This window comes from Astyanax mexicanus, chromosome 24 (assembly GCF_023375975.1).
Source record: "Astyanax mexicanus isolate ESR-SI-001 chromosome 24, AstMex3_surface, whole genome shotgun sequence".
NCBI lineage: Eukaryota > Metazoa > Chordata > Actinopteri > Characiformes > Acestrorhamphidae > Astyanax > Astyanax mexicanus.
Genome location: NC_064431.1, coordinates 16,702,770 through 16,846,948, shown reverse-complemented (window position 1 = coordinate 16,846,948; position 144,179 = coordinate 16,702,770). Strand labels below are relative to the sequence as shown.

General features: G+C 38.5%; 6 protein-coding genes across 10 annotated transcripts; 4 read left to right on the top strand and 2 right to left on the bottom strand.

Moving 5' to 3' along the window:
• Nucleotides 1-32,804: 32,804 nt before the first annotated feature.
• On the bottom strand, nt 32,805-37,851 carry LOC103024118 (zinc finger protein 501). Its single transcript, XM_007248438.4, has 2 exons — nt 37,595-37,851; nt 32,805-36,738 (listed from the first exon to the last, which is right to left on the bottom strand). The coding sequence occupies exon 2, from the start codon at nt 36,648-36,650 to the stop codon at nt 35,412-35,414; it is 1,239 nt and encodes a 412-aa protein (XP_007248500.4). The 5' UTR covers nt 36,651-36,738; nt 37,595-37,851; the 3' UTR covers nt 32,805-35,411.
• Nucleotides 37,852-38,937: 1,086 nt separating this feature from the next.
• On the top strand, nt 38,938-46,159 carry eef1akmt3 (EEF1A lysine methyltransferase 3). The gene is made up of 3 exons (XM_007248395.4): nt 38,938-39,165; nt 43,874-43,985; nt 44,893-46,159. The coding sequence occupies exons 1-3, from the start codon at nt 39,010-39,012 to the stop codon at nt 45,288-45,290; spliced, it is 666 nt and encodes a 221-aa protein (XP_007248457.3). The 5' UTR covers nt 38,938-39,009; the 3' UTR covers nt 45,291-46,159.
• A 3,418-nt stretch (nt 46,160-49,577) lies between these two features.
• Nucleotides 49,578-57,654, top strand: si:ch211-159e12.5 (uncharacterized). Its single transcript, XM_022682854.2, has 3 exons — nt 49,578-49,822; nt 50,272-50,369; nt 51,938-57,654. The coding sequence occupies exons 2-3, from the start codon at nt 50,284-50,286 to the stop codon at nt 56,790-56,792; spliced, it is 4,941 nt and encodes a 1,646-aa protein (XP_022538575.2). The 5' UTR covers nt 49,578-49,822; nt 50,272-50,283; the 3' UTR covers nt 56,793-57,654.
• Nucleotides 57,655-59,054: 1,400 nt separating this feature from the next.
• Nucleotides 59,055-84,744, top strand: slc11a2 (solute carrier family 11 member 2). Of its 4 annotated transcripts, none has more exons than XM_007248392.4 (17): nt 59,055-59,217; nt 62,497-62,570; nt 65,433-65,572; nt 66,247-66,366; nt 67,391-67,510; nt 67,610-67,716; nt 68,719-68,789; nt 68,881-68,948; nt 69,244-69,399; nt 70,953-71,111; nt 71,499-71,585; nt 75,894-76,013; nt 76,107-76,256; nt 77,222-77,295; nt 77,445-77,598; nt 79,309-79,362; nt 82,641-84,744. In XM_007248392.4, exons 2-17 carry the CDS (start codon nt 62,537-62,539, stop codon nt 82,716-82,718), a joined length of 1,692 nt encoding a protein of 563 aa, XP_007248454.3. In that variant the 5' UTR covers nt 59,055-59,217; nt 62,497-62,536; the 3' UTR covers nt 82,719-84,744. The 4 variants fall into 4 exon arrangements, with proteins under 4 accessions (XP_007248454.3, XP_022538345.2, XP_022538344.2 ...); XM_022682623.2 differs by lacking the exon at nt 59,055-59,217 and adding an exon at nt 59,523-59,619; XM_022682624.2 differs by lacking the exon at nt 82,641-84,744 and having other exon boundaries at nt 59,056-59,217; nt 79,309-81,337.
• Nucleotides 84,745-88,293: 3,549 nt separating this feature from the next.
• Nucleotides 88,294-93,030, bottom strand: LOC103036758 (HIG1 domain family member 1A, mitochondrial). Of its 2 annotated transcripts, none has more exons than XM_049471553.1 (4): nt 92,953-93,030; nt 91,652-91,753; nt 90,654-90,788; nt 88,294-89,158 (listed from the first exon to the last, which is right to left on the bottom strand). In XM_049471553.1, the coding sequence occupies exons 2-4, from the start codon at nt 91,737-91,739 to the stop codon at nt 89,100-89,102; spliced, it is 282 nt and encodes a 93-aa protein (XP_049327510.1). In that variant the 5' UTR covers nt 91,740-91,753; nt 92,953-93,030; the 3' UTR covers nt 88,294-89,099. The 2 variants fall into 2 exon arrangements, with proteins under 2 accessions (XP_049327510.1, XP_049327511.1); XM_049471554.1 differs by lacking the exon at nt 92,953-93,030 and adding an exon at nt 92,721-92,858.
• A 4,175-nt stretch (nt 93,031-97,205) lies between these two features.
• On the top strand, nt 97,206-111,627 carry ctdsp2 (CTD (carboxy-terminal domain, RNA polymerase II, polypeptide A) small phosphatase 2). The gene is made up of 7 exons (XM_022682620.2): nt 97,206-97,759; nt 100,240-100,394; nt 101,213-101,314; nt 102,071-102,127; nt 103,433-103,525; nt 104,420-104,605; nt 106,599-111,627. Exons 1-7 carry the CDS (start codon nt 97,699-97,701, stop codon nt 106,722-106,724), a joined length of 780 nt encoding a protein of 259 aa, XP_022538341.2. The 5' UTR covers nt 97,206-97,698; the 3' UTR covers nt 106,725-111,627.
• Nucleotides 111,628-144,179: the final 32,552 nt, after the last annotated feature.

Genomic DNA, 144,179 nt, shown 5'->3' with positions numbered 1-144,179 from the left:
GAAGAAAGTTTAAAGACGCAACTGATGTATCCTTCCCATTTCTCGGTTACAGTTTTCTTTGGACATACAACACACTAATTTTGTGACTCAGTTGCATAACAGCAGCACCTCTCCAGTGATATCACCACAAAGCCTCGTCAGACTTTTCCATATTTGTTACTAACAAAATATTGACACCTACCAAGGACCCGCCCCCTTTTGTAACTGCAGGTTAAGGAGCTGACCTGTGCAAGTGACCTGAAACGTCCAACCAAAAATGCTGACAATTTTAGAACAAGTTTTGGAATATTTCTCTTAGTCCACTCATCATTAAGTTAAAGCTTATACACTGTAAACAACAGCAGAACCTACACCTAGCCCTAACTTGAGTTTACATTAAGATAATATTATATCTGAGATGTTGTAGATTGCTCTATGTTCCACCAGGATCTTTTAGTAAACTGGTTTTACATGTTTAGGTCACATACTGAATATCACGGTTTTGACATCAGTTAAGCTCTCGTACATCAGCACCGTTTATTCCCGCAGTAAACATCTTGGATCTGTTTTTGTTAACCCACGCAAGCAGACCTAAGATCATCACTCAAACACTGCTGTTATTTATATTAGTCTGTAAGAAAACAGAGAGAGCACTAAGCATTTATGTTAGCATTAGCATTATCATCAGCTCTGTTTCTATTAGCTTATGCAAGCAGAACTAAGATCATCACTCAAACACTGCTAGAGTCCTGACCATTAGCATTAGCATTAGCATCAGCTCGGTGTTGCTCATTTTATTGCGATGCACCCCCTCCTACAAGAGCATCAACATCACCACCATTACTTCGGTTTTCCACTGGAGCCACCAAAACATGAGTCATCACACCTCATATGTGGACATCTTTTTCAAGTGTTTGTCCTCTTTACTGCAGTAACAGCCTCTACCTTACTGAAAAGCCTTTATCCTAGATGTTGTATCATTGCTGTGCGAAGGCTTTGATTGCATTCAGTATATATATTGCTGTATATTCATACAATATACAGGCAAACACATAATTTTTTGTGTGGTATTAGTTTAAATAGTGACCGATTTATGCAGAAATCCAAGTAATCCCAAAGGGTACACATGGTTTATTTTCTTGCAACTGTACACTTTTAAACCATGGTAATATAGCTAGTGGTTCTCATAATTTCTAACAAGGAAAAATATGTAATATTTAAAAATCTTAGTTTGAAGGGTCATTTAGCTCTAACACTCCCCTCTACAGTTTGAGCCTAACAAAAATCAGGACACCTATGTGAACACGCAAACCCTTTAGTGGTAGAGCCAAGGGGTGAAATGGGATTGGGCTTAAGTTGGGCATTTAATAATGTTGACTTAAGGACAAAATGTTGGTTTGTTTCGTCTTTGCTTGGGTGGAAATGTGAGTTGGCTCAGTGATTCAGTTAAAGTGTCAACTCTTTGGTGAACGGCTCGTTACGCCTGCCCGGCTCTGGATACGTGACCTGAGGCAGGTACTCCACTCAGGAGCTGCCAGAGTGTTTTTTTTTTTTGTTTAGTTTTATTTGTCTCGGTAGACATGCAGAGAGTGTGTGTGTGTGTGGGGGGGGGGGGTATTAATACAGAGGTCACGTCCACACAACCACCCGCACATACCATGCCTTCTTACACTTAAACTGCCCCTGATACCTTTCACTCTCACTGGCCCTCAGTCAGACAGGCCGGACGCTCGGCCTTGAACTTCGAAGGACGTTCTGAGCTGGGTGAAGGTGGGTTCAGTGGGATAGTCTATTAGTGTATTTGTCCTAGTTATTTATTTAATAGGGGGAGTTTTAAATTTCACTCTAGACACGACCTCCAGATGCACTGTAAACTCCACCCACATGTATCTGTGTTCAAATACTTTACTGACCTTTCCTTTCTCCTGTCTGATATCCTTAGTCCTGCTGATCTGTATTCATTTGTGTTAGTAAATCTACTGGTAGAGCTGACTGGTACCAGATCAGCAGATTCTAAAAATTTGTTTGTGTTTTGTTACATTTAATTTGGTTAGTTTTGTTTGATTACACACTGCAGTTTACTGACTGAGTGCACTTAAGGACTTCACTATATTCCGCCATAATAACCTATGTCAGTTAATTCTCCCTATACTATACGATTATTGGTTTGTAGAATGCTGTCAGTTTGGTGAATTGTCTTTCCAGCTGTTGTGCTGAATTCTCCCTCCCTTCGTACAGTGGTATGAAAAATGTTTGGCACCCCTGATAATTTTCAAGATTTTCCTTTATAAATCATTGTTTTTTCGGATGAGCAATTTCAGTTAAATATATCATATAGCAGATGAACACAGTGACATCTTAGGAGTGAAATTCAGTTTTAGAAAGGATTTACAGAAAGTGTGCAATAATTCTAATGTGTAAACACAAAATTTGTTTGGTAAAATCATTGACTCTTGACCTACATACACAGGTTTGTAGGTCCAATTATTAGAAAGAGTTAAGGTTGCCAATTGCAAATTTTCTTATCTTTGAATCTTCTCTGAAGAGTGGAAACATGGGAACCTCAAAACAACTTTTTTAAATGACCTGAAAAAAAGATTGTTCACGGTTTAGAGGAAGGATACAACAAGCTTTCTCAGAGATTTTAACTGTTAGTTTCCACTGTGAGGAACATAGTGAGGAAATGGAAGACCACAGGCACAGTTCTAGTTAAGGCCTGAAGTGGCAGACCAAGAAAATCTCAGATAAGCAGAGGAGAGGGATGGTGAGAACAGCCATAGTTAATCCACAGTCCACAGTGCATCACTTTGCAAGGAGAGGCTGTATGGGAGAGTAATGCAGAAGAAGACTTTTCTGAGCACACGCCACAAACACAGTCACTTGAGGTATGCTAAAGCACATTTAGACAAGGCAGCTTTATTTTGGAATAAGGTGCTGTGGACTGATGAATCTAAAATTGAGTTATTTGGAGGGCGATATGCATGGTGGAAAAGGTGTTCTCTGGAACGATTGAGCACCGTTGGTGATGGTCCAACACACTGACCTCACCAATATTTATCTTGTTGCTCAATGCAATCAAAACCTCACAGAAATGCTTTTACTCTAGGGGAAAGTTCTCTACAGGCAGTAAAGACACGTAGTCCAACAAAAGCAGGATAAACTCTTTTTAATCCCATTGATTTCAGAAGAAACAGAAGAGCAGAAGAGCAGGTGTCCCAATACCTTTGCACATCAAGTCTAGTGTTTATTTTGTTTTCACCCATATAACAAAGCTGGAGTTATCAGATTTTTGATAGAGCATGAATGCTGCATTCTCAAGCAGCATTACTTGAACCCCAGCTAAGGAGAACCAGCCTAGTTAACCAACAATAGCTCCGTTTTTTTATAGAACATTCCTTTGGACACAGAGTGTTCTGTCAGTGTAGTTCTAAAATGTTACGTCACTCAAACACTTTTATTTACTTTATGTCAAAACTTTCTTACATCTCTCTGACATTCCACGTAACTGTTTTATCTGCTGATCTTCTAGGGTTAGGGCAAAACGGTCTGTTACTGCATCCCACTCTGCATGACTTAATCTTAAACAAACCCCCATTCTGGATGAGTTCATCTCAAGTAAACTCCCCCTCTGAACAAGTTCATCTCAGACAAACCCTCACTCTGAATGGGTTAATCCAAAAAAAACACTCTGAATGTGCTCATCTAAGACAATCCCCCAATCTAATCTAATCTAATCTCAAACAAACTCTCACTCTGAGCGAGTTCATCTCAAACACATACTCTGAATTAGTTTATCTCAGACAAACCCTTGCACAGAATGAGTTCATCTCAAACAAACTCCCACTCTGAATGAGATCATCTGAAACAAACTCCGATTCTGAATAAGTTCATCTCAAACAAACTCCCACTCTGATCAAGTTCATCTCAAACAAACCCCCACTCTGAATGAGGTCATCTCAGACAAACCTCCACTTTGAATGAGTTTATCTAAACAAACCCCTATTCTGAACATGTTCATCTCAAACAAACTCCCACTCTAAACAAGTTCATATCAAACAAACCCCCACTCTGAATAAGTTCATCTCAACAAAACCCAATCTGAATAAGTTTATCTCAAACAAACCCCCACTCTTATATATACAAACTCTCACTCTGATTGAGTTTATCTCAAATAAACATCCACTCTAAACAAGTTCATCTCAAACAAACCCCCACTCTGAATAAGTTTATCTCAAACAAACCCCCACTCTAAACGAGTTCATCTCAAACAAACCCCCACTCTGAATAAGTTCATCTCAACAAAACCCCAATCTGAGTAAGTTCATCTCAAACAAACTCTCACTCTGATTGAGTTTATCTCAAACAAACGTCCACTCTAAACGAGTTCATCTCAAACAAACTCCCACTCTGAATAAGTTTATCTCAAACAAACCCCCACTCTGAATGAGATCATCTTAAACTCCCATTCTAAATGAGCTCATCTCAAACAAACATACTCTGAATGAGTTAATCTCAGACAAACCACACTCAACAAACTAATCTCAAACAAACTCCCACTCTGGACAAGTTTACAAAAAAAAAACTCTAATCGAGCTGATCTCAAACAAACCCCAACTCTGAATGCATTATATCAAAAATTGAACACTAACTACCATTACTTTTGGTTGTCTTTAGTTATTTATGACAGATTTTACTAGGAAATTACCTTCTTTTCCACATCCTGTAAATTTCCAAGAATTTCCCCCCGGGGATCAATAAAGTATCTATCTATCTATCTATCTATCTATCTATCTATCTATCTATCTATCTATCTATCTATCTATCTATCTATCTATCTATCTATCTATCTATCTATCTATCTATCTATCTATCTATCTATCTATCTTTTATAGCGTTATAGTACTGCTATAGCGTTTCCAGTGCAGCTGTTATAAACTCTTGTTTAGTTTCTGACGAACAGCCATAAAATGACTAATTATTATGTTACATGCTTTCTGGAAGCAGGACGTGCTTATTTTCCAGCACAGTAACATATATTAACAAACACATCCTACATCATACAGTATAAAACTATTATAAATTAATCTCACAACTGATCTAAAATTTATTCAAATAATAAAAATGTTGTGAGAGTGAGGGAGAGCAGTTTCCTGGTTGAAACAGTCGTTCTTCTCTCAGATCTGGATTGCTGTCAGGTCAGACCCGTACCCTGCTGCAGGCCAAGAGGGACTGATTGGATCAGTGGAGGCCTCTGTATACACTGCAACTGTCACGTAGTCTCCTCATCCTGCAGACCAAACCAGCAGCTGTCTCTGGGGGTGGAGTGAGCGGACGCTCTATTGTGAAGAACACAACAAAGAGAGATGAACCAAATTGTGTACTAATCACAAATACACTCACTGATGATGTTGAAATGTAACGAAGCTTTATATGCATGAGTGGAATATATATAGAGCTCTGGAAAAAAAATAAGAGACGACTTAAAAATGATGAGTTTCTTTATTTTACTTAATTTAAAACCTCTGGAATATAATCAAGAGGAAGATGGATGATCACAAACCATAAAAACAAGCTGAGCTGCTTGAATTTTTGCACCAGGAATGGCATAAGGTTTATCCAAAAGCAGTGTGTAAGACTGGTGGAGGAGAACATGCCAAGATGCATGAAAACTGTTATTAAAGACCAGGGTTATTCCACCAAATATTGATTTCTGAACTCTTAAAACTTTGGGAATATGAACTTGTTTTCTTTGCATTATTTGAGGTCTGAAAGCTCTGCATCATTTTGCTCTAAATGACAATATTTGTATTTGGAATTTGGGAGAAATGCTGTCCATAGTTTATAGAATGAAAAAAAAATCAGAGAAACAGATTCAGAAACTGAAGTGGTCCTTTAATTTTTTCCAGAGCTGTATGTAAGTGAAGACAATATTAAGCCAGGCGGACACTGTGCGATTTTAGCCCGATTTTAAGCCCGATCTGGTCGGATGCGACTGAATTTCATGATCGGGCCGAATTTTAGCTTGATCGTGCGTCGTTTGTCGTGCAGTGTGAGAGGGGAAGCGATGTCCGATTAATTGCCCATACGAGCTGCGAATGAGCAGTCGGACGCGACCAGGGATTTCTGACATGCCAGAAATTTTGGTCGCTTGTCTCACAGTGGGAGCTGTTTTGCGGGCCGATTTCTTAACGTCACGACCTGTTTTCCCAAAAATCTGCACAGTAACTATAAATTATTATTAGTCATATTTATTTCTGTCAGTTATAAGGATTTATATTTATGTTCGGTACACAGACTTATAGCTTAATATAGCAGACACAGGCATTCTGCTGTTTAAGAATTTCAACAGATGCTTATTCTCAGTCAATAGCTGGAGTTAAAAGATAAATTAAAAGAGAAAATAACTTTGACAAACATAAATTTATTTTATTTCACTTTGCTGTTATATCTGAAAAATAAAGCACATTGTCAGCCTCTGGTGCTGCCCGTCAATTATATAAAACTTAAAACATGCACAGAAATATAAAGCTATATTTTATAATTCGTTTCTTTTCGCCAGGGCAAATTTATTAAAATCTCGTCCAGTGCTCCAGAATATTAGCCACGCAAAGCCAGCTTAGCGCAGCGCGCGGCATTGCCCGCATAATAACCTCTGTCTTCTAAAATAAACGTTTTAATAAATAAGGTCGGAGAACTGTAGTAAAATTACTAAAGCTAATAAATGTACTGATAATTAATCAAGATAAATCAGACAAAATGCGCTGCGCCTCTCTCTCGCTCTCTTTCGCAGCGCGGAGCTGAATTCAGCGCGAGGCTACAGATAATATAAAACTCAGTTCAGTTGAATAAAAATAAGTAAGGGCCTGTAAGTACAAGCAAAGGACCTGTAAGTAAATATAGTAAAATATAAAGTATAGTTTGAGGTTTTGGTGAGCTGTTTTCATGATTTGAAACTGAAACTAACTGAAACTTTGATTATTCTGCAGAAAGCCTGGGTTATTTTAAACGAATTTTTAATGAGTTTATATTTTATATTTTTTATTTATTCATTTAAATCATTTTTCTTCTTTTATTAATCAAATCATTAAATATATATCTTCATAAGATATAATATTTTTCCCTTTTATGTCAATTTTTATGATCTTTTTTTAAGGTCCTATTTTTCCTTTTTTACGTATATATTTTATTCGTCTATAATAAATGTCAGTTTTTATTCCTATTTTTTATATATATTATTAATCCCTTTTAAACTGTTAATGCTCAGCGGCACTGTAAATGAGGGTCCCTATCCAGTGTGAATAACCGATTGCTTGTTTAATATTCAGTGTTGCAAAACCAGTTTTTACATAAACAATAAACAGAATAAAAAATAAAATTATTTTATTTTATTTAAGCTGCTGGTGTTTCTTTCGCAGCCTGACGCGCAGTCATTTTTCTATGCGCTCTCCTTCTGTAAAATGGACAACCCGTAGAGTCCACGTCGCCTCAGCCACCTGCGAGTCCATGTACGTCTCTTCCGTGGACTTTCAGCGCACAACAGGGCACAAATAAGCACAAATAAGCACTTTCTTTTGCAAGGCGACATGTTGTGTTGAAGCGAGAGTTTGTACGCAAAGAAAGCTCCGCCTACGGGCTGCGTTTAGACGTGCAGTGTAAGCTCCCCCGTCGCAGCAGGTCAGTCGGACCGTACAGTGTGTGCAGATGAATCGCAGGCGTTGTTCATACACGACAAACGATTCAAACGTGCTGTTTGAGCTCTCCAGAACGCATCCGATTAAAAAAATCGCACAGTGTCCGCCTGGCTTTAGAGTGAAAGAATAAAAGATTATTGGAGAAAACTGTTAAGATAATAGCAGGCTCTAGTATCTTGCTGGGTGCCTCTAGCCTGAATACAAGATGAGATGCCGTTGGGTGTAGGGGCATACTGGTTCTGTATGGAATCTTACAGCACATTTACCTAAAGATGTTGCAGCTTTAAGCCTATAAATCATTTTAGATCTACACTCGTAGATTAATCCTATCAGTGCTTTATTTGTGATACAGTAAATCTATTAAATGTGCAAACCAAGGAAGTATTACAATCTGAGCTTCCAGGAATTCCTGGTAAACCCTTGCTGTGTGTGGCGTGCATTATCCTGCTGAAAAATGGCAGTTGGAACTTTTCCAATAAAGGTGACACATGTGGCCGCAGGAAGTCCTGACCATATTTTATTTTTTCATTTCTGCAGTCTGACCTACATTTACTTTAATCTTAAGAAGAGAGAGAAGAGGTCGTACTCGACCAGTTTCACTGCGAAATGGGGAAGCTAAACTGGGAAGTCCCTTTGTTTCTAAATACTGTACGTTACTACAGTGCTGTTTTTAGCATTTCTGTTGGAGATGTTAACTATGGTATGAGTGGTTGTGAATATATGAGAGGTGTGGATATACATTAAATGGGTATGTATGAATTGGTACTTCATGGTCATCAGTTTGGTATTGATGGAGTTACACTTATACTATTTAAAGGACCAATATGTAACTAATCTTCAGTAGTAAATGATAAAATTATCAGGATGTATCATCAGATATTAAGAAAACAATAAAAAAAACAGTAAAAAAAAGCACTGGCAGCTCTTTTCAGCAGGGCTTCAGCAGAACGTTCCTATTTTAAGTTTTTGTTCCGTCCCGGAGTTTTGTGTTGGTTCTGTCCTCTGACTCCTCCTGCTGCTTGTTCCCTAACACTAACTCCACCCTGCGAGGTTGCCAGCACCCACACTACACTACAGCGATCTGCGCTGCAGCAAAGGAGCTAGCTAGCAGCTGAGCTGGTTCAGTTAAACCTCAGCCGCTACACAGCCTAAAAAGCATCAGCATGTCTCCGAAAATTTTAGTGACCAAAGAAGGAATCTAACAAGAGTGAATATTGGCGAGAGTTCGAACTTAGAGCTCAAATAGACTACAAGACCGACCTAGAGCTGATACTTTTCTCCTGAACAGGTAAGCTAACTGGCTAGCTAATTCAGTCAGGTAATGTATCCTCGGGACCGCGGTGCAGCCTCGCCGACCGCGGCGCTCCCTCGTGTAAAATACAGTCAACATAACGCTTAAAATGGGTGATAGAAGAGTTTAGAATTGCTGTATTTCTCCTCTCTCCTCTCCCTCGTACTCTTATATTCTCTGCCTCTCCTACTAGTCTAAACTTTGTGTAGATTGTGTAGATTCAGCCTGCTGAATTTGGCAACCCGAGTAACCTTTGTGGCTGGGGAGGGGTGGGCGGGGCAGACTACTCTCTGTGGTGTTTTGAAATTGGACTGCTGTAGCCATTTCACACGCTCGCTCTCATTTCCTACAGAATGTACCTTTAAGGAACCAAGGATTCCTTAAACAGGGGTGTCCAAACTACGGCCCGTGGGCCATTTGCGACCCGTTTCCTTTTTTGGAGTGGCCCGCAAGGAATTTTAGAAATAGAATGAAAGTTGGCCCGCTGTTACGTACTTGGGCTCCTCCGCTGTTAAGCAGGTTTTTATAATGTGAGATTCAAAGTTTGAACGCTAGTTGTCAGAAACGGGCCAAAGAGTCGGAGAGCGTGCACATTTCTAGAGCAGAAAAACGTGGCAAAAAAGTCTAAAAGCGGAGAGGGTGCGCATTTCTAGCTCAGAAAATCGGGTCAAAGAGTCTAAAAGCGGAGAGAATGCGCATTTCTAGCGCAGAAAATCGGGCCAAAGAGTCTTAAAGCGGAGAGGGTGCGCATTTCTAGTAATAAAAAAAGTTTGGACATCCCTGCCTTAAAGGAACCTTTAAGGAATCATAACATTCAGCAGTCAACACATATGGCATCACATCAATGTTCAAAGTCGCAGGCGCAAATATACCAGGTGAAAAAAAATTAACCAGCGTGTTTTAATATTTTGCGTGTGTAAATTGACTTCACACGAGTGCAAATGTGACACTCACAAGCAAAAAAAGGGAATTGTGTGTGCTCTAAACAAAATATTGCTCCCGAGCTTCTTTTTCCTCTTAATTTCACAGTTATCCTCGCGTGAGGCTTTTATGCTCAAGTGTTCAAAGGGGTGGTTTTGGCTGATATCTCCAGGGTTTGTGACAGACCTCCTACTATCAACTCTTCTGCTGTCCTTCTTTGCTCGCTCTTTGCTCGACTCTGGTGATATCAGCCAATAGCATTCGCTGAGGGAGGTGACCCTGACTCCACCCTCCACCAACTGTCAAAACCACCCCTTTTTACACTCGCACGCAAAAGCCTTACTTGAGCAAAATGAGCCGCTAAGGCAGTTTGCATAGCATGTGAGGACAACTGACAATTTGAGAGGGAAAAAAACAAGAAAAAAATTTGCACTTGCAAGAAGTTAATTTACACATGCAAAACGTTAAAACATGCTGGTTTTTTTTTTCAGCTGGTATTTTTGCCCCCCCGACCTTTGACATTGATGTGACGCCATAAACACACACACTCTAGTGAGAAGCAGCAGCCAGTCACGCACAGCCACCTGCAGGCCTGCATCAGGCACTAAGACATTTCTAATGCTAATCTGGGCATACACTCAAACACACATTTACACAAACACACACCAGGGCAGTTCAGAATAACCGATTTAGCTGATCTTCATAAATTTAGACTGTGGAAGAAAACATACGCAAATACTGAGAGAACTGAAAGCTCTGCGTAGGTTCTAGCGGGAAACTCGAAATCACGCCACTTTTTTCAGCCAATCACCAACTCCCACCTGTCCTTAAAATACCTCCCTCATACCTGTTCTCCCCTGCTTGCAGACGCTGACATACGTTTTCGGGCGCCGGTCGTTGCCGCGTGGCTTCATGGTGTTTCTGCCATTTGTCATTACCTTGCTCTCAGTTTGCCGTTTTCGCCCGTCTGCGTGGCTGCTCGTTCGTAGTTGGCTCGATTTCCTGCTCGTAGGATCCATGTTGGTTTGTATTGCTCTCTGTTCTGTCGCTGGCGTTTTGTTTGGATCCTCGCTGTGTTTGCTGTTGGCGGTCTGGGTTCCTGTTTTGCTGGATCACGTGACCGTGTCGCGCTTTCCTTCGAGGCTTGCTGCTCCGATGCTTTGTCTCGGCTCGCAGCCGTGTGCTGAATCGTGCTGGTTGTTTCGGCTCAGTGTCGATTCTGTGGCGTTCTGGTCTAGTGCTGAGGCTTTTCTCGGCGGTGTTCGGATAGTTGCTTGGTGTTTCTGCGTTTTCCACGGCTCTGTCCGGTGCCTGTGGCTGAGTTTGTACGCTTCGCACGAGAAGTCTGGGCTGGATGGCTGTTTTTAAACCCGCTCCTGCTGGCACCCGATAGTTTTAGCCCCGCGCCCGCCCTCCGTTTTTTACGTTTCTGCCGCTCCGCACGCCTGCTTGTGTTGCTTACGTTTAGTGCTCGAAATTAACTTGGGTTTTTTATTGAACCAGCAATGTGGCGCTGATAGCCTGCTCCCTTCCTACTGTCCACACACACACGCCCACGCCTCAGCGGAGCTGACCCTCCAGGCACTGCTTGCAAAATGTTTCGTTCATGCAGCACCAAAACCTAATTTGATCGATGATAAATAAACTTAGTGTAGTGATGGGTCTAATGACCCTGAAACCTCGACACATGCGCCGAGCTGTCAAGGCGAAACCCCGTGTCGGTGCGCGTATCAAGTTAAGGAAAACCACGTGACCGATACAGTTCCTGTATCGTTTGGTAGCGATGGGTCTGACGACACTGGAACCTCAGCGCATGCACCGAGCAAACAAGGCGAACCCCTGTGTCGGGCCGCGTATCATTTTAAGGAAAACCACGTGACCGATGCATTTCCTCGCGCAGTTGCTTGCAATGACTTTCTTAGTCCAGCAGATGTCGCCATTAAGTGATACAGCAACACAGTTTCAACACAGTGTCGATACAGTTTGGGAAATGTGCCATACACCCAATGAGGTTTCATCTGCCCATCACTAACTTAGTGTACTTGGTTAATCCTCGTTCGTTGTGATCTCATTCTCGCGACGCTCCTATGGTTCGTTTATCGGTCTTGGGCTTTACTGTTGCTGAATGTTATTGATGTGTCGTTCGCGATCGATCCGGCTCAGGAGCCGACTCTTCGAAGTCACCTATTGGAACCGGCTCTATTATGGGTGCCGTTTTCTCCATTTTATATACCTTCGTATTTTACACATTAATTTAGAAGCACTGTATTTGATATTTGTATTGTGGCACTTTTTTTGTTATGGAGCTGCTTTAATACTTTTTCGTATTGGGGGATTGTATTGACTGTTTCATTTGTTTTAAGTTATTTTGTCGAAGTGGCGCTATTTTGTAAATTTCATAATTGGTTGTAATACGTTTTTTATTATAAAGCATTGTTATGCAGCTGTTTTGCTCGTCGCAAGTGCCTATTGCGCTGCTTCTTATCTCGGACCATGGGCGTGGTAGTGGGGGGAAAAGTGGACCTGACTACCCAGGGCCCAAGTAGGGAGAGGGGCCCAAAAAAATCCTGATTTATTCATTTTTAAGTGGTATTTTTATTATTGAATTGAGCCCTCTAATTAACTATTTATTAATTAATCTATCAAAAATTATTGATAACATCTACTGAGAGAATTAACTTTAGTTACAGTCCTCTCAACATATGGGACATTCTGGGAGCCCCCTCCTGGAGGCGCAAGATGGTTTGGTCCGCCCGACAGCGACACGGCTACAGGTGTACCGTCAGTGAGCCCAGATTAAATCAAAAATAATTGTGATCATGATTTTTGCCATATATTTTTGCCAGAGATTGTAGCTTAAAACTTTATTAATGCTTTTTATTTTAGATAAATACCGCTTTTTTGCTCACGTTCTTCATGTACTTGATAGGGGCCCACTGACATTGCGAGTGTACAGGGCCCAGAATTTGCTGCTACGCCCCTGTCTCGGACCGTACCCGTTCAATTGTTTTTCCGTACTCGCTTCCGCGCTGCTTATTGTCTCGGGCCGTGCCCGCTCTAATGCTTTAATGACTCGCTGTCCGCGTTGTTTACCTCGGGCCGTGCCCGCTCTAATGCTTTGCTGTACTCGCAGCCCGCGTTGTTTCTTATCTCGGGCCGTGCCCGCTCTGCTGGTTACTGTACGCGCAGTCCGCATCGTTTATAATCTCGGGCCGTGCCCGCTCTGTAATGCTTTAATGGTTCGCAGTCTGCGCGGTTTCTTATCTCGGGCCGTGCCCGCTTTAATGGTTTGCTATACTCGCAGTCCGCATCGTTTATAATCTCGGGCCGTGCCCGCTCTAACGCTTTGCCGTACTCGCAGTCCGCGTTGTTTATCTCGGGCCGTGCCCGCTCTAATGCTTTACTGGCTCGCAGTCCGCGTGGTTTATTATCTCGGGCCGTGCCAGCTCTAATGCTTTACCGTACTCGCAGTCCGCGTTGTTTGTTATCTCGGGCCGTGCCCGCTCTAATGCTTTACTGGCTCGCAGTCCGCGTGGTTTATTATCTCGGGCCGTGCCAGCTCTAATGCTTTACCGTACTCGCAGTCCGCGTTGTTTATTGTCTCGGGCCGTGCCCGCTCTAATGCTTTACTGTACTCGCTGTCCGCGTTGTTTATTGTCTCAGGCCGTGCCCGCTCCGCTGCTTGATTGGACTCGTGTCCGATGCTGCTTGTATAAGAAACACTCGGATGTACAGTACTGCACAGGTTCTCGATTACGTGATTCGTGGACTGCACTGACTCCGTACCTGGTCTAATTCTGGTGATTTGCTGCCTTTTATTGGGTTAATTTTGTGTTGCCTGTGCTATGTTTTGTTTTATGATTGGCATGTACCTTTCTTGCAGAATTTCTACTTTTACGATGCCGTGTTTTAACATATTAATCAACGCCGTGGGCAGCGGTTGCTATTGCCTTAGAACTTTTTTTGTGGCCGAAGTTTTGCGCGTTTACCGATCACGGATTGCTTTGACGTACTGCTGTGCAAATTTCGTGCCTCAATGTTAAGTATCCGATCCGGTTTGTCGTTGCTTTATGTCTTATGGTTTGTGCTGATGTTACTTTCCCTGGTCCTTTGGTTTTGGGGGTGTTCTCCAAGGACAGCATTTGGTGCTTCCTGACATTTGTTTTGACATTAATTTCGCTTCCCCTGTTATATTTGCTTTGTTCGCATCATGAATTACAAGGTGTCAAATAACAATCATCAGTAAAATGTTATAGCAGTCAATGATAATGGAAAGTCTTTTAATTCTCGGGCCGTGCCCGCCCTAATACCCACTGGACTCGTAGTCCGCGCTGCTGCGATCACGGGCCGTGCCCGCTCTATTAACCCTGGACTCGTAGTCCGCGCTGCTGCGATCGCGGGCCGTGCCCGCTCTAAATACCCACTGGACTCGTAGTCTGCGCTGCTGCGATCGCGGGCCGTGCCCGCTCTATTAACCTGGACTCGTAGTCCGCGCTGCTGCGATCGCGGGCCGTGCCCGCTCTATTAACCCTGGACTCGTAGTCTGCGCTGCTGCGATCGCGGGCCGTGCCCGCTCTAATAACCACTGGACTCGTAGTCTGCGCTGCTGCGATCGCGGGCCGTGCCCGCTCTATTAACCCTGGACTCGTAGTCTGCGCTGCTGCGATCGCGGGCCGTGCCCGCTCTAATAACCACTGGACTCGTAGTCTGCGCTGCTGCGATCGCGGGCCGTGCCCGCTCTAATAACCACTGGACTCGTAGTCTGCGCTGCTGCGATCGCGGGCCGTGCCCGCTCTAATAACCACTGGACTCGTAGTCCGCGCTGCTGCGATCGCGGGCCGTGCCCGCTCTAATAACCACTGGACTCGTAGTCCGCGCTGCTGCGATCGCGGGCCGTGCCCGCTCTAATAACCACTGGACTCGTAGTCTGCGCTGCTGCGATCGCGGGCCGTGCCCGCTCTAATAACCACTGGACTCGTAGTCCGCGCTGCTGCGATCGCGGGCCGTGCCCGCTCTAATAACCACTGGACTCGTAGTCCGCGCTGCTGCAGTCGCGAGCCGTGCTCGCTCTTATACCCTCACCCATCTTGTTCGGGATACCTGATGTCTGAGTAAGTAATTTATGTACATATATATCTATTTATTTATATATATATATTTAATCTATTTAATTGCAAACAACTGGAGGCGGTTGTAAGATTTTTATACAGACGTCAAATGAATATACTGTTATAACGTACTGCCACGACCGCTCGCGCTCGCTCAAATATCCTACTCCTTATGCTAGATATCAACACGGGCCGTGCCCGTTCCTATGCTCATTAGACTCCTAGTCTGAGTTTTTTCTGCACAGCGGGCCGTGCCCGCCCTTATAGCCTTTGGACTCGTAGTCCGCGTTTTGCTGCGACGGCGTCCAAAAGTTGTGCCCCTCAAAGGCTTAATGTATTGTTAGTACGCAGTGTTTTCTCATGCTAATCACGCCAACGTTACGCTTATCATACGCTTCTAAAATAGCCTCAAGCAGTATACAAGTACTTTTGTATACAACGAACCTAATAAATGTATGCTATCAAAACATGAGCGCAACTACTGTAAAGCACACGTACTCAGCAAATAACACTTTAATCTTGAACACCTTATTCAAGCTTGTTTATAACTGTTTTCCTTCCAGAATACGTGAACCAGGTAAAGGATCCTCCTGTGGGTAATTATATCTTTTTATATTTTTGGGGATAGGCTCCGCCCCCGCCGTACAAGTACGGCAGGATCTGCGAGGTTCCAGACGCGGCGGACCTGGGCTTCGACGGGGCTTTCGCCAAAGACTCTATATACACTATATTCACTATTACTAATTGTCATACGTGTTTATTGGGATTAAATCTTTCTTGCTGCACTTTGTTTCTAGAGTTTTCCTGCTATAACATGCATTACAGCAGAGTACAGTATATTATGGTGTAATGCAGTGCAATACAGTATATTATACCACAGTTAGTTCCGTGATTGGCTGAGAGGTGTTTTATGAATGACATTTTCAGCCGGTAATGCACTGTAATCAAAGCTCTCTATGTATTACTCCGCCACATACAGGAGACCTAGCAACAATGCAGTGCTAACAATCCAAACAGAGCAGCAATGGAACTATGTTTATCTTAATTTATATACACTGTAAAAAGTGAAGCATGGAGCTGTTCATTCAAGCTAATAAATATGATTGAACACATAGTACAATTATTGACTTTATTGTGAAACTCAACCTTTTTGAATTTTGATGTGTCAATTTTGATTCAGACTAAATTAATTACAATTCTGAAGGAAATAAACCAAATGTTTTGGTTCCACTGAAATCATACTCGAAGAAAAGAGGTAAGGATGTAATATTTTTAATTTGAATCAAACATGAATTGCGCATGCGCACTGTGGAGCACGGGAGAAGTTGTAGAGAAGTGCTTCAGAGCACTGATGGAGAGAGGGAGAAAGTGCCTGAACGCGCTCGCGAGAGAGAGACTGAGAGAGGGAGAAAGTGCCTGAACGCGCTCGCGAGAGAGAGAATGAGAGAGGGAGAAAGTGCCTGAACGCGCTCGCGAGAGAGAGAATGAGAGAGGGAGAAAGTGCCTGAACGCGCTCGCGAGATAGCAACGCATGCTTATGGTATTGTGGCGTCGGGACTGGAGGGGGGGCAGAAGGAATTATGGGAGCTCACCCTGTTGGGGGAAGTGGGTGTTTTTCTGCGTGTTTATGTTACTGTTTATCCCAGAGTTTCATGTCATGTTTTATTATCACTGTTCTAGTATTATTCATGTAGTTATCAGTTATGTGGTTGTTTTGTGCCTCACCCTTTGTGTGTTTTCTGTGTGTGGGAGTGGGGTTAGCTGCGTTGGAGCTGTAGTTAGTTTCACTTTCAAAAGTGGAATCCCATGTAAATCCAGCTCTTAGTGTCCTCCTCAGAGCAAAATAAAAAGAGCAAGAGAGCACTGAAACGAATCTCGCTGGTAATCCGTCCTCTTCCACGCCACAGTAACTTCTGGAACTTCTGAATATGCTGCCATGTTTTTTTTTTTTAAGGTCGGTTCAATTTAAATGTATTAGTTTGGTTCCGAAACTGAAATGTAAAGAATTTAACTTGGATCAAGGTGAATAATTAATATTGGGTCGAGTGAAGTAATATGGTTTATGTCAAAATAAAATAATCAGGTTGTAACAATTGACTTTATTTAGATTGAGTGAAGTCAAATAGTTTAGATGCAACAAATGGACATCAATTTTTTTAATTTGAGCAGGGCTACACTTTTTACAGTGTAGGGACTTGAACCCAAGACCCCAGGATGGGGGCTTTTTTGTGTATGGGTACAGAAGTCAAAAACCAGATTGGGTTCATTCTGGTCTGCAACCTTTTCTCTCTTCTACCATACTGATTCTGACCCAGGCCAAGTAATTATCCAGTGAGCTGTACAAGAACCAGACAGAATCCAGCCTGATAAAAGGGATTTATAATCAGTGATGTATTAAAGCTTTGTTTACTTTTTCACTAACTATCTTAAAGGAAGTAATTATTGCAGAAATGCTACTTCTGTTTCTGGAGGCCATATTTCACTTCAGATTCTTTCCCTGTTGTTGCAAAACCGTGCAGTAGGTTTTGGGTATGGGTGGCTATGGGAGTGGATATAGATGTGCATGGACTAAAGGGTATGGATGTGTATGAGAATTGTTTTTTTTTTTGTGCAAGGTTATGGGTGAGTATGTGTATAGGTTTTTGCATGCATCTTTCTATCTTTCTACTTGTTTGTGTGCTTTGGATCATCGTCCTGCTGCAAAACCCAAGTACATCTAAGCTGATGTCCAGACATTCTCTTTCAGGATTGTGTGGTAAACAGCAGAATTCCATCAATTCCATAAATTGCAGCATGTTGTCCAGGCCTAAAAGCAGCAAATCAGCCTCAGATGTTTGACTACTATGATGACTACTTAAGCTTCGAGCAGTAACAAAAAACATCTCAGTTCAGAGATAAAACGGTTCTTAATGCTACGCTTCTAGCAGTAACCGTTTCAATAGTTTTTTACCCTAATAACTGAAATCATCATTTAAAAAAGTGATTTTTATATTTACTGAGATGATCTTAGTCTAATTTTAAAGTGTGTTTGATAATCTAAATATGTATCTATGACAAAAAGACAAAAACAAAAGAAAAGAGGGCCAATACTTTTTCAGGCCCCTGTATAAGGATATTTTTTTGCTAATGGGTTTGGGTGTATATGTGTGTTTTAATCAGAGCTTAATAAATCTTTGTTTACATTCTGACTTAATATCATGCAGGAACTAAATTTTGCAGTAACTCTTCTTCCTGATACTGGAGGTGATTTTTCACTCCAGTGTTTTTCCCTGAAGTCATAAGAAAGATTTTTAAGTAGGAAACATGCTAATGCTTTAATCGGATACTCAGCTGAAGGAGTTGTAAACAATGGGCTGGATGGAGGACTGGAATGCTGCCAGGGGTACAGTAGAGTACAAGAAGAGTGTTTGTTTGGTTTGGAATGAGGGATGTGATAATCTCACGCGATCCTGGCCTTACTGGGAACTCAACACTGTTTAGTGGAATGTGGAGCGTGTTTGGGTCGGGCTGATACAAGGAGCTGCGGGAAATCCTGAAGTTCTGAGGCCTGGAAACACCCAGATACTGTCACCACAATCCAGACCATAATAAACACAATATATCTGGTTATGGTACTAATCTAATAGAATCATATAGAATTATACATACTGTCAGTGCTTGAGAGTATTTAATTAAATGTAATCAGTAAAAGTAATTGAAGGTGTTTGTAGTCTGTAAAGTTTATATTTGGAATGACATTTTATTTTTAGCCCAGAGATCAGAACAATACAGACACACAAACCCACCCCCCCATTCACCACCACCCTGCTTTCTCATAAGTAAAGAAAATATCAGCCTTTTATTCTATACTATACTATACTATACTACACTGTACTTTACTGTACTATGCTATTCTATGCCACTCTACACTATGATCTACTGTTCTGCACTATACTATGCTATATTGTGCTGTACTGTATTATACTACATTACAATATACTGTACTGTAGTTACTATACTATACTATAATATACACTGTAGGGTGCATTTCTGTATTATACTTTACTCCAATGTACTGTAATATACTGTAGTACACTATGCTATAATACACTGTACTCTTATGTACTGTATTATTCTTAACTCTACTACACTACATTACTGTGAATTATACCATAATATACTGTTCTCTGCTGTAATATACTATACTATACTGTACTGCACTATGAGAGCTTCTGTCTACAAAGCTTCTGTTTTCTTTAGGTTTAGAAGTGTTTTTTTTTAGAATATCCTTTTTCCATATTAATTCAATCAATGCCTAAACCCCTCTCCCCAAATAACATCACCTAACCTCAATGTACCTGAACGCTGAATGTCCTGAAAGGCATTTCAGAAGGCAACTGGACCAGACTGTCAACAACTAAGAGCAACTTCCCTTTAATTTATGATTTCCTTAACTTAACTTTAATTTATGATTTCCTGTCTATATGTGAATGAACTTGAAATATAAATCTGAACATCCAGCCTCCTGACTCCTGAACCTGACAGACTGAACTGTACTTTTCTGTGTGTGTCAATAAACTCAATTTTGCATTTTTGACAATTATGCTATAATATACTGTATTATATCTAATCTGTACTTAAATGAATTAAAGTAATATGAAAAAGTTTGGGCCCTCCTGAGAATTGTTATGATTTTCAGTTTTAACAAATAAACACAGTAATATTTGAGCAGTGAACTGAAGTTTACAGGATTTACAGAAAGTGTGCAATACTTAATACAAAATTAATTTTATTACATTTTTAATACATTTGGGCACTTTTCAACAAAAAAATGACATATATTATTAGTAGATCCTCCTTTTGCAGAAATAACAGCCTCTAAACTATTCCTTTAGCTTCCAATGAGAGTCTGACTTCTGGTTGAAGGTATTTTGGAATATTCTTCTTCACAAAACACCTCCAGTTCAGTCAGGTTTGATGGTTTTCGAGCATGAGCAGCCCACTTTCAGGTCATTTGAGAGTTTTGTTTTGAGGCATGTTGCCAATCTTCAGAAAAGATACAAAAAGCAGAAAAACTTGCAATTGACCACCTAAAATCTTTCTTATAATTGGATTTACCTGTGTATGTGGGTTAACGGTTGATGAGCTAACCAAACTAATTTTGTGTAACAGTAATTAGTGCTAAATGTATTAAAATCAATAAAATGACAATAGTGCCCAAATTTATACTCCTGCCTAATTTTAATTAGGAAAAACATCAAAACTTTTTTTATACCAGTGTATTTCTATATTGGGTGACTTTAGAGTAGAGCATTACTTTTACATTCAATACCTTCCATGTATTTGAAGATCAATACTATAGTACTTTTACTTAAGTTGAGGCCTAAAGAAAGGACTTCTGCTTTTATTGCAGTAACATTTTACCCTCAGTATAAATACTTTAATTAAAAAAACATGATCTGAGCACTTTGTTCAGTACTGGATGTTGTGAGATTTGGCTGTATAATTCATGTAGGAATCCTGTGGTATACAAGGTAAACCTCAGGTCTTATATAATCGGGTTTAATTAAACCATTTTCCCAATCATAGGCCTCCTGAAAGAAGCTTCTAGAAAGCTATATTCAGACTGTGCACCACAAACTATGCATACAATTATGTTATATAACTGATATGTCAGCATGGTGTTGGGTAAGCAGGTCTGGACGGGGATTATTGTGAGGTATGGTGTTTAGAAAGCTGAGCTCATTGCCCCACTGAGATAAGATAAAGGCCTTAGTTCAAGACCATCACCATGAACCCGCCCACTCCCGGACCCTGGTTTAATATTAACTCCGCCAAAGCATCAACCAGCTAGGTCACTGTGGAGATAAAGGTCAGCAACAAAGAGGGTTGTGACATACTAATTTGCATTATTTTTACCTTACTTATAGTTATTAACTTTTAATTTGAAGTTGGAATTAGATTGAATTATTTTATAAGAAGGAACAATGTAAGAAAAAGGAACAAAGGAAACGCCCTGTTTTAAGCTGAGTTGGAGTTTGAGTCCTTTAAAATCACATATTATTAAAATACGTAGGCAATATGCGTAAGTAATATGAAGGGTGGTGTGCGCTGAAAAGTAGTCCCAACTGCCCACTTGCACATTGTGAGTTTGAAAATTAAAAACAAACCCAGTCTGATGAACCTACAGCAAAAGGAAGTGTAAAACTTTGTTTACTTTTTTACTAAGAATCATAAAGGAAGTTAAAATTATAGTAATTATACTTCCTGTTACTTCTTTCACTCCAGCTTCTTTCCCTGCAGTCATAAGACAGGGTTCTTTCACCCTAAAATTAGGAAACTTGCTGTTTACTTATGGTGTATTCAGGCTAATGGTATAATCAGGCTAACAGTATTCCCTGGGAAACAGCATAACCAGGCTAACAGTTTAACCAGTTCAGAAATATAATCAGGCTTGAGATATAATCAGGCTAATACAATCCAGCTAACCGTATAACCAGGCTAACCGTAAAACCAAGATACCTGTTTAACCCAGGAAACAGTATAACCAGGCTAACAGTTTAATCAAGGTAACAGTATAAACCAGGCTAGACATATAATCAGGCTAATGGTACAACCCGGTTAACCATATAACCAGGCTAGCAGTTTAAACCAGGTAACCAAATAACCAGGCTAACAGTACAACCAAGCTAACAGTTTAACCAGGCTAGAAATATAATCAGGCTAATGGTACAATGCTGCTAACTGTATAACGAGGCTAACTGTAAAAACAAGCCAACAGTTTACCCTGGAAACAGTATAACAAGGCTAGAGATATAATCAGGCTAATGGTACAAATTGGCTAGCCGTATTATTAAGCTAATAGTTTACCCAAGCTAACAGTTTAAACAGACTAGAAATATAACTAATCAAGCTAATAATACAACCGGAGTAACCGTATAACCAGGCTAACGGTACAACACGGCTATAGTATAACCAGGCTAACAGTATAAACAGGCTAATGGGTACAACACAGCTAACAGTAAAACCAGGCTAACAGTATAAGCAGGCTAACGGTACAACACGGCTAACAGTCTAAACAGGCTAGAGATATAATTAGGCTAATGGTTCAACCCGGCTAACTGTATAACCAGGCTAACAGTATAACCAAGCTAACAGTTTAACCCAGGTAACAATAACCATACAGCATAACCAGACTAACAGCATATCCATGCTAATGATATAATAATTCCGGCTGAGTTTGTGATAAAACGCCCCATGTTAAGTTTGATTTTTACTTTAAAATGGTGGAGGGATATATATGAAAAATGCAGGCTGTTGCGTGACAAAACATAGTCATAAAAAACCTGAATCAGATTTACAATTTTTATAGTTTTACATTCATCAACCTTAATTTTAACTGCAATACAATTTTTTTTTATCATTTTAATAAGTTTGCCCTGTTTGGAAAGGCAATTTCCTAATCCCTGTTCATTTAAACTCTTCCTATCCCTGAAATAGTCCTGACACTAGGAGGGTAAGGATGAGTGCATGCCTCCTACGATACTTATGAAGTCAGACTGTGCCTCTTTTCGAACTGTCACCAATCAATGCACCATCCATAGGTAGCATCATAATGCACTCAGAGAAACAATTAGGGCATTTTTTGTATTTTAAACCCCTCATTGTTACTCTGGCTTTTCTGGCAGCCGTAATGTGAAGCAGCTGCGGTATTTCTAATCCAGTCTAATCATTTAAATGGATTATGCGTAAGCTGCTGGACATCAGGCAGCAGCCACACACCTCCAGCCGTCCAATCATAAAACACACCTTATCACTGTGACTCGGAATCAGGAAATTACCTTTGGTGTACAAACAATTCCCATCTGCCATCCCATAAAAGGTCAGGTTATCATTTGCTGAATAATGGCAGTGTGCCAATACAAAAAGTTACTGTACCCAACGCTTAAAATCCAGTTACACCAGCTGGTTATCCAGAAAATATTCCCTATGCTGGTCAAGAGCTAGTTAATGACTTAGCCTCCCAGCATAGGGTGTGTTTTTCTGGATGACCAGCTGATCTTAATTTGGGTTTTTCAGCAGGAACTAGTTTTTTTTATTAATTTAAGGATGATTCCACTGATTTTGGTGGATTATGCAGAGTGCTGGATGTGGATGTGGCAAAGTGTTATACTCATTAATGAGGACCTTTAAAAAAATTGCTTCAATGTTTTTATACTCAATTCTTTGTACCATACTTGCTTATTATACAGCTTTGGGAAAAAAATAAGAGACCACTTAATGATGATGTTTTGTTCTTAATTTTACCAAATTGAAAACCTCTGGAATATAATCAAGAGGATGATGAATGATCACAAGCCATCAATTTGGTAAATTTGGGAGAAATGTTGTTCGTAGTTTATAGAATAAAACAACAATGTTCATTTTACTCAAATATATACCTATAAACAGCAAAATCAGAGAAACTGATTCAAAAACTGAAGTGATCTATTGATTTTTTCCAGAGCTGTAGTAACATGATCAGGTGATAAGGTGAAATGCTCTGTTTTGAGTTGTAATTTGAATTTTAAGTCCTTAAAATCACATATCTTTCAGTTGGTGGAGGGATGCATGCAATATTCAGGGTGTAGCAAAAAATAGTCCCTAAAAATGGTAAAAAAAAAAAAAAAAATGTATAAGTACAGATTCTACACTATTCTTTAGTCATTTCATATAAACTCAGAAAACTGTTGTAGGATAGTGGTACTTAAATTAAATTACTTATCGTAAATGATTTCTTGATTTCTAGTTACATATTTTTCCTCCATAATAGATGTGAGAGGAAATATGATATTTTATTGGTTGGTATGATTTGTTCCTGTCCACTTGCACATGGTGAATTAAAGAATGAAGACATATTAAAGATCAGTTCCTCATACATGTTACTAACTTTAGAATGAGGAAATAAACCTCTGTGTAGAAACACTTTCCTTCCAGAGAGCCAATAAAATGTAATGTAATAATTAGCTCCATGAGTAGAGAGTGTGCCAGTACATTAAGTTACTTTACAAAGGGAAAAAAGAACATTCCACTAATGTTTGAAAAATAAAATATAATAAAATTCTCTGGACAATTAAACTAACCTGTAAACAGAAAATCATTACACCAAATGGACACTGCGTGATATCTGACACACTGTGTTCTGAAATGTTCTGATTCTGTATTTTGGCTTTAAAACCTGTTTTTTTAAATCACATATCATTAAAATAATAGTAAATAAACATGTTGACATTATCGTATACTCTATATTAATAATTATTTATACAGTTTAAAGCATGTACTCTATAAAACTGACGCGGAATTATAAGTTATTTTACAGTTTAAAGCATGTACCATATAATACTGATACTGAAGTATCAGTTATTACTCATTATACCACAGTTAGTTCTGACCCTGCAATGTGATTGGCTGAGAGGCATTCTATGAGTGACGTTATCAGCCAGTAATGTACTGTAGCCGATCTCTCCATGTATTAATCCACCACATACAGGTAATCTAGCAACGATGCAGCTCTTACAAATCAGCAGCAATGGAACTATTTTAACATGCAGAGTTTTTATAACCAAACAAATTGTATTTTCTCACCCTCTTTAAAGCTGATGTCCATAAGTTTGGGGATTTGGGGGATTGGGGGCCCTCTCTGGTGAGAATGGGTAATTGCACAGAGCATGTGGAAGAATCATTTTAAACTGGGCTGGTCTAAATTCAGAGCAGATGAATCCGATTTCAGGTTATGTCCAGTCAGGGAGAGAGAGAGTGGGCTCAGTCAGAAATTTAACTTCAACTACACACTCTGGCTATGAGTGAATGAGCCTTTCTGAAGTCTCCATTGCTCTACCAGCTGCTGTGCGTGTGCAGTAGTAGTGCAGAAAACGAGCCAAAGAGTCTAAAAGCGGTAAGAGTGTACTGTTGTAGCACAGAAAACGAGCCAAAGAGTCTAAAAGCGGCGAGAGTTTACAGTTGTAGCGCAGAAAACAAGCCAATATTTTGTTCCTTCTCCACTCAGAAATGCTTATGCTTTCAGCTTAGAAACAAAATAATATGGACTGCCACTTTAACTCAAAACCTTTCAATAAACTGCAATAATGGAAATGTGGTATAACTAAGCAATAATACACTTGAGATTCGTGCTATAATGTGTAATATTGCCACTGTTGTACTGATCTACGGCACTCCCTCTCATGTATTATTGCTTAATACACCGTGCCTGTGAACTTTATATTAGTTTATATTAGTGGGCCTAATTCAGCGAAACACTGACGAAGGAAGGTGCCTGCCTGATGACCCCTGAGAAGAGCTTGCACTGAAGTTTGTGTTAGAGTTTGGATGAAGGGGATTGGTGTGGTCCTGCTCTTGTAATAATTTGTCTCATGAGTTTTTGTAGACGTCTGAGTACTTGGCAGTTGAGGCAAGGACCATGAACATAGTTCACTATGCTTCTGGATTCTTGTCGAGCCAGTATCAGATGGTAGTGGTTGCTGTGTTCTGCTCACGCAACTTATAATGTGATTTATTGTGTGTGATTGTGCTTAGGTAAGTGTGTTGTTGCCATAGTTAAAGGAAGTGAGCTTAGATTAAGGAGGGATTCTGTTTGTTCATAGGTTATTTTTTGGTAGGTCTGTTACTTGGCAGTTGAGGCAATGGACCATGAACATAGTGTTAGGCTGTGCTTCTGGATTCTTGTCGAGCCAGTATCAGATTATGGTGGTTTTGCTATTGTTGTTAGTTGAGTGAGTAGTAGATCCTGGCTGAGCCCTATGCATAACCCCAGCTGTTAGGTGCAGGATTTGTCAATTTCCTGTATTATATTACTTGATATCTAGTTAAGCTAGTGACTGCTGTGAAGAGAACAGTTGACAACAGAGGAAAGACCCTGTGACAGCATGGAAAGACAGCTGACAAGAGGGAATAGACCCTAACGGTGCTGCCATGGGCTGGCAATCCATGGTAGCAGCCACCATGGTTAACCATGTGTGTGCAACCAAGCAAGCTACATTGAGAAAGAAAAAAGCAATACCCCAGGAGTCAGCGAGAGCAGGGGTGGAAGATGACTCACAGGCGGATAAAATGGTTACGGACTCTGGAACGGACATGACTACGAGAAGTGGGTTAAGCATAGAGGCAGGTGGGATGGTAAGTGGAAAGGAGTTGCTGACCTGTGTGTGTGGGTGGAGCAAGGTCACATCAGTGAGAGGGCTGAGGATACACCAAGGAAAGATGAGGTGCTTGAGTGAAGGAGTGCAGGGGCCCCGCATTGAACAATACTTTGAACAGAATTGTTTGAGTCAGTCGGCTGAAGTCCAGCGGCAGGTTACGTGCCACAGTCCGCAGGATATCAATACCTTTGATACTAGGGAGGCTAACTTAAGCACAGAAGGAGTGGAGGATGAAGGAGGTGTTGATAGGTCAAAGGCTAAGGGAAAGCAGATGGGTAGGGAGAAAGGAATCGGTCAAAGATCCAAAGTTAAATGGCCAGGCACAGGAGACACGATGGCATGGAGGAGTATTAATGATGATTTGAAAGGTATGCTTGAGGGTTTGAAGGGAACAGCAGAGAGTAAATTGAACAGGCTAGGTAAAGTCATTTATGATTATGGAATGGCAAGATTTGGTGTTGTGCAGAGGAACGTAAAGTGTCAAGATGTAGTTAAATCAAGGCGGCAGGTAGAAATAGAAAAACTGGTTAAGGAATCAAGGTTACTCAGAAAGAAGTGGAAGAAGGGGAATGAGGCAGAAAGAGAGGGCATTGAGTTATTGCAGGAGGAGTTGAGAAGTAAGTTGGTAAAATTGCGGAGAGCAGAGGCTATGAGGAAAAGGAGGAAGAAGAAGGAGCGTGCTAGGATAGAGTTCTTTAGAGATCCATTTAGGTTTGTTAAGAGTCTGTTTAGTAAGGAGAAATCAGGAAATCTAAAGGTCGGAAAGAGGGAGTTGGAGGAGCACTTTAAGAGTGTTTACACAGAGAAGGAAAGGTCTAGCGACCTGGACCTACCAGCAGACATGCCGCCGTTAGGTGATATAGAGTGGAAAATGGATGTTAACCCCCCTAGGTGGAGTGAGGTTCAGGAGGTGGTGAAGGCTGCAAAGGCAGGTTCTGCCCCAGGGCCAAATGGGGTTCCATATAGATTATATAAAAGTGCACCAGATGTTTTGAAGTTTCTATGGAAACTAATGGCTATAGTGTGGAAGAAGGGGATTATTCCAAAGGAGTGGCGCAGAGCAGGTGGTGTTCTTATCCCAAAAGAAAAGGATTCTGTGGCTATTGATCAGTTCCGTCCCATAAGTTTGTTGAATGTGGAGGGTAAGATCTTCTTTAGTGTGGTTGCACGTAGACTAGCAACGTACCTGAAAAGAAATAATTTAATTGATACGTCTGTACAAAAGGCAGGAATTGCAGGTTTTTCTGGTTGCATAGAGCATAATAGTATGATTTGGCATCAGATTCAAACAGCAAGAGCCGAGAAAAAGGATCTACATGTGGTGTTTTTAGATCTGGCTAATGCTTTTGGTTCGGTACCGCATGCATTGTTGTGGAAGGCATTCAATTTTTTTAGGGTTCCAGAAGAGATTTCAAGGTTAGTTAAAGCCTATTTTGAAGACATACAGTTTTGCTTTAGTGTAGGGGAGTGTGTCACATCTTGGCAACGACTGGAAATAGGTATAATGGCAGGTTGTACAATTTCACCGCTAGCGTTTACGATGGCAATGGAGGTGATTATTAGGGCTTCTAAGTGGGTCGTAGGCGGGGAGAGGCTGCATGATGGCACCCGGCTCCCACCAGTTAGGGCGTTTATGGACGATATGACAACATTAACGACCACGGTGCCATGTACCCGGCGACTGCTAGGGAAGTTAAATGATAATCTTAGGCTGGCTAGGATGAAAGTTAAACCGAGCAAGTCTAGGAGTGTATCAATCGTTAAAGGGAAATTGATACAAGAAAGGTTTATGATGGAGGGAGAAGTCATACCATCTATATTGGAAAAGTCAGTTAAGAGTTTAGGTAGGTGGTATACTGCAGCACTGAATGATAAAGAGCAGGTGGAAGGGTTGAGGACAGAAATGGTGGAGGCCATTAATAGAATTGATAAGTCTTTTCTGCCAGGTAAATTAAAATTGTGGTGTCTGCAGTTTGGTTTGTTGCCTCGTCTAAGGTGGCCACTTACAGTTTATGATATTCCGATTTCTGAGGTTGAGAGGTTAGAAAGGGTTATGAGCAAGGCTATAAGGACATGGTTGGGGGTGCCGCGTTGCCTTAGTAGTGTGGCGTGGTGTGGGAGAGGGATGCTGGAACTGCCGTTGACGAGCTTGGTTGAGGAGTTCAAATGTGCTAAGGTAGGACGTGAAATGCAGTTGTTGGGGTCAAAAGACGGGCTGGTTAAAGCAACAGCACCAGTGACTAGGTCTGGGAGAAAGTGGAATGCTCGAGAAGCTACTCAAGCCGCAAGGAGGGCACTGGAGCACAGGGATGTTGTGGGGCAGGTGCAAAATGGGAGGGCAGGATTAGGTTTAGGTGATTCTTGGAAAGCATTCGGCAAGGCCACATCACCTGAGAAAAGGCGTATGGTTACAGGGTTTATTCGTGAGCAGGAGGAGGAAGCAAGGAGGGCAAAAGCAGCAGGGCAGAGTAAACAGGGGCAGTGGATGAGATGGGAAAGTGTAGAGAAGCGGAGAATCACCTGGCGAGAGTTATGGGGATTGGATACAGGCCGTATAAAGTTTCTTTTGGGAGCTACATATGATGTTCTGCCAACGCCACAAAACCTTGCTCAGTGGGTGGGTGAGGATCCAAGTTGTAAGCTATGTGCAGGAAGTGGCACGCTGAAGCACATTTTGTCGGCATGTAAGGTGAGTCTATCCCAGGGGCGCTACACATGGAGGCATAATCAGGTACTTAGATCTCTTGCAGGTGCACTTGATAAGAAACGGTTAGAAGTTAATAACATGCCCGTGGTAGGTTGCAGTAGGGTAATCACGTTTGTGCGTGAGGGGCAGCATAGTGGAGAAACAGCACAGTGCTTGAAAACTGCTGGTAAGTGGGCCAATGCACGAGATTGGAAGTTATTAGTGGATGTAGGTAGTAAACTGCAGATCCCAGAGTGCATTCTGGTTACAAATATGCTGTTTTCATAACTACTAACTAGGGTAATCTGATTATGAACATTTTTTTGAGTGCATGCAAACACACTCCTTTTGACATAAACCTATGACCTATAATTTTAATGATTTATATAAAAAAGCAGCAGTTTATATCTTGTAATACAGTGGTATTAAAATATATGTCAAAGAAGACGGTGATAAACATTGCTGAGCTGTTTCTGCTGAGTTAATATTATATTCTGTTCTGCTAATGTGGATCAGAGGTTATAGATTCTCCCAGCTTTCCTGAGAACGTTCCAGCTCACTCACCTACGACACACTTATGACAGTGGACTGTCTATTCCTTTATTTCTCAGGTGAACTAAAGCAGCGTTCACACAGCAGGTGTAAAAAAAGTGCCCAAATCTGGTCTTATCGGTTACATATGACATATGTGGCAGTGTGAAAAGCAAAACACAGTTCATATAAACAGGAAATTGAGTAATTGAAAATTCATATTGGGAAGATTAGAAATAAAATAGGATAAAATTAGAAATATATTATTTATAAAGATAAAAAATTAACAACTTTTGTTATTGAAGGCCTTTTCCTACTGCAGGGTGAATTCTGAAAACAATAAACACAGTCAGTCAGAGTTTAGTCATGGCACTAAACCTCCAGGATCTCGCTCACCCCATTGTTTCACTGAGGCATTTTAAATGTTTGTGGACGGTCACACTCTCTCTGATTTAAAGCACATGATGACCTCTGCAGCTACAGCGGTTAACCTGACCAGCACTGAGCTGCTCTCTGGTGGGGAGGGTACAGGGGGTATCAGTTCTGGAGTTCCATTAACCATTTAGGCGCTGCATCCTCATATCGATATTTGACCCTTTGGCCTCATATGGTGACACTGTCCATACCATCTATTGGTCATATTACAACTTTTTTCAATTGATTGGAAGCAAGATGATGAGAAACATTGGGACAGGTAAAAATTCTCAATACATTTTGTTTGTTCTATAAAAACCTAGAATTCAGTTTTTGGATTAATCGGGCCCAGCTAAAAGTTTAAATAAACTACCGTCCCCATATGAGCACATGATTGTGTTTTTTTGTTTGTTTGTTTTTTGCAAAATAGCTTCCTGTACAAGTTAAGTTTATTATACTTGTTATATCCTGGTCATTCCAAATAGCTAGGAAAAATGCACACCAATTCCTGATATAAGACATTTGCCATAATTCGATTCAGAAGGAAAATGGAATCCTCTCTTTAGACTTCCTGGTCACCAGGTAGGGAATAAAGGTTAGTTCGATATATCAGCAGCTTCCTTCTCTAAAAACAGTTCAGACAGTTCCTAAACATCTGCATTAATCATTATTACACTTCCTGTGAATATCTCACAAAACAACGACTTTTATCACTTACATTGGATGGTTGGTGTAAAAAAAAATTATACTAAATAACAATAAAACGCCATGGCAAATAGTTCAGAAATCATTATTTGGTGGAATAACCTTGGTTTTTAATCACAGTTTTCATGCATCTTGGCATGTTCTCCTGCTTCGGTCTTACACAGTGCTTTTGGATAACTTTTCAGCCACTCCTGGTGCAAAACATTGAAGCAGTTCAGCTTGGTTTGATGGCTTGTGATCATCCATCTTCCTGTTGATTATATTCCAGAGGTTTTCAATTTGGTAAAATTAAAGAAACTTATCATTTTGAAGTGGTCTCTTATTTTTTTCCAGAGCTGTATGTATATTTTAACTGAGCTTCTGAGAGCAACCCATTCTTTCACTGTTTAGAAGCAGTTGCTATATAATCTATTATACTGTATACTATTCTATATACTCTGTTAGTATAATACTATTTATATTTATCACCATGATCTGCAGTACTATACTGACACCTAGCGGACAGGCATTCTATTACAGGTATGAAAGATTTTGGCTTTTTAAAAATTAAATATCTCCACAAATGAGTTTTCACTAACATCATTTACATTATACAAAATGAAAACTGCATCACAAATCCTAATATCTAATTAAAATGATCTGAAATTAGATTATAATTAGTCAATATAACATAAGAGAGCACAGTTCTGAAAAGAACACTTAGCTTGGTAGGCTAAAATGTATTTAATACCGTTAGCTTAGCATAGTTAATAGCAAATAAGCACCCGTCTTATTACTAGAAAACTTACAAAGAAGTATAAATGTACAACATTTAATCCCAAATGTCCTTGTGTTTCGGGTTTTTGTGCTAAACCCATTAACAAGCCCCCAGTGCTAAACACTAACTAGCTATGGTAATAGACCATTCAATGTTTTTTTTTCTTCCTACATTGTAAATTAATACTAAAGTCTTCCAGACGTGTGTGTAGACGTGTGGTAAACTTTAGTGTTAAACCAACTAAAATAGCATTACGCAAGCATTTGATGGCCTGTGTGTCTGCACTTGAGGATACTTTCAAATATTTTTTTCAAGTATGTTTTTAGTTCTTGCCATAATATGGATTAGAACATTACTAAATTCACTGTATACCAACACTACCTCTTCAAAACCTTCACAACTGATGCTCTCAAACACATTAAGAGGCAAGAAATTCAAGTAATTAACTCTTAACGAGTTCAGCACAGCTGTTAACTGAAAGCCTCAATTCTAGGTGTCTTTACCTCATAAATCTGACTGAGAAAATGCAGCCAAGATGTGCAAAACCCATCTATGCAAGAGGTGCTACTTGGAAAATCTAAAATATAAAACATATTCTGGTGTTTAACACTTTTTGACTAGTTAGAATGATCATTTAAAAAATCTACAATCTAAGCACTAGACTTAGTTTCAGATGTTTAAAAAAATATACACACTATATACACACTATATATAGATATATATTTAGTTTGACACTAAAACACATAATTCAAATAGTTACTAATCTGAACTAAAGACAAGACTACTTAAAATATAATTAGTGGTACCTTAATTTAGTATGTCATTAAATGTTTAGTCAAAAAATACAGTGGAATGAAAAGGTTTGGGCACCCCTGATAATTTCCATGACTTTCCTTTATTAATCATTGGTTGTTCAGTTCAGCAATTTCAGTTAATTATATCATATAGCAGACAAATACACCTGTGTATGTAAGTCAAGGATCAATGAGCATACCAAACATATGTTGTGTTCCAATAATTAGTGCTAAAGGTGTTCAAATAATTAAAACAAAATTTATGCTCCTACCTTATTATTATTTTGTTTAAAGAATTATTGCATGTTATGTAAATCCTAAAAACTTCATTTAACTTCTCAAATATCCCTGTGTTCATCTGCTATATGATATATTTAACTGAAAAAACATTTTCATACCATTTTATATACAGATATCTGCAATGCCAATGTTAAAATGGCCTGCCATAATCTGATGCCTGTGTAGCAGGACAGACTTAAAAGTCCTACAGTGAGCTTTCTCACTTTATTTGAGAAAGAAAATCTGCAGTCTCCCCAGCCCACTGTGGATAAGTCTGGACACCTCTGGTGTAAAACCTCCAGTGACTGTGGAGCAGTGGAACAGTGTTCTCCAGTGTGATGGAGCTCAATGTAATAGACAGGGTTTCAGCTAGATTTGTGTCTCTGTTAGAAACTCACCTTTATTTAACCCTGTGATCAAACCATTGTTTTATTATGTACAGAAGCAATATGCTTCAATAAAAAAGACCATTAATAAATTTAAATTAAACGATAATTTTACTCAAATGTTTCTGAAATATGGATGCATAAAAACAAACAGTGTAAGTGAAAAGGTACAGTTAAAAAAAATTACATCAATCAACACACTCACAACCCAATAAAAGAAAAACAGAAAGAGAGCGAGGGAGAGAGAGAGAGAATCAAGGCGAGGGAGTGAGAGCACCTCTGGGTGTCCTCTCCCCCATTTAGTGAAAGTAATTATACCTTTGTGCAAATTATACATAAATCATAACAGAAATTTATAAAAACTCCAGATTTGCTACAGTAAATCCATGATCACTACAAACCCCATGACTGGGGTCCTGACAGCGGTAGCTAACCAGTACCAGGATCATCTCCAACATAAGAATCAAAATTTGGTCAAATCAAAAGAGGTGGTCTCTGTCCGAATCAGCTGAACCATGGTACGTTTTGTCTGCAATGCTTAAGTTAGTGTTCTTGAGATGCTTTGAACCTTCCGACCCATTAAAGCCAGTTGAGACAGTCTATCTTCAGCAATTAAACAATAGAAAAAGAAAAAGAAGTGGTGTTGTGCCAAAATCTGACTCCCCTTGGCATGCAGACATGGCCTCCAGCACTAAGTGTACAAAAGATTACTCTGGTGATTCCATCTTAATCACCCACCATCACTATTGCACTCTTGTCTTCTGTCTCACGTATGTCTATTTGTGTCCTTGTTGTACATATAGTGTCTCCCATTCTTTAATATTATATATCTATTTTCTGTACTTGCTGTAATTTTTGGGAAGGAGTGTGACGTAATTTCAATTCTCTGTATGTCGTGTACATATGCAGTATTGACAATAAAACTACTTGACTTGACTGCATCTGCTGTAACTGTAGATTAATCCGTACTTATAAACAAAACAAAAGGAACAAAATGAATCCTCATTCTGCTGTGTGACACACCTACACTCAAAGGGAGTCACATTCTGGCAGCAACCCAGAATTCAGCATAACACCTGGAAAGGCAACTTTCCAAATTGATAACATTCTAAAATCAATCAGTGTAAAGTATAGAGAGACTCCGCACTCATAGATCATAGATGATAGATGATGTATTAAAGTTCATTAGTGTGCTCAGTCATTAAACTGCAGTGTGAATCCAAACCAGATAGGACCTTATGTACAGTATACAATCTATCAAACACATCAAGCTTCATCTGAACTTTAGTTCAAACATTTAGGTGGAAAAAAAAGGTCTGTAAACACGTCCGGTCCTCATATGTCTCCGTGATCTTTTGAATGTTTTAAAGTCTCTGAGTCTAATGATGAAAGAGAATTAAATGAGAGTAGGAAAAGTTCTTCTGACTCGTATCTTGAGTTTTTCACCATGTAGAGCAGGAATGCGATGGCCTCTTCTGGTTTGCCTGTGATTTTACACCATGTGGAGAAAGCTATTTGGGGGAGGGGTTACTAGAACTTGGCCCAGATAGCTTATCATGTAGTGTCTCCCAAAAAAGCTCAGGGTCACTCCCCTACTCCTCCACAGCAGTAGTCAACAGAAAATCTCTCACCCTTCAGCGAGTCCTGCAACACCACAAAAACACCTCGACCGCACAGAAGAACCAACAAAACTCTGTATTGACAGGCACAAATGTATGCAATAATAGTAATGATTAAAAATATAACAAAATAATAGGGTGATCGGCACTTATTATTAAAATATAAAATTATAATAATTAAATTATCTTAAAAAAGGATAGAAATGTCTTATGTTTGGGTCAGGGCACCTTCAATCACTCCCATCATTTAATGTTTTTGGATTCTTTTAACCTTTAAGCTTATTAAAGATAAATAAGATATGAGCTAACTAACAAGTAAGAATTCAAGTTCAACCACACAAGACTGACTCTCACTGAAATACCGAAATACCACATAGGTGTCAGTCAGTGAACTTAGTGTGTTCGGCAGCGTTAGAGCAGATTATGAGTATCTGCAGTTGTTCTGTAGTAAAGTTATAATATAGTAGGAGTGTTGGAGTTCAGCAGCAGCAGATGTTGTTGGTTCAGTGAGCAGCAGCAATAGCTTAGCCAGTTCACAGTACCCTTGTACTGTTATTCCAGTACCTCCCTATAAAGAGCTTTGGTTTGTGTGTAAACTTGTGGGCGAACTAATTACAAGTAGGGCTGAATGAAACTGACATTGCAACATCTTTTTTTCTCCCACAATATTTATAATAGTGTGACATTAAACAAGATACAGAAATTAGAACCAGATTGTCAATGATCCAACATGTGATTATATAAATAATGCACTCTGTGTGTCCAATACTGGAGTACAATAAATGAAAATGAGCAGATATTATCTGTCTCTGGTAGATATTTCATTTTCATTTTGCATTGAGCAAGAGCAGCTAAAGAGGTTTACCAGGTTATTGTGCATGCCCGCAATGTGATGACTGTGATACTGAAATGATATTGGTCTATTTGCCAAACAGGAGTTAGGCCTAGTGTTACACTATCCCTCATTTTCCTGTCACAATTTCCTTTCAATGGAAAATCTCCATTCAAAAATGGCTGTGTAGTCCAAGATTATGCTTAAAGCCTGACTGGGGAAACTGCTCCTAAATTGCAAAGCCCTAGTTTACAGTGTTTAATTTGACACTTAGATCAATAGGTTCGTCCAGATTCCTGGAGCACTTATGGTTCTTTAGTCCAGTGGAAAGCCTGAAGGTCCGCCCACACTCCGGGCAGCAGTATGGCTTCTCTCCAGTGTGGATGCGCTTGTGTTGGTGTAAGTTGCTGGTGTTATTGAAGCTCTTGCCGCACTCCGAGCAGCTGAATGGCTTCTCTCCGGTGTGAACTCGCTGGTGAGCCTGGAGCTGGTCGTTCCGGCTGAAGGTCTTGTCGCAGTCCGGACAGGGGAATGGCTTCTCCCCGGTGTGAAGGCGTTGGTGCGACCGAAGGGCGCTTCCCTGAGTGAAGGCCATCCCGCAGTCGTTGCAGACGTACGGCTTCTCTCCAGTGTGAACTCGCTGGTGTACCTTGAGGGAGCCACCCTGTCGGAAACTCTTGCCGCAGTCGCCACAGACGTATGGCTTTTCCCCGGTGTGAGTGCGCTTGTGTGCGTTGAGGTCACACTGGTTCTTGAAGGCTTTGTCACAGTCGCCACAGACGTAAGGCCGCTCACCGGTGTGGACGCGCTCGTGCTGCTGGAGGTAGCCCAGCTGGCTGAAGCTCTTGTCGCACTCCGAGCACTGGTACGGCTTCTCTCCCGTGTGAATCCGCTGGTGCGCACGGAGATTCGCCTTGTCTCTGAAACATTTTCCGCACTCGTCGCAGGTGTACGGCTTCTCTCCGGTGTGTATTTTCTGGTGTAGTTTCAGGCTGCTCTGCTGACTGAAGCTCTTGTTGCACTCTGTGCAGGAGTATGGCTTCTCTCCGGTGTGAATTCTCTGGTGTATTAGAAGGTATCTCCACTGACTGAAGGCTTTCCCGCACTCACAGCACAGGTAACTGGTCACCTTGTTGTCAATTCGCTGTGCAAGGTGGAAGGTACTAGAAGACATCTGCAGAGCATTGAAGATTTCGGACTCCATGTTGGACTCCATGTTGGACTCCATGTTGGACTCCATGTTGGACTCCATGTTGGACTCCATGTTGGACTCCATGTTGGACTCCATGTTGGACTCCATGTTGGACTCCATGTTGGACTCCATGGTTTCCTCCTTTACAATGATCTTCTCCACACTGGGCTCAAGATTCTCCTCCTTTACAGTGGTCTCACCCACCATGTTGAAGTCCTTCACAATGGTCTTTTCTACGCTGGACTCATCCAGGTTGGGTTCCACAGTCTCCTCCTTCACATTCGACTCCATATTCTCACAAACTTTCCTGTTGTCAGCAGTGTAATAAATCTCTCTGGCTGGTAACAGTAGATGATTGGTAACAGGGTATTCACCATCTCTGAAAAAGAAAAAAAAAAAAAGAAAAGAATTAAGGTCAATTTGAAATGCAGTGACAGTGCATTGGCCAATCAACAACCACTCTGGCAGCAGGAATTTACCCCTGCAACGATTAATTATGTAACGTTAAAACATTTATTACTTGAATTTATCACTATTTTTTTTGCTTTACTTTTTGATTTATTCATAGACAAATATTATATACACATTTGAAACTGTAATAAATCATTTATTTTACATTTTGAACAAATGTAAAATTCCAGACTGAATTTGATTTGAATTTTATTTCCTGCTGTAATTTTATAGATACGGACATTTCTGTGTGAAATATATTTGCATGCTTGGAGTGGTCGAATATGGTTTGTGTGACACTGCTGTAAATATGTATACGTTCTTATGGATGTATTTATTATAAAATGCTTATTTCCTAAAGTAAAAACATATTAACCTAGCCCAATCTGGAGAAGGCTGTCACATATGTTTCACATTTGAATAATTTTAGATTTAATAAATTGAAACATTATTACCAGACTATTTTACCTAGAGTATATACACTAAATGATCGGTTAGTAATTATTAACGAATAATATAAAGTTCAATAGTAACAACTTGTAGAAACGTATTAATAACAGGGGCTGATAGATAACGTTAGCTAGGTTAACTAACTGGCTAATCATCTGTCTTGGGGTGATATTCCACAATAAAAGTCCTCAGGTTAAAGCACATTTCTGTGCAGAGCTGTGTAACTGTTAAAAGAATGAACCCTGGTGAAAACTGAGAGAGAAATGGAAAAGGGAAAATAAGAATTAAACTTGGTAAAAGGAGAGTTTGGAGGTGCCAGAAGGGGAAAAACTTACAGAACCGATACCAGCAGGCTGTCACTCCCCCGGACCGGGCCCGGCTCAGCTGCAGTTCTTACAGCAACACTATAAGTTAACAGCTGCTGATTTCTGATTTTTATATATATTTAGAGTTCACACGAGCCTGCCCGTTAGTGCTGTCTACACGCGCCTGTCGGAATGGCGAGCCCGGCTCTTTAAATGCTTTGTTGTCGGAGCGACGCGAACAATGGCGGAACACACCGCCAGCTAATGCACAAGTACAGAGCAGCCCTGTCAAAATAAAAGCCCTCAAGCGGAGTGGGCGAGTTGAGTCTGGATACAGACGTTCGCTGTTAAAACGTGTCCAATAATAATATTCTCTCAAAATAATCATATACCATTTGTTTCATTTATATTTTTACATGTAATTATTCATTTTATTTTATTAGTCTCAAGGAGCAGACGTTTTATATTTATTGGAGGCATAAAGGGTATCCATTCCCCCACTATGCTACAGAGGGCGCTGTGGCCGCTAATGATGATGATAGTGAACTTAATGGTTAACATCAATGGCAGTTACAATATACAGTGAAAAAAATAATTATATCAAAATGTCTGAATGATTTGAATTAGTTGTTAAATCTTGCTGAGCAGCAAAATACAGTTTGAGAAAATAAAAATAAATAACTAAACATTGAGGACACACTGACTTTGACAAAGGTATACTGCTTAGTATAATATTCAAATTTAATTCAATAATTTAAATGCTCAGAAATTGTGAGAGATGTTAAAATTATTTTTACACATATTTTTATTAATTTTATTTCATTAGTCTGGAGGCATTAATGGTGTCTATTCGACCATAGTGTTCTAGAGGGCGCTGTTTACTGCTTTTTACTGTGAGACCTAATTAAACGTATATTCCAGAGCCCCTAAAGTGACATCAGGTAAAGTCGTGATCACGCATTATATTTTTTACATGATTTTACCTTAGGGGCTATGTAGTACTTGCTTAAAATGTATGAAAAAATACATAAAATAAAAGAGAAATAAAATAAATAAATAAACAAATGTATTCTCTACTAGTTGAAATGCAACACTTAAATGTAAGTTTTTACCCATATATTTGTTTTAGGAAACCACAGGTGGGCACCAAATAATAGAGGATATAAGAATCATATTAATGATGATGATGTCAGTAAACCTAAATTAAAAAAATAAAAAATAAAAACATTGCAGCCGCAGTGACTTTTATTAAGGTCTATTGCATGATATAATATGTTTATTAGAATAGTTAAAATGCTGAAGACTTTTAATATAACGGGTAAACCGCGGTCTGCAGCCCCGCCTCTTCCTGAGCAGCAGCAGCAGCAGCGGGAGAGCAGTAGTGGCCGGCTCAGGGCGCTGATCTGCGGCTGCAGCTGCTCTCTGATCCCGCGGGGTAATCTGGGATGGACGGGGAGGCGGGGGAGGTTTTCCCCGCGGAGGTTCTGCTGTTTGAGGACGGGTTCTCCGCGGAGGACTCGGTCTTGTGCTGCGGGCAGGTGTGCACGGTGCGGCAGGTGTTCAGCGCGAGCCTGGGGGTGGCGGCCTCAGTTTGGGAGGCGGTGAGTTCAGCGCGCGCTGCAGGAGCAGGGTGGTCTCTGTGGGCTTAAATAGTAGAGCCTAAAGCACCGCGTGCTGCTCACGAGGAACAGATCACCAACTGCAGTCTCACACTCTTACAGTCACTTATATACACCCTGATTAAAAACAGCATGGCCAGTTTAGTTTAGCTCTTGACCTGTAAGTTATAGAGTTTGTGTTGAAATTTGTAGGTTTAGCTGGAATAAAAGCATGATCAATGACCGCAGTGCTCCCCCAGCATGGCCAGACCACCATAGTGGTTGACCAGCATGATCAGTATCAAATGTTACACACACTATGTATACCAGTATGGGCCATTCCACCAAATGGATGTCATTTCAGTCCCCAGGAAAATCCGTGTATAAATGTGCACACTAAATACATTATTGTTAAGCATAGTGGCTTGTACATAGACCTAATTGCAAAAGTAAGATCTGTTTTTATATATAAAAAAAATAATAAAAACTACTTAAAACACTAAAAAATAGCATTTGTTACCTGTCCCCACTCTTTAACTATAAACTTTACCATGTAATATAATTATTAAAATCCTTCAGAGATTTTTTTGTATTATTGTTGTTTGACTTAAAACCCTCTCTATGCTTTATATATTTTTTTCATAATAAATCCATAATGTTTAAGTTAAAATACACATTTTAGTCCTGTTACCGAAAAACATTACCCCATCTGAAATATCTGATCATGGGAAGACCATGGGACGTTAAGTTTCTTCATTTGTTTTTTTCTGTGTATTAGATCTTATTGTAACTAAGAATGAGGAGGTCAATCTTAACACTCATTACTGTTGCCTAAATTAATTCTTAAATCTTATTTGTTTATTTTTAACATACAAATTTAGGGAAAATCACTAGAATGTGCTCAGTGTCCTCGTGCTATTAGCATAGCCGCCATTTAGCTATGTTTCAGGTTTTTGCTAATTCTGTGCTAAAAACTCAGTCCTGTTACTTTGTCATTTTACTCAAAACATAAAAAGCTATTAACAGTAGTGATTTTTTTGTCATAAATATCAATTATTTGAACATGTAGTCAACCGTTTATTTAAAATAAAGACTTTCTTGAGAGAAAATCAAAGAAATTAGTGGATTTTAAGTTAGATTCTGATAAGAAAACAGCTAAAAAAAAAAATAGTTTAATTTGGAAAAGTTATAACAAGCAAATCGCACCCATTTGGTGGAATGACCCGTATATCTGATGGAAGTCTCTGGAAGTCGGGCCTCCCTGTCACCCACAAGTATAAGTAAGGTTTTTGACAATTAACTTTTTGTGCAGCGGCAACCACAGCCTGCCAGACACTGTTCAGAGAGGTGTACTCTTTTTCTTCACCGCAAATCTCCCCTTTAAGAAATGCCCACAAGTTCTCAATAAGGTTTAGTTCAAGTAAGGAAGGGGCCATGTCATTATTTCTGCATCTTTAAGGCCTTTACTGGTTAAACCCGCAATGGACTACCGTATTTTTCGGACTATAAGGCGCACTTAAAAACTTTTAATTTTCACAAAAATTGACAGTGCGTCTTATAATACGGTGCGCCTTTTGTATGGATTTTACTCGTCAGGTTGTAAGGAGCAGTAAACACACACTCCGTGCAGCGTTATAGAGAGTTTCAGTGCTATACAGAGTCCAGAGCCGTGCAGCTCCGAGGCTGAGCAGCAATAGCATTAGCTAGATGCTAGCCGCTAAGCTAGCTAGCTTATTCACTGAGATCAGTATTATCTAAATTTTACTCGTCAGGTTGTAAGGAGCAGTAAACACACACTCCGTGCAGCGTTATACAGAGTTTCAGTGCTATACAGAGTCCAGAGCCGTGCAGCTCCGAGGCTGGAGCAGCAAATAGCATTAGCTAGCTTATTCACTGTTCAGAGATCAGTATTATCTAAATTTTACCCGTCAGGTGTAAGGAGCAGTAAACACACACTCCGTGCAGAGCCGTGCCGCTCCGAGGCTGGAGCAGCAATAGCTAGATGCTAACCGCTTAGCTAGCTAGCTTTTTCACTGTTCAGAGATCAGTATTTTCTAAATTTAGCACTTTTAATACTGCTGGAGCAGTATTATTAGAGTTAGATGCTAATCGCTAAGCGTTCACCGTTCAGAGGTGAGTTATCGGCCTGTAAGTCTGTGCTGCTTTGCCTGGCTAGCATTAGCTAGATGCTAAGCGCTAACTCTCTCAGAGGTGAGTTTTATCAGCCTGTAATCTGCTTGTTTACCGTGTTAAAACAAGCTACGGGGGACGAATCGCTAGCTAATATCTCACTGTCTTACCAGAACACGCAGGATTGTAACGCTCAGTGTAACGCTGTCGTTTAAGTTTGGGTTAACTTTACTAGTTTAGGTGACTAGCTAGCGTGCTAGCGGATAGCTATGCTAACGCTGGTGCAGCAAGCCTTAGTGGACATCTGGAAATCTAAGCTTACTGTAAATAAACTGAAGCACGTTACTCACCCAAATAAACAGTTTTCAGGAGAGGAATCTGTGTAGATTAATATCCAGCACTCGTTTGACTTTGAAATAGCTAGATTTGTATACTGAGACGCTCCACCGGCAAGCGACCACCCCCGGTGGGGGAAGGGAAACATGGCGCCACCCCTGTTCACTTTGATATAGGCACCCTTTCTAGTGTCACTTAACGCGCCTTATAATGCGATGCGCCCTATGTATGGAAAAATAGCAGAAAATAGGCGTTCTTTGATAGTGCGTCTTATAATACGGTGCGCCTTATAGTCCGAAAAATACGGTACTTTAGTGCATGCGATGGAGTATTGACCTGCACAAAAATCATGGTCTTTGTAAAATGCTGATTTTTTCCTTCCTTTTACTACAAACTGGCAGTAGGTTTGGGAGTTGATTTTAAGTCTTCATCTTAAACTCAAAAAGGTCCATCTAGCTTATCTTCAGTAATACTTACACAATAGTGGCGGTATGAATTCAGCATTCCTTATCTTGGCCATGTCTCTGAGCACTAAATACCTTGTACTTCTGGGCACTATGGGTAGGTTGTAGTTCTGGAATATGACAGCACTGGAGGATAATGAGTTCCTGGTCACTTCACGTTTGATTATTCTCAAATCTTTGCCTTTTTTTTTTCTCAACACTCTTCTTGCGCAACAAAACGTTTGATGGTTCTGTGATCTCTCCCCATTATCATAGCAATTTTTTTTTTATATATATTTTTTCTAGTTTTTCCCATTTTCTCCCCAATTTGCACAGCCAATTACGAAACCCATTCATTAGGACTCCCCCTATCACTAGTAATGCCCCAACAGACCAGAAGGGCAAAGACTAACACATGCTTCCTCCGATACATGTGAAGTCAGCCACCGCTTCTTTTCGAGCTGGTGCTGATGCATCATTGCCGAGCAGCCAGCGCGCTCGGAGGGAGCAAAATTGGCCCTGCTCCCTCCGGTTGGGTAGACAGTGCGGCTCGATTCCGGTACATCAGCTCACAGATGCTCTGTGCTGTGGACATCACCCTTAGAGTGATGTGGGGAGAGAGCGCCATCAACCCACCCGGAGGGAGCAGGGCCAATTTTGCTCCCTCTGAGCGCCAGCAGCTTGATGGCTAAGCTGCATGAGCGGTGGTTCGAACCTGCGACCTCCTGCTCATAGTGGCAGCGCTTTAGACCACTGGACCACTCGGTGCAGTCTTAGCAATTTTAAGAGCGTTGTATCCCTCTGAAAGATTTTTTAAAATATTTTTGACTTCCTAGAGTCAGCGCCTTTAAAAGTCTTTAAGAAGCTGCCTAATAATTATGCACACCTTGATATAAGGTGTTGATAGTCTTAGGCCACAACCTCCCTAATTACACAAATACACATAACCAGATATGCTTAAATTCAATAGACATTCAAGTTTATACAACTTGGAGTTGGAAAATATGCAAATAAGTGATGATATATAAGGGAGTTTTTCTTTGCCTTTGTTGCTCACTGCAGGTTCTATTTTGTATGTTCAGTGTTTTGTCTGATTCTCTGTCCTGCTACATTTAAGTAAAACTGCTTTGTGACAACATCAGTTGTAAAAAGTGTTATATAAATAAACTTCATTTGATTAGATTTGCTTTATATACATTGCTGTACAGATACTGTAGGTCCCTAATTCTAGTATTCTGCTGTATATCATTTCTCTCAGCAGTGAGTTTGTGTTAAGTGTTAAAAATTTCAGATCCCATTAGAACAAACACAGCTAAATATAAATACAGTACTGGAAAAGCACAGTGATTTTTATTTGTGTTTATTCTAATATTTGTATTCAACAAATTTCATTTGTTAGATTTAATCCCTAAACTGGCCCTGTGTCATTTATACTAAAGTAATATAAACCTATTACTTTGTCACTATGATCTGAGGCTGGCTTGTTTAAGTCCTGGGTTATACTGCTTCTCCATCAGCAGCCGGAGTCTGAGAGAGCACAGTTGGTCATGCTCTCTTATGGTGGGTAGGTGGTGCTCTCTCCCCTCATGAGTGCATTGTTATGCTGTCTAATGATGCTGCATTGATGGCAGTTGGAAAAGAGGTGGAGACTGACTTCTAGTTTCAGGATTGCAGTGCATTACAGTGAGAGAATTGAGAAAACAAATATCTATATAAATAGTATAATCTTTGAATTAACTATTTTCAATCTATTTTTGTTATTTTCTTGGTTTTAAAAGAATGTGTTTTTTTTTATTCCTCAGGCGATCCACTTGTGTCGGTACTTTGAGAAAACATCTCTGGATTTGAAGGGAAAGCGAGTGATCGAATTGGGAGCCGGGACTGGTTTTGTGGGTATACTGGCTGCCAAATTAGGTGAGTTTTAGCCCTGATATACTGTTTACTCTGTTAATTCGACAGCATAGATGGATAATTATGTTATTATATTATGTAGCACACAGACATAGATTAGAATATATAGTAAATATATATGTATGGAAAAGGGAAAGTTACAGTGACATGCAAACGTTTACCCATACCATAATTTCTGTAATATTGTAAGATAGTTTACAGATTTGTTCAGCTTTTTGCAGACAGGGTATTTGTTGGTATTTAATTAAACATATTCTACCTTCTACCCATGTTCCCTGGGCCACTGGCTACAGCACAAACCCATAGCATGATCTATCTTTCCCTATGGTTAACAGTTGCAGAGGTGTTTTTCTTTTCATATCACACCTTTGATCATTGAGTTAGATTTTAAATTCCACAGCGGTTATTTTCTCTATTAAAGCTCTCTGTTAACTCCTCATTAAAATATTGTAATTTAAAAAGCATTAAAACTACCCTGAGATATTATAATACAGTTTAAAGGCTCTATTCTTCTACGCCAAAACCAAACTACATGAAACTACAATATTATTACTGCCTCCCTTTCAATAATACAGGGAAATACCAACATGTATTTTTTTAAAATCATGATTAATCAAGGAATTTTGGTGTGATTTAATACAATAAATTTTAAAAAGATTTATATAACATATATAAAAATATTTTAGTTTTGCCAATCTAACACAGATTAATTTATTGTCATTTAAACACCCATTTAGCTTAGTTTTAAGCAGACAAAAAAGAAAAAATTATTTTGTTATTATTCTGATCTATTTTTTAATTGATTACCACCACTAATCTAAAGAGCAAAAAGTGTAATTCTCACCACACTACACTTGATTTTGTTCTCCAGTGTTCCCTATTTAATTTCTGCCTTTGTTTTCCACCACAGGAGCGTGTGTGACCATGACAGACCTTCCTCTGGTTATCCCACAAGCCGTCCAGAACATCGAGGCCAACACCCCACCGACCGGCTGGCCTGCAGAAGCTCCGGTGGCGGTTCCACTGAGCTGGGGCCGGGACCAGCAGAACTTCCCCTCAGACTGGGACTACGTACTGGGCACTGATATTATCTACATGCCGGAAACGTTCCCCCTTCTGCTGGACACACTGGTTCACCTGTGTGGGGGCGGAGCCACAGTGTACCTCTCGTCGAAGATGCGGCAGGAACATGGCACTCAGGACTTTTACGATCACTGGCTGCCGCAGAGGTTCGAGGTGGAGCTGGTGCAGAGAGAACCGGAGGAGAACATTAATATTTATAGAGCAGTTCTGAGACCGAGCAGCTAACAGAATACACCCTCCGGAATACGCCACTCTATGACCTTTAATTTTATCTAATGGGACCTATGTTTGGTTTTGTGCCTGTGCTCGTTGCGATATTGTTGAAATAATATATTTTCTAGCTTTAATATGAATGCTATTTGTATTCATTATGACATACAGGGGTTGGACAATGAAACTAAAACACCTGTCATTTTAGTGTGGGGGGTTCATGGCTAAATTGAAGCAGCCTGGTGGCCAATCATCATTAATTGCACATTGCACCAGTAAGAGCAGAGTGTGAAGGTTCAATTAGCAGGGTTTTGCTCGAAATATTGCAATGCACACAACATTACGGGTGACATACCAGACTTCAAAAGAGGACAAATTGTTGGTGCACGTCTTGCTGGCGCATCTGTGACCAAGCCAGCAAGTGGGATGTAACAAGAGCCACGGTATCCAGGGTAATGTCAGCATACCACCAAGAAGGACAATTCACACCCAACAGGATTAACTGTGGATGCAAGAGGAAGCTGTCTGAAAGGGATGTTCGGGTGCTAACCCAGATTGTATCCAAGAAACATAAAACCACGGCTGCCCAAATCACAGCAGAATTCAATGTGCACCTCAGCTCTCCTGTTTCCACCAGAACTGTCCGTCGGAACAATAAATTATTGTGGTCTAAAACCAGGTGTTTCCGTTTCATTGTCCAACCCCTGTAGGTGTTTATAAAGCAGCAGGCAGAATAAATTCTCTGCCTGAACCTATTCACACCTCACCCATTTCAGTGGATGACGTTTAATATATGCAATGTACTGTTACAAATGGCAACATAATGCCATAATTTATGCTATTTATTAATAAAGTATTAATAAACCTAATATATTCCCTCATGATTGCTGTCTGTCAGTGGTTTAGGACATCAATTCGAAAACTGTTTGTTTGCATTAAGCTAAACCTGTAATGGGCTCACATAGAGAGAGAGACCACGGGTCCATATATAGAGTATAGAGTCTGACCACTTTCTGTTCCCCTGTTATATCACTGTAAAACACTGTGAGTGAGTTCTATACAGAGACTGTAAAAAAGATGGACGCCGTGTCGCTGTTCCCATTCATTCAATGAAAATGAAGCCAAAATTTTCCGCCATGTTGGCGATCCTGAAACCTGAGTCTGCGCAGTAGAGACCAGAGGTGGGAGAAAGACTGTGGAGAGACAGCCTACTCATTTAAATAACCCCGCCCCTGAGGGCTGCCTCCACAAAGCTACACACAGTATATGGTCCCACCCATTCAGTCATTGGTCATACCCCGTCTAGGTGTAACCAAGCCCTTTTACAATAACCACACCTTTTTAAATAGAGCTGAATAAAGTTTTAAAACATGAATTCTGTGGGGATTTAAAAAATTGACAATATAAGTAGAGGTTACACTAGCTGTTGTATTTAAATAATGGAGGTAGAATTACAGTATATTGGAAAAAAAACGTCTGTTTTGCCATTAAAACCTATGGGTATGGGTGGAGTTACACAGCTTTCTGAAACCGAACAGCAGGGGGTGCCCGACCTGTGGTGGCTTCACTTTTGAGAGACGATGCTCTGTCCAGATATAAACAGTCTATTTTCCTAAATGAATGGGGGCGAATGGAGCTAAAATATAAAAACTTTAAATTAAAAATAGTGACTAACTACTTGTTCTGCGTATATTACATTTTAGAAAGTACAATAAGGTATTTTGCTAAAAAGCAAAGAAGACGTGCCTGTGTATTTTCATTTTCAGTAAACACAAAGTGAGTGGAAATGGAGGAGCTACTGAACACGATGTCATGTGACCCAAGAAAGCCAATTAACTCCTTGGTTCTCCTGTTTTTTTTAATTGCACTCTGGATGCAAGAGTTTTATCACTTATCATCTTGCATGAAGATCAAATCAAATTTATGACAAATTTATGACAAAAACCATAAAATTCCAATGATATACCGGTAAATGCTATAAAATACCAGCTAATAACATCCATGAACACAGGAGTTCTTGCTTCAACACATCGATTTTAAGGACTGACTGTTCACTTGCTGTCTAATAATGTATATACCATCCAGTTACAAGAGCAACTGAAACCAGATCATCAGCATAATTGGTTTTAATGTTATGGCTGATCATTTTCATCACTCAGTAAACAGACAAAACAGCAATAAGAGAGTGTTTAGAGCTGGGAGAGTGAGTATATGTTAGTACTGGTGGAGCTCTCTCTCTCTCTCATCCCCTCATCCGCAGGGCTCTGCTGATCACTGAATTTCTGTTCAGAGAGAAAAGCCTGTTTGTTCCGCTGTGGAGTTCCAAAGAAAGGCTGCTGCCCCCACCGCCACGCAACCGCCGCTCTATCAGCCTATTGCTCCATCCGACAAAACAACAGATCTTTATCTGCAGCGTGATGCAGCTCGACCTGCGATCTGTATCACCTGAACCCTGCTGAAGTAATAATGCAGGTTACTGCTGATCTGGATCTCATGGTCTCAGTAAATCTACTGTAGAACGTATGGATCCACATGGGCAGCAGATCTAGTAGACGACATATCAGTAAAGTATTCAGACATAGTAAATCATATTCTATATAAACTGACCCCAGTACATACACAATTTTACACATATTTATATTTTATATTTTATACCTTGGTGTCAGGAATCATCGTATGCTTGAGGTGTTTGAATAGCTCCGTTATTATGACGTCACAATAAGGAAATGTGCATAAAACCACCCTTGAGCCACCCCTCACCCGTCTATCCCCACGGCATTCTGTTTAAGAGCCTCAGACAGATAATCCAGCAGACTTTGTCTGACATAGGGATCCGTACCTACTGTCTGTGGGAAGTCAGCAAATGAGGAAGTTGTAAGTACTTTCAAATAAGGAGTTTTGTGCTTCTAATGCAGTTAAGCATCAACTACCTTGTTAGTGTTTTGCCATTTCATTTAGCACAAGCTATCACTAATCTGTGGTAAACACTCAACATACCCATGGTGTGGAAATCTTAATTGCATAAAAGTGACAGAGCCCTTAAACGGGTCATTCTTATAGGGACTGAAACTGGCAAGAATAGAGCTGGTAAGGACTTTGTATGTGTCCGTCCTGATGCTTTGACTGTTCGCATGACCCTACAGCATACCCGCTCTCCAAGCTACTGATTGCTCTCACCTGTTTATCTGTTTATTTTTACCCCTCATTTCCGTCTGTTCCCTGCCAAGTATTACAGTTAGTTAACCTAGCCTTTCATACAACACATTTTCTTGTTTTGTCTATCCATTACTCTCTCAGTGTCTCAGAAAAGTAGAATATTATTTAAGGTACTTTTGGCAGTGTGGGCAGTGTGCCAAGTCCTGCTGGAAAAATTAAATCTGCATCTCCATAAAGGTTGTCAGCAGAGGGGAGCATGAAGTGCTGTAAGATTTTTCGGGAAAACACTGCACTGACTTTGGACTTGATTATAACACAGTGGACCAACACCAGCAGATAACATGTCTCTCCAAACCATCACTGATTGTGGAAACTTCACACTAGACCGCAAACAGTTTGGACTGTGTTCCTCTCCACTCTTCCTTCAGACACTGGTCCCTTGATTTACAAATTAAATAAAGATTTACTGATGATCAGTGATGGTTTGGAGAGTCATGTCATCTGCTGGTGTTGATCCACTGTGTTAAATCAAGTCCAAAGTCAGTGCAGATTTGTTTTCCCAGAAAATCTTACAGCACTTCATGCTTCCCTCTGCTACTGACAACTTTTATGGAGATGCACATTTCATTTTCCAGCAGGACTTGGCACACTGCCCACACTGCCACAAGTACCAATTGGTCTTATTATATAATACTCTACTTTTATGAGAAACTAATTTTTGCTTTTTCATTGGCTGTAAGCCATAATCATCAACAATAAAAGAAATAAAGCTTAAAATACATCAATCTGTGTGTAATACATCTATACAATATATGAGTTTCACGTTTTGAACTGAATTACTGCAATTAACTTATGATATTCATTTTTTTTATTTCATAACAACTCATTATGTTCCAACAGTGTTGATGATGACACTTGTTGTGTGATTTTTAGTCCAATCACATCATCAGCTTGCTTTGTTGATCTAACAATAGAGCTCCTAAACCTGCTGAGCTACACATTCACCATGGGCCACTGTGTACCCCCCACTTTACACACACATACTCTGACACATTTGTGTGTGTGTGTGTGTTTGTGTGTGTATTGGTATGTAAGGATGCCTCCCAGTTGCTCATCCCTGCTCACTTTCTTAGAAAGTTTCCTCCAAGCCAATAAACACATCATTCCTGAAGGTTCTTCATTAGAATTGTGTTTTGATTGGATGTTCTGTGTAGTGAGAGTCTTCATCACTAACACACACACAGCTAGAGGTGGGCAGCAGGTGGGCGGAGTCAGGCCCATGAGGGAGGGGCTGTAAAAACACACTCCTCTTCATATGAAGTGGCTGAGTCTGCAGTATCCCCGCCTGTCCGTCAGCAGGAGCTCCACACCAGCATCTCACCCGCCTGAAGGTAACAGCATCTAATCAATCTGATCATAGTTATATCAGTAGAGGATGAATTAGTATGATATTCATATGATCATGTGTGTAATTACATGTTTATAACTGGCCATGCTAACTGGTAATGCCATCAGTCCACTGGACAAATGGTTAGGGTGGAATTGTCTTAAGTTTGTTTAAATTAATATTTCTAAACATTTTATATTTTCAAAATTGTTTTCAGCCTTAATTCTCAATAGAATATTTTTTTATATTTGTTTTATATATATTTTTATGATAATATATAAAATGTGAGACAGTGAAGTGTATATATATATATATATATATATATATATATATATATATATATATATATATATATATATATATATATATATATATATATATATATTAATTTATACATGTCTTTTTACGATAATTGTATATATTTTAATGTGTATTTTTTCAATTCAAATAAAGAAATCCAAAAACATGGAATTCTGGGATGGAAGAGAGAGGCATGCATCGCCATATGGAAAGTACAGAACTGTTCCTGGGTGGAGCTCATCCTCACACATGTATGTACAGATATTAATGGAGTTAATTAATATTAATTCAGTATTTTTTATTTTAGGTCAATGTAAAAAAGGAATTTTTCTATTGGTCCATTTATCTTTAAATTCTGATACAATATAAAAACAACCTACATTCACATTTTGGAGGTAAATAGAAAAATAGAAAATGTGAAAGAATTAATATTAATAAATATTTACAGACTGACATCCCAAATTGCCATGGTACAGGACTTGTATGTCATGTCCCATGACTTTTGTCATGTCACACAGAAGCTACAGAACGTTGCACTGACCTGTGGGATATGTGGGCGGGGTCTCCTGCATTGACTGTAAAGGTGAATTCTGCCAGAATTGAATGTCATTAGTCAATGTTTATGCAGACAGCTCTACCCACACACCAACGGCCACCATCATTACCACCATCTACACTGTTCACTGCATTATCAAAAAATAGCTAAATTGATAGATGAAAATGTACACAAAAAAATTATGCATTAGGTTTCCTTAAGCAATACAAGACAGCATATTACATCAACACAATTAGAGCCAAATTAGAGCCAAAAAGAACTAATAGACACACTGAAATGTTAATTTTTCATTTATCCCTTTCAGACCTGAATTATATTCCAGTGATGGGAACATATAAGAATATAAGAATGCTATTTTTTGTGCTGATACAAAACAGGACTGTTATATTTTTACATAAACTCTATATTTAAAATTAAATCCAAATAACTAAACTATTTAAATGCTTTTTAATGTCTATTGCATTGGCATTTATGTTTAGATTGACCTTTTTAATTTCACAAACTATCCCTTAACAGTAAAATAAACAATAAAAAAGTGTTCTAAACCACAAAATAATTAAAAAGCAGCTCTTACTTTGCTTCATTGGCTATAATGCTGCCATGCACTAATGTCTTGAGTTGCTGTGTTTTTTATAGTGCAGTAGGCGGGGCTAAAGTACTGTTTTATTGGCTGGTAAACTTTTTTATTGGGGGTAAATTGTCTACTCTGATGGACAACAGGCCTTAATAACTGTTATGTACAACAAAACACAAAAAAAGAAAATACGTGGTAAACATTGTAATGGATATAGGGTCTGAAAGGGTTATTTACTGTGCCAACAACAGCCTGTCAGGCAGCAGAAACCTTACGGAAGAAGAGGACACAACAGCAATCCATAAAGAAAAGATCTAAAACATTCAGATAATACATTCAGATAATACATAAGCAAATAGTTATATCAGTAAAAATCTTCCTACTGCAGGTGTTGACTGTTAGGATCAGGATAAAAGCCTCCAATTTGAAAGTTTTCTGGAGTGTATTGTGGATGCATTATGATTCAATAATATGGAAATAATGTACACATTTACATCTAGGATCATCCATAGATCACTTTTTTCCTCCTGGAAAGTAATCAAGCTGACAAGGTTCAGAAAGCAGGTTAAGTCCAAAGATAACAGTTCCATCTGAGGTCACTCTGTGGCAGATTGCCATCTGAAAATGTACAAGATAATTATGTATGAACTTTGACTTTGTACTTTGTATCTGTCTTTCCTTGCTTGTAGATATCCTAGCAAGACTCCTGCAGCACCCAACCCAGAGCCCAGAGCTGAGTACCAGGGCTGGATGAGTCAACCAAGCAGTTGGATGATTCCAGGGTCGAGAACTGCTGGGACTATGAGAGACTATGTAAACTGGACTGACATAGCACCTTCATCACGCTGTCCTCCTGAAAATCTGCACTGCCCTCAAGAGTTAGCTACTACATACAGTGGTCAGGAGAGAGGTTTAGACGGACAGAGTGTTCTATCAGACCGACACAGAGAAAAGGAGAGGCTGGTACAAAGAGGGGAGTTGGCAAATAAATGGCAAACTTGCAGTTCAACTCTTCACCGAAAAGAAAAGGAAAAACTTAGTGCCAACAGTTTTCGAGAGCTGGAGGCTTGGGCCAACCGTTATTACCACTCTCTGCCCAGACAAAGGCATCTAGAAGCAGGGAAGTGGAATGCAACTCAGAACTTTCCGGAATGTGAAAGGATGTCAAGGCCTGCAAGGAAGATAGTTGGTCCAGAACCCAACCAACTGCCCCCTGCAAACACTTCTGTCCCACATAATCAAGAAAAGAGCAACCTCAATAACAGACTGAGGGCTCAGTTGGAGGCTTGGAAGGCACAGCAACTACCTTCTTATGTACCAGCAAAGCAGAGTCCTTCAAGGAAGAATACAGTCCTGAGCCAATCTTTCAGCCATCCCCCAAATTACATGTCCCCACCACCATACAGTGGTCCACAGGATACAAACATCATGCAGGTACCTGGACAATGCACAGCAAAGGCCAGGGCTGAACCCATGATGGAGTACAGAGTTGAGAGCAGACCGGTTACCTCTGCATTTCCTGTGCCAAGAACATCAGATCATTCCTTTGTCCCCTCGATGGAGGGAAGACAACACATAGCACATCCATCAAATGATGGGATCTCAAGAAATTTAGATTTGACTTACCCTGAAGCAGATCAAGCCAGGAAACAGCAAATGCTGTTAAGCACACTTGCGAAATCCCTTGCTGTTAAACAGCAGGCAGTCCAGAAGCAAGAGGCTGCCATGCCACAAGAATCATCACATCAGATCTCTGAGAAAAATCAGATGTCCTACTTGGATGATGCGCTCCCCCAGCAGTGCAAACCCAAAAAAAGAAGAGGTGGAGAGACAGTGTTTTGCTTGGTCTCTCGTATGGGTGAACTAGCTGGATTGTCCAGTTCCCCTGATGAACCACTCAAATCCCACTCGCTGCCTCTTCTAAACGTCCCAACTCCTGGAGGTACAAAAGCAAAGCAGAGTTGTGAAAGGCAGCAAGAAAGCCAAGAGCCAGTTAAGCTGGCAGATGAAGTCGATTCTGAATCTTTGATGCCCCATAAAGTAGAGGAAGTTATATCTGAAAGAAATCAAGACAAGACTTCTGAGCATATCTTAACAGATCAGGAAGTTACCAACAAAGAAAGACTACAGAGAGAAATTCAGGAGACTTTGTTGGCAAAACATACTGTAAAACAATGCTTTCAAACTATCAAAGAAAGTGAAGACCCTAAAACCAGTGTACCTTATAAGGTAGAAGGAAGTATTGATCCTTGTGTATCCTCTGAATCTCCTCTAGCACCTGAGACAACCGAGAGCCTGGTGGCACCACACAGTAATCAAACCACAGTAAAATTCCCTGTATGGAAGGAACCAAAACGGCACAACTGCTCAAAAGAAAAGCCAAACAAAGATATTAGTAATGTAGGCCAAAAAGAAGAAGCAACTGACGCACAACCAAAGCAATCAGAAGTCAGACATAATATTAACACAATCAAAGACAAGAACAGAGGTCTTGTGGTCATAGATGCTACTTGCGTTGTCGTTAAAGTTGAGTTCATCTTTCCTCCTGAAAAGGAGCATGTCCAGTACGTGTGTTCACGTTCAAGTGACTCATATGAACACAGCTCAGAATCTCTGAACCTTCAAGTCCAAAATGATGACCACAGTAACAATGATACAATAGGTGCAATGGAGAAAAGTTCTGTTGCAAACAATTTGCAGGAAGTTCACGTGCAAATCCAAGAGAAGGACGATGATGATTTGAGGAACAGAAGTCCAATAAATGTTTTGAGTGATATAGTTCTTAAAGATCCAAACCAAATTCCAAATGAGGTCATTTCTGAAAATGAAACTCTCAAGGAAAGAGCAGAAAGGATTCTTGGAATTACATTCCAGAATTCCAGCAATGAAGGGCATACACTGGATGAGCTGCCTCAAATGTCCGAAACAAAAGAGGATCTCCAAAGAATTCAAGAGGAGCCAGGGGGATGTTCTGTAGCTGAAGTTGATGTTGTCAGGAACACGGACAGTCAGTTGATTGGAGAGGAATCATCTGATAATCTTGAACCCCCAACAAAGGAGACCTCAGGGTTGATGACGAGTACCGAAGGGATTCTAGAAGAATCGGAGGTGAATCTTGTAGATAGTGTAAAGACACTTCAAACACATGAGGTCATTGCAGTTACTAAACAGGAAAATGAAGACACTTCAAAAGACGATAAAGCTATGCTGCAAGAAATTTTTACAACACAGAATACAGAAGCTGAGTCAAGATCCAATTCTGACATTGAAACTATCCAATATCTGAACAATAGTTTAGAGGGCAAAGTCAACAGATGTACCTCTAATGAAACATGTGGCACAAATGTTCTCCTTTTATCTTTCTTTGATGACTGTGTGGAAAAAACAACCCGGTCTTTCCACCAAGAAGGTAGTCCCAGAGAGGGTAATCCATTGTGTGAAACAGGTGATGAAAATAACACCTACTCAACCCTCCCAGATGATTTGGTTGAAGACAGTTGTAAGATTCATACCCAGGAAGAAACTCCAGGTGAGGGCATTCTCTCAAATGACCTGCAGATTCTTTGCCCAACCCTAATTCAAGACTTACCTGAGGAGGGTGACTCTTTATTAGAAATGGGTGACAGCTATGATGAACACAATGAATCATTTGACAAAGAAGGAACCTCCAGAGACAGTGGGACTTCAAATGCAACTGATGATGTAGGCAATCAAATGGAAACCTTTATGGAGACTGCTGGTGAATTCATTGGGCAAAGAGATGCTACCAGCCTTTCAGATAAAAACGATGACAAAAAGAATACCTGCTCTCTTCTTGGCCACTCTGTAGAGGGCACAATTGAGCCGGAATTTAGCCAAGAAGGTACCCTCTTTAATGAACCAGATGACCTGCAGAACATTTGTCCATCCGTTCTTGGCAAATCCTTGGAAGGCCCTAGTGAAATAGTTATTCAAGAAGCTCCTAGTTCCAAGGAGGACGTCCCGTCAAATCCATTTGGAGAGAAAGATCCAGGGGAGTGCATTCCCTTAGATGAAATGGATAGCATTGAAAATGTACGTTCAGGCTTCTTTGATGACCATGTAGAAGACAATTGTCAGAGATACTGTCCAGAGCAAAGTATAGAGGATGCCAACGAGTCAAATAAAGCTGTTAGTAGCTCTGTGAAAGATTTGAATGATCAAGAAAGTAAACCCAAAGAAAGTTCCCAGTCAACTGAACAAGATGATGCCAGCGTTCCTGGTCTAGTTCTGCATCTTGACTCTAGCAAACCATATAGCAAAGAGGGTGGGCTCATGGAGGGTAACCTCTCAGATGAAGCAGATGGCACAAGGATTCCTTGTCCAATTTTTTGTAACTCTGATGAAAATAAAAGTCAGCTGGTAACTGAACAAGAAGACAGTTACCAAGCATTTGGAACCTCAGATAAAACCGATACTGTACAGAACCTTCATGGAACTCTTCATGGAAGTTTTGAGAAAGACTTGCTTGAGTTGTCTTGCCAGGAAAGCAGATCCAACACGGATAGCCTCTTGAATGAAACAGAGGATGTGAACATAATGGACCATGGAGATATCTCACTTCTGGCACTTTCAGCACTTTATTGTTCCACTCTGCATGAACAAGAGTCAACTTCCAAGTCACCTCCTGAATCTCTGTCACCCTGTTCTCTGTCACCCTGTTTGTCTGAATCTTCTCAAAAGCTGAACAAATGTTGTTTATTGACACCATCACTTCTTGAGACTTCTTGTTCAAGTTCACAATCTGAACATCAGAATGAATTATTGTCGCTTTTCTCTTTTCAAACTGACATCAACCCTTCAACTCTACCAACTCCAGATTGTTCTGATCACTCTCGACTTCTGGAGAGCTGCTCTCAGACTGGTAACATTCACTGTGAGGTCTGGTCTCCAACTTCTTCCACGTCAACAAAATGCATGAAAAAGCAGTATCCCAAATCATTGTGGGACGCAGTGAACCGCATTCGTAAACACACCGCACCTGATTCAGAAACCGAAGACGAGGAGAGCGGAGTTGAACTTTGGGAACAAATGGAAAACACCGTTGTGGAAGATCACTTAACTGATGACACGGAGGTGCAACTGCAGGAATCTGTCCTGGAAGAGGGAAGAATAGGTGACATTATTGAACGTAATGATGATAAAGAGCAAAATTCACCAGCAAAAGTCTCCATCGTATCTGATATGTATCTGGTAGATGGGACTATCGAGAAAGGCATTCCATTAGAGGAACAGGGACATTTGGACGAGGTCGAGAGGACAGTAGACGTAGGTCAACCTGAAGATGATACTCTGTCCAGCAGCAGCCTGGACAGTCACGATTCAAACAACACAGTTATTGAGGGAGAGGGAAATGAAAAAATATTGGAAAGTGATACAGAAGAAGATGGGAACAATGAGGAAGTACTTCAGACACCTTATTTGATCAATAAGAATAAAGGAATTTCCAGTGAAAAGCTGGATTTATCCAGTGTCTTGGAGGAAGATGACAACTGTGAGATTTCTGCGGTTTTCAAAGATAAATAAAATGCAAAATATATATATGTTATTAAGTTATTCTTATTTATGTGATCTATAGATTACTATGGGAGATGCCTTTCAATTAGTTTACTTTTAAATTAAATCTTTGGTTGTCTAGATGGGGGTTGTATATTGTAATAGATATTTTGTCAAGTGAAATCTTCAAATCTTTAATCTAGAAATCTAATATTTCTAGTTTTTTATTAGATTGCATTGTAAACACATTTAACTATTAATATTGTTTTTAGAAATAATGCTTTAAACAAACAAATCTTACTGCACTGTAAATATATCTTATGTTGCTTTTTGCTTCGTCTATTAGATATAAAAAGTCATATAATCAATAGTCATTAAGTTGGATTTTTTTAACAGTGGAATAGAACACTTTAATGGATAAATGAAGCATAAAATGAAATAAATAAAATACAAAATAAATACCTTAATAAAAGCATATGTTTTTTAAAATATCAAAATATCAACAATCAAGAATTGGAGATTATGGATATTTGTGTCATTTTTTTGCAGTCTTCAACAACCCCCATGTAAGTATTTATGTGCTTTTTTCTACATATTAAACAATATGTTAAAGATGAGTTATTAGTTTTTAGCTCAGCGTCAGACTATGTGATCATTTGCTGTGAAGTAATTTTCAACCTGACATGAATTTTTAATTTATAAAATCATGCTTTTAACTAATTAACTACTGAATTTTCACCACTTTATCTGTTTGCTGTTTTATTGACAAGTAAACCAGATAGATATGGATATTAGTTAAAAACAACAGTGTGTTTAGAAATTGTTTATATAAACATCCTCTATATATGTGTAAATTACTGTTTAAACCCACAGTATGTGCATTTTAATTGTTATTATACTGTAAATGGCAACGTATACATGTGTCATGTGCTTGTGTATAAATAACAGTATTGTAAAAAAAAAATCATTATTGCTTATAAACATTGTTATTTGTGTGTTTTTTTTTTAGTGTGACATTTTCAAGATATAATACTGATTGCATCTAGCGTGTAAATCTTTTAATCATCTGGTTGAACCGGTCTGATGCCTGAGTGAGTAAGGCCCAGCTGACAGTGTCTGGAAAATTTTCATCAGAGCTTAAAATAGAGAAAGAGACTTACAGATCAAACAAGACTGAACAACCAGAACAGATTTAATTATAAAGAATTATATGAAGCACATTCCAAACATAAAGCCTTAAATACACATGAATAAAAAACAAGAAAAACAGGAATATGAATGGATAAAAAAATAAATAAAATTGATATAATATATAATAATATAAAAAATTAGTAGCAGAAAAAGTATCAGAATATAAAAAACAACAACATTTTTTTCACTTCTGGAGCAGTAGAACAATGTGTATCAGACACTGTTGGTTTTCACTTAATCAAATTAATTAGATCAATTAGTAGATTTTTGTTGAGTGTTTTAATGAGGAGCGTGGAGTTGGTTTCTTACTGGAACCTTCTGGTCCACCTTAAATAGACCAGCAGCGCCTAAACATCTTTACTGCTGGACCACTGTCACCACTGCGGAATTAAGGTGGAACTGAAAATTAGAATATTTAAAAATGTAAATAAAAAAATAAAAATAATAATTAGAACAACAGGAAATTGAATGAACAAGGATTCAATACTAACTGAAATTTATATAAATTTTAGTTATAGTATAAAAAAAACCTACGGTGGCTGAGAAAGCCCAACGCAGTGCAAATTGAAAAGCGCTGCAAAAGCACAAAACACATCCATCAAAATTACAACACAGGCGCAGCAAATAGAAAAACGCGCTGCAAAAAGTTGTGTTGTGGTTCCATTTGCAGCGCGTTTTTCTATTTGCAGCGCGTTTTTCTTTTTGCAGCGCGTTTTTCTATTTGCTGCGCCTGTGTTGTAATTTTGATGGATGTGTTTTGTGCTTTTGCAGCGCTTTTCAATTTGCACTGCGTTGGGCTTTCTCGGCCACCGTAAAAAACAATATGAGTAGCAGAAAAAGTATCTGAATATAAACTTAAGGTAACAAACTATCATAATAAATAGTTTAATATACACTATTATCATGCATCATCAAATAATATAACACATTAATATATAATATGTATATTATATAATAATATATAATATAAGCAGAAACAAACGCAGTAAACAATAATAAAATGTACCAATAAAAAGGTATCCTAACACGCAGCAGGAGAAAAGCAACAGGTTTAATTCGCTGCTCTTGTGACTTTTATTGTGAAAAACAAAAGCGCTTCCGATAGAAGTCCTGGAGAACCCGTGTGTTCTGTGGTATTTCTCTTCAGTCGAGTAGAACACTGTAACCTTCTGTCCGAGCAGAACCAGAACCACCTTAAATCAACCAGAACTGGACTTAAAGCACCTGGATCAATGAGCAGAACCCGCGCGAGCTTTGTGCACAGGTAAGATCACCTGGTCTCGCGCTGAATGAGGATTATTACTAAACACCTTTAGTTAGTTAACCTGGCTAGATCAGATCATTTAATACAGATAGGGATTTTTAATGCTTAATGTAGAACATTATGTGTCAGGTCATACAGGTCTTCACTGAATCGAGTTAATCAGATTTTAAAGGTTTTCAGTTTTGTTCAGTGTTTTAATGAGGAGACTGGTTTGGTTAGCTGCTTCTTACTTTAACTTTCCGGTCCACCTTAAATAGAGCAGACGCGTCTTCACACCGCCACAGTTCTGCACTACTGTAGTAGCGTGAACTACCGGATTTAAGGTGGAACGGGGAATTAGAATAAGACGTTGGAGAACGAGAAGTCCACAACTCCAGCTCAGATTTAATGACTTTTTAGTTGGTATGTTCTTTAATTTAAGGTGGAATTTGTGGTTTATTTAAATATAAATGACTTGAACGGTGTTTACATTTAAGGAGGTCACTGGCGTTAAATGGTTAATTAGCCTTTAGCCGGGTAGCTATCTTATCATTAATCATTTCCCCAAGTAGGGGAAAATATTATAAAATCAAATAAAATAGAATTATAGCTACATTTATGGTTTAAACAATGCTCGTAATATTATACAATAGAGAATGTGTGCTCATAGTAATGACAGTTTTTGTGTGGGTTATAGGTAGAGGTGGAATATATGATTATTACCAATTATCTTAATAATAATTATTGCTGTTTAACCCTCTATGTTGCCCTCAGGCAACAAACAACCTTTTTTGGGTATTACACTGTCCCTTTATTAAACGTAAAAAGTTTATTTAAACGCCTATTATTACTGTCTTGTTTACATTTACCTCCTAAAACAGGTATTTGTAATTTGTTGCCTCAGGGCAACATTTCTTTTTATCATGCTAACGCAGTGGTTCGTGAAGTTTTTAAGTGAAATATAAACACAACAAAAACTGGGCAGATTCTATTTTGACTTTTATAAATATCATGCTATAGAGGGTTAATTTGAGGGATTGCAATACAATCTGAATAAGTCACTGTAGCCTGTATAGGATAGTATTAAGAATTAGCAATTCTAAACTCCTCGTTTTGGTATTAGATGTGTATCAAATAATATCATGCTGAATCTTGTATATTGTTAAACTTATACAATTTTAAAGTAACACAAAAAAATAAAATAAAATAAAATTATTAATATACAGAACCAGTCAAAGTGTGGAAACACCCCTCTTAAACAAACTAGAATATTTTTTATACTTTCTTGTTGTAGCCGCATTTTTTAAGTGTACTTTAAGTAGCCACATTTTTTTGAGGGCAAATTTGGTGCTTTCTCAGTGGCTTTTTGAGGTAGAGTCACCTGGAATAGTTTTCTCTTTGTCTTAAAGGAGGTGCTGAACAATTGTTGCTGCTTTTTCTTCATGCTGTGAAGCTCCAGCTCATCGCAAATCACCATCTCAGTTGGGTTTAGGTCAGGGGATTGTGGAGGCTAAACACTGTTTGTTCATTACTTATTTCCCTATGTGCCCCTTTATATATTTTTATGTTGTTAATATTAATCTGCAGTGTAGAAAATAAATGAAATTAAGAAATAAAGAGAAACACTGAATGAGAAGGTGTGTCCAAATTTTGAATTGGAATATACTTTAATATTAATCAGCAACACATCATATTTAAACTGTGGGACTGTATTACTCATCCAGGCACAAAGATCAGATTGGATTGGTGTCAGCTGATACTCAGCATTAAAGTTCTTGAGTCAGTTTAAGGGTATAAATACTGGATCAGGACCTTCCTGTTTGCATTTATTTCCAGGTCTGATTATTGTGTTATTTGGATATTGTGGCTCATTGGATTCTGAGGTAGATAGGTGGGTGGGTGTGTATGTGGGCGGGGGCAGAGTGTCGTTAGTGTTATCAGTGGGTGAATGGGCTGGTGTGTGCAGATAGTAAGAAGTGCATTAGAAGAGGTATAAGTGTTTATCCTCCTCAAAAACACACCAAACAATAATTATGCCGACTGTGGATTTACTTTAATCTTTTGTTAAATAGAAACCAGGCAAAACCTGTCCCTACAAAGTGCTCGGTTCACTTACTTTACTAAAATAAACACCACTCATTTGTTTTTTTTCATAATCACTGATCAGGACATTTTATTCAGTCCTTACTGTATACTGAAATTGTACAGAATGTTTTTTTTCTTTGTTTTTGTGATGTTAGAAAATAAATACATGAAAACAATGTAAATGAAATAACGCAACCCGGACTGCTGCAAAAGTTGATTTGCAGTTCTGTCTCATGCAGATATCTACGTACCATACTTTTCCCATTGAGGTGCACCGGATTATAAGGTGCATTTTAAGAGACACTGTAAGGAACTTCTAACTTTGTCCCATGTAGCTTGTTTTAACATGGTAAATGCGCAGGCTACAGTCCAATATAGTCCCCTCTGAACAAAGAAAAAGCTAGCACGATTATTGGCTAATGCTAATGCTAATGCTGATCCAGCAGTGCTTGCAAGGGTTAGCACCAGGCTACAGGCCAATAATACTCGCCTCTACATAGCAAAAGAGCTTGAGCTTAGCGCAGTTAGCGGGTAATGCTAATACTGCTCCAGCAGTGCTAGCCAGGGTTAGAAGCAGGCTACATGCTGATAATACTCACCTCTGAACAGAGAAATAGTGGTTGGTGGCTAATGCTAATGCTACTCCAACCCCGGTGCTGGAGAACTAAACTGAAACTCCTGTATATCGCTGTTCTTCAGTGGAGTGGCTTTACTGCTATTTAATTCTTGGCTGGTAAAATTCATACGTAAGGCAAACTGTAATAAAAGGTGCACTGATGATTTTTGGGAAAATTAAAGGATTTTAAGACTTTTAAGAGTCTTACCACAAGGGGATGTAAAGTGCTGCGAGTTTATCATACAGGCATGTCTAGCAATCATTGATCTCTCACCAGGAGGTATACTATCCAAAAGTATCCTAATTTCTCAGAGGCTATTTTTGGTTAGTGTATCTCCTGGTGAGAGATTGCTAGAAGTACATCTACGACACACACAGACATTTATTTTGCCCAGTTGACAGACTTTGAGAGGGGGCAGAAATGAGGGAAGCAGGATGTCTGTTTTCACATATTGCCCACGAGTTAGACCATATGTCAACCAGATTCAGTAAATAAAAACGTGATAAAAAACAAACTAATAATATCTAAAATGTGAAAAAACTTGTATAACTATATAAGAAACCCTCACCTTTTTTATTTTCTCCTTTCTCTCACGCAGCCTCTTCCTTTAGAGACGCCCCCTCTGACTGAACCGACCAATGAAGACACACCAAGACTCAGACCTCCTGGAAGGTGAGGATTACATAACTAATAACAGATAACACACACACACACACACACACACACCTCATTCTCACGCTTAAACTGGAAGAATGCCAATATAAATATTACTTGAAACCCCTATAATACCAGCCTGCAGAGAGATCGTCTCACTTACAACAAACAATGGATTTAAAAGGAGGTCCAGTTCTAAAATTTGAACGATTAGTTTCAACTCTGTTTTTAACATCTGGAAGGTACTGGATAGAGCTGTGACAGCTTGTTCACTGGTGTTCTGTGGGTTGGGGTGTTGATGTTCTGTGGGTTGGGGTGTTGATGTTCTGTGGGTTGGGGTGTTGATGTTCTGTTGGTTGGGGTGTTGGTGGTCTGTTGGTTGGGATGTTCTGGTGGTCTGTCGGTTTGTGTGTTGGCGTTTTGTGGGTTGGTGTGTTGGTGTTTTGTGGGTTGGTGGGTTGGTGTTTTGTGTGTTGGTGTTTTGTGGGTTGGTGGGTTGGTGTTCTGTGAGATGGGGTGTTGGTATTTGTGTTCTGGTGGTCTGTGGGTTGGTGTGGTGGAGGTCTGTGGGTTGGTGTGTAGGTGTTCTGGTGGTCTGTTTTTTGGTGTTCTAGTGGGCTGATATTTTGGTGGACCAGTGTTCTGTTGATTTCTGGGTTTATCTAAAGAAAATTCCTTTTGTGAACAGTAATTACCTGCAGAATCTGATAATTACTGCTTTAGTGAGTGTTTTAATATTAGGTCACATGACAGCTAAGCAGAGTAAAGCAGAGTGTGCCATTCCTCTTCCTGCTTTGTTGTCGTTATACTGCTACAGTGTTATAAAGTTCAAGTAAACAATTTTATACTAGATCAGTATGTTGTAGGCCTCAGTGCAGCTGGTTAAGTTTATACATGTTTAGAATTGATTTAGTAGTTATTGTATTGATATAAATCATATTTAATACTATTTCCGTAATGATAATGCTTCTATCCGGTACAGCAGTACAATGAAAGTCAAATAATCTTGTTTTATGGACTTTTATGTTTAAAGAGAGAGTATCTCCGGTTCTGTTAGTGAGTGTGTAAGGAGTAGCAGGAGATGAGGCTCTATAAACAGGGCAGTATAGTGATTTTTGAAGGAGGAAATGGCTCTGATCATGTTCTGAGCTTTATGGGATGCTTGCTTTATGGCTCCCGGTTTCAGAACAGTATATTCCGACCTGGCTGACCCGACTGACCTGGCTGGCCTCTCTTCAGCAGCTCGGAATGTCAGAGTGTGCAGAATTGCATCATCTCAGGTGGTGCAGGTGGTGCAGGTGGGACGTGATAAGGTGGTTCAGCAGCAGGATATGATTATTGAAGAGCTCCTCAGTCGTGATCCGGATCGTCTCAGAAAGGTTCTGGGTGACTTAGGAGAGCTGGGGGTGTGCAGGTCAGGCGTTGGGTCAGATGGAGGCATTTCAGATGTCTGGTAAGCCCTGAGTTTCATCACGCGCTGGCAGCAGTGCCTGTGTTCAGTCAGCGGCCATGCGTCAGTAGATGATTGGCTGTAACTGAATTGCGTAAATCTGGACAGTCTGAACTGGAAGTGCTGGAATTAAATGTGCACTGGAACAGAGATTTTACCCCATTTTAAGTATTATTCATTCTAATTGGTCTGTTTTTTCTGTTTATTCATTTATTCTCAGTTTGTTTTTTTATGATTTAAAAAAAGAAGCTGCTTGTCTGTACACAGTGTCAGAATTTAACAATAAATAGATCAACAACTAATATAAAATGTAATTACTGAATATTTTATCTATAACTTCAGTTTACATTAGGTTGAAAAATAATAAGGTTTTATTTTATTTTATTCTCCTGTAAAGTTATTTTATTTAGGAAGATGACTTTTTTGTTTCAATTGAATAATCGAACAATAATAATAATAAAAAAATGGCACAATTAAGCTAAATTTTAAAATGAGTCATCACACCACTTTGTGTATTCTACTTACATTACTTTATTTTATTACAGTGTATTTTATTTTATGTTTCTATTCATTTGTGGTGCCTTAAAAAATAAACTAGAAATTAGACTAACTATAAGCAAAATAAAAGTAATCACAAGAAATTCTGCTAACTAATACTGCAAAAATATTTATATCTGTATTTGTTGTTTACTGTATGTTTGTATTGTCCAGTTTTGTCAATTTTCTTTTTAGTTCTAGCATGTGAGTCTCTAAAGTAACCATTAGTGTTTACGACTCCAATAACCACTGGTGTATCTTTGGCTTTATAACTGGACATTTTATAGATGTTAGGATTTTAACACTTTAACCCCACAAATCATCCCTTACCAGGTTTAGCTTTATAATAAAACACATTATTGTAAGTTGTAGATGTGAGTGATTAACCCAATTTTATGAACTTCTACCATATTTTTGGTAACTAAATTTATTCAACTAAAAAAAGTCAAAAAACAACTTTAAGTGAAAAGATGAATAAAAAAGTATACTGGACATTTTATTTCACTCGCATGTGACTTAAGTAACTCTGCTTTGTTGCTGTGTCTGCTTGGATATTAAAATGCTGAGTGTTCAATATATATTTAAAATTGTATATTTTATAATTGCTTTGTTTTATAAAGCAAGACAAATGTATATTTACATCTATTTAAATCATACCATCATAGAAAAATTAAGTCAAAATTATTGAAAAAATATCTTTCACTATATGTTTTATTTTGCTGGGTTTCTGTTTTGGTTACAACATTTATTTCAGTGTATTTCTACTAAATTTGGCTAAAAATTTGAGATAATGTATTTAGATGTTTATAAGAATCTGTACATTCTGATAATCTCAGTATAACATATAATACAAACAACATTACACTACATGCATGTCTATTTCCTCTTTTCAGATTCCTCTCCTCAGCAGAATGGGGTCGTCCAGTCAAGCCCCACCCACTACAGCACCATCGCCGCCTCCCCTTCCTCTCAGGAGGAGCCCATTTCCACCTACTTTGAGGAGAAAATCCCCATTCCAGATGATGCCACACAGGTTGGGTACTCCACACGCACTGGGGTTATTTTTTACTGCTTCATACGACAGTGCTGACTCAAACAAGGGGGAGGAGTTAACTGTTAGAATATCTCCGCCCACTATTACATCGCAGCGGGGACATCCTCACTATGTTATTATCCATTAGGGAGAATTATGAAAGTTACAGAACTGAATTATTTTTAGGCCCTTGGAGGCATGTAGAGTTATAACAGTTAAAGCAGCATTCAGTAAGATTTTTTTTTCCTTTAAATCGAAAGCAGCAGTATTCCTGAGATGGGAGGGGCTGAATATTATAATTAATGGTGTCAATGTCCTGGTACACTAATTCCTACAGTGTGTAATATGTTCATTCCAAAACCAAAGTGGTCTGGTAGGTTTGTTGGATGTAATGACTCTCTACATTTTGAGTGTATTCCTAAATGAACAAAATAATGAATTAATCAGATAATTTATTTACATTAACCTGCATTAAAAGCACTTTTCCACATTCTTTGTGTAATTACACATTCTCACCAGAGAGGTCTCCAAATTCCGAAATCCCCACAACACACAGACTGTTGCTTTAAAGCTTCAATTTAAAACAGACGACAGTTATTGTTTTAAAAATATTAATTTAAAATGTGTGTTTGAGTGTGTAAAAATATTTGTGGATCCTCTCTGTCCTGTTATAGATTTTCAGCTTCCGGAAGCTGTGGGCATTCACTGGGCCGGGCTTTCTCATGAGCATCGCTTATCTGGACCCGGGGAACATCGAGTCCGATCTGCAGTCCGGGGCCAAAGCTGGGTTTAAGGTGAGGGAACAGTTATTACATATATATGACTGACTTATAACTTCTCTTATTACAGAAGTGAAATTATGTAATCACTTCCTGTACTCAAATCCTGTTCCAAACACCTGCACCCTTTATACACACTGTTTAGTATACTTTTTAATATATGGAATTTTACACGTTGTAAACTAAAATGTAAATAATAAATGTGCTGTTACTTTTGTGTATGCCACATTTTATGTGTTATTTTGAACTTTGGGCTACATACATTTTTCAATTGTGTTAAGCAGATAAACAGTAATTTTAGATTATAGGGGACATATTACGCAAAACTCACTTTTTGTTTGCTTTTGTATTTCTACTTCAGTCTCAATTGCCCCTATAAACACTCCAGAGAGCCGAAAAAATCCATCCATTTTTTGTGTAAATCGATTGGAAGAATCATATTACAATCGAAAGTTTTGCAACACATTTTTCTATGAGTTGTTTGCCATGACAGAATAAGAAAACATGTATAGAACCACTCTGGCATTACCTATCAACCCCCACCAGAGGCAAATACCATTTCAGCCTGCTGGTTGAGAAGCTCAGACAGTACACAGCGGGGTTAGCCAGCAGACTTCATCTGATGGAGGGATCTTTAGCAAGTCAGAGTGGGTCTGTGGCAAATCAGCAAACAATGAGTTTTGTATTTCTATCGCAGTTAAGCATGAACTAGCTTGTTTGTGTGATATACTTTAAGCGTATACATGGCATGGTCAGCAACAGCTTATTTGCATAAAAGTGACAGAGCCTTTCAATGGCTCATTCTGAAACGGACTGAAAATGGTATAGAGCTGGTGAGATCTCGTTATGTGAGACTGATTTTGTGCAAAGACCTTCATGAACATGTTTTACATAGCCCATTGACATATTCTAACTTGTGTAAAAAGAGGTATAATATGTACCCTTTAAATCATGCAGGATTGACCAGCTTCAGTAAACATGTGTAAATATTTTGCCTGTAATTACAGTATATAACGGTTAAACTTTTTTTCTTTATTAGCTGCTATGGGTGCTGCTGGCGTCCACCATTATTGGGCTGTTGCTGCAGCGGTTGGCAGCTCGGTTAGGGGTGGTCACTGGGATGCACCTGGCGGAGGTGTGCAACAGACAGTACCCCACTGTAAGTTAACCTAAAATAATCAGATTCATCAGATTCGTCATTTTTTTAAATATTGATTATTGATTAGATTCACACTCCGTCCCTGTGTTTTTCCTGCAGGTGCCACGGATCATCCTATGGCTGATGGTGGAGTTGGCGATCATCGGTTCAGACATGCAGGAAGTGATTGGCTGTGCCATCGCCTTCAATCTGCTCTCTGTTGGCAGGTAATGATTACTGTGCATCATCAAATATACTCAAAATTTTAAGGAGAACTCCGGTGTGAAATAAATTTGGGTGTCTTAAAACGTGATAAAAAGTACTTACCTTTGTTAAGTAGCCCACCTACGCTCTCCTGCAGCATATGTAACCATCCAGCACAAATGATTAGGTAGGATAGTTGAGCAGATTGCAAAAGTATTTCCTTGGAAATGCATGAATTCCAGCTGTTACTAAAAATATCTGGCTGATATTAGAATGCAAAAAAAAAACAAAAAAAAATTACATAAACATTGAGCAAATGCTTTATTATTCATGAGGACTTTTTATCATGTTTTAATACACCCAAAGTTCATTTCACACCGGAGTTCTCCTTTAACACATCGCCCCCTACTGGGACCTTTTTGTTCTTTTTGGAAAAACACTTTTTAGTTTCAGTTTAAAACATCAGCATTATGCATGCTATCTATGCATGCTATGTATGTATGTATGTATGTGTGTATTTGTAATCATGTGATCACAAATCAGAGCTGATCACATAATTTTCAACGTTGTTACTCCACAAGTTCACCATAGACTAGTACTATATATAATTGAGTTTTCTCAGTAACTCAGCAATAATTTATTTATATTAAAAAAATACTGTAAAAAGGTCTGGTCTAAAACTAGTGTGCCAGGCCTAAACCACACTACACTGCTGTTACTGTCTCCCTCCCAAAAAATAAGCTCAATTACTTGCATAAAAAAATCATCATGATCTCAATTATGATTAATGACAGAATTGTTGTTGTGTGACATTTTTTAATTTGTTTATTTAAGAAAAGAATGTAAGTCATTTATTTGGCTATTTAGTCGTTATTAATTTTGTGATAAAAATTGTTCTGCACTGAGAGTGTGTGTGTGTGTGTGTATGTATGTATGTGTGTGTTTGTTTAGTTATTAGTAAATTAATGATTTTTTTTAATTTCATGTTTTTAATTTCATGTTTTTGTTAATGTTCATGTTTGTAGGATACCGCTGTGGGCTGGAGTGCTAATCACCATTATCGATACGTTTGTATTCCTGTTCTTGGATAAGTACGGTGAGTTTTTGAAAGTGTAAAAATCTGATTTTTGTTTGTCTATAAATATATTTTGTATGTTTTATAACATCTGGCTGTTCCCCAATGTCAGGTTTGCGGAAACTGGAAGCCTTTTTTGGAATCCTGATCACAATCATGGCCCTCAGCTTCGGATATGAGGTACAGTAAACAATTTCAATTTAAAAAAGTGGGGTTTTAAATTAGCTTAATATCTATGAGTCTGTTCATGTATTCTGTTTATAATGAGACAGGATAAACCCATCTAAAATACTGTGAACTGTTAGATGAACTAATAAATCTAGAATTCTTTGATAGTCTGTTACAGCAATAAACAGCATAAACCCTGTTTCTTCCCCACGCGTCATTTTTTTATTACAGTACTGCAGACTGTGCTAGAACATATGACCTATGAGTAGAACCTGCTTACAGTACGGGTGTGTTCTGGTGGTTACAGTACGTGATGGTGGCCCCGAACCAGGGTGAGGTTCTGAAGGGGATGTTTGTGCCGTACTGCGAGGGCTGCGGACCCGTGCAGTTGGAGCAGGCAGTCGGGGTGGTTGGTGCTGTCATCATGCCTCACAATATCTACCTGCACTCAGCCCTCGTTAAGGTAAGAACACTAATAAGTTATTTAATAATATGCTGTACACCAGAGTTTCTCAACAAGTGGGCCATGAGGGTCCAGAGTGGTCCACAGACCATCCTTAGGGGCAAGCAGTGGTCCATAGTGGGTCGCTACTTGTACATGACCAGAGCATGACACACAAAATATAGATCATTTGAACTTTCCTTACAATAATAATATGACCCTGCATATTATGTCTGTCGTGCCGGGCTCTGTTTACTCCTGTGCTAACTGTGAAGTTACACACATACACACAGGAAAATTTCACTTATGTGCGACACATTTCATTGAAAACTGTGCAGTGGTTCGAATCCCAGCCATGCAGCTTGCCCTGAGAGAGCACAATTAATTAACTGCATAATTTGCACACTGTCTTGTTATTTATTATTCTTTGTCTGTATTGTGTTGTATTGTCTGTCTGCACTTTTGTACTGTTGCACTTATTGTTCTGTCTACACTGTGTTTATGTGCACCATGGTCCCTGGAGGAATGTTATTTCGTTTCACTGTGTACTCTGTATATAGCTGAAATGACAATAAAAACCACTTTGACACGTTGACTTTGACACTTTGACACAATTGGCCTAATTGCTCTCTCTGGGTGGGTAGATGGCACTCTTTTTCCTCATCACTCCAAAGGGTGATGTCGATCAGCACAAGGCATCTGTGAGCTGATGTATCGGAGATGACTTCTAATGTATCAGGGGAGGCATGTGCTAGTCTTCACCGTCCTGGTGTTGGGGCCTCTCTAGTGATTGGGGATATACAGCATATACAGAGTAGCAGCTAAATGGGTGGGACAATCAGTCTAGCTAAATTGGGAGAAAATTAGAAAATCTTTGGGGGGGAAAAAAGAAAACTGCAGTGGGTGATTTTTCAAATCATAAAAGTATAAGTGAAAAAATGATGAGTAAAGATCGAAAGCTAAATCTTGTTCATGCTATAAACATTATATGAGCGGGGCTCCGAGTGGCCCAGCGGACTAAGACGCTGCCACTATAATCAGGAGATCGCCGGTTCGAATCCTGTTCATGTAGCTTGCCATCAGCTACCGGAGCCCTGAGAGAGCACAATTGGCCTTGCTCTCTCTCCACATCACTCCATCACATAGCTGTTGAGCTGATGTATCTGAACAGAGTCGCTGCGCTTTCCTCTGAGCGCGCTGTGATGCTACTCGGCAATGCTGCATCAGCAGCAGTTCAAAAAGTGGCGGTGGCTGACTTCACATGTATCGGAGGAGGCATGTGCTAGTTTTTACCGTCCTGTTGTTGGGGCATCACTAGTAAAAGGGGAGACCTAATGAGTGGGTTGGGTAATTGGCTGTGTAAACTGGGAGAAAATGGGATAAAAAAAAAATTTATAAAATTATATATATACAAAAAAAAAAACATTTATATGAGCATAATTGAAATTTGTCAAAATAAATATCAGTTTGAGAAATGTCAGCTGTGGGTGACTGATGCAGACAAAACAACAATTTTAATAAATTAAAATAAATAAGTCAAAAAAATTAAACTGTGCTGTTGTTGTTGGGTTCAGTCTCGGCAGGTGGATCGAAACAATAAGAAGGAGGTGAAGGAGGCTAATAAGTATTACTTCATCGAGTCCAGCATCGCCCTCTTCGTCTCCTTCCTCATCAACGTCTTCGTGGTGGCGGTGTTCGCCGAGGCCTTCTACGATAAAACCAATATACAAGTGGTAAGATTTACACATCTGTGCTGTAATTATTTTAATTCTCTTTAATTTTCTGCTGACAAGCTCTATGTAGTGTAATTTTACTAAAATTAAACAGGACTATAATTATAATCTATTATTGTTCCATTTTGCTGGCTTTTTTGCAAATCTAAAAAAAAAAAAATAGTCATTTTGGTTATAAACATATTTTCCCAATAAATATTATCAAGCAGATTTGAGATATTTAAGATATTTATTTATTATCTTATTATTATTATTATTATTATTATTATTATTATTATTATTATTATTATTATTATTATTATTATTATTATTTGTCAGTTGTTACTGTTCCAAGATCAGTCTGGATGATGTAAAGATAACTTGATCCTTCTTTCTCCGGTTCTGTAGAATCAGCAGTGTAATGAGAGTGGGAGTCCACACACTGACCTCTTCCCAACCAATAATGAAACCCTGCAGGTCGACATCTACAAAGGGGTATGTCTCTTCCTGTCCGAGCTAATTTATTCAAAATATACACTCAAAGATGCCAACAAAGATGAACCATGTGAACGTTTTATTGTTTTTTTGGAATGGTGGAAAACCTTTAAACTGTTCTGAGTAGTACCAGGTATCACTGAGTCGATGGGTTCAGGTCTTATAATGAGTAAAAAATATCATTTTCTGTACTGAATAATAACAAATCAAATCAGATGTATTAATGTAGCACTTTTTACAATTGATGTTGTCTCAAAGCAGCTTTAAAAAATTTTAGCAGAACCAGAGAATTAGACAAAATATTAAAGGTAGAACGTAGAATCCCCAGAGGAACCATGGCTCACATTCACATCCTTCTAATCCACTAATCAACTGTCCTCTTAATACTATATTATAATATTGTCTATTACGAGTTTGTTATACAGTGGCATAAAAAAGTATTTGAACCCCAACAATTTTTTTTAGTTTTTGCTTTTTTATCATACTTATATTTTTCCGATTTTCAAACATACTTTAATATTAGACAAAATATTTACCTGAGTACATATAAAAAGCACTTTTTAAATGATAAAAAGAAAAAACTAGAAAACAATCTAGCCCTATGTTGCACCCTAAACCTAATAACTTAGTTGTTTAAATCTTGCAATCAAGCTTTACCGGTAACTGGTAAAGTCTTTTACATATCTGTGGTACAATTTTGGCCCACTCTTCTTTGCAGAATTGTTTTAATTCAACCACATTAGAGTTTTTCTTAAGCATGAACAGCCTGTTTAAGATCATGACACAGCATCTCAATTCGACTTTGATTAGGCCACTCCTAGTCCATTTTTTAAATTAATTTAGAGGTGAACTTGTTTGTGTGCTTTGGATCATTGTCCTGCTGCAGAACCCAAGTACGCCTGAGCTTGAGGTCATGAACTGATGGCTGGACATACTATTTCAGGAGTTTCTGGTAAACAGCAGAATTCCTAGTTCCATCTATTATAGCAAGTTGTTCAGCAGCCCCAGACCATCACACTACCACCACCATGTTTTACATACATTATAATGTACTTTTTTCTAATGTACTTTTTTAGAATGTATGTGTTAGTTTTATGCTGATTGTAACGGGACACACACCTTCCAAAAAAAGCTTCAATTTTGTCACGTCAGTCCAAAGAATATTCCCCTTGTTCTGGGGATCGTCAAGATGTTTTTGGCAAATGTGAGATGGGCCATTGTGTTCTTTTTGGGCAGCAGTGTTTTTTTTCTTGGAACTTTCCCATGGAGACCATTTTCAACCAGTCTCTTTCTTATTATTAAATCATTAACACTGACCTTAACTGAGGCAAGTGAGGCTCTTTATATGTCTGGCCTTAATCAGGCCTGGTTGTGAATAGTAAAAAAAATGAGCTTTTCCAAAAATGTGATTAATTACAGTTAATTTATGGGGGGAGCAAACACTTTTTCACACAGGGCTAGACTGGTTTGGATAATGAAATCATGATTTAAAAAGCGTTTTATATTTTTTTCGGTTATATTTGTCTGCTGTTAAATTTTTGTTTAAATAATTTAAGTATGACAAAAATGTAAAAACAAAAGAAATCTGTAACAGGCAAATACTTTTTCATGCCACTGTATATATAAAAATTCATATTTATTACTTCATATTTTAACCTTAAGACCTAAACTTTTGTCTTGTGTCTGTATGCAGTATATATGGAGCTAATATATGTCCAATTTAAGCCTGGCAGTTTCGTAACTCAACACAGCGGGCAGTAGGTGGTGCTAATATCATAGTGTGGTTCTGGCTGCTCATGCAGGGAAAATGAGTTCATCACAGCATCCTGTATATGAGTCTAAAGTGGAGTAAATTCATACACAGAACAACCTGTAATAAATACGACCTATACAGGGAATTAAACATTGTGAAAAACCATTGCATCAAATGTCTAACGCTAACACTACGATATTAATAACTCCGATTATAACCTTAAAACAACAGAATATCAGAAATCAAGTTAAATCTTAAAGAAGCTCACATAAAATAAGTTATGTAGTTGTCTAGTAGTCTTAAAATACACTGCTACATTGTTCTAATGCTGCTGCAGTGTTCTCGTGTGGTACGTGTCTATCTGTGTTTGTTTTGGATCTAAAAATAGTTTGTGATTGGTTCTCCTGGGGTTTACATATATACAGTGCATCCGGAAAGTGTTCACAACACTTCACTTATTCTGCAAAGTTTGTAATCCATTTTGAAATAAGGCTGTAACATTATAATCACTTTTCTTTTTAAAATTCTACACACAATTCAACAAGGACAAAAGTGAAAGTGAAATTCATGGACACTTTATGAATAGTATGTCTATAAGACTTTGCTGACATTACAGTGCATTCATAAAGCATTATAAACATGGCTGTAAATATTAAGGAAAATGTATAAGACATTATAGCTAAGTTTGTTGTGCATTATGAATAGTAGTCATAATGCATCATTAGCTGTGGTTGTATAATGATATACAGCTCTGGAAAAAATTAAGAGACCAGAGTCAGTTTCTCTGATTTTGCTATTCATAGTTTCATGTTTGAGTAAAGGCCTTCCAAATTCCAATTTAAAATATTGATATTCAGAGCGATTATTTGCAGAAAATGAGAAATAATGCACAAATATAACCTCAAATAATGCAAAGAAAACAAGTTCATATTCATAAAGTTTTAAGAGTTCAGAAATCAATATTTGGTGGAATAACCCTGTTTTTTAATCAGAGTTTTCCTGCATTTTGGCATGTTCTCCTCCACCAGTCTTACACACTGCTTTTGGATAACTTTATGCCACTCCTGGTGCAAAAATTCAAGCCGTTCAGTTCGGTTTGATGGCTTGTGATCTTCCATTTTTCTCTTGATTATATTCCAGAGGTTTTCAATTTGGTAAAATCATCATTTTTAAGTGGCCTCTTATTTATTCCAGAGCTGTATGTGAATATTAAGAACCATAACAAATCATCTACTTACTATTTATTTATCTATTTACTTATAGCTACTCTTGAATTATACTTATGTCAAGTATTATAATAGGTTATATTAATGTATAATGTATTAAAGTGTGTCGTTGTAAACTCCAAGTAAAATAACAGATGTCTAACGTGGGATTAGATTATTAATAGTGATGGGTATGATATTTCAATCCAGATGTGTAACATATTACAAGTACAGCTCAAAACTCACAGTGCATAATAAACATGTATATTATGTGTTGTACATTTTGATAAATATGTAGAACCATGTTTGTAAAGCCTGGTAATGCATTGTCATGTGTTATGAGTATGTGTATAAATTCTAATAGACATACCATTCATAGAAAGTGTTATAAATTTTTTTTAAGTAACATGTACATCAGTATTCACACTCTGGATGAATGGGTGCATCCTGTTTCCACTGATCATCTTTTAGTTGTCTTGATAACTTGAATGGAGTCTTTGGTAACTTTGGTAAATCCAGTTGATTTGACATGATTTGGAAAGACACACAACTGTATATATAAGGTACAATTCTGCAGCATTGAAGTTCCCAAAGAGAACAGTGACCTTCATCATTTGCACCTCCAGAACTCTTTCTAGAGCTAGAGCATCCCCTTACCAATGGGATCCCTACAGTAAAGCATGGTGGTGGCAGTATTATGCTGTTGGGCTGCTTTTCATCAGCTAGAATTGGGAAACCAGTCAAGGTCAAGGAAGAAAGATGAATCCAGCAATCAATATAAGGAGACACCCTTGAAGAAACCCTACTTTAGAGTGCTCTGGACCTCAGACTGGGGTAAAGGTTCGCCTCCAACAGGACAACGACCTTAAGCACACAGCCAATATAACGCAGGAGTGGCTTCAGGACAACTCTGTGAATGTGAATGAATTCTTGGGTGACCCAGCCAGACACCAGGCTGTGCACCAGTACTCCCCATCCAACCTGATGTAGCTTGAGAGGTTCTGCAAAGAAGAATGGGAGAAACTGCCCAAACATAAATGTGCCAAGCTTGTCGTATCATACTTAAGAAGACATGAAGCTGTATTTGCTAAACAGAAGATCAGAATTAGCTGTTTAGTATATGATTAATAAGACTGTGACCCAGCATGTTACTAATCTGATAAAAACAAAAATATTGGAATAGTTACTGTCTGCTTCATTCATAATAAATATTTTGGGGTAGAATTCCCTTTAATTATTTCTTAACCCCTTTTTTTGATGCTTTATTAAAAAAATAGTTGGTTGCACATTGAGCTTTTTCTTGATTCTGTATTTTATATATCCTGCTAACTGCTGTGTGTTCTGTTGCAGGGGGTGGTTCTGGGCTGCTTCTTTGGACCTGCTGCTCTGTATATCTGGGCTATTGGGATTCTGGCTGCTGGACAGAGCTCTACCATGACCGGCACGTACTCCGGTCAGTTCGTTATGGAGGTATGATCATTTTTTTATCATGTGTTTGATTATTTGCTGTATTATACATTTTAATAAATCTGTTGATGATGTAGTTTTGGACTATTTCTTCAGGGTTTTCTGAATCTGCGCTGGTCTCGGTTCGCCCGGGTGCTGTTGACTCGTTCTATTGCTATCTTCCCCACTCTGCTGGTGGCAATCTTCCAAGATGTCCAGCATCTAACGGGCATGAACGACTTCCTCAATGTCCTGCAGAGCATGCAGGTGGGTCTGTGTTATTTTTTGCAAACACTTAGTCTGATCTCTTCTGTTTGATCTTTGCTGTCTGGTCTCTTTAGTTTGATCTCTTCAATCTGATCTTGTCAGTCTGATCTTGTCAGTCTGATCTCTAGTTTTTGATATCTTCTGTCTAATCGCTTCTGTATTATCTCCTTATTCTCATCTTTTCAGTCTGATCTCTTTAGTTTGATCTCTTCAATCTGATCTCTTCAATCTGATCTTGTCAGTCTGATCTTGTCAGTCTGATCACTTCAGTCTGATCACTTCAGTCTGATCACTTCAGTCTGATCACTTCAGTCTGATCACTTCAGTCTGATCACTTCAGTCTGATCACTTCAGTCTGATCTCTTCAGTCTGATCTCTTCAGTCTGATCTCTTCAGTCTGATCTCTTCAGTCTGATTTCTTCAGTCTGATTTCTTCAGTCTGATCACTTCAGTCTGATCTCTAGTATTTGATCTCTCTTGTCTAATCGCTTCTGTATTATCTCCTTAATCTCATCTTTGCAGTCTGATCTCATCTGTCTGGTCTATTTAGTCTGATCGCTTCTGTCTGATTGCTTCTGTCTGATCACCTTAGCCTGACCTGCTCTATTACTGACATTTCTGAAAATGAATGAATGAATACAGAGCCAGTACAGGGGAGCTGCAGGATAGTACACACAGTTCATTTACATACACAGTAACATAATCACTTTAATTTTAAGTAATAAAAGGAAACATAGGAAATAAAGGAATAAATGAAATAAAAAAAGAATAAATTTGTCCCTTTAAATGGTATGTGGCAATGTAGTCAGCATCACGCTGTACCTTCCCTTTCTCTCTTGGCAGTTTGACTATTTTAACATTGAGAAACTGGTCCTGATAATTAGGAATTCAGAAAAGGGTTTATATATCCACAAATTTTATACAGAATGTTTGAATTAAAAATGATTCATGTCTTTCATCTTTAGCTTCCGTTTGCGCTCATCCCGATTCTGACGTTCACCAGCCTCACCTCCATCATGAACGACTTCGCTAACGGACTGTAAGTATGACTATAACTGTTATCATATATACATATATATAAATATTCTAGGATGGTATTGTATATTATAATATAAGAAGTTGGTGTTTAGAATAATCAAATATTGATAAATGTTTGATGTCTGATGTGTTTTTGTTTTCTGTTCTCAGAGTGTGGAAGATTGGTGGGGGCATGACCATCCTGATGGTCTGTGCCATTAATATGTATTTTGTGGTGGTGTACGTGACCGCCCTCAACAGTGTCCTGCTTTACGTTCTCGCTGCCCTGCTTTCCATCGCTTATCTGTGCTTCGTTGGCTACCTGGTGAGTGATGGTGCCTTGCGTATTTAGCCTACATCAGTTTTGCTCCACCCATTCTGCTTACAGCAGTGTAGATTTACATATTCATTCAGGCTACAGCAGTTTAGCCCCACAAATGTATTCAGCCTACAACTAATTTAACCCCAACCATGTATTTAGCCTACATAATTTTAGCGCCACACATTCAGCCTACAGCAGTTTAGCCCCACATTCATTGAGTTTACAGCCGTTTAGCTCCACCCATTAATTCAGTTTACTGCAATTTAGCCCCACATACACTGATCTTACAGCAGTTTAGCCCCACCCATTAATTCAGTTTACAGCAGTTTAGCCCCAGCCATGTATTCAGCCTACATAATTTTAGCTCCACCCATTCAGCCTACAACAGTTTAGTCCCACATATTCATTCGGTTTACAGCAGTTTAATCCCACCCATTAATTCACTTTACAGCTGTTTAACCATTAATTACATTTACAGCAGATTAGCTTCACCCAAAATTTTTAAAAACATTTTAGCCACACCCACACATTCAGCCTTCTCCAGTTTAGCCACACATATTTATTCAGCCTACAGCAGTTTAGCCACACCCATTGATTAATCTTACAACTGCTTAGCCACACTTAATTCAGTTTATAGCAGATTAGCTCCACCCATTCATTCATTTTACAGCATTTAGCCACACCCACACATTCAGCCTACATTTAGCCACACATATTTATTCACCCTACAGCAAGTTTAGCCCCACCCATGTATTTAGCCTACATAATTTTATCTCCACCCATTCATTCAGCCTACAACAGTTTAGTCCCACATATTCATTTATTTTACAGCAGTTTAGCCCAACCCATTAATTACATTTACAGCAGATTAGCTCCACCCATTAATTAATCTTACAACATTTTAGCCACACCCACACATTCAGCCTTCTCCAGTTTAGCAACCCATATTTATTCAGCCTACAACAGTTTAGTCCCACATATTCTTTTATTTTATAGCAGTTTAGCCTGACCCATTAATTCATCTTACAGCTGTTTAGCCACACCCATTAATTCAGTTTAGAGCAGTTTAGCCACACCCACACATTTAACCTTCTGTAGTTTAACACCCCCATGGATTAAGTTTACAGCAGATTAGCTCCAACCATTAATTCATTTTACAGCATTTTAGCCACACTCACACATTCAGCCTTCTCCAGTTTAACCACACATATTTATTCAGCCTACAACAAATTTAGCCACACCCATGTATTTAGCCTACATAATTTTATTCCACTCATTCATTCAGCCTTCAGCAGTTTAGTCCCACATATTCATTTATTTTACAGCAGTTTAGCCACACCCATTAATTCACTTTACAGCTGTTTAGCCACACCCACACATTCATTAATTTTACAGCATTTTAGCCACACCCACACATTCAGCCTACGCCAGTTAAGCCCCACATATTTATTCAACTTACAGTAGTTTAGCTCCACCCATTCAGCCTATAGCAGTTTAGATCCACATATCCAGGCAGCCTACAGCAGTATAGTCCCACCCATTTAGCCTACAGTAGTTTTATCCCACCCATTCATTCAGCATGCAGCAGTTTAGCTTCACCCATCATATTAGTTAAGAGTTTTAGCATGGATTATTTGTTCAATTAGTTGAAATGCAGGGCAACCAATCAGAAGAATTTATGGTGATGTATGTTATTTTCTGTGTGTCCTGCAGTCGTGGCAGTGTCTGATTGCGCTGGGCGTATCCTGTCTGGACGTTTGTGGCAGGGTAAGGAACCCACCCACAGTTCTGATTGAAGAAGAGCCTGAGTTTGATTCTTAAACCAGGCGAGCGGTCCGAGCTGGTCTGACCCGGTCCGATGCTCATGGATTTTATTAAAGATCAGAGTGATTAATTATGCACCTTTTTTATAAAGAACATTCCTGAACAGCAGATGGGGAACCGGTGCACGTTCTGTGTATCTGGTACCGCTTGTGGCTCTGTTGGTTCTGCTCAGCCGCTGAGATCCTGAATGAAGTTGTTCAAAGAAAATAATATGGATCCAAAAAAAAAAAAAAATAAGGATCAATATTTTTTGTGGCTGTGGAAAGGTATTATTAATATTATAAAGATGATAGAAGATAAAGATAATCAGCACATAAATTAAAGTATGAACATGAGGTATAATAACACAGGATACAGTTTTACACAGGATACACAAGATACAGTTTTAGATACTTAAAAGGGCAAAGTCCAAAAGTTTTTCAAATATTTTTTTTTATACTACACTGGAGATAAACAAAGTACACAAGGGCGGTTACCAACGTTTACTGTGCAGTGCAGTAAATTAAATATTAGATTTTGCATGTGCTAAAGAGAGTTATCAGTTATATACTACTACTACACTACTTCTACTACTACTTCTAACAATAGTATTATTATTATTAATAATAATAATATAAATTAGTTCAGTCACACTGCATAAAAATCTTATACTTAGTCTAAACATAATAATTCTTCTTTATATATTTAATAACAAAAAGGATATATGATTTATTATAAGCATATTTCTGGATATTTTCATTAATCTTGTTTCACATGTTTCATCCAAACTTATTCCATATCCAGGCACCTAAACGTTTTTTATTTATTTTATTTTCTGTTAATCAGCTAGCTCTTTAACACAATATTATAGAGCTGAGAGAAATCTAAATTAATCCCTCCTAGTCATCCATTCTGCTTTATTTTTAATTAATCTTAATTTTAAAGATAGATGATATTAAATACTGTGGGGAAAGTATCTAGAAACAAACTTAAAATCATATATTATTATTATTATTATTATTATTATTACAGTCTCACAGTGATTATTATTAATTATAATATATGAATTGTAAATTGTAATTTGCTAATCTTGCTGATTTTTCCCCCCGTTATTTTCCGTTCTGAAGAGCTGAACACTATCTAAAATGCATTCTCTCCGTTTCAGATATTTGTTCTCATTTAAATAATACTAAACTACTGAAGCTCCACATTACCTCGTAAACTGGTCCGTTACTCCGCCCCTCCTTTACTGCAGTAGTGCCTTTGGATTTGTGTTCTGATGGATGTCTATTCTCATTTAATATAACTGTGAGTTGATCAGTAGGAGAAATATTTTAGTACTTAGTACATATTTCCATGTGGGCTTTTTCCACAAAAATTGATCATTTCTCTTATAAACTGTGATGTTCTTTATCTTCATTGTCTGATCAAACCCTACTGTGTGAACATTGATGGTGAACCCAACAGGCAACACTTCCTTATCCCTGATAATAAAGCAAAAATAACTCTCATTAAAATAATCTGGCTCAGACCAACACCTCGTCCCCCGCTGCAGCTCGATAACACTGCTGTTATACAGTAAGTGGTACTAATGTAAAGGGGAATAAATAAACAGTCTGCTGCACTGGCCTCTGTTTGTGGGGGAAGATTTGCTCACATGTTCTTGAAATGATAACTTTTTAATATTATAATTATTGCTACTGTTTATGACTACTGATAAAGTGATGCTGGTGTGTCCTATGTGTAGTTCTCTAAACCAGTATGTATAAGCTCTTGTGTTGATCACGAGGTGCTCCTAAATAAAATGTCCAAAATAATGAAGCTACAGTGTACGAGCCATTAGGATGCTTTATTTAATTCTATCATTGTTCATTAAAAAACATCACTGTGAAATCTGTCTGTTCTAAACCAAGCAATAAAACACAGAATACATACTGGATTTATGTATTTATTATCTGTGGTGTTTATTACATTTAGTAGCTACATTGTAACATCTATTAAAAAAAGGAAGAAGAAAGGGAAAAAAAACTGAATTGGGACTCACAATTGCAATAAAAAGAAAATCACGTCTTCCTGTCATCCGTATTTTTTTGTGCATGTTAAAATGCACTGTCCTCAATGTATGCTGTCTGTTCCTGAAAGATGTGATATAAATAAAGCTGGTCTGTCACATTTTGTAGGTGACTTTTACTTTGTTGGGGCTAAATAAAGTGCTAACATCATCTAATGTATGTTTTATCTTGATTTTCACTTTACAGGTGGATGGGATCACATAATTTAACAGTTAATATCCTAACAGTTACTGTATTAATGTGGGTAAGGATGATTAGGGATGTCCTGATCCAGTTTTTAGATTATGTTGGTCTCTCTTATGTTTCCTCTAAACTAAATTAGGGTTCAGCGCATAAGTATGGCGGCGGGCCAGATATTTTCCAAGCCACAAAAAAAAAAGTGTAATGGAATAGAGTGCTACAGACTAGTAGCTCTCCAGCCCAGAGGGTTGTTGAACCCAATTACAGAACAGTTGATCTCAAAGCAGGTAAACCCAATAAGAAAGGAAAAAAGTATTAAATAAATGCGGGATCGAACCCGTGTCTTCAGGGTCGCGGTACAATTCACTACCGCTGCCCCGACTAGTGAACTAGGACGCAGCTGGAAAAAACGCCCTCATAAGGAGATAGGGAGCCCAAGACCAGGCGGAAAAACAAGAACGAGCGGAAATGAAAGTCAACAGGGGAGAAATGTAAACAAAAACTCACCAGAGGAGCATTTTATTTTATTTTTTTCATCATCGTTCAGTATAGTTCAAACAACCTCTCGGGCCATCTCGCCCACAGACCACCTATTGCTAACCCCTGCTTTAAACTGTATGGTTAAAGAACTGCTGAGAACTCTCCTCATTGCTGCAGCCTGCAATAATGTCTGTTAATGAGGCCTAGAGGGCACCAGCGGACGCTCTGTTAGAACACAGCAGTAAAAACAAAGGATCTGAACTGAGTTGCATTTAAAACAGAAATTGGTCTAATTTCACTTTTTTGGGTTGGATCGGGACATCCCTAGTTGTTGTTATTTTTATTATTATAATTGTGGGAGATGCAGAGTTACGCAGTAAAACTCTGTGGGGATCGGTCTGTAGGACGAAGTCTACGGCGAGCTGTGGGAGACTGTGTGGACACTAACATCTGTAATGCTGGCCGTTTACGATCGATCGCCCTTTGTAACGCTCCCTCTCTCTCTCTTAGATTCAGGTGGGGCAGGCTCGCCACATCGATATTTACCTGCTGAGTAACATGGATGGTGACGGTCTAGTGGAGAATTAGCGGAACGTAAGGAACACTCTGTTTTACTGCTGTTTTATTCTGTACTCGTCCCGTACTCGTCTCGCCAGGGAACTGGAGCGTCGGACAGCTGGACGCTCACCAACCCTCTGTGTCCTCACGCTAAATAAGTGACCTTACAGGTGAAGCAGCACAGCGTTCCAGCTGTTCTAGCTTTCCTCTCAGGGAACGACACACTATCTATATTGATAACGATGATGATAATAATGATGTCATCTGCCTCCTCAAGTGATGTGTTCAGGAGAGAGAGAGTTCTAGATAGCAGTAATGTTCTACACTGCCTGGCCAAAAAAAAAGTCGCCACTAAAAAAAGGTCACACAATTTAATTTTAAATTGGACCATCTTTAGCTTTGATTGCGGCACACATTCGCTGCGGCATTGTTTTAAAAAGCTTCTGCAATGTCACAAGATTAATTTCAATCCAGTGTTGCATTAATTGTTCACCAAGATCTTGCATTTTACGTTATGAAACTATTCGTCAAATACAAATGGCAAGAAGAGTTGGACCAAGAGCTTTGCAATAAACTGCGTGAAATTCAGCCATCCTTAAAGGTCTCATTCCGCTAAAATCCATTTTTTTCTTGTTCTTTGTGAAATACTATAGGTCTCTCTGAGTTGTATAAGCATGCTGCATATGAAACTGTTTCTCAGCCTCCCTTGTCTGCAGTAGCTAGTAAAAAAAAAAGCTTCAGAAAAACGAGTTGATCAGAGAGACGTTCGGGTGTCCAGTCAACCAGTGACTTCAGGGCTTGCCCACCTCAGCTCCCCAGAATACAGCATTAGAAGCTATAGCTAAGGTGGAGCTAACAGCTCTGTTTACTCTGGTTACAGAGCTAGTTAGCGTTAGATATGTTGTGTAAGTAACTTAAGGTTTACAGTACGGAGGCACGGTTTGACACGGCAGCTTAACTCAACAGAACACCGGTCAAAGCGGGCGCGTTCGTGTCAGATTTTATGATATAGAGCGGACTCTGGGGCTACCAAGTCTGAGGTAAGAGGTTAGTAGCCATAATTTAGCTGAAAAAAACCTTATTAATGGCGCGGGGAGGGTCGCGGGGGCAATTGCACTGCCGCGGGGAGACCGGTCGAGCGTAGGGGGTTATTCGCGCTGCTGCGGGGAGACCGGCGTCACGACCGAGCGTAGGGAGTTATTCGCGCTGCCGCTGGGAGACCGGCGTCACGGCCGAGCGTAGGGAGTTATTCGCGCTGCCGCTGGGAGACCGGCGTCGCGGACGCGGGGGTTATTCGCGCTGCCGCGGGGGTTATTCGCGCTGCCGAGGGAAGACTGGCGTCTGACGCTAAGCGAAGTTTAATGGTTAACAAGGGTTAACTTTAAGGGTTAACAAAAAACGGCTCACATGGCATTCGTGCATACTAGACACCACAACGAGACATTTTAAAATGAATGAAAAAACGATGGAATGAGACCTTTAAGACGGACAATTTACACCACAACTCAAGATCAAATCTGCATAGGTCACTCAAATCTAACACAAAAAAATACGAAATACCATCTTGTCAACCATGCAACATCTGCTAACAATGAAACACATTCTCACCGATTGTCCAGCCTATAACCGTATAAGGCAATCTACTACAAAGAAGATAACATATATAGCAAGATATATTTCCCTTATCGTGCTACAACCTTTGAACAACCAAGTGTATGCCACAAATAGGCAAATATGTGCTGAAGTGGCAATAAAACCCCAACAACCAACCAACCACCAAGATCTTGCATTGATGTTGGTAGAGTCTGACCGCTGCACAAAGTCTTCTCCAGCACATCCCAAAGATTCTCAATGAGGTTAAGGTCTGGACTCTGTGGTGAACTCTCTCAATCCATGTGTGAAAATGATGATCTCATGCTCCCTGAATCACTCTTTCTCAATTCCAGCCCCATGAATCCTGACATTGTCATCTTGGAATATGGCCGTGCCATCGGGGAAGAAAAAAATCTATTGATGGAATAACATGGACTATATTTAATATACTCACTTAGTCAGCCGATCTACGGTGGCCGAGAAAGCCCTGCGCAGTGCAAATTGAAAAGCGCTGCAAAAGCACAAAACACATCCATCAAAATTACAACACAGGTGCAGCAAATAGAAAAACGCGCTGCAAATAGAACCACAACACAACGGAAGTGAGTCACAACACAACGGAATTTTCCCGGGGGACCTTAAAAGATGCTGTACCAGCTGTATACAAAGGACAATAAGTGGCAAACAAGCTTCTGAAAAGTAAGTTATGTTTATTACCTGTGATTACCACGGTTGTGTGCGTATTATTAAAAGTTCTGCTTCACAAAACGCCTTGTTTGTCACTTATTGTCCTTTGTACACATAGTGAAGTCCGAGACGTTACTGAAGACGCAGCTTAGCTGGTACAGTATCTTTTAAGGTCCCCCGGGAAAATTCCGTTGTGTTGTGACTCACTTCCGTTGTGTTGTGGTTCTATTTGCAGTGCGTTTTTCTATTTGCAGCGCGTTTTTCTAGTTGCAGCGCGTTTTTCTATTTGCTGCGCCTGTGTTGTAATTTTGATGGATGTGTTTTGTGTTTTTGCAGCGCTTTTCAATTTGCACTGCGTTGGGCTTTCTCGGCCACCGTAGATATCAGTTACTATTGTCCATTATTATTATTGTTACTTTAGAGGAAACAATAATAATAATAATAATAATAATAAAAAAACATTTTTATATTATAACCACATGTGGATATACACTGGCCACTCTATCAGAAACATCTACCCTATTGATGCACTCTGTAACCCCTCCCCCCTGATTTCCACCTCATTTTTTACCACAGACACCATTACGCATCACTATACTTGGACCAGAATGAGGATAATAACATGTGAAATGCATGTGAAATCAGACTCTGCTTCTTTTCCAACTACCACCCTCTAATGTAAGTGTTTCTGATAAACAGGCCAGTGGGTGAAGCAAAATTATAGGTGTTTCTGATCTAAAGTGTTACAGAATATTACAAGAGGTCAATTTAAAACTCCAGAGCTAAAAAGGACCAATCACAATCTGTCCTCTGTCCCCGCCTCCAAGAGCCAAGTCTGTTTTATGGCTTTTCCTGAGAGAACCGTTTAAAATGGCCAGTGGATCCAATCCCAGTTTCGTTCGGTGCTTTGTGAAGAGTTTGTTTCCAAAATGCATTAAAACCAGTTTAACCAGTCTGCTCTAGGAAGTAATGAAACGCAACTATTCAGTGCTGAAAGATAATGAATTTATGATCATAGAAACACAGATACAGCTCTGGAAAAAAATAAGATACCACTTTAAAATGACGAGTTTCTTTGATTTTACCAAATGGAAAACCTCTGGAATATAATCAAGAGGATGATGGATGATCACAAGCCATCAAACCAAACTAAACTGCTTGAACTTTTGCACCAGGAGTGCAGGCATAAAGTTATCCAAAACCAGTGTGTAAGACTGGTGGAGGAGAACATAATAAGTGACAATATTTTAGAAACTGATTCAGAAACTGAAGTGATCTCTTATTTTTTTCCAGAGCTGCATGTGTTTTACTGAGTTTTATGATGCATTTTGGAATTAAATTGATTATTTTTTTTTTTTACTATTTTTAAATATTTTTATTAATGTTTTGTAGCTGTTTAATTTTTTAGATATGGGCTTTTGAATTTCTTATGCAAAATGAGATGTACAGTGTATTTTACTGCAGCAGTTTACAGTAATTTATTTCAGAATTTATATTTAAATCTGATTAGATTTAAGGGATGTTTAGTTTGACTGAAACATGCAGATTAAAAAGCTGCTTACATTACCTAACAACAAGTGCACTATTATTAATATTAGTATTATTCTGAATAATTTCATATTGAATTTGTGGTCTCCCACAGCTGAGCTGCGACTGAGATAAAAAAAAAAAAAAAAGCTGTGTGCAAAAAAAAATGAGCAACCCTGATTGTGTATAATAATGTATGGTGGTGTCGATGTTCTAAATTAAATATCTAATATTTAGATTAAAATCTAAAATAAATAAAAATAAGTGAATAAATCCTTTACAGAACAATTTAATATGTTTTTTCCTCTCTAAATTGTAGAGAGTTAATATTTATTCACTTATGACGTGGACATTTCTGTTTATCAACTTTACATAACATTTTTTAATTTCAGCAAAAAATAATCTGCTAATCATTTAGACTTTGTTTAACAAACAGTGCTGTTAAAAAATATTTATTTTGTTTTTGCTTTTTTATTATATGTACATTTTTCAGATCAACAAACACATTTTAATTTCTGACTACGAGAGTCTGAGCAAATATGAAAAGTTTTTTTTTTTTATGAAAATTAATTTTATTAAGGAACAAAATCTATTAATACCAATCTATTCCTATGTGAAAAAGTATTTGCCCCCTAAATCTAATAATTTGGTTGTGCCACCCTTGGCGGCAACAACTGCAATCAAGGAAAACCGATAACTGACAATGAATCTTTCACATCTCTGTGGAGGAATTTTGGCCCACTTTCTTACGCAGAATTTTACTCTGCCACATTGGAGGGTTTTTGAGCATAAACCACAAAAACCATCATACCTTGGCATCTCAATCAGACTTGGACACGGCCACTCGAAAACCTTCATTTGAGTTTTTTAAGCCATTGTGAGTTGGCCTTTCCGGTGTGCTTCAGGTCATTGTCCTGCTGCAGAACCCAAGTATGTTTGAGCTTACGGTGACAAACTGTGGGAATGTCTCAAAGACAGACATTCTTCTTCAGGGTTCTGTAAGGGCTTAAATACTCTTTCATGGCACTGTGTATTGAGGACAATCGTCATATTTTACAAAAAGTCTGAAATTAACTAGAAATTAAATTAATGAATTAAAATGGCATACATAATAAAATCAGTAAAAAAAATAAAAATAAAAGTAAGAATGACCAAAATATTATGATAAAGTAAACATTCACAACACAAAGTGAACACTGTAGTTGTATATTGTGTGCAGGGGTGTGTTTCTATGCACACACATCAGTTTGATCAGGGGTGCCCACACTTTTGCACACAGCTGTATTTGTGCACTTGAAATCATGGGGAACAAACTAACTGTTACAGAACAGAATGTTTAACCCTTTAGTGTCCTTCTATTCACACGTCTGAATCTGGTGTACTTTTTTATTTCATTAAAAATGAGAAAAATTAGATTAGATTTTTTTTTTTTTTTTTTTAGTTTTGTTGACAAAAACAAGCTGTTTCTTCACAGCCTGCACTCCCATGAGCTTATCAATGACTGATTTATCAATCAAATGTATATTTATCCTTCTTAATTTGTTGATCGAGTCCATTTCAAAACCTACAAGTTTCAAACCTCTCTGATTAAACCCAGTTACTGCTTTTTTTATTTGCTATGTTGTCGTTTTGTTTTGTCTGATTTACTATTTTATAATCACATGCTGTTCAGAGATGATGTTTAAAGATGTCTGTTTTATATTAAATCTGATTATTAGATTCTTTTATTTATTAGTTCTGATTGAATGTGTCAGAGCTGTGATTATGCTCAGTGAAAAAAATACACCAGTCTGATCAGTAATTCTTCAGTGGTTTTATTTCCGTACCATCATCAGCCAAAGATCAAAATCATTCCACAGATTTGACACATCACTTGTCTTGTCTTGTTGTAAACATTACTATAATGTTTAAGTAATGTTTGGCCATATTTTATATTTTTCTTTCTTTTTTTTTTTTGAATGAATGTTTCAGGGGTGTGTTGGAAGCTGTATGTGAGCAGTGTATGCCTTATTGTTTTGGCAGAATTACCAAGAACATATTTCAATTCTAATGCAAAATAAAAACACAAATACTCTTTTTTCTCATTACTGAATCCATAAATACTTATATATGTGTAATACACATAGTGCTGCACACTTCTATTATAGTTCTACAACTCAAAGAAATAGAAAATATCCTAAGGTTTAAATTAATCAGTGTAAAAATATTTATATTTTCGGTACTATAATGTTTACAAATTATACTCTACTCTCCTAGATTACACTCATACTCATAACATAATTACTGACCAAATCAGGACACTGTGGGTTGTTTGTAGGCCTGTCACAATAACTGTGTTACCGATGTATTGTACATTAAATCATATATACTATATATATATATATTTATATAAAAGATTGCATAATTGCTCAATTATGCTATTATATTATATTAATGTCAATTATATAAAATGGTTTTAAAATAATAATTGGTTTAAAGTTTAATCGCAATTATTTCTAACACAATATGTCCTCCAACCAAATACAATTATAGTGACAGGCCCGCTTTTTTACTTTCTGAACTGGATTCTGCTGCTTTCAGTCCAAAATCGTCCTGACCCGCGCCTCACTTCTCGTCTGGGTCTTTTGGGGCGAGGTATTCTTTATACATGGAGTACATCACACCTGGAACACAGGAACAGATACGGTGAGGTACAGGCGAGGGAGGTGATGACATCACAAATAAAAATACAGCACAGCTGTATTATATGTACAGATGCAACAGTTACCACAGTTACACACTGAGCCACACTGACATTCCTAATGTACAGCAGCACTAACAGCTGTACAGAAACTGACCGTAAAGTGTTACATCATCAGGGGACGGCTTGAGAATACCTGTCCACACCTGTAAACTTTATGAGGTGTTATCTTGTGAGTGAGGTTAATTGAACAAGGGTCATGCACTCATGTATGGTAAGGCCAAGTGAATTATAGGAGTTTGGAGTAGTGGTGCTGGGTGGTATGACCAAATATATTTTCACGATTCTGTCAGTTTCACAGTATATCACAGTATATTTTTATTCTTATTTATTTATAGTTTTTTGTCTGTGAGGTCTGTGACTTACTGTACTGTTAGAAGTACATATAAAACACTAAGGCTTTAAATTAAGGCTTTGATCAGTATATGGTTTACTTTGTTACTTTGTTACTTATGGTTTATATTAAGAAATCAGACTTAATTAAAAGAAATACAGCTGAAGAATGTAGACAATAGACCTTAAAAAGAGATATGCTGACAACTTTAACACGACTTCCTTTAGAAAACAATTTTAAATATGTCTATAAACACTATAAATGGGCCTGAAATACTTATGATTTAAGCATTCAAAGAAAGTTCGACAAATTTAATATCAATTTACAATATGTTATTGATGCCATTAGAGGCAATAAAGTATTTAAATAGCTGTTTATCACATTTCTCCTGGTTCTCCAGTTAACAAATACATTCAGTTCAGTATGCATTAATATTATTAATAATGTAGAATGAAGGATATATTTAAAAGGGCTATAGTTACTCCTATTGCAAGGAGCAGCAGAAGATCCAGGAGTTCTGTTCTCATTTTTCTCCAGGCAGGATGAAGCGTTTGATTCCTTTAGAGCTGAACTACCATTAATCCAGTGTGTTAGCTTTTTATTCTAACTGGCTAGCGTTAGCTTCCAAGCTCTGCTATTGTGTTTCTTCAGCAGAATGGGGGGATGTATGTGAAAGATGCATACCAGTTATAATTTCCCATCCGATACACTGGATGAACCCATATGCTGCCCAGAACTAAGTTGGAGTGAGTCTTATAGTGGGTGCAGAACAATAGAAACGTCCATTTTTGAAGTTCATTAAACATCCGCATATCACGCAAGAGACCCTGCCCACATATCCCACAGATCAAGGCAGGGTTCTTTAGCTTCCATAGTACATGCCAAAAGGTCAAGGGACATGATACTAGAGGCTGTCCCAAGACAGGTGACATGTCAGTGTTATTACCGAATAATATGAATCAGATAATAACAAAAAGCAATATATTTTTATATTATGTTTTGATTAAGGGTTTATTTGTTTTGTGTTTAAATGATTAAAAATACAAAAGGAGATTTAGATAACCAAAGTGCTTATAGTCCTTACCCAGTGTCATCGCTCCAACCACGAAACCTTGTGCTCGGACACGCATGTGAATCAGATGTACGGACATTTTGGTGTCGCCTCTGGATTTCAGCTTATACAGTCCGTACGCCACGACTGCCAGGAATCCAGCCATGCCTGCAGCAGAAAAACACTGTATTTATACAGAGAACAGACCACCTGCAGTACAGTTTACAGGCCGATTCAGTTTTGTTGCACATAAAACTAATTTAGTCCTGTTTCCATCAGAATAGACCATGAGCCAACCAATGGAAACGTTTACAAGCCAATGAAACAGTAGCTTAGCCCAGCCCACTGCAAAGGAAACAAACAGTAACTCAGACATTAGAGCCTGGCAGCACTAGAACCAATAGACCACAAGCATTAGGCCATGTATCATTTATACCCTAATACACATCACTGATCAATATCTGATAGACAATGATGCCATAACAACAATACCAATATTTTGTCTGGACGATATACTGGCCCAAGATTTAAAGTGATAAACGATACATTTGTCATTTTAATACAATTTTAAGCCATGGATCTAAATATAAAATAGTAGCATAATAATGTAAGTACACTCTTAAAAATCAATTAACTGTTATGTACTATAAAACTCTGATACTCTGAAGGAATTGGAATTTAAACATTTTAAAATATCCTAATAAAATAAAATAAATTCTCCTTGATAAAAAAAATACAAGGGGTGAGCACAAATTACTTTCACATTATTAATGCAAAAAAAATAAAATACCATACTGTCTCTGTAATGTAACAAATCATATCAGGAAATAAATTCAGATAAAACACTGTACACCGGTAGTCACGTACAGGAGAGTGAAGCAAAGTACAAAGCCTTTTATTTGAAGATTAGATTAAATTTAGATTAAATCTAGATTAGTTTTGGTAACTGCAGAACACTGATATACAGAAATGTCGAAGTTTCTGCTTCAAAATCTTAAAATGTGATGGCATTTACATAGACATTCACCTACCGATTGGCACGAATGGCGACTCCTTCGCTTTTCGCACCAACTTGGAGGACTGCGCCTCATCGGTGGCCCAGTTTCGGTCTGCAGACATACTGTTCAATTTATCTGTTGGGAAAAACAATCAAATCAAATTTCACAATGAGATTAATATAATAACAACTATAATAAACAACAATATGCTGATTAATATTAGTGATGTCCTGATCCAGTCCTGATTATTTTAATCTGTGATCATTTGCCCTTTGATGCCCTGTAGACTCAATTAGTGTATATTATTCCCAGCCTGCAGTACTGTAGTCAGAATATACAGCTCTGGAAAAAATTAAGAGACCATTTAGTTTCTGAATTAGTTTCTCTAATTCTACTATTTTAGGTATATATGTTTGAGTAAAATGATCATTGTTGTTTTAATTTTAATAAACTACGGACAACATTTCTCCTAAATTTAGAATAACAATATTGTAATTTAGAGCATTTATTTGCAGAAAATAAGATATGGCTAAAATAACCAATTTTATACATCTTAGCATGTTATCCTTACACACTGCTTTTGGATAACTTCAAGCAATTCAGTTTGGTTTGATGGCTTGTGATAATCTATCTTCCTCTTGATTATATTCCAGAGCTTTTCAATTTGGTAAAATCAAATAAGCTCATAACTTTTAAGTGGTCTCTTATTTTTACAGAGCTGTATTATGTAGGTTGACTGTGTTGACTGGTATTAAATAATACTATTAAAACCAGAACCTCTCCAAATATCAATTACATTTGATGAACTCTATTTGATCTACTTATCCAGCATATTTTTTCAACTATAAGATTTTTCTTAACGCGGTAATAAAGTAAAGGCACAGCCAATATTATACAACACGTCATATCTCAGTTATTGTCCTCCATGACCTTTCACAGAGGCAGAATGTTGACTGCTGAGAGGAATTGTCCGTTCCACCTTAAATTAGACAGCGGTTACAGTTCTACCGGCTCAGGCGCCAGAATGGAAATGTGTGACCTTTAAGGTGGAAGGGAAACATTAAAACAAGACGCCAACGTTACGTATACTAACATTACTTACCTTAATAGCGTCTAATAACGTTATATTAACTACAGCAGTCCTTAACAAACTGCGTTAAGTTGCTAAAATGTAAGTTAACGAATAGCGACCGGCACGGCTTCTGATGCTAACGGTTAGCATCAGGAAGCTAACCAACGTTAAAAGAACGAAAGCGAGCCACAACAACAAAACAGCGTTAAAACACACCGTAAACACGGCAAACACGTATTATTAATAATAAACACCATATTACATTTATCCACAAACTCCAGCTGTTGTCTGCCTTAAACTGCAGCAGCTCTGCTTATTATTTAGCCAGAGAGTTCTTCTTCTTCTTCTTTCCAATTTTATGGCGGTTGGCAGGCCAATTACTGGCGCATTACCGCCATCTACTAGGCTGGAGGGTGAATCAAGACTTCAGGACAGTGACTACTTTGTGGGAAAAAAAAAAAAAAAAACTAAATTAAATTATACAACCCAATAGACTTCAAGAACAACAAAACATATTTGTGCACTAATCCCATCCCTGACCCATATATAAGTAAACCCTTTAAAGAAAAATCCTTGTGACCCTTCACTCTGAGTGTGTCAAATAATAACTGTCTCTGCTCAGAATATTCTTTACAGTGTAATATCACGTGCTCTGGCGTTTCCCTTTGTGTGCAGTATCTACATAGCCCCGTGTCATGCTTCTGAATCAGCTGTAAGGAAGAATTCAGTAAAGTGTGACCTATACGAAGACGAGCCAACACCACTTCATTTCTTCTACCCGACCCTCCCATTGAACTCGAACCAACCCCAGGCTGAATGTTAAAAAGATGTCTGCCCTTAGATTGTTGTGTCCATTCATTCTGCCATACTGCCCGAACATGCCTCTTAATAAGAACTTGAATCTCTCCTTTCCTTAGAGGGATGACAAGGTCACACTCCTGGTGATTTAAACATTGTTTAGCTATCCCATCTGCCATTTCATTCCCCTCCACTCCTACATGTGCTGGTATCCACAAAAAGCTGACATGTATGCGCTGCATTTGGAGTCTAAACAACGATTGGCATATTTCTAGAAGTAGGTCTGGCCTACAGGAGGACCTTCCAGTACGTAGACTCTGGAGAGCTGATAAAGAGTCAGAACATATGACCAGACTCAAAGGGCAAATTTCCTCAACCCACTGCAAGGCCAGCACGATAGCCACAAGCTCTGTTGCAAACACTGACAAATTATCAGACAACCTCCTACCAATAGTAACTTGAAAGTCTGGAACAAAGACAGCTGCCGCTGTAATTCCTGATATAGGTTGTTTAGATCCATCTGTGTAAACTTGCAAAACATTAAAATAAGACTGTGCCAAATATCTTCGAACCATAATAGAATACACAGACCTGTCAACATCTGCAGACAGCTGGTCGTGTATAGACAAATCAACAACAGGTTCTGGAAACAGCCAAGGAGGAATTACTGGCCTAGGTACTGTTGTACACAGCGTCAAGTTCCTTAAACCCATACCCTCAGCCTCTCCAGTACCCAGGCATCCAAAACTCCTAGAGATCCCATGCATGTCGTCTACACAGTCGTGAATAACCGTAGACATTGGATGACTGCGCTCATGTCCTCTTACATTGACCCAGTAAACAGTGGATAAAGCCAACCTCCGTAACTGCAAGGGCATCTCCCCAGTCTCCACCTGCAAAGATACCACAGGGGACGATTTCACTGCTCCACTGCATAATCTTAATGCCTGAGCTTGAATCAGGTCCAGTTTTTTAAGAGTGTTTGTAGATGCAGACCTATACGCCACACAACCATAATCAAAAACTGATCTCATCAGTGCTCTGTACATATAAAGGAGTGATGATCGGTCAGCCCCCCAGTCACATCCAGATAGGCATTTAAGAACATTAAAAGCACTTTTACATTTGTCCATTATTTTACTGATATGAGTTTTCCATGTCAGTTTAGTGTCCATCCACATACCTAAAAATCTGACTACCTTAACTTCCTCTATCTCCAAATCATATAAGCGTAGACCCAAAGAAGTAGATTTTTTTCGGTTGGAAAAACACATAGCCTGTGTTTTTGACACAGACAGCTTAAAACCCCAATCATTAGCCCAGCACTCAGCCAGAGAGTTTAGTGGGAGGAACCCAAATCGATTTGGAACGAGGGCGAATGTCAATTAGCACCCTGGTCCCTACATAGTGCACTACATTAAATTAGTCACAAAAGAGTTTGGCTTTTACAGTTAATTGGTACAAACTCTTTAACAATAATAATTTATTATTCACACTAGACTGGTGGGTTTTATGTACTCTTTGAATTATAACATTATTTTTCAGTTAACAATAAATTGTGTGCACTAGGGAGGGCACTTGCGAGGCATTTGAAATTGAGCCTTAAAAGTGAGGAAGTTTTTTTCGCGTGTAGACTATTAACTATTTTACTAATCACTAACAATCAAATAAGATAAGACGTTTGATAAAATAAGACATGAAAAACAAAACGGACACTGCTCTACTTCAAAAGTGGCTGCTTTAAAACAGTTTAAAGTGACGTATGAAGTTCACTAGGTTGATAGTTATTTGGGATTGAGCCGTTTGAGTCACGTAGACTGGACTTTATTATATGAGACAGATAGATAATCATTGTAAATTCTCTATATAACATTATATATATGTACAGGTTTAAATATATTTTAAATACTTTCAGTGAAAGTTTTTTTGTCCTACGGATGTGAGAGTAAAGTGCCATACTTTGATTCTATATACAAGGTTAATATTTCTGATTGTATAGATAATATAATTCAGTTTTCCATCAATATATATAAAAAAGATTGTATCACAAGCTTGTGTTCCAGCTTGTATCACAGGTGTATCACTTATATTGTTTAGGCGCGCGTGTGTGTGTGTGTGCGCGCGTGTGTGTGTGTGTGTGTGTGTGTACTGGGTCTCTGAATGCTGTGCGATATTAGTGTCATCTTGTGGTCATCTGCTGGTACTACACCACAGAAAATACAATACATACATACATTATCTTGATCATTATAATCTAAAACCCGGATTAAATGAAAAATAATTCCAAAAAATCGTGGAACAGTAATTTTGATACAAATAAAACAGGTCCCAATTTAAACACACAAGAAAACATTTAACTAAGATACGAGGAGTGAGCTACAACAGAACTACAATTCCCAAATCCCAGTTCCAATGCCTGTGCCTGGGATGCGTGGTGGTGACGTCACCCTCGCCTCAGCTTTTGTAGTCCGATTTGGGAAAACGCTCATAAATCTGTATTTAGACAATAAATTATAGAAATGAAAAAAAAAATATATAAATTATATAAATTTATATATTTATATAAATTTATATAATTTATATATATATATTTTTCATTTCTATAAATGTGCTGTAATTATAATACACCAAAATAAGTATAGAAATGTAGTCAGTAAGAGTGTCTACCTGTAATAAATTATCTAACTATATTCTAACGTTACATAGAATTAAATACAATGCAATATAGGGTTTATGAATGTTAAAGAGGGTTATTATATGTTTTGTCTGGATTACGTTGTTAACAGATGTTGTATAGAGTTGGTCTAATGTTATATACTAATTTGATATAATGTTATTTATTAAGTTGGTCTAATGTCATACAGAGAGTTTACAATGTTAATTAATTATGCATAGTTCATCAATGTTATCTAGAGTTAATTGATGCCATACATAGTTAATCAATATTATATACAGTTCATTCTTGTTATATGCAGTAAAATCTAGTGTTATAAACAGTAAATCCAAATGGTATATAGGGTTAATGCCAATGTTATGTAGAGGTAATGAATGTTATATAGAGTTTATTCTAATGCTAATGTTATACAGGCTTCATTGTAATGTTATATAGCATTAATTATAATGCCATATAGGGTTCATGCTAATGTCAAAAAGAGTAATGAATGCTAGATGTAATTCTGATCTTAACTCAATTGTTATATAGGGTGAATTCTACTGTTTAGAAGGTTAATGCTAATGTTATACATAGTGAATTCTAGTGTTATGAAGAGGTAATACATGTTATATATAGTTAATTTTAGTGTTTTATTCTAATTCTAATTCTAATGTTATATAGGGTTCATTCTGATTCTAGTGTTATATAGCGTTAATTCTAATGTTATATAGAGTTAATGAATGGTATATAGTGTTAATTCTAATGTTATATAGAGGTAATAATTTTAGTGTTTTATTCTAATTCTAATTCTAATGTTATATAGGGTTCATTCTGATTCTAGTGTTATATAGCGTTAATTCTAATGTTATATAGAGTTAATGAATGGTATATAGTGTTAATTCTAATGTTATATAGAGGTAATGAATTATATGTAGTGGAACTTTGGAAAGCTGGTGGACTCCTCCTCTGTCCCAACATTTTTGGCCACTTTAGCGCGCTCGTGCGTACGGCGGGAGGAATGCGGGGCAGGCGCGCGCTGTAAAGAATGCTGCTGCTACTCCCACTTCCGCTGGGTCCAATCGGGGCGGCGCGCGGTTTCAAGGCGCCCCAGAAGCTCAAAAACAAAGGTGTTCCGCACTGAACGCGCCGACAGAACCAAACTCGCGCGCGATTATCGGACTTTTCTCGCTGTAAATCGGCACTCGGTTCGCTCTGTTCCGCTGTTGGCTCGGCGGGAGTTCGGTTCGGGTGGATGTTTATCTCCGGTGCGGGGGGCTTGAAACCGGTCGCTGCCCCATTTCCTCGCTTGTCGCGCGGCTCCGGGATTCTCCATGTTGGAGCGAAACCGGGCAGAATCCCCGTATCTCCGCGCGGCCCAGTAACGTCACGGCGCTCTGATCTCTCCCGCGAGCCGAACCGAGATCAAACGAACCGACCCCCGAAGCGCGAGCCGCAGCAGGTGATGCGCGGTGTTTGATGCGCGGCAGCAGCGCGAGGAGGGAAGCGCCGAACCGGCGGAACCGGACCGGACCGGACTCGGGGATTCGCGCTTATTAGATGGAAAGTTCGATCATCACACAGGTGCACAGAGAGGATATTCAGCTGCCCAGCAAACCAGGTGAGTACCGGAGCCGCGAGAACCACAATAACAACAACAACAACAGCGGCGGAGGCGCGAGCTCCTGTTATTGTGGGTAGCGGTGCGGCTGGACGATACGGACAGCAGCTACTGAGCACGATACTTTACTCCACAATATTAACCACGATATTCATCTCCACACACTGTTGTAAACAAAGCTAATAAACGCGCAGTGAAGAAAGGAGGGTTTGTGTAGGGTTTTACTGAATATCTGGCAAAATAGGTCTTTAAAACGATTTAAGGCACTTTTATTGTTTGGCTGAATAATTTGCACCAAACCATGAAGTTATTAGTTTTGAATTCCAGCCATTAATGCATTTTTAATGCTGTTTAATTTATTCAATGGTGCAAAAAAAAATGTAACATGAAAACCATGTTTAGTTTCAGTGTTTGGTACAGTGTTTCATTTTGTACAGTTTCATTTTTGTCCAAAAATCATAAGTGCAATTTCAGTGCATTTTTATTTGACATTACACTAAATTAAATTTGGCAGATGCTTTTATCCAAAGTGACTTACAATAGTGAAGTACAAAAGTAATAGAAGGTAAAAACAACTTTAGATAGGGCCTTAAGGGGGTCAAAGGAAAATAATGGGATAGAGGAGTAAAGGAGGGGAAGAAGGAAATGAGGTTAGAAGTAGTTAGTGTGTTAGAGGTGTTAAGAGAGTAAGTGCTCTTTGAAGAGCTCTGTCTTCAGGAGTTTATTAAAGATAGCGAGAGATTCTCCTGATCTGGTAGTGGAAGGTAGTTTGTTCCACCATTGGGGAACTCTGTATGAGAACAGTCTGGATTGCTTTGTGTGAATGTTTGGTAAAGTGAGGCAACGTTCATTGGAGGAGCGCAGCGGCCGGGAGGTAGCGTAAGCCTTCTGGAGCGAGTGCAGGTAGGAAGGAGCTGTTCTGGCATCACCTTGTAGGCGATTGTAAGAGTTTTGAATTTGATGCGAGCAGCAACTGGTAGCCAGTGGAGCTCAATGAGCAGTGGGGTGATATGTGCCCGTTTTGGCTGGTTGAAGACCAGACGTGCTGCTGGGTTCTGGATCATCTGGAGATGTTATTTCTTTGGTGACATATGAGATCCACTATTGGTTCTGCACAGGATAACATTTAGAACGGTTCTAGATCATTCATACGGGTTCAGAAGCGAGTGAAGGATCAGGGATTGTGTGTAGAACCATAAGAATCTCAACAATTATTTGCATACAAAAATCCTTTTACAAAATTACATTACCTGTTTTGAATTGCTCTTACAAGAAAAGGGAATTTAATTAAAAAAAAGTAAAGATATTTTTGCTGTTTTTAGCTAAACAATTTTGATTACCAAATGTATGGTGAATCCGTAGTATATAGAACTCATTATAATTGCATAATAGTCTTACAAGCAGTGCACTGCAAGGGGTTTAAAAATAAGTACACAAATGATATAAAATTATATTTTATGTAATGCTTTATCATGATAGGAATAATGCTATATTACACACCTGCTCTTCTAAATATTCCCTCCAAAATCACCCTCTCCAACACCATGTGTTGGGAATAGGGGTGGGTGATATGGTTCTAAAATAATATCACAATATTTCATGGTATTTTCGCGATGACGATACTCTTGGCAATATGATAAAACACTAAATAAAAAAAAAATATTTCAAGAATACACTACTGCAGCAAAATGAAAATTACATTTTATTATTGCTTACATATTGCACACCCCTATATGAGACATTAAAAAAAAAACAAGAATTTTATCAGATATGTAACAGAAGTCAATGATTCAGAATGTCTTGATACTAATAATGCACTCCATATCTCCATATATCCAGGATTAAAGTAAAATAAATCTGTCTCTTGAAGATATAAAATGGGAAATGAAAACAGTGTAAATTTTTCTTTTGCTAAAAACATAAATAATGATAATTAGGGGAGGGTGATATGGCACGATATGTCCGGGTATAATATCAGTCATGATATTGAAAAATGTTGCCAATATTATTGCGTACGATACAATATGGCACATCCCTAGTTGGGAAGGCTTTACATTAGAAGTTGAGGAGTAGTGAGGAGTATTTAATTATATTGATCCCCCAGATAGTGAGAAGTTCTTCTACTTTAACCCGCCCCATCCAAAACTATTAGATGGAGCTTTATCGTTCTAGAGAACACGGTTTCACTGCTCCACAGCTTAGAGGGCCATTTTTGATGAAAGCACTTTTAAAGGACTAGAGTTTACAGATGAAACTCACTCTAAATTGGTCGATTCTTATTGTGTTGTTGGTTAATTTGATGGTCTTCTGTTCTACCAGTGGAGTCTAGTAGCTGAATGTGCCCACATACCACTGACTGAACAATCCTGATTGGATTGGATTTTCTGTTTAGTGTTCTACAGATTAAACTAATAACTGTGTTAAGACTAGTACTGTGCTTCTGAGTTTACTAATTCTCAGAAATGTTATTGTCTCCTCAGGCCAGGTGAAGAAATCTTCTCCCAAGAAACCTCGAAGCCGGAATATCTTCAAAGCACTTTTCTGTTGCCTCCGAGCACAGGATGCCCCCCAGCCGCCACTGCCACCTGCCCAGGATAACCTGCTGCCCCCTGAAGAGAATGGGACCATTGCCAAGGTAAAAAATCTACTTCTCTAGTTCTCAATTTATCTAGATGTCTAATGGACTCCATTTTGACCCCAGTTCTGCATCACATTGTCAATAAATGGGAACATAATTGCCTTAATTTCTCCTTTCTATGATTTAAATTTTAGAAAAATAATCTCTTACTGACCCAAACTGCACTCCGACTAAGCTCACACTGATTCAGGAAAAAAACATAGCGCATCCAACAAGAACCAAAGCCTGGTCCAACTTTATACAACTTTTATACAATCTATCTATCTTATAGATAGATAGATAGATAGATAGATAGATATATAGATAGATAGATACAAATAGAGAACTCTCAGTATCTGAGTAAAAGAGGTAGTGCAGTTAAAACAGTGCGAACCAGTTTTGCAGTGCAAATAGAGCAAGGTTGACTGATGACAACCATAATAATAGTGCAAGTACGAAGATATGTGAGCTAGCTGTGCAAATATGCAAATATGTAGTGGACAGTAATGTGTACAGTAAAGACTGTATAGTGGTGTGTAATATAATAGGCATAGTTATGAAAAGTTAAGTATATAATATGAAAATAAATATTCTATATATAGTGTTCACACAGAGTATGCATATAAAATAAAAAGAAAAGAAAATAATCATGTAAGAGCTAAAATTTAACACTCATAGTGTTGATTTAGTTGATATAACACTGAAAAATTTGCTTTGTATGATGGGAAAATGTGTGTGTCATAAGTGTGTGGGGGTGGTATGGTTTTGGTAGTTGATATGGATCTTGATTTCTGTTTAATTAAAAGTAATATTTTCTATTTTTTTTCTATCCCCAGATTCCAGGGAGCAGCCTGCTGCCCGAGGTGACGCCGGAGGACCAGGGAAAGATCTGTGTTGTTATAGATTTGGATGAAACTCTGGTGCACAGCTCGTTTAAGGTGAATAATGAAACGCTCTTTACAACTAAAACACTTGCACAATTCACACGGACACAAACATTCAGTGACAGTATGCGCTTCTTAGTCACGTCTACACTGTAACCCAAAGTCTTTTGTTGCTCAAGCAAAAAGACTGTTTAACTAATTTTAGCACAGCAAACTAAAACTCTGTGACACCTTTTCATTCAGGCAACTCAATGGACACACCCCCATCTCTGCAGACACACTCTCAGAGATGCCCTATTACATTATTTTTATAGTTGTACCCTATTTTACACTAGTAGTTTATTTACTGTCCACTGTTTACATCTCTAAAATGTGCACTGCTAAATTATATTATTATATAACTGTGTTATATAATTCCACTTTCTGTATGACTGACATCAGTTATCTTCTAAATATGCACAGCACCTGGTGTTCATTGTTGTTTTACTGTGTTTAGCTGAACTCTATTACACACACACTAAAAAAGATTCTACTTGTATACTTTATACTTTATTGTATTTTTATATCTATCTTTTTATATCTTATTCTTTTTTGTAATGTATGTGTACTATCTATATCTGCTGCTACTGGATGTCCAGAATTTCCCTCTGAGATCAAGTATCAAAGTATCTATCTGTCTATCTGAGGTGCACCTCCCCAGAAATGTAACTAAGGATTCTGTTAAATTGTTGGGATTTCTTGCTTTAACAAAGCCACAATATCATTATCAAATTTCTGTATATATAAATAACTGTATTTTCTCTTCCACAGCCAATCAGTAATGCTGACTTTATTGTTCCAGTGGAGATAGAGGGAACAACACACCAGGTAAGATCTGATCATGCTTTTTTTTTTTTTTTTTTTTTTGGAATGTCATGTCAGCATGAATGTGATGACACCTGTCTTTTGTAATGTCCATTGAAGCTAAAGAGCGCTGCACTACCATCCGTTACCATTCACTGCGCTGTCCACTGTGGGTGGTAATATTAGCCTTTTATGGTGTATTCCCATTACAAATGTGACACTGCCTGGATTGAGAAATGTTAAATACCCACACAAATTCAGAGAGCAAACATCCCCACCATCTGCACTATCGGACCTTAACATAATTCACCTGGCCTTCCCATAAACACACTGACCAGTGTTCAATTAACCTCACTCACAAGATAACACCACAATTTGGACAGGTGTTCACAACACTTGATGTAGCAATACCAGCTTACATATTGTGTCCTATGACTTTTAGCAAATCCCTGTATATACAGCTAAGGGAAACAATAAGAGACCACTTCAGTTTCTGAATCAGCTTCTCAGATTTTGCTATTTATAGGTCTATGTTTGAGTAAATTGAACATTGTTGTTCATTCTATAAACTACAGACAACATTTCTCCCAAATTCCAAATAAAAATATTGTCATTTAGAGCATTTATTTGCAGAAAATGAGAAATGGCTGAAAAAAAAAGATGCAGAGCTTTCAGACCTCAAATAATGCAAAGCAAAACAAGTTCATATTCATAAAGTTTTAAGAGTTCAGAAATCAATATTTGGTGGAATAACCCTGGTTTTTAATCACAGTTTTCATGCATCTTGGCATGTTCTCCTCCACCAGTCTTACACACTGCTTTTGGATAACTTTATGCCACTCCTGGTGCAAAAATTCAAGCAGTTCAGCTTGGTTTGATGGCTTGTGATCATCCATCTTCCTCTTGGTTATATTATATTATATATACAGAGGTTTTCAGTTTAGTAAAATCAAAGAAACTCATCCTTTTTAAGTGGTAATTTTTTTTTCCAAGAGCTGTATTCCTAGTATTTATATGAATGGGAATTGGACTCTGAATAACCTGTGTTTTCACTCTGGAACCTGTAGACCTGCTTTTTGGCCTCTGCCAGATTCAAGTAATCCAGGATAGGCTGTTTTCCACCAGCGTGGCCTATTTTTGATTACTTGTTTCTGGAGGTGGTCTCTCCTCTGCAGATCCTCGTCCACATTGCCCCCTGAGATGATGCCATCATCAGTGTTGTTTTCTTTTTCTTTTTATACATCAGAAGTTTCTGAATTATTTTAAACTCCTCTGATTGTAGAGTATACAAGTGTTGTGTAAACTGTACCATGTGGTTCTGGTTCTCAGGTGTATGTTCTGAAGAGACCACATGTGGACCGGTTCCTTCAGAGGATGGGAGAGATGTTTGAATGCGTGCTGTTCACTGCCAGCCTTGCCAAGGTAGTGGAAGTGCTTTTACACTGATCAGCTGCATGGAAGTACAGTAGTGTTTCCTCAAATGTTCTAAATATAAAGAAAAGAACATAAAATAGATCTGAATAGCCATACACTGTACATCAGGTTATACACTCTAAATGTCTAGCTGGGAAAGGTGTCAGACCAAGGATGGGAGATATAACTAAAAATCTTATATCTTGAGATGCATGGCAATATAAGATGTAATAAGATAAGACTAATAATGAGAACTAATAACTAATAAGAATAAAACATTCTTGGACAATATATGTTGCAGAAATTATTGTGCTGAACAATGTTGTTGTCATTTTATGCCATTGATATATAGATAAAACAAAATGATACCAATGCATTTACATTATTCTGAGAATTTTTAGATATTACAATTGTTTTATAATTTTATAAACAAATCAAACATAAATACAATAAAAAACAAAATCGACATACCAGATTCATACCATTCATTTTATGAATGGTATGAATTCCCACTAGTAAAACATAATGGACAACATTGATGCAAGCAAAAATAATTATTTTTAATATTAAACTTAATAAAGTAGCACTTTGACACTTGATTGTATGTTTCTTGTCCAGTAAACCGCCCTGGAAATGGTGAAATAAAGTCATCAATCTGCTCCTTTACGAAGTTTCTACAACATTATTTACACAACCTAGTCTCATCCCTCAAGAAACCAAACCTTTTCAGAATTATAAAACACAATATTAGTATATAATACCTAGTACTTATAATTTGTATCCTAAATGAAATAATACAAGGTAATACAAAAAACATAGAATAATTTTAAATATATCAGTAATTACATTTTATTGCCCAGCCCTACGTCAGATCGTTGTAACCCTGTGCTGTTGCTGTTCCAGTACGCTGATCCGGTCACAGACCTGCTGGACCAGTGTGGAGTGTTCCGGACTCGGCTTTTCCGAGAGTCCTGCATCTTCCACCAGGGCTGCTACGTCAAAGACCTGAGCCGGCTCGGACGCCAGCTCAGCAAAACCCTCATCCTGGACAATTCTCCAGCTTCCTACATCTTCCACCCCGAGAACGCTGTGAGTAGAAACGGACAGAAGTGTTGGGAAACCTGCTTATTCAGTGTTTCTTTTCAAATCAAGGGTATTAAAAGAATTGAACATGCTTTTGTTGGTGTAACTGTCTCTACTGACCATAGAAGACTTATTACCAGATTATTACTAGATTCTGAAGTAGAAGTATTGCTGTGAAGATTTAATCGCATCCTCTGATTTGCCTCAATATTACCCTACCTAAAAGAAACACTGATATTGATTTATTGTCCAAAAGTTTGTAGATACCAGTGTTTCTTCTGAAATCAAGGGAATTGCTGGGAGTTACTCTCTATTTACTGCAGTGACAACCTCTCATCTACTGGGAAGACTTTACACTAGATGTTGGAACATAAGCTGTAATATAAAGGTGAAATATAAAGGTGATTGTATTCAGAGAGGGAGAGCAAATGTGTGCAAAAAGTGTCTGGTCAAATACTGATGGCACAGTTCCACTGCTCCATAGCTGCTCCAAAGCTGGGGGCTTTATACCCCTCTAGCCCACGCTTGGCATTAGTTGGAATGCTGTTGGCAGGTTTTTCTATTAGTTCCAAAGCAGAGATCTCTATTCAGGGTTCAGACAGTCATGAAAAAACTGGAAAAGTCATGTAATTTGAAAATATCAATTTACAGGCCTGGATAAGCTTTGGAAAAATAAAAATACTCAAAAAAGTTTTGGAAAAGTCATGGAAATTTGGCCTACAATTCTTTTGTGTTTCCGTTTATCGATGAAGAAAATCTATTTTGAGTTAACAAATACGTCAGCTCTGAGTTAATTCAGTAATTTAGCCTGTACACAATGGAGCTCTCAGGATCTTACACATATTTTATTATTAAAATTGTGTTTTAGATTCATTTTAGGCCTACTATAATCTATGATTTCAATGATAGTTTTAGTTGATTTTGCTTTTATTATCCATGTCTGCACTGTTTTAAAAATTGTATGGTCATGAAAATTTGCCTTAAAGCAGGGGTGTCCAAACTTTTTTTGTAGGGGGCCAAAGACTCTGTAAAAAAACAAATAATGAAATATAGCACTTTAAATAATACTTTTTTCCTGATTATTTCATTTACAAACCATTTTACTTGACTAACTGTCTTTATCTTTGACAGTGTTGTGTAAACTAAGATTTTTCAAATTGATGTTTCATTTCATGCGACTCTTAATATTAAACTCCTTAATTATCACAACTTTTAGACTCTTTGGCTCGTTTTTCTGCGCTAGAATTGCACTCCCTCTCCGCTTTTAGTTTCTTTTGCCCTGTTTTTCTGCGCTAGAAATGCGCACTCTCTCCGCTTTTAGACTCTTTGGCCCGTTTTTCTGCGCTAGAAATGCGCACCCTCTCCGCTTTTAGTTTCTTTTGCCCAGTTTTTCTGCGCTAGAAATGCGCACTCTCTCCGCTTTTTGACTCTTTTGCCCTGTTTTTCTGCACTAGAAATGCGCACTCTCTCCGCTTTTAGACTCTTTGGCCCGTTTTTCTGCACTAGAAATGCGCATCCTCTCCGACTCTTTGGCCCGTTTCTGACACCTTGCGTTCAAACTTTGAATCTCACATTATAAAAACCTGCTTAACAGCGGGCCAACTTTCATTCTATTTCTAAAATACCTCGCGGGCCGCTCCATAAAAGGAAACGGGCCGCAAATGGCCTGCGGGCCGTAGTTTTGACACCCCTGCCTTAAAGGCATGGAAAAGTCATGAAAAAAAAATTATGGAAATGTATTGGTTAAAAAGTGAATGAACCCTGTCTTCTATTGGCATCACTTCTTTTCTACAGTGACTAGATAAGCTGTAATGACCTTAAGAAATTTCACATTTGTGTTAGCAATGACCGCCACTTAAAATAACTGAATGCTGCATTAATTCGAAGGAGTTTTCTCATGTAATGTATTATGATGTGCATTAAGTTTTTTTCTTAATTAAATAAATTAAAGTGGGGTGAGATTCTTAATGGTCCTGTTCTGGTCCGTTTGTGTGGTCAGGTGCCTGTGGTGTCTTGGTTTGATGACCTGGAGGACACGGAGCTGCTGAACCTGCTGCCTGTGTTTGAGGAGCTCAGCGCAGTGGACGACGTCTGCGCCAAACTGCGGCAGCTCCGAGAACCGTGACCGGACCTTCTCCGCCTGCGCCGGTGCCCCTGTCGACCCGCCGACCCGATGCACTCAGCACCAGGAGAGCCTTTAATGCCTCTACAATGCCTTATCCTGCAAAACACCACCTACACACTCCCACAGAGGCACTGACACGTCACAGAGAGAAAAGAGAGAAAGAGAGAGAGTGTGTGTGTGTGTGTGTGTGTGTGTCTGTGTGTGTGTGTCTGTGTGTGTTTTTTGTGTGTGTTAATATTCCATTCGATTATCTTGTTTGGAAACAATCAGACATGAGCAGACGTTAATACTCCCGAGCCGTTAGTCCTCATACAACTCCTCGTACATCACGTACGTCATTTAGCACCAACCATAAACCTCAGTCCAGCCTGTGCCCTGTATATTACACTGCAGAGGATAGAAAATAATAATGGTAGGAGAAATTATCCATTATATAGTTTATAGTGTATGTAATATTACTCAATCAATTAATCAACTAATCAATCAGCCAGTCAAACTTTATTTATCACTTTTAACCTTCATCAACACAGCCAAACATGTACAACTTAAAAAAAATTTAGTTAAGGAAAAATTAAGTAAAACATTTTAAACAAACAAATAAAAACTTTAATTTTGATTTAATTGACAACTGTAAAAAATAATTTTAAATGATTGTAATTTAGAAATTTCCACACTTTTGTTAAATGGCTTAAGATAAAATTTGCCAGATAAAGTTTGGAGCAAGCAAATTTCCCTACATTTCGTTTCTTAAAATTGAACCAAGTGGTTCAGCAGTTGTTCATGCTCTCTCTGGGTGGTACAGTAGGTGGCGTGCACTCCCTTCATTTCTCTTATTGTAATGCTGGTCAGCATTGCCGTCTGTTGGCTGATGTATCAAAACTGGACAAATCTGGCGCTTTCCTGATGTGATGCTGCAGTTGATTTGCAGCAGTTAAAAAAAGTGTCTGACTTGTGCACTTGACACAACTAGTGTTGGGACCACTGCAGTGATGGGAAAGTTAATATGAACGAAGATTGGGTAACTGGCATTAAAACAAAATTAGAAACAAATTAATTTTAAACAATTACATCAATTTATAAACATGTAAGATGATTTCTCTCACCAGTATATACATTTCTTTGCAGTGTGTAAAAAGTTTTACAGTAAGTTTTACACAAATCCTTCACTCCTGCCTGTCACATGATTCAGTTATTATCATCTTTTTTTTTACACCATCATAAAAAAAATGATTCGGATCAGAAGAAGCCTTTACTCTTCTGTGCTGTGCCTTTAGAGGGAAATTATTATTATTATTATTGATTTTATTCCGTGATTTAATTTTCGCCTTTCTGACGTGCATTACTTTAATTAAGTATTTTTAAGTCATTTTTACTACTGAGGAAGTTTAGCCCTGTGTGTTTGTGTTACTGGGTTTACTGGGACCACAGTGGCCATAGATGGTTAGGGACCATCCCCAGTAATTGGATAATTGGTGTAAAGGAAGGGTGACCATATGTTTAAAATTTATAGCATTAATAAAACACTAGATTTAAAAATGAAGCACAATTTTATATCAACCCCCACCACACACATTTTGACCAATTTGCCTTTGCAGGTCTAAGACAGACTGGCTGAATGGTTCTGACCATGGAGGGTAACATTTACAAACCGGGCTGGGCCTGGTTTTCTCAGCATTGTTAGTTAACCGTACTTGGGGCCAAAGAACCGTTCAGTGGGAGGGATAAACAACATTTGGGTTTAATGATTGGCTAGCTAGCCCTTGCTAAGGCCTCGCTATGGTAGGCTAGTAGCCGGCATGCTAAAACTGTAGTGGTGATGTGGAATGAGGCTATCATGCTAACACCTGTAACCTGTGTGCTAGCACTGCAATATCAATGTAGGATAAGACTGGTAGCCAGCGTGCTAACACCGCAGTAGTGAGGCTGGACAGCATTCATAGCTGGGTTGCTAGCACTGCTAGCACTGTACTAGCGATGTGGAAAGTTTGCGGAAAGATAGTGACACAGCAAAAGGAAAAAGAAACTGTAACGTAAGCGGTCTAATGGATCCTTTGTAACCGTTAGTAACTGCCCAAGCAGTGGTAAAGCAGCCATGGAAATCAAAGGATATAATTATTGAAGGTGCTGCCAGTTTTATAAGATTAGAACAGAGAGATCTGTTACTAGACGCAGAGTTAGACCTTTAAAATGATATAAAGTGATTATGCAATGGTTTATTAATCGCATAATTTAATAGTGTTTTTAAATATGGTGCCATAAATGGGTGCTATACTTTTTCATACCGCAGGCTGCGCAGTGTTCTTTGTTTATTCTGTTTATTACAGAAAGTTTCCCAGATCAATTTAATTTTAACTCACAAAATCCCAGTTCAAATCATTTTTATTTTGTTTTGATATCAATTCATTTAGAGATATTGGACATTTTCAGAGAATTAAGTGTTGTAATTGTTTAGGCGTTTTCATAAAGAATGAATTAAAAGAATTAAAGTTTTGTCCAAAACAGGCAAGTTTTACAAATCAATCTCAGGTATATATAAATCATTTTTGGATCATTCAAATGAAAATTCTGAATTCAGAATTCCCAAATCCAGCACAAAATAGTTTAAACAAATGTTTAGCAGTTTTATAAAGTAAAGAAGCACATATTTAGGGTTTCTTTTTTGTGTTTTTTTAATTTAGCAGGTAAACATCCTAAAAGTATTCTGAACTGTATTCTTAATATGTATAATAATAAGTATACATATGCAAATACAACCCCCTCTCCCCAAACATGCCCATCTTATCCTGACAAAAAGCTCAGTGTTTTATTTTTTCTTTTTAAGAATATGCCTTTAATAGTAACCTCTTCACTCATGCTTTTAATTTGTTTATCCATTATCTGTTAAACATGGTGGTGGTAGTTTTCTCACAGTGTTGACTGATTGGAGGCAGTGCAGACTTATGCGTTTACCAAAGTTCTGAAACTTTGTGTTTGATGTTATTACATGGTGTTTTTTATCTGCATGCTGTGACCTTATTATTAAAAAAAAAACATACAAAATAAAATTCTAATTTTTCCATTTTAAAGCGCTTAATGGTAAAAACCTTAATCTAAGACACTAACTAACTGGTAAAGTGGACCAGAATGCAGTGTAATAAGTGTACCATGACCAGTTCCACACCTTCATAAATATGGAAAGCTGAATACATGGGCACTTTATAGCACATTCATAAGCACTGCACTGTGTCAGTTTAAAATAAAAATACATGATTAAGTATTTATGATCAGCTGATGTGAATGTTACAGTGTTTACAATAAAAGTAATTGACACTGTGAAGACCTTAGAACACCTTAAACTTAAAAAAATATATATAACAGGCATTTGTCCATTTATAACACTTAATGAAGTATTATAGAACACCTTACCCATATAATACACACTAAGTGGCCACTAAAAAGTTTTTGTACACCTGCCAATTCCAATTATGCCTTATTCAAAGTGTTAGAATGGAATAATAGCATGCTTAGTGCTGAGATAAGCTGTTCATTAATACTGATGTAGTGCTGTTCAGTGCTTAGGCATGTGTTATAGAGTGTTAATAGAAAGTGTTGCTCCATGTTTATTTAGTTTATAAAGCTCTGCCATCTAACAGAGTGTGTCCAATCTGTTTTGGTCTGAGTGAGGTGTGTGTGCTGAAGTTTCTGCTGGTCAGAGAAGCTTTTTTAGATGAAAGGAAATTTTACCAAACCAAATATTTTTTACGTGATTTTTTAACGTTTTTCCCTCCTGCTGCCTGACGTTTATTGGAAGTGCTTTTGATTTTTGAGGAGGTGCTTTAATTATTATTTTTTTTTATTAGCCCACTTTTGTCCTTTTTCTACAAACAGCTGTATTTTATTTTAATCTGTTTGTTTTTTTCCCAGGTATTTGATATATATATATATATATATTCCTTGTTGGGTCAGATGTGAAATGGTAATATGTTGCATCTTTAAAGACACTGATTTATTGATGTCTTTGATTTGAATTGTTTGCGGCAATACAGTGTGGCTACAGTGTGTCAGTAATTCAGGAGGTGACAGCATTAAAATCTGACTGATGTTTAAACAGTAAGAGCTGTGGTGTGCCTGATTTTAACGAAATGCCCATAGAAAAGAATGTGATGCGTCCCTGAGGTGCAGTACCAGCATTAACCAGAGGAGGCATTGTTTCATGAAGTGGCATGATATGGGTTTTTTTTACATTAAACAATAACACCTCAGCTGTTGTAATGTTTTTTTTTTTATAAAATTGGACCTAGTTTAATCAGCACAGAAAAATGTGTGGAAAAGTAAAAGAATGCAGCTTCCCTCTTCATTAATGTAAAAGCCTCAAAAGAACTTTTTTTAGTTAGTAAATCCTTTTATGAAATATGGTACGTAGATGAGTTAACGCAAGGTTAACATAATGCAAACGTTAAGATCCAGCACACCCGGCTCTCTCTCTCGGTCAGGTGAAGGCGGCGCTGCTCTGTTTACTGATTGTGGTGAATGTGATGTGAACTCTGATGCGCCCCAGTGGTCTGGAGGATGGGTGACGTGTTCAGTGTTGTGACGCGGTGCAGCTGGAACTCCTGGCCTCAGAACAGAGCCTCATTTGTGTGTTCTGGCCTTGTTTTTGTTCCGGACTCGTTCTGTCGGACCAGAGTTCAGACCATAATGTTGCCAATGTGTGACTCTATGCAGATCCAAACGTACAGTACAATGCAAAACAGCCGTTAATGTCCAGTCTGTTCATGTTTAGTCCTAGATACTGTTTTAAAAAAAAACTGTCGTACAAAAAACCAGCGGTCGTACACATGCTGGATGTGACTCGGTTCTGGTTTTGATTATTCCTTTGATTTTTTTAAATTAGGAAATTGGCAATAAAGGTATTATTGATTTATTTTGTCTTTGTCTTTATTTCAGCATCCTGTATTGTTTTCTACAATGTATTCAGCACCACTCAGTTTAGACATCTTATTTAAAGTTTTTTTTCTTTATGTTTATTATTTTCTACATTATACTGTAGATTAATATTGAAGAAATTAAAAACTATGAATGAGCACATGAAATTATGGAGTAAAAAAAAGTGTTCTTCAGACCTAAAAGGTGCACTGATGCTCATTGAGGCTCCAACATTCACAGATACCACAGAACACCTTTAGAGGACTTGTAAAGTCCAGGCCTTGACCTAGCAGAACTGATTTGTCAGGGGGACTACACATTTATAGGGCAGGGGCTTTTAATGTAATGGCTTCTATTTAAGTTTAAATTGGTTTATCTTGTTTAAGTGTATAATCAGTGGGGCAGATGGTATAAAACCAACTGCATTTCCCAATAATTAAATCTTCAGTTCAAGTGAATATGCAATGTATCACAAAAGTGAGTACACCCCTCACATTTATAAACATATTTAAGTATATCTTTTTTTATGGGCAACACTGACAAAATGACACTTTGACACAATGAAAGGTGTATTAGTGCAAAGTCTCGAATATCTGGCAAAAAGCATTCCAGTGGCAAGCTGTGAAGCTCTAGTAAACTCCATGCACAGAAGAGTTACGGCAGTTCTGGAAAATAATGATACTTCAAGAACTTTCACGTAGGGGTGTACTCACTTTTATTGCCGGTGGTTTAGACATTAATGGCTGTATATTGAGTTATTTTGAGGGAAGAATAAATTTACACTGTTATATAAGCTGCACACAGACTACTTTTCATTGTGTCAAAGTGTCATTCTGTCAGTGTTGTACCATGAAAAGATTGTAATTAGGATTTATGTAGAACCTGTTAGCATTAGCTAAAGTCTTCAAATGTTTATGTAAGTCATTCACCTGACTTGTGGTTTGTGTGCTTTAGTCCGGTGGAGGAGTGGGGGTGGTGAGAAACCATAGGATTTTAGCTCTTGCTCATGAATATTCATACATGCAAACATGTTGTTTCTGATTGGCTAACAGCACTGCGACGCAGCGAGACGGACAACAGTTAGAAACATTTTAAAATAAAGACGTTTTTACACAATAATAACGTGTAATTCCCTGCTAAGTGCAGTTCAGCCATTGACCTAGTCTAAGAGTCTCTGTAAAACGCGGAATCCACCGGAGATTCTATGTAAACCTGTGTAAACAAAAAAAGGCGGGTAGTCCAGGTCCAGAAAGTTTAAGTCCACCAGGCAGTTGGAACAAAACCCTGGGGTGGATTTTAACTTTTAACTAGTGTAAACAGAACTGTTTTGAACATACACCTACCTATTTCAATTGTGCTTTGCTGGTGGTGTTCCATAGACAAATTCTAATAATTTTTAGCTCTGAAATACTGGACAAGATATTTGCACAAATAATATAGGAACAAATATGCCATGCTGTTTCTAGTGCTGTTAGCTCCTGTCTAATGAGACGGCATCGCTGCGTGGCTTTAGCGCTGCCTGTGGGTGGTCCCGAGCCAAGATGGGCGATGCTAATTTACAGGTTGACGTAGACACAATGCTTTTCCTGATTGACTCGCTTTTCTAAATATTTTCTTTTACTAGCTACTGCAGACAGTGGAGGTTGAGGAACAGTTTCAAATGCAGCATCATAAACAACTGAGAGAGACCTATTATATTTCACAAAGAACAAGAAAAAGTGGATTTTACCAGAAGGAGACTCTTAATAACGTATAGGGTTTGTTTGAATGGTTAAAATTGTGTTAGTGTAAAAATAATGTATAGATTTTGTTTGATATTTTACAGTTGTTTACATCCTTAGTGGTGTAGGAAAGCATTTATGTCACAACGTCTGTTAATTCATGCTGCGTCGAAAATGTCACTGTGCTTGACTTCACATGGTGCTTCATGGTGGGAAAGTCGTTTTTCCGATAAAACAGACACCCAATTATTGCAGTATGACCTATTACTGTTTGGAATGTTTGAAAATGTCTGTTGGACCAGTTAGAGTTAGCTGTTAGCTAAACTTCTATTGCTAGCAACAGGTAAACATATCTGTAAAACTTGTTATCATTAGAAAAAGAAATCGGGTAGTCTGTTAGTAACGTTAGCAATGGGTAAAAATGCCTGTAAAACTTGTTAGCATTAGCTAAAGAAATGAGGTAGTCTGTTAGTAACGTTAGCAATGGGTAAAAATGTCTGTAAAACTTGTTAGCATTAGCTAAAGAAATCAGGTAGTCTGTTTGTACTGTTAGCAATGGGTAAAAAAGTCTGTAAAACTTGTTAGCATTAGCTAAAGAAATCAGGTAGTCCGTTAGTACTGTTAGCAATGGGTAAAAATGTCTGTAAAACCAGTTAGCATTAGCTAAAGAAATCAGATAATCTGTTACTACTGTTAGCAATGGGTAAAAATGTCTGTAAAACCAGTTAGCATTAGCTAAAGAAATCAGATAATCTGTTACTACTGTTAGCAATGGGTAAAAATGTCTGTAAAACCAGTTAGCATTAGCTAAAACATCCGGTAGTCTGTTAGTAATGTTAGCAATGGGAAAAAATGTCTGTAAAAACATGTTAACACGAGTTGTCCCCCTGTCACAGGGGGACGTAGGGCCCTCGCACAACAGCGCAAATCGTACCGGGCCAAACCGAGAAACCGGTAAAAGTAATTTTTAGGTCTTATTGAGTGTGCCAATTTTCAAGAGTTTTCTATCCTGTTAAACATGTGAAATATCCATTTAAAATTCAGGTGGCGCTATGGCGCTGTTAAAATACATGTATTTGAAATTCTAATTCTACATCAAACAACAGCCTTAGATAAGCAGGCTGGTCAAATTTTGTGAGTTTTTCTCCGTTATAACCTCCTCAAAACACCTGGCATTACCTAGGTTTTCACCTCCTGTTTTGATGTGGGATCTCAAAAATTCAACCATCTGCCATTTCGTCCTCGTTTGAGATATCGACTATTCCTTCACAATTTATCATCAGATATGTTCAATGTTTATTTTTACCAAATACCAAGAGAATTCATCAAATTTGCTAGGAGTAGTTTGACAATGTACACAAAAAATGTGTGTAAAATGCAGATATTTCAAAATGGCCGACTTCCTGTTGGGCGGAGTCAGTCCTACCAATGCTGAAAATGTGTGTAATGATGTCTTTTGTGTTTTTGCCAAGTTTCATGAATTTTCAATAATCTGTTTTCTGACCATGTCATGGTTTCACTTTGGTTTAGTGTTGCGTCTCTAGTGACTCAATTGCTCGCCATTGGGTCACCGTTTTACCGATCAACTAATCCTTTGGCAATTATCATCAAATATGTCTGTTGTTCATTTACAGCGAAATAAGAGGTAATCTGACAAAGACTTTAGGAGCAGTTTAAATTAGTTTGTGAAAAATTTGTAAAAATATTACAAATTCCAATATGGCCGACTTCCTGTTGGGCGGAGCTAATACAAGCCAATTGCAAATATGTGCAGGGTCATACTATCTACGATCCTACCAAAAGTTGAGAAGATTAGACAAATTTTGACACATCCACAGCTAATTTATTAAACGAACCAATTAGGGGGCGCTGTAGAGTCCGCTAGCTATACATGAAAAAATTGTCAAAATATTTGTAAAGTGTTTTTAGGTCTTATGCAATCTGTCAATTTTCAAGAGGTTTTGAGCATTCCCGTAATGTCAAATATGCATTGAAACCTAGGTGGCGCTATAGAGCCAATGAAATACGTATATATGAAATTTTAATTTCAGATCAAAGTACTGCTTAAATCAAGCAGGCCTGTAAATTTTTGAGAGTTTTTAACCTTTTTAACCTCCTCAAACACCTACTAACACCAGAATGTATTCACTTCCTGTTTTAACGGGGCATCTCAAGCAATTCAACTGTCCGCCATTTCGTCCTCGTTTAAGATATCGACTATTCCTTCGCAATTTATCATCAGGTGTGTTAGTAGTTTATTACTGACAAATATCAAGAGTATTCAACAAATTCCCTAGGAGGAGTTCGACAAAGTATGCAAAAAATGTGTGTAAAATGCACATATTTCAAAATGGCCGACTTCCTGTTGGGCGGAGTCAATCATTCCAATACTAAAAACGTGTCTTATGATGTCTCTTGTGTTTTTACCAAGTTTCATGATTTTTCAATAATCTGTTTTATGACTGTGTCATGGTTTCACTTTGGTCTAGTGTTGCGTCTCCATTAAATTAATTGTCCGCCATTACGTCATCGTTTCAGCTATCGACTATTCCTTCGCAATTTATCACCATGTATGTCTGGAGCCTATCCATACCAAATTTAGAGGTAATATGACAAAGACTCTAGGAGGAGTTTGAATGAGTTCGTGAAAAATGTGTAAAAATTCCACAAATTTCAAAATGGCCGACTTCCTGTTGGGCGGAGCTAGTACAAGCCAAAGGGTAATATGTGCGGGATGATAGTTTCTATGTTGTTGTCAAAAATCGAGAATATTGGAGAAATTTTGAGACAGCTACAGCTAATTTAATGGCCTAAACAAAATAGGGGGCGCTGTAGAGTCCTCTAGCTACACATGAGAAAAACGACAAAATATTCCTAAATCATTTCAAAGACTTATTGAATCTGCCAATCATCAAGAGGCTGAGAGCTTTTCATAAATATGATATAAAATAGGTGGCGCTAGAGAGCTGATGAAAGACGAATTTACGAAATTCCAACTTACGGTCAAAGTATGGCCAAGGCCAAATAGCTCTGTAAAATTTTAGGAGTTTTCAAACATCCTAACCACTCCGAATCCCAGCGGGAAACTTTTTATTTTGCAACTTCCTGTCAAAATGGCCGACTTCCTGTTGGGCGGAGTCAAATAAAACCTAGTGATTCTTGTTGTTTATGAGGAGGTCAATGAGCGTACCAAAGTTGGTGCACGTTGGACAAACTTCATCCCGGCCACTGCCGACGTTTGGGGGCGCTATAGAGCTCCTGAACAACGCCAAAGTCCAGCCTCTATGGAACTTTAAAATTTTCGCCGAGCTTGAGGCCTGTGCCAAAATGCGTGAGTTTTCGAGCATCGGAAATGCCTCAAAAATGGACGCAAAGAGGCAGAATAATAATAATAATAACGAGTTGTCCACCTGTCACAGGGGGACGTACGGCCCTCGCACAACAGCGCAAATCGTACCGGGCCAAACCGAGAAACCGGTAAAAGTAATTTTGAGGTCTTATTGAGTGTGCCAATTTTCAAGAGTTTTCTATCCTGTTAAACATGTGAAATATCCATTTAAAATACAGGTGGCGCTATGGCGCTGTTAAAATACATGTATTTGAAATTCTAATTCTACATCAAACAACAGCCTTAGATAAGCAGGCTGGTCAAATTTTGTGAGTTTTTCTCCGTTATAACCTCCTCAAAACACCTGGCATTACCTAGGTTTTCACCTCCTGTTTTGATGTGGGATCTCAAAAATTCAACCATCTGCCATTTCGTCCTCGTTTGAGATATCAACTATTCCTTCACAATTTATCATCAGATATGTTCAATGTTTATTTTTACCAAATACCAAGAGAATTCATCAAATTTGCTAGGAGTAGTTTGACAATGTACACAAAAAATGTGTGTAAAATGCAGATATTTAAAAATGGCCGACTTCCTGTTGGGCGGAGTCAGTCCTACCAATGCTGAAAATGTGTGTAATGATGTCTTTTGTGTTTTTGCCAAGTTTCATGAATTTTCAATAATCTGTTTTCTGACCATGTCATGGTTTCACTTTGGTTTAGTGTTGCGTCTCTAGTGACTCAATTGCTCGCCATTGGGTCACCGTTTTACCGATCAACTAATCCTTTGGCAACTATCATCAAATATGTCTGTTGTTCATTTACAGCGAAATAAGAGGTAATCTGACAAAGACTTTAGGAGCAGTTTAAATTAGTTTGTGAAAAATTTGTAAAAATATTACAAATTCCAATATGGCCGACTTCCTGTTGGGCGGAGCTAATACAAGCCAATTGCAAATATGTGCAGGGTCATACTATCTACGATCCTACCAAAATTGGAGAAGATTAGACAAATTTTGACACATCCACAGCTAATTTATTAAACAAACGAATTAGGGGGCGCTGTAGAGTCAGCTAGCTACACATGAAAAAATTATCACAATATTTGTAATGTGTTTTTAGGTCCTATGCAATCTGACAATTTTCAATAGTTTTTGATTATTCCCCTAATGTCAAATATTCATTGAAACCTAGGTGGCGCTATAGAGCCAATGAAATGTGTATATATGAAATTTCAATTTCAGACCAAAGGACCACGTAAAACAAGCAGGCCTGTAAAGTTTTGTGAGTTTTCATCCATTTTAACCTCCTCAAACACCTACCAACACAAGAATGTATTCACTTCCTGTTTTAATGGGGTATCTCAAGCAATTCAACTGTCTGCCATTTCGTCCCCGTTTAAGGTATCGACTATTCCTTCGCAATTTATCATCAGGTGTGTTAGTAGTTTATTGTTGACAAATATCAAGAGTATTCAACAAATTCCCTAGGAGGAGTTCGACAAAGTATGCAAAAAATGTGTGTAAAATGCACATATTTCAAAATGGCCGACTTCCTGTTGGGTGGAGTCAGTCCTACCAATACGGCAAACGTGTCTAATGATGTCTCTTGTGTTTTCGCCAAATTTCAGGAATTTCCAATCATCTGTGTTCTGACCGTGTCATGGTTTCACTTTGGTTTAGTGTTGCATCTCTAGTTAATCAATTGCCCGCCATTACGACACCGTTTCAGCTATTGACTATTCCTTCGCAATTTATCTCCACTTATGTCTGGAGCCTATCCACGCCCAATTTTGAGGTAATCTGACAAAGACTCTAGGAGGAGTTCGAATGAGTATGTGAAAAATGTGTAAAAATGTCACAAATTCCAATATGGCCGACTTCCTGTTGGGCGTAGCAAATGCATGCCTATTGGTAATATGTGCGGGATCATGTTGTCTATGTTTCTACCAAATATCATGAATATTGGAGAATTTTTGAGAAGGCCACATTTAATTAATTAGCTAAAATAAATAGGGGGCGCTGTAGAGTCATTTAGCTACACACAAAAAAAATGACCAAACGTTTCTAAATAATTTTGAGGCCTTATTGAATCTGCCAATTATCAAGAGGCTGAGTGCTTTCCATAAATGTGATGTAAAATAGGTGGCGCTAGAGAGCTGGTTAAAGATGAATTTACAAAATTCGAATTAATTCTCAAAGTACGGCCTACGCCAGATAGGCCTGTCAAGTTTTATGAGTTTTCGAACATCATAACCCCTCCAAAACACCACGGGAAACTTTTTATTTTGCGACTTCCTGCCAAAATGGCCGACTTCCTGTTAGGCGGAGTCAAACAAATCCAAGTGATTCTTGATCGGTATAATGAGGTCAATGAGCGTACCAAAGTTGGTGCACATTGGACAAACTTTATCCCGGCCACTAGCAACGTTTGGGGGCGCTATAGAGCTCCTGATCAACGCCCAAGCCCAGGAACTGTGAAATTTCAAATTTTTCACCGGCTTTGATGTCTGTGCCAAAATTCAAGAGTTTTCGAGTATCAGAAAGGCCTCAAAAATGGGCGCGAAGTTTAAAAATAAAAATAACGAGTTGTCCCCCTGTCACAGGGGGACGTAGGGCCCTCGCACAACAGCGCAAATCGTACCGGGCCAAACCGAGAAACCGGTAAAAGTAATTTTGAGGTCTTATTGAGTGTGCCAATTTTCAAGAGTTTTCTATCCTGTTAAACATGTGAAATATCCATTTAAAATACAGGTGGCGCTATGGCGCTGTTAAAATACATGTATTTGAAATTCTAATTCTACATCAAACAACAGCCTTAGATAAGCAGGCCGGTCAAATTTTGTGAGTTTTTCTCCGTTATAACCTCCTCAAAACACCTGGCATTACCTAGGTTTTCACCTCCTGTTTTGATGTGGGATCTCAAAAATTCAACCATCTGCCATTTCGTCCTCGTTTGAGATATCGACTATTCCTTCACAATTTGTCATCAGATATGTTCAATGTTTATTTTTACCAAATACCAAGAGAATTCATCAAATTTGCTAGGAGTAGTTTGACAATGTACACAAAAAATGTGTGTAAAATGCAGATATTTCAAAATGGCCGACTTCCTGTTGGGCGGAGTCAGTCCTACCAATGCTGAAAATGTGTGTAATGATGTCTTTTGTGTTTTTGCCAAGTTTCATGAATTTTCAATAATCTGTTTTCTGACCGTGTCATGGTTTCACTTTGGTTTAGTGTTGCGTCTCTAGTGACTCAATTGCTCGCCATTGGGTCACCGTTTTACCGATCAACTAATCCTTTGGCAATTATCATCAAATATGTCTGTTGTTCATTTACAGCGAAATAAGAGGTAATCTGACAAAGACTTTAGGAGCAGTTTAAATTAGTTTGTGAAAAATTTGTAAAAATATTACAAATTCCAATATGGCCGACTTCCTGTTGGGCGGAGCTAATACAAGCCAATCGCAAATATGTGCAGGGTCATACTATCTACGATCCTACCAAAATTTGAGAAGATTAGACAAATTTTGACACATCCACAGCTAATTTATTAAACGAACGAATTAGGGGGCGCTGTAGAGTCTGCTAGCTATACATGAAAAAATTGTCAAAATATTTGGAAAGTGTTTTTAGGTCTTATGCAATCTGTCAATTTTCAAGAGGTTTTGAGCATTCCCGTAATGTCAAATATGCATTGAAACCTAGGTGGCGCTACAGAGCCAATGAAATACGTATACAAGAAATTTTAATTTCAGATGAAAGTACTGCTTAATTCAAGCAGGCCTGTAAATTTTCGAGAGTTTTCAACCTTTTTAACCTCCTCAAACACCTACTAACACCAGAATGTATTCACTTCCTGTTTTAATGGGGCATCTCAAGCAGTTCAACTGTCCGCCATTTCGTCCTCGTTTAAGATATCGACTATTCCTTCGCAATTTATCATCACGGATGGTAGTAGTTTTTTGCTGACAAATATCAAGAGTATTCAACAAATTCCCTAGGAGGAGTTCGACAAAGTATGCAAAAAATGTGTGTAAAATGCACATATTTCAAAATGGCCGACTTCCTGTTGGGCGGAGTCAATAATTCCAATACTAAAAACGTGTCTTATGATGTCTCTTGTGTTTTTACCAAGTTTCATGATTTTTCAACCATCTGTTTTATGACCGTGTCATGGTTTCACTTTGGTCTAGTGTTGCGTCTCCATTAAATTAAATGTCCGCCATTACGTCATCGTTTCAGCTATCGACTATTCCTTCGCAATTTATCGCCATGTATGTCTGGAGCCTATCCACACCAAATTTAGAGGTAATATGACAAAGACTCTAGGAGGAGTTTGAATGAGTTCGTGAAAAATGTGTAAAAATTCCACAAATTTCAAAATGGCCGACTTCCTGTTGGGCAGAGCTAGTACAAGCCAATGGGTAATATGTGCGGGATGATAGTTTCTATGTTGTTGCCAAAAATCGAGAATATTGGAGAAATTTTGAGACAGCTACAGCTAATTTAATGGCCTAAACAAAATAGGGGGCGCTGTAGAGCCAATGAAATACGTATACAAGAAATTTTAATTTCAGATGAAAGTACTGCTTAATTCAAGCAGGCCTGTAAATTTTCAAGAGTTTTCAACCTTTTTAACCTCCTCAAACACCTACTAACACCAGAATGTATTCACTTCCTGTTTTAACGGGGCATCTCAAGCAGTTCAACTGTCCGCCATTTCGTCCTCGTTTAAGATATCGACTATTCCTTCGCAATTTATCATCAGGTGTGTTACTAGTTTATTACTGACAAATATCAAGAGTATTCAACAAATTCCCTAGGAGGAGTTCGACAAAGTATGCAAAAAATGTGTTTAAAATGCACATATTTCAAAATGGCCGACTTCCTGTTGAGCGGAGTCAATCATTCCAATACTAAAAACGTGTCTTATGATGTCTCTTGTGTTTTTACCAAGTTTCATGATTTTTCAATAATCTGTTTTATGACTGTGTCATGGTTTCACTTTGGTCTAGTGTTGCGTCTCCATTAAATTAATTGTCCGCCATTACGTCATTGTTTCAGCTATCGACTATTCCTTCGCAATTTATCACCATGTATGTCTGGAGCCTGTCCACACCAAATTTAGAGGTAATATGACAAAGACTCTAGGAGGAGTTTGAATGAGTTCGTGAAAAATGTGAAAAAATTCCACAAATTTCAAAATGGCCGACTTCCTGTTGGGCGGAGCTAGTACAAGCCAAAGGGTAATATGTGCGGGATGATAGTTTCTATGTTGTTGCCAAAAATCGAGAATATTGGAGAAATTTTGAGACAGCTACAGCTAATTTAATGGCCTAAACAAAATAGGGGGCGCTGTAGAGTCCTCTAGCTACACATGAGAAAAACGACAAAATATTCCTAAATCATTTCAAAGACTTATTGAATCTGCCAATCATCAAGAGGCTGAGAGCTTTTCATAAATATGATATAAAATAGGTGGCGCTAGAGAGCTGATGAAAGACGAATTTACGAAATTCCAACTTACGGTCAAAGTATGGCCTAAGCCAAATAGCTCTGTAAAATTTTAGGAGTTTTCAAACATCCTAACCACTCCGAAACCCAGCGGGAAACTTTTTATTTTGCAACTTCCTGTCAAAATGGCCGACTTCCTGTTGGGCGGAGTCAAATAAAACCTAGTGATTCTTGTTGTTTATGAGGAGGTCAATGAGCGTACCAAAGTTGGTGCACGTTGGACAAACTTCATCCCGGCCACTGCCGACGTTTGGGGGCGCTATAGAGCTCCTGAACATCGCCAAAGTCCAGCCTCTTTGGAACTTTAAAATTTTCGCCGAGCTTGAGGCCTGTGCAAAAATGCGTGAGTTTTCGAGTATCGGAAATGCCTCAAAAATGGACGCAAAGAGGCAGAATAATAATAATAATAACGAGTTGTCCCCCTGTCACAGGGGGACGTAGGGCCCTCGCACACCAGTGCAAATCGTACCGGGCCAAACCGAGAAACCGGTAAAAGTAATTTTAAGGTCTTATTGAGTGTGCCAATTTTCAAGAGTTTTCTATCCTGTTAAACATGTGAAATATCCATTTAAAATACAGGTGGCGCTATAGCGCTGTTAAAATACATGTATTTGAAATTCTAATTCTACATCAAACAGCAGCCTTAGATAAGCAGGCCAGTCAAATTTTGTGAGTTTTTCTCCGTTATAACCTCCTCAAAACACCTGGCATTACCTAGGTTTTCACCTCCTGTTTTGATGTGGGATCTCAAAAATTCAACCATCTGCCATTTCGTCCTCGTTTGAGATATCGACTATTCCTTCACAATTTATCATCAGATATGTTCAATGTTTATTTTTACCAAATACCAAGAGAATTCATCAAATTTGCTAGGAGTAGTTTGACAATGTACACAAAAAATGTGTGTAAAATGCAGATATTTCAAAATGGCCGACTTCCTGTTGGGCGGAGTCAGTCCTACCAATGCTGAAAATGTGTGTAATGATGTCTTTTGTGTTTTTGCCAAGTTTCATGAATTTTCAATAATCTGTTTTCTGACCATGTCATGGTTTCACTTTGGTTTAGTGTTGCGTCTCTAGTGACACAATTGCTGGCCATTGGGTCACCGTTTTACCGATCAACTAATCCTTTGGCAGTTATCATCAAATATGTCTGTTGTTCATTTACAGCGAAATAAGAGGTAATCTGACAAAGACTTTAGGAGCAGTTTAAATGAGTTTGTGAAAAATGTGTAAAAATATTACAAATTCCAATATGGCCGACTTCCTGTTGGGCGGAGCTAATACAAGCCAATTGCAAATATGTGCAGGGTCATACTATCTACACTCCTACCAAAATTTGAGAAGATTAGACAAATTTTGACACATCCACAGCTAATTTATTAAATGAACAAATTAGGGGGCGCTGTAGAGTCCGCTAGCTATACATGAAAAAATTGTCAAAATATTTGTAAAGTGTTTTTAGGTCTTATGCAATCTGTCAATTTTCAAGAGGTTTTGAGCATTCCCGTAATGTCAAATATGCATTGAAACCTAGGTGGCGCTATAGAGCCAATGAAATACGTATATATGAAATTTTAATTTCAGATCAAACTACTGCTTAAATCAAGCAGGCCTGTAAATTTTCAAGAGTTTTCAACCTTTTTAACCTCCTCAAACACCTACTAACACCAGAATGTATTCACTTCCTGTTTTAACGGGGCATCTCAAGCAGTTCAACTGTCCGCCATTTCGTCCTCGTTTAAGATATCAACTATTCCTTCGCAATTTACAATCACGTATGTTAGTAGTTTATTACAGACAAATATCAAGAGTATTCAACAAATTCCCTAGGAGGAGTTCGACAAAGTATGCAAAAAATGTGTGTAAAACACACTTTTTTCTAAATGGCCGACTTCCTGTTGGGCGGAGTCAGTCTTACCAATGCTAAAAACGTGTCTTATGATGTCTCTTGTGTTTTTGCCAAGTTTCATGAATTTTCAATCATCTGTGTTATGACCGTGTCATGGTTTCACTTTTGTTTATTGTTGCTTCTCCATTAAATTAATTGCCTGCCATTACGTCATCGTTTCAGCTATCGACTATTCCTTCGCAATTTATCACCACGTATGTCTGGAGCCTACCCACGCCCAATTTAGAGATAATCTGACAAAGACTCTAGGAGGAGTTTGAATGAGTTCGTGAAAAATGTGTAAAAATTCCACAAATTTCAAAATGGCCGACTTCCTGTTGGGCGGAGCTAATACCAGCCAATGGGTAATATGTGCGGGATGATACTCTCTATGTTGTTGCCAAAAATCTAGAATATTGGAGAAATTTTGAGACAGCTACAGCTAATTTAATGGCCTAAATAAAATAGGGGGCGCTGTAGAGTCATCTAGCTACACATGAGAAAAACGACAAAATATTTCTAAATCATTTCAAAGACTTATTGAATCTGCCAATTATCAAGAGGCTGAGAGCTTTTTATAAATGTGCTATAAATTAGGTGGCGCTAGAGAGCTGATGAAACACGAATTTACGAAATTCCAACTGAAGGTCAAAGTTTGGCCTAAGCTAAATAGCTCTGTAAAATGTTAGGAGTTTTCAAACATCTTAACCCCTCCGAAACCCAGCGGGAAACTTTTTATTTTGCAACTTCCTGTCAAAATGGCCGACTTCCTGTTGGGCGGAGTCTAATAAATCAAATTGATCCTTGTTCTTTATGAGGAGGTCAATGAGCGTACCAAAGTTGGTGTACATTGGACAAACTTCATCCCGGCCACTGCCTACGTTTGGGGGCGCTATAGAGCTCCTGAACCACGCCTAAGTCCAGCCTCTATGGAACTTTAAAATTTTCGCCGAGCTTGAGGCCTGTGCCAAAATGCGTGAGTTTTCGAGTATCGGAAATACCTCAAAAATGGACGCAAAGAGGCAGAATAATAATAACGAGTTGTCCCCCTGTCACAGGGGGACGTAGGGCCCTCGCACAACAGCGCAAATCGTACCGGGCCAAACCGAGAATCCGGTAAAAGTAATTTTGAGGTCTTATTGAGTGTGCCAATTTTCAAGAGTTTTCTATCCTGTTAAACATGTGAAATATCCATTTAAAATACAGGTGGCGCTATGGCGCTGTTAAAATACATGTATATGAAATTCTAATTCTACATCAAACAACAGCCTTAGATAAGCAGGCTGGTCAAATTTTGTGAGTTTTTCTCCGTTATAACCTCCTCAAAACACCTGGCATTACCTAGGTTTTCACCTCCTGTTTTGATGTGGGATCTCAAAAATTCAACCATCTGCCATTTCGTCCTCGTTTGAGATATCGACTATTCCTTCACAATTTATCATCAGATATGTTCAATGTTTATTTTTACCAAATACCAAGAGAATTCATCAAATTTGCTAGGAGTAGTTTGACAATGTACACAAAAAATGTGTGTAAAATGCAGATATTTCAAAATGGCCGACTTCCTGTTGGGCGGAGTCAGTCCTACCAATGCTGAAAATGTGTGTAATGATGTCTTTTGTGTTTTTGCCAAGTTTCATGAATTTTCAATAATCTGTTTTCTGACCATGTCATGGTTTCACTTTGGTTTAGTGTTGCGTCTCTAGTGACTCAATTGCTCGCCATTGGGTCACCGTTTTACCGATCAACTAATCCTTTGGCAGTTATCATCAAATATGTCTGTTGTTCATTTACAGCGAAACAAGAGGTAATCTGACAAAGACTTTAGGAGCAGTTTAAATGAGTTTGTGAAAAATGTGTAAAAATATTACAAATTCCAATATGGCCGACTTCCTGTGGGGCGGAGCTAATACAAGCCAATTGCAAATATGTGCAGGGTCATACTATCTACGATCCTACCAAAATTAGAGAAGATTAGACAAATTTTGACACATCCACAGCTAATTTATTAAACGAACCAATTAGGGGGCGCTGTAGAGTCCGCTAGCTATACATGAAAAAATTGTCAATATATTTGTAAAGTGTTTTTAGGTCTTATGCAATCTGTCAATTTTCAAGAGGTTTCGAGCATTCCCGTAATGTCAAATATGCATTGAATCCTAGGTGGCGCTATAGAGCCAATGAAATACGTATATATGAAATTTTAATTTCAGATCAAAGTACTGCTTAAATCAAGCAGGCCTGTAAATTTTTGAGAGTTTTTAACCTTTTTAACCTCCTCAAACACCTACTAACACCAGAATGTATTCACTTCCTGTTTTAACGGGGCATCTCAAGCAATTCAACTGTCCGCCATTTCGTCCTCGTTGAAGATATCGACTATTCCTTCGCAATTTATCATCAGGTGTGTTAGTAGTTTATTACTGACAAATATTAAGAGTATTCAACAAATTCCCTAGGAGGAGTTCGACAAAGTATGCAAAAAATGTGTGTAAAATGCACATATTTCAAAATGGCCGACTTCCTGTTGGGCGGAGTCAATCATTCCAATACTAAAAATGTGTCTTATGATGTCTCTTGTGTTTTTACCAAGTTTCATGATTTTTCAATAATCTGTTTTATGACTGTGTCATGGTTTCACTTTGGTCTAGTGTTGCGTCTCCATTAAATTAATTGTCCGCCATTACATCATCGTTTCAGCTATCGACTATTCCTTCGCAATTTATCACCATGTATGTCTGGAGCCTATCCATACCAAATTTAGAGGTAATATGACAAAGACTCTAGGAGGAGTTTGAATGAGTTCGTGAAAAATGTGTAAAAATTCCACAAATTTCAAAATGGCCGACTTCCTGTTGGGCGGAGCTAGTACAAGCCGAAGGGTAATATGTGCGGGATGATAGTTTCTATGTTGTTGCCAAAAATCGAGAATATTGGAGAAATTTTGAGACAGCTACAGCTAATTTAATGGCCTAAACAAAATAGGGGGCGCTGTAGAGTCCTCTAGCTACACATGAGAAAAACGACAAAATATTCCTAAATCATTTCAAAGACTTATTGAATCTGCCAATCATCAAGAGGCTGAGAGCTTTTCATAAATATGATATAAAATAGGTGGCGCTAGAGAGCTGATGAAAGACGAATTTACGAAATTCCAACTTACGGTTAAAGTATGGCCAAGGCCAAATAGCTCTGTAAAATTTTAGGAGTTTTCAAACAACCTAACCACTCCGAAACCCAGCGGGAAACCTTTTATTTTGCAACTTCCTGTCAAAATGGCCGACTTCCTGTTGGGCGGAGTCAAATAAAACCTAGTGATTCTTGTTGTTTATGAGGAGGTCAATGAGCGTACCAAAGTTGGTGCACGTTGGACAAACTTCATCCCGGCCACTGCCGACGTTTGGGGGCGCTATAGAGCTCCTGAACAACGCCAAAGTCCAGCCTCTATGGAACTTTAAAATTTTCGCCGAGCTTGAGGCCTGTGCCAAAATGCGTGAGTTTTCGAGTATCGGAAATGCCTCAAAAATGGACGCAAAGAGGCAGAATAATAATAATAATAATAATAAACGGACCAAAAACAATAGGGCTTTGCACCTCCGGTGCAGGCTTCGCCTGCGCCTTCGGTGCTCGGGCCCTAATAATAATAATAATAATAATAATAATAAACGGACCAAAAACAATAGGGCTTTGCACCTCCGGTGCAGGCTTCGCCTGCGCCTTCGGTGCTCGGGCCCTAATAAACGGACCAAAAACAATAGGGCTTTGCACCTCCGGTGCAGGCTTCGCCTGCGCCTTCGGTGCTCGGGCCCTAATAATAATAATAATAATAACGAGTTGTCCCCCTGTCACAGGGGGACGTAGGGCCCTCGCACAACAGCGCAAATCGTACCGGGCCAAACCGAGAAACCGGTGAAAGTAATTTTGAGGTCTTATTAAGAATGGTAATTTTCAAGAGTTTTCTATCCTGCCAAAAATGTGAAATACCCATTTAAAATACAGGTGGCGCTATAGAGCTGTTAAAACACATATATTTGAAATTCTAATTCTAGATCAAACAACAGCCTCAGATAAGCAGGCCGGTCAAAGTTTGTGAGCTTTTCTCTCTTATAACGTCCTCAAAACTCCTAGCATTTCCTATGTGTCAACCTCCAGTTTTGATGTGGCATCTCAAACATTCAACCGTCCGCCATTCCCTCCTCGTTTAAGATATCGACTATTTCTTCACAATTTATCATCAGATATGTTCAATGTTTATATTTACCAAATACCAAGAGAATTCAACAAAATTTCTAGGAGTAGTTTGACAACATACGCAAAAAATGTATGTAAAATTCAGATATTTCAAAATGGCCGACTTCCTGTTGGGCGGAGTCAGTCCTACCAATACTGAAAACGTGTCTAATGATGTCTCTTGTGTTTTTGCCAAGTTTCATGAATTTTTAATCATCTGTGTTCTGACCGTGTCATTGTTTCACTTTGGTTTAGTGTTGCGTCTCTAGTCAATCAATTGCTCGCCATTACGTCACCGTTTTAGCGATCAACTATTCCTTTGGCAATTTTCATCAACTGTGTCTGATGTTCATTCTCAGCTAATTTAGAGGTAATCTGACAAAGACTTTAGGAGCAGTTTAAATGAGTTTGTGAAAAAAAGTGTAAAAAAATTACAAAATCCAATATGGCCGACTTCCTGTTGGGCGGAGCTAATACAAACCAATTGCAAATATGTGCAGAGTCATAGTATCTACGCTCCTACCAAAATTTGAGAAGATTAGACAAATTGTGACACATCCACAGCTAATTTATTAAACGAACGAATTAGGGGGCGCTGTAGAGTCTGCTAGCTATACATGAAAAATTTGTCAAAATATTTGTAAAGTGTTTTTAGGTCTTATGCAATCTGTCAATTTTCAAGAGGTTTTGAGCATTCCCGTAATGTCAAATATGCATTGAAACCTAGGAGGCGCTATAGAGCCAATGAAATACGCATACAAGAAATTTTAATTTCAGATCAAAGTACTGCTTAATTCAAGCAGGCCTGTAAATTTTCGAGAGTTTTCAACCTTTTTAACCTCCTCAAACACCTACTAACACCAGAATGTATTCACTTCCTGTTTTAATGGGGCATCTCAAGCCGTTCAACTGTCCGCCATTTCGTCCTCGTTTAAGATATCGACTATTCCTTCGCAATTTATCATCACGGATGGTAGTAGTTTTTTGCTGACAAATATCAAGAGTATTCAACAAATTCCCTAGGAGGAGTTCGACAAAGTATGCAAAAAATGTGTGTAAAATGCACATATTTCAAAATGGCCGACTTCCTGTTGGGCGGAGTCAATCATTCCAATACTAAAAACGTGTCTTATGATGTCTCTTGTGTTTTTACCAAGTTTCATGATTTTTCAATCATCCGTGTTCTGACCGTGTCATGGTTTCACTTTGGTCTAGTGTTGCGTCTCCATTAAATTAATTGTCCGCCATTACGTCATCGTTTCAGCTATCGAGTATTCCTTTGCAATTTATCACCATGTATGTCTGGGGACTATCCACTGACAATTTAGAGGTAATCTGACAAAGACTCTAGGAGGAGTTCGAATGAGTTTGTGAAAAATATGTAAAAATTCCACAAATTCCAAAATGGCCGACTTCCTGTTGGGCGGAGCTAATGCATTCCGATTGCTAATATGTGCAGAATCATATTGTCTATGTTTCTGTCAAAAATCGAGAATATCTGAGAATTTTTGAGAAGGCCACGGCTAATTTATTAGCCGAACCAAATAGGGGGCGCTGTAGAGTCATCTAGCTACACGCGACAAAAATGACAATATATATCTAAGTCACTTCGAGGCCTTATTGAATCTGCCAATTATCAAGAGGCTGAGCACTTTCCAAAAATGTCATATGAAATAGGTGGCGCTAGAGAGCTGATGAAACACGAATATACAAAATTTTAATTTACGGTGAAAGTTTGGCCTAAGCCAAATAGCTCTGTAAAATTTTAGGAGTTTTCAAACATCCTAACCACTCCGAAACCCAGCGGGAAACTTTTTATTTTGCAACTTCCTGTCAAAATGGCCGACTTCCTGTTGGGCGGAGTCAAATAAAACCTAGTGATTCTTGTTGTTTATGAAGAGGTCAATGAGTGTACCAAAGTTGGTGCACATTGGACAAACTTCATCCCGGCCAATGCCGACGTTTGGGGGCGCTATGGAGCTCCTGAACCACGCCCATGTCAATGCTCTATGGAACTTTTACATTTTCACCAAGTTTGAGGCCTGTGCCAAAATGCGTGAGTTTTCCCATATCAGAAATGCCTCAAAAATGAGCGAAATGATCAAGAAGCGTAATAATAATAATAATAATAATAATAACGAGTTGTCCCCCTGTCACAGGGGGACGTAGGGCCCTCGCACAACAGCGCAAATCGTACCGGGCCAGACCGAGAAACCGGTGCAAGTAATTTTAGGGGCTTATTAAGTGTGGCAATTTTCAACAGTTTTCTATCCTGTCAAATATTCATTTAAAATATAGGTGGCGGTATAGAGCTGTGAAAGCACATGTATTTTAAATTTTAATCCTACATCAAAGAACAGCCTCAGATAAGCAGGCCGGTCAAATTTTGTGAGCTTTTCTCTGTTATAACTTCCTCAAAACACCTAGCATTACCTAGGTGTCAACCACCTGTTTTGATGTGGCATCTCAAAAAATTCAACCGTCCACCATTTCGTCCTTGTTACAGATATCGACTATTCCTTCACAATTTATCATCACATATGTTCAATGTTTATTTTTACCAAATACCAAGAGAATTGAACGAATTTCCTAGGAGTAGTTTGACAACATATGCAAAAAATGTGTGTAAAATGCAGATATTTCAAAATGGCTGACTTCCTGTTGGGTGAAGTCAGTCCTACCACTACTGAAAATGTGTCTAATGATGTTTCTTGTGTTTTTCCCAAGTTTCATGAATTTTCAATCATCTGTGTTCTGACCGTGTCATGGTTTCACTTTGGTTTAGTGTTGCGTCTCTAGTGAATCAATTGCTTGCCATTACGTCACCATTTTACCGATCAACTAATCCTTTGGCAATTTTCATCAAACATGTCTGATGTTCATTCACAGCTAATTTAGAGGTAATCTGACAAAGACTTTAGGAGCAGTTTAAATGAGTTCGTGAAAAATGTGTAAAAATATTACGAATTCCAATATGGCCGACTTCCTGTTGGGCGGAGCTAATACAAGCCAGTTGCAAATATGTGCAGAGTCACAGTATCTACATTCCTACCAAAATTTGAGAAAATTAGACAAGTTTTGACTCATCCACAGCTGATTTATTAAACGAAGGAATTAGGGGGCGCTGTAGAGTCCGCTAGCTACACATGAAAAAAATTATCACAATATTTGTAAAGTGTCTTTAGGTCTTTTGGAATCTGACAATTTTCAAGAGTTTTTGAGCATTTCCGTAATGTCAATTATTCATTGCATCCTAGGTGGCGCTAAAGAGCCAATGAAATACGTATACATGAAATTTAAAATTTTAGATCAAAGGACCGCTTAAGTGAAGCAGGCCTGTAAATTTTCGTGAGTTTTAATCCTATGTAACCTCCTGAAACACCTACCAACACCACAATGTAATCACTTCCTGTTTTAATGGGGCATCTCAAGCAATTCAACTGTCCGCCATTTCGTCCACGTTTAAGATATCGACTATTCCTTCACAGTTTATCATCAGGTATGTTAGTAGTTTATTACTGACAAATATCAAGAGTATTCAACAAATTACCTAGGGGGAGTTCGACATAGTATGCAAAAAATGTGTGTAAAATTCACTTATTTCAAAATGGCCGACTTCCTGTTGGGCAGAGTCAGTCCTACCAATACTAAAAACGTGTCTTATGATGTCTATTATGTTTCTGTAAAGTTTCATGAATTTTCAATCATCTGTGTTCTTACCGTGTCATGGTTTCACATTGGTTTAGTGTTGCGCCTCTAGTAAATCAATTGTCCGCCATTACGTCACCGTTTAAGCAATCAACTATTCCTTTGGCAGTGTTCATCAATTGTGTCTGATGTTCATCCACAGCTAATGTAGAGGTAATCGGACAAAGACTTTAGGAGCAGTTTAAATGAGTTGGTGAAAAATTTGTAAAAATTTAGCAAATTTCAAAATGGCCGACTTCTTGTTGGGCGGAGCTAAAACAATCTAATTGCAAATATGTGCAGGGTCATAGTATCTACATTCCTACCAAAATTTGAGAAGATTAGACAAATTTTGACATATCCACAGCTAATTTATTAACCATACAAATTAGGGGGCGCTGTAGATACTGCTAGCTACACATGAAAATATTATCACAATATTTGTAAAGTGTTTTTAGGTCTAATGGAATCTGATAATTTTCAAGAGTTTTTGAGCATTCCCGTAATGTTAAATATGCATTGAAGCCTAGGTGGCGCTATAGAGCCAATGAAATATGTATATATGAAATTTCAATTTTTGATCCAAGTACCACTTAAGTCAAGCAGGCCTGTAAAGTTTCGAGAGTTTTCAACCTTTTAAACCTCCTCACAACACCTAACAACACCAGAATGTATTTACTTCCTGTTTTAATGGGGTATCTCCAGCAATTCAACTGTCCGCCATTTCGTCCCTGTTTAAGATATCGACTATTCCTTCGCAATTTATCATCAGGTGTGTTAGTAGTTTATTACTGACAAATATCAAGGGTATTCAACAAATTCCCTAGGAGGAGTTTGACAAAGTATGCAAAAAATGTGTGTAAAATGCACTTTTTTCAAAATGGCCCACTTCCTGTTGGGCGGAGGCAGTATTACCAATACTAAAAACGTGTCTTATGATGTCTATTATGTTTCTGTAAAGTTTCATGAATTTTCAATCATCTGTGTTATGATCGTGTCATGGTTTCACTTTGGTCTAGTGTTGCGTCTCCATTAAATTAATTGCCTGCCATTACGCCATCGTTTCAGCTATCGACTATTCCTTCGCAATTTATCACCATGTATGTCTGGAGCCTATCCACGCCCAATTTAGAGATAATCTGACAAAGACTCTAGGAGGAGTTCGAATGAGTTCGTCAAAAATGTGTAAAAATTCCACAAATTTCAAAATGGCCGACTTCCTGTTGGGCGGAGCTAATACCAGCCAATGGGTAATATGTGCGGGATGATACTTTCTATGTTGTTGCCAAAAATCGAGAATATTGGAGAAATTTTGAGACAGCTACAGCTAATTTAATGGAATAAACAATATAGGGGGCGCTGTAGAGTCCTCTAGCTACACATGAGAAAAACGACAAAATATTTCTAAATCATTTAAAGGACTTATTGAATCTGCCAATCATCAAGAGGCTGAGAGCTTTTTATAAATGTGATATAAAATAGGTGGCGCTAGAGAGCTGATGAAACACGAATTTACGAAATTCCAACTTAAGGTCAAAGTTTGGCCTAAGCCAAATAGCTCTGTAAAATTTTAGGAGTTTTCAAACATCTTAACCCCTCCGAAACTTAGCGGGAAACTTTTTATTTTGCAACTTCCTGTCAAAATGGCCGACTTCCTGTTGGGCGGAGTCAAATAAAACCAAGTGATCCTTGTTCTTCATGAGGAGGTCAATGAGCATACCAAAGTTGGTGTACATTGGACAAACTTCATCCCAGCCACTGCCGACGTTTGGGGGCGCTATAGAGCTCCTGAACCACGCCAAAGTCCAGCCTCTATGGAACTTTAAAATTTTCGCCGAGTTTGAGGCCTATGCCAATTTGTATGAGTTTTCGAGTATCGGAAATGCCTCAAAAATGGGCGAAAGTGTCCGGAATAATAATAATAATAATAATCCTTCCAAAAACAATAGGGCTTTGCACCTCCGGTGCAGGCTTCGCCTGCGCCTTCGGTGCTCGGGCCCTAATAACGAGTTGTCCCCCTGTCACAGGGGGACGTAGGGCCCTCGCACACCAGTGCAAATCGTACCGGGCCAAACCGAGAAACCGGTAAAAGTAATTTTAAGGTCTTATTGAGTGTGCCAATTTTCAAGAGTTTTCTATCCTGTTAAACATGTGAAATATCCATTTAAAATACAGGTGGCGCTATAGCGCTGTTAAAATACATGTATTTGAAATTCTAATTCTACATCAAACAGCAGCCTTAGATAAGCAGGCCAGTCAAATTTTGTGAGTTTTTCTCCGTTATAACCTCCTCAAAACACCTGGCATTACCTAGGTTTTCACCTCCTGTTTTGATGTGGGATCTCAAAAATTCAACCATCTGCCATTTCGTCCTCGTTTGAGATATCGACTATTCCTTCACAATTTATCATCAGATATGTTCAATGTTTATTTTTACCAAATACCAAGAGAATTCATCAAATTTGCTAGGAGTAGTTTGACAATGTACACAAAAAATGTGTGTAAAATGCAGATATTTCAAAATGGCCGACTTCCTGTTGGGCGGAGTCAGTCCTACCAATGCTGAAAATGTGTGTAATGATGTCTTTTGTGTTTTTGCCAAGTTTCATGAATTTTCAATAATCTGTTTTCTGACCATGTCATGGTTTCACTTTGGTTTAGTGTTGCGTCTCTAGTGACACAATTGCTGGCCATTGGGTCACCGTTTTACCGATCAACTAATCCTTTGGCAGTTATCATCAAATATGTCTGTTGTTCATTTACAGCGAAATAAGAGGTAATCTGACAAAGACTTTAGGAGCAGTTTAAATGAGTTTGTGAAAAATGTGTAAAAATATTACAAATTCCAATATGGCCGACTTCCTGTTGGGCGGAGCTAATACAAGCCAATTGCAAATATGTGCAGGGTCATACTATCTACACTCCTACCAAAATTTGAGAAGATTAGACAAATTTTGACACATCCACAGCTAATTTATTAAATGAACAAATTAGGGGGCGCTGTAGAGTCCGCTAGCTATACATGAAAAAATTGTCAAAATATTTGTAAAGTGTTTTTAGGTCTTATGCAATCTGTCAATTTTCAAGAGGTTTTGAGCATTCCCGTAATGTCAAATATGCATTGAAACCTAGGTGGCGCTATAGAGCCAATGAAATACGTATATATGAAATTTTAATTTCAGATCAAACTACTGCTTAAATCAAGCAGGCCTGTAAATTTTCAAGAGTTTTCAACCTTTTTAACCTCCTCAAACACCTACTAACACCAGAATGTATTCACTTCCTGTTTTAACGGGGCATCTCAAGCAGTTCAACTGTCCGCCATTTCGTCCTCGTTTAAGATATCAACTATTCCTTCGCAATTTACAATCACGTATGTTAGTAGTTTATTACAGACAAATATCAAGAGTATTCAACAAATTCCCTAGGAGGAGTTCGACAAAGTATGCAAAAAATGTGTGTAAAACACACTTTTTTCTAAATGGCCGACTTCCTGTTGGGCGGAGTCAGTCTTACCAATGCTAAAAACGTGTCTTATGATGTCTCTTGTGTTTTTGCCAAGTTTCATGAATTTTCAATCATCTGTGTTATGACCGTGTCATGGTTTCACTTTTGTTTATTGTTGCTTCTCCATTAAATTAATTGCCTGCCATTACGTCATCGTTTCAGCTATCGACTATTCCTTCGCAATTTATCACCACGTATGTCTGGAGCCTACCCACGCCCAATTTAGAGATAATCTGACAAAGACTCTAGGAGGAGTTTGAATGAGTTCGTGAAAAATGTGTAAAAATTCCACAAATTTCAAAATGGCCGACTTCCTGTTGGGCGGAGCTAATACCAGCCAATGGGTAATATGTGCGGGATGATACTCTCTATGTTGTTGCCAAAAATCTAGAATATTGGAGAAATTTTGAGACAGCTACAGCTAATTTAATGGCCTAAATAAAATAGGGGGCGCTGTAGAGTCATCTAGCTACACATGAGAAAAACGACAAAATATTTCTAAATCATTTCAAAGACTTATTGAATCTGCCAATTATCAAGAGGCTGAGAGCTTTTTATAAATGTGCTATAAATTAGGTGGCGCTAGAGAGCTGATGAAACACGAATTTACGAAATTCCAACTGAAGGTCAAAGTTTGGCCTAAGCTAAATAGCTCTGTAAAATGTTAGGAGTTTTCAAACATCTTAACCCCTCCGAAACCCAGCGGGAAACTTTTTATTTTGCAACTTCCTGTCAAAATGGCCGACTTCCTGTTGGGCGGAGTCTAATAAATCAAATTGATCCTTGTTCTTTATGAGGAGGTCAATGAGCGTACCAAAGTTGGTGTACATTGGACAAACTTCATCCCGGCCACTGCCTACGTTTGGGGGCGCTATAGAGCTCCTGAACCACGCCTAAGTCCAGCCTCTATGGAACTTTAAAATTTTCGCCGAGCTTGAGGCCTGTGCCAAAATGCGTGAGTTTTCGAGTATCGGAAATACCTCAAAAATGGACGCAAAGAGGCAGAATAATAATAATAATAATAATAATAATAACGAGTTGTCCCCCTGTCACAGGGGGACGTAGGGCCCTCGCACAACAGCGCAAATCGTACCGGGCCAAACCGAGAAACCGGTAAAAGTAATTTTGAGGTCTTATTGAGCGTGCCAATTTTCAAGAGTTTTCTATCCTGTTAAACATGTGAAATATCCATTTAAAATACAGGTGGCGCTATGGCGCTGTTAAAATACATGTATTTGAAATTCTAATTCTACATCAAACAACAGCCTTAGATAAGCAGGCTGGTCAAATTTTGTGAGTTTTTCTCCGTTATAACCTCCTCAAAACACCTGGCATTACCTAGGTTTTCACCTCCTGTTTTGATGTGGGATCTCAAAAATTCAACCATCTGCCATTTCGTCCTCGTTTGAGATATCGACTATTCCTTCACAATTTATCATCAGATATGTTCAATGTTTATTTTTACCAAATACCAAGAGAATTCATCAAATTTGCTAGGAGTAGTTTGACAATGTACACAAAAAATGTGTGTAAAATGCAGATATTTCAAAATGGCCGACTTCCTGTTGGGCGGAGTCAGTCCTACCAATGCTGAAAATGTGTGTAATGATGTCTTTTGTGTTTTTGCCAAGTTTCATGAATTTTCAATAATCTGTTTTCTGACCATGTCATGGTTTCACTTTGGTTTAGTGTTGCGTCTCTAGTGACTCAATTGCTCGCCATTGGGTCACCGTTTTACCGATCAACTAATCCTTTGGCAATTATCATCAAATATGTCTGTTGTTCATTTACAGCGAAATAAGAGGTAATCTGACAAAGACTTTAGGAGCAGTTTAAATTAGTTTGTGAAAAATTTGTAAAAATATTACAAATTCCAATATGGCCGACTTCCTGTTGGGCGGAGCTAATACAAGCCAATTGCAAATATGTGCAGGGTCATACTATCTACGATCCTACCAAAATTTGAGAAGATTAGACAAATTTTGACACATCCACAGCTAATTTATTAAACAAACGAATTAGGGGGCGCTGTAGAGTCTGCTAGCTACACATGAAAAAATTATCACAATATTTGTAAAGTGTTTTAAGGTCTTATAGAATCTGACAATTTTCAAGAGTTTTTGAGCATTCCCGTAATGTCAAATACGCATTGAAACCTAGGTGGCGCTATAGAGCCAATGAAATACGTATATATGAAATTTGAATTTTTGATCCAAGTACCACTTAAATCAAGCAGGCCTGTAAAGTTTCGAGAGTTTTCAACCTTTTTAACCTCCTCAAACACCTACCAACACCAGAATGTATTCACTTCCTGTTTTAATGAGGTATCTCCAGCAACTCAACTGTCCGCCATTTCGTCGCCGTTTAAGATATCGACTATTCCTTCGCAATTTATCATCAGGTGTGTTAGTAGTTTATTACTGACAAATATCAAGAGTATTCAACAAATTCCCTAGGAGGAGTTCGACAAAGTATGCAAAAAATGTGTGTAAAATGCACTTATTTCAAAATGGCCGACTTCCTGTTGGGCGGATTCAGTCTTACGAATACTAAAAACGTGTCTTATGATGTCTCTTGTGTTTTTGCCAAGTTTCATGAATTTTCAATCATCTGTGTTATGACCGTGTCATGGTTTCACTTTTGTTTAGTGTTGCGTCTCCATTAAATTAATTGCCTGCCATTACATCATCGTTTCAGCTATCGACTATTCCTTCGCAATTTATCACCATGTATGTCTGGAGCCTACCCACGCCCAATTTAGAGATAATCTGACAAAGACTCTAGGAGGAGTTTGAATGAGTTCGTGAAAAATGTGTAAAAATTCCACAAATTTCAAAATGGCCGACTTCCTGTTGGGCGGAGCTAATACCAGTCAATGGGTAATATGTGCGGGATGATACTTTCTATGTTGTTGCCAAAAATCGAGAATATTGGAGAAATTTTGAGACAGCTACAGCTAATTTAATGGCCTAAATAAAATAGGGGGCGCTGTAGAGTCATCTAGCTACACATGAGAAAAACGACAAAATATTTCTAAATCATTTCAAAGACTTATTGAATCTGCCAATTATCAAGAGGCTGAGAGCTTTTTATATATGTGATATAAAATAGGTGGCGCTAGAGAGCTGATGAAACACGAATTTACGAAATTCCAACTTTAGGTCAAAGTTTGGCCTAAGCCAAATAGCTCTATAAAATTTTAGGAGATTTCAAACATCTTAACCCCTCCGAAACTCAGCGGGAAACTTTTTATTTCGCAACTTCCTGTCAAAATGGCCGACTTCCTGTTGGGCGGAGTCAAATAAAACCAAGTGATTCTTGTTGTTTATGAGGAGGTCAATGAGCGTACCAAAGTTGGTGCACGTTGGACAAACTTCATCTCGGCCAATGCCGATGTTTGGTGGCGCTATAGAGCTCCTGAACCACGCCAAAGTCCAGCCTCTATGGAACTTTACAATTTTCGCCGAGTTTGAGGCCTGTGCCAAAATGCGTGAGTTTTCGAGTATCGGAAATGCCTCAAAAATGGACGCAAAGAGGCAGAATAATAATAATAATAATAATAATAATAATAAACGGACCAAAAACAATAGGGCTTTGCACCTCCGGTGCAGGCTTCGCCTGCGCCTTCGGTGCTCGGGCCCTAATAATAATAAACGGACCAAAAACAATAGGGCTTTGCACCTCCGGTGCAGGCTTCGCCTGCGCCTTCGGTGCTCGGGCCCTAATAATAAACGGACCAAAAACAATAGGGCTTTGCACCTCCGGTGCAGGCTTCGCCTGCGCCTTCGGTGCTCGGGCCCTAATAAACGGACCAAAAACACTAGGGCTTTGCACCTCCGGTGCAGGCTTCGCCTGCGCCTTCGGTGCTCGGGCCCTAATAAACGGACCAAAAACAATAGGGCTTTGCACCTCCGGTGCAGGCTTCGCCTGCGCCTTCGGTGCTCGGGCCCTAATAATAATAAACGGACCAAAAACAATAGGGCTTTGCACCTCCGGTGCAGGCTTCGCCTGCGCCTTCGGTGCTCGGGCCCTAATAACGAGTTGTCCCCCTGTCACAGGGGGACGTAGGGCCCTCGCACAACAGCGCAAATCGTACCGGGCCAAACCGAGAAACCGGTAAAAGTAATTTTGAGGTCTTATTGAGTGTGCCAATTTTCAAGAGTTTTCTATCCTGTTAAACACGTGAAATATCCATTTAAAATACAGGTGGCGCTATGGCGCTGTTAAAATACATGTATTTGAAATTCTAATTCTACATCAAACAACAGCCTTAGATAAGCAGGCTGGTCAAATTTTGTGAGTTTTTCTCCGTTATAACCTCCTCAAAACACCTGGCATTACCTAGGTTTTCACCTCCTGTTTTGATGTGGGATCTCAAAAATTCAACCATCTGCCATTTCGTCCTCGTTTGAGATATCGACTATTCCTTCACAATTTATCATCAGATATGTTCAATGTTTATTTTTACCAAATACCAAGAGAATTCATCAAATTTGCTAGGAGTAGTTTGACAATGTACACAAAAAATGTGTGTAAAATGCAGATATTTCAAAATGGCCGACTTCCTGTTGGGCGGAGTCAGTCCTACCAATGCTGAAAATGTGTGTAATGATGTCTTTTGTGTTTTTGCCAAGTTTCATGAATTTTCAATAATCTGTTTTCTGACCGTGTCATGGTTTCACTTTGGTTTAGTGTTGCGTCTCTAGTGACTCAATTGCTCGCCATTGGGTCACCGTTTTACCGATCAACTAATCCTTTGGCAATTATCATCAAATATGTCTGTTGTTCATTTACAGCGAAATAAGAGGTAATCTGACAAAGACTTTAGGAGCAGTTTAAATTAGTTTGTGAAAAATTTGTAAAAATATTACAAATTCCAATATGGCCGACTTCCTGTTGGGCGGAGCTAATACAAGCCAATTGCAAATATGTGCAGGGTCATACTATCTACAATCCTACCAAAAGTTGAGAAGATTAGACAAATTTTGACACATCCACAGCTAATTTATTAAACGAACCAATTAGGGGGCGCTGTAGAGTCCGCTAGCTATACATGAAAAAATTGTCAAAATATTTGTAAAGTGTTTTTAGGTCTTATGCAATCTGTCAATTTTCAAGAGGTTTTGAGCATTCCCGTAATGTCAAATATGCATTGAAACCTAGGTGGCGCTATAGAGCCAATGAAATACGTATATATGAAATTTTAATTTCAGATCAAAGTACTGCTTAAATCAAGCAGGCCTGTAAATTTTTGAGAGTTTTTAACCTTTTTAACCTCCTCAAACACCTACTAACACCAGAATGTATTCACTTCCTGTTTTAACGGGGCATCTCAAGCAATTCAACTGTCCGCCATTTTGTCCTCGTTTAAGATATCGACTATTCCTTCGCAATTTATCATCAGGTGTGTTAGTAGTTTATTACTGACAAATATCAAGAGTATTCAACAAATTCCCTAGGAGGAGTTCGACAAAGTATGCAAAAAATGTGTGTAAAATGCACATATTTCAAAATGGCTGACTTCCTGTTGGGCGGAGTCAATCATTCCAATACTAAAAACGTGTCTTATGATGTCTCTTGTGTTTTTACCAAGTTTCATGATTTTTCAATAATCTGTTTTATGACTGTGTCATGGTTTCACTTTGGTCTAGTGTTGCGTCTCCATTAAATTAATTGTCCGCCATTACGTCATCGTTTCAGCTATCGACTATTCCTTCGCAATTTATCACCATGTATGTCTGGAGCCTATCCATACCAAATTTAGAGGTAATATGACAAAGACTCTAGGAGGAGTTTGAATGAGTTCGTGAAAAATGTGTAAAAATTCCACAAATTTCAAAATGGCCGACTTCCTGTTGGGCGGAGCTAGTACAAGCCAAAGGGTAATATGTGCGGGATGATAGTTTCTATGTTGTTGCCAAAAATCGAGAATATTGGAGAAATTTTGAGACAGCTACAGCTAATTTAATGGCCTAAACAAAATAGGGGGCGCTGTAGAGTCCTCTAGCTACACATGAGAAAAACGACAAAATATTCCTAAATCATTTCAAAGACTTATTGAATCTGCCAATCATCAAGAGGCTGAGAGCTTTTCATAAATATGATATAAAATAGGTGGCGCTAGAGAGCTGATGAAAGACGAATTTACGAAATTCCAACTGAAGGTCAAAGTATGGCCAAGGCCAAATAGCTCTGTAAAATTTTAGGAGTTTTCAAACATCCTAACCACTCCGAAACCCAGCGGGAAACTTTTTATTTTGCAACTTCCTGTCAAAATGGCCGACTTCCTGTTGGGCGGAGTCAAATAAAATCTAGTGATTCTTGTTGTTTATGAGGAGGTCAATGAGCGTACCAAAGTTGATGCACGTTGGACAAACTTCATCCCGGCCACTGCCGACGTTTGGGGGCGCTATAGAGCTCCTGAACAACGGCAAAGTCCAGCCTCTATGGAACTTTAAAATTTTCGCCGAGCTTGAGGCCTGTGCCAAAATGCGTGAGTTTTCGAGTATCGGAAATGCCTCAAAAATGGACGCAAAGAGGCAGAATAATAATAATAACGAGTTGTCCCCCTGTCACAGGGGGACGTAGGGCCCTCGCACAACAGCGCAAATCGTACCGGGCCAAACCGAGAAACCGGTAAAAGTAATTTTGAGGTCTTATTGAGTGTACCAATTTTCAAGAGTTTTCTATCCTGTTAAACATGTGAAATATCCATTTAAAATACAGGTGGCGCTATGGCGCTGTTAAAATACATGTATTTGATATTCTAATTCTACATCAAACAACAGCCTTAGATAAGCAGGCTGGTCAAATTTTGTGAGTTTTTCTCCGTTATAACCTCCTCAAAACACCTGGCATTACCTAGGTTTTCACCTCCTGTTTTGATGTGGGATCTCAAAAATTCAACCATCTGCCATTTCGTCCTCGTTTGAGATATCGACTATTCCTTCACAATTTATCATCAGATATGTTCAATGTTTATTTTTACCAAATACCAAGAGAATTCATCAAATTTGCTAGGAGTAGTTTGACAATGTACACAAAAAATGTGTGTAAAATGCAGATATTTCAAAATGGCCGACTTCCTGTTGGGCGGAGTCAGTCCTACCAATGCTGAAAATGTGTGTAATGATGTCTTTTGTGTTTTTGCCAAGTTTCATGAATTTTCAATAATCTGTTTTCTGACCATGTCATGGTTTCACTTTGGTTTAGTGTTGCGTCTCTAGTGACTCAATTGCTCGCCATTGGGTCACCGTTTTACCGATCAACTAATCCTTTGGCAGTTATCATCAAATATGTCTGTTGTTCATTTACAGCGAAATAAGAGGTAATCTGACAAAGACTTTAGGAGCAGTTTAAATTAGTTTGTGAAAAATTTGTAAAAATATTGCAAATTCCAATATGGCCGACTTCCTGTTGGGCGGAGCTAATACAAGCCAATTGCAAATATGTGCAGGGTCATACTATCTACGCTCCTACCAAAATTTGAGAAGATTAGACAAATTTTGACACATCCACAGCTAATTTATTAACCGTACAAATTAGGGGGCGCTCTAGAGTCAGCTAGCTACACATGAAAAAATTATCACAATATTTGTAAAGTGTTTTAAGGTCTTATAGAATCTGACAATTTTCAAGAGTTTTTGAGCATTCCCGTAATGTCAAATATGCATTGAAACCTAGGTGGCGCTATAGAGCCAATGAAATACGTATATATGAAATTTGAATTTTTGATCCAAGTACCACTTAAATCAAGCAGGCCTGTAAAGTTTCGAGAGTTTTCAACCTTTTTAACCTCCTCAAACACCTACCAACACCAGAATGTATTCACTTCCTGTTTTAATGAGGTATCTCCAGCAACTCAACTGTCCGCCATTTCGTCGCCGTTTAAGATATCGACTATTCCTTCGCAATTTATCATCAGGTGTGTTAGTAGTTTATTACTGAAAAATATCAAGAGTATTCAATAAATTCCCTAGGAGGAGTTCGACAAAGTATGCAAAAAATGTGTGTAAAATGCACTTATTTCAAAATGGCCGACTTCCTGTTGGGCGGATTCAGTCTTACCAATACTAAAAACGTGTCTTATGATGTCTCTTGTGTTTTTGCCAAGTTTCATGAATTTTCAATCATCTGTGTTATGACCGTGTCATGGTTTCACTTTTGTTTAGTGTTGAGTCTCCATTAAATTAATTGCCTGCCATTACATCATCGTTTCAGCTATCAACTATTCCTTCGCAATTTATCACCATGTATGTCTGGAGCCTACCCACGCCCAATTTAGAGATAATCTGACAAAGACTCTAGGAAGAGTTTCAATGAGTTCGTGAAAAATGTGTAAAAATTCCACAAATTTCAAAATGGCCGACTTCCTGTTGGGCGGAGCTAATACCAGCCAAAGGGTAATATGTGCGGGATGATACTTTCTATGTTGTTGCCAAAAATCGAGAATATTGGAGAAATTTTGAGACAGCTACAGCTAATTTAATGGCCTAAACAAAATAGGGGGCGCTGGAGAGTGCTCTAGCTACACATGAGAAAAACGACAAAATATTCCTAAATCATTTCAAAGACTTATTGAATCTGCCAATTATCAAGAGGCTGAGAGCTTTTCATAAATATGATATAAAATAGGTGGCGCTAGAGAGCTGATGAAAGACGAATTT

Coding starts and splice junctions, on each gene's coding strand:
- ctdsp2 (XM_022682620.2), top strand. CDS start 97,699: ATGGAAAGTTCGATCATCACACAGGTGCACAGAGAGGATATTCAGCTG. Junction 100,395..101,212: donor AGAATGGGACCATTGCCAAG/GTAAAAAATCTA, acceptor TTCTATCCCCAG/ATTCCAGGGAGCAGCCTGCT. Junction 104,606..106,598: donor TCTTCCACCCCGAGAACGCT/GTGAGTAGAAAC, acceptor TTGTGTGGTCAG/GTGCCTGTGGTGTCTTGGTT.
- LOC103024118 (XM_007248438.4), bottom strand. CDS start 36,650: ATGGAGTCGAATGTGAAGGAGGAGACTGTGGAACCCAACCTGGATGAG.
- eef1akmt3 (XM_007248395.4), top strand. CDS start 39,010: ATGGACGGGGAGGCGGGGGAGGTTTTCCCCGCGGAGGTTCTGCTGTTT. Junction 39,166..43,873: donor CGGCCTCAGTTTGGGAGGCG/GTGAGTTCAGCG, acceptor TTTATTCCTCAG/GCGATCCACTTGTGTCGGTA. Junction 43,986..44,892: donor TATACTGGCTGCCAAATTAG/GTGAGTTTTAGC, acceptor TTTCCACCACAG/GAGCGTGTGTGACCATGACA.
- slc11a2 (XM_007248392.4), top strand. CDS start 62,537: ATGAAGACACACCAAGACTCAGACCTCCTGGAAG. Junction 68,949..69,243: donor CCCTCAGCTTCGGATATGAG/GTACAGTAAACA, acceptor TGGTGGTTACAG/TACGTGATGGTGGCCCCGAA. Junction 76,014..76,106: donor CCGGTCAGTTCGTTATGGAG/GTATGATCATTT, acceptor CTATTTCTTCAG/GGTTTTCTGAATCTGCGCTG.
- si:ch211-159e12.5 (XM_022682854.2), top strand. CDS start 50,284: ATGGAATTCTGGGATGGAAGAGAGAGGCATGCATCGCCATATGGAAAG. Junction 50,370..51,937: donor TGGAGCTCATCCTCACACAT/GTATGTACAGAT, acceptor CCTTGCTTGTAG/ATATCCTAGCAAGACTCCTG.
- LOC103036758 (XM_049471553.1), bottom strand. CDS start 91,739: ATGTCTGCAGACCGAAACTGGGCCACCGATGAGGCGCAGTCCTCCAAG. Junction 90,789..91,651: donor GTCGCCATTCGTGCCAATCG/GTAGGTGAATGT, acceptor TTTCTGCTGCAG/GCATGGCTGGATTCCTGGCA. Junction 89,159..90,653: donor GGTTGGAGCGATGACACTGG/GTAAGGACTATA, acceptor CCTGTGTTCCAG/GTGTGATGTACTCCATGTAT.